The sequence below is a fragment of the Schistocerca americana genome, chromosome 1, assembly GCF_021461395.2.
Source record: "Schistocerca americana isolate TAMUIC-IGC-003095 chromosome 1, iqSchAmer2.1, whole genome shotgun sequence".
Lineage (NCBI taxonomy): Eukaryota > Metazoa > Arthropoda > Insecta > Orthoptera > Acrididae > Schistocerca > Schistocerca americana.
In genome coordinates this window covers 1,183,341,770-1,183,474,595 of record NC_060119.1, presented here as the reverse complement: position 1 = coordinate 1,183,474,595, position 132,826 = coordinate 1,183,341,770, and the positions used below count along the sequence as shown (strand labels likewise).

The following is a 132,826-nucleotide window of genomic DNA, read 5'->3' as shown; positions in this document are numbered from 1 at the left end:
GAACTTTTCACATAAGACTTCTGGGCTGGCCGCTCACCGTCAGTATGTAACACTTTCTGCAACGATTTATCTCTGGCTCCAGGAGACGACCCTGGAGTTGAAGCCATATCACCTCCAAGGATGTCTCCCACAGCTGGAGACAAAACGTAGGGGAGAGCCTTACATACTGATCACAGTCTGTCAGCCTGGAAGTTTCAAGTGAAGTTAATACCAGCCATTGAGAGTCTACATTTTATGATCAACACGAACTTTTTTACCCATTTCATTTATGCATATGTGGACTCGGCTTCTCACATGAAGTCTACAATCGCCTTTCAGCATTGATGTCCGGTGCACTATGATTAGAACTCAGGTTGATCTTGAGCAGTGGTATTCACGCAGAAAGTTTGAACTGTTGCCAGGGGTGGAATTTTTTTGTAATGCAGTTTACAGGCCTAAGAGCAGAAGGAACATGGAAAGCCAGCTGTCTACTTAAGAGCTAGTTTTTTCTGTTCTACATCTACATCTACATGGATACTCTGGAAATCACATTTAAGTGCCTGGCAAAGAGTTCATCGAACCACCTTCACAATTATCTATTATTCCAATGTCGTATAGTGCGTGGAAAAAATGAAAACCTATATATTTCCGTACGAGCTCTGATTTCCCTTATTTTATCGTGGTGATCGTTTCTCCCTATGTAGGTCGGTGTCAACAAAATATTTTCGTATTCGGAGGAGAAAGTTGGAGATGGGAATTTCGTGAGAAGATTCCGTCACAACGGAAAACGCCTTCCAGTTAATGGTGTCCAGCCCAAATTCTGTATCATTTCTGTGACACTCTCCCATATTTTGCGATATTACAAAACGCGCTGCCCTTCTTTGAACTTTTTGGATGTACTCCATCAGTCCTATCTGGTAAGGATCCCACACTGTGCAGCAGTATTCTAAAAGAGGACGGACAAGCGTGGTGTAGGCATTCTCCTTAGTAGGTCTGTTACATTTTCTAAGTGTCCTGCCAATAAAATCGTAGTCTTTGGTTAGCCTTCCCCACAACATTTTCTATGTGTTTCTTCCAATTTAAATCGTGCGTAATTGTAATTCCTACGTATTTAGTTGAATTTACGGCTTTCAGATTGGACTGATTTATCGTGTAACCTCAGCACGTGCTACACAGCTCTACTGTAGACCCTGACGAAAACAAGGGAACTGTGTCTAATAATAGGTAGATATTCAAAAACCTAACTACCGAAGCACTCAGGTGAAACTAAATAATTCGCCCCAGATTAGGAACTTGTAATATGTCACAAAATCGGTTTACCTTGTGATGCAAACGAAAACGCGAGAACTGTGGCTATTAGGTATTAAATTTACATGCAGAAACGCAAGTATTAAAGCACACAGATGATATAATAAAATTCTCTCCTGGTTAGGAACTCGTAAATGTCACAAAAGCGGTTACTTCCCTGTTGCTGCGTCTCTCTCGCTTGTCTACTACTGGTGCTGACTTTTGTTCTGAATATGCAGATGTTAGGATATTGAATCTGACTAAATATGGTAACATAAACGGAATCCATGGCCATAAAATTATTGTGGCCTGAAGGAAAAATGACTACTGCCTGGGACATTATAGGTCACAATTTAAATATGACAGCTGTTAGTGAATGTTACACAGTGACATTTGCAAATGTATAGGATGATTGTAATTAAACTTTCACTTCCTGAGCCAGTGTAGACAGAAAACTATTTACTGTATGAGTACTTAACATTATAGGAATGATGTTTGGACTGTGTGCTGCAGGATTTGCATTGTTAGTATTGTCAGTGCCGTTAGGCGCTAGTTCTGGTACGTTGACATAGGGCTGAAACACAAGCTAAAGGGTTCATTACAATTGTAGACAATCAGTGTAGATCTGGACAAGGTGAGCTGTTACAGCAGTAACAATGCTGCTGCTCTACACGAGTATCAACACAGTAAAATAGTATGGAGAGGTCCTCTTTCTGTACCAGGATTGATGAACATGATTTGGAAGTTCGAATTAACTGGCGATTTGGGAAATGCTCCTGGGACAGTCTAACAGCCAATTGTGCCACAAATAGTTGAAGAAGTCACTGTTGCCATGGCTGAGAATGCTAGATGCAATGTATGATCTCCAAGTAGTGCATGAGCAGTGTCACGACACCCAAACATTGCATGGTCCACCATTAGAAAAGTGCTGCAAACACATGTTCAATTGTATATCTTGTGCGATTCTGGACTGCCATGGCTGAAGATGGTCATTGCACTAAGCAGTTTTTGTAACCTGGAACGTAAATGTGGTATGCAATGAACAATGTTACTTCCACATGTGGAAATTAAAATGTGTTTCTTTCAATTGTGTATTCCCTATTTCTCTTCTGCATGTCGTTACGAATGTTTCCACAAAGTTTCATTGTCCTACAATCATTTTTTTTTCATGGGAGCCCCCCAAAGCAAAGTGATTGGAAGCTGCTGCGAATGGGTGTGCTGGTAGGCCTACTGAGAGTCGTGTCCTCTGGTTTGGATCCCAGTAGAAGGCTTAAACCAGAGGCTCAGACGATTCTGCGGAGATCTGGGGTGCAAATTTCTCGACCAACGCTATTGGGTGGAGAAATGTAGGGTCCCCCTGAATAGGTCAGGCGCGCACTAAACGCCGGAAGCGGCTACAAGGGTAGCGGAGTACGTGTGGAGTGCACATGTGGGTTTTTTAGGTTAGAGAACTCCCTCCCTAGGCCTGACAAGACGCCTCCTGAGACGCGGCAAGGTAGGAGTAAGCAAAATGCAACAGGGAACAACAATATTAATGTGCTAATAGTAAACTGCAGGAGCGTCTATAGAAAGGTCCCAGAACTGCTCTCATTAATAAACTAGGGACAGAAAGTTGGCTGAAACCAGACGTAAACAGTAATGAAATCCTAAAGTCAGATTGGAATTATACCGCAGAGACAGGCTGGAAAGTGAAGGGGGAGGCATGTTTATAGCGATAAGAAGTGTAATAGTATCGAAGGAAATTGACGGAGATCCGAAATGTGAAATAATTTGGGTGAAGGTCACGGTTAAAGCAGGCTCAAACACGGTAATTGGATGTCTCTATAGGCCCCCTGGCTCAGCAGCTGTTGTGGCTGAGCACCTGAAGGATAATTTGGAAAATATTTCGAGTAGATTTTCCCACCATGTTATAGTTCTGGGTGGAGATTTTAATTTGCCGGATATAGACTGGTAGACTCAAACGTTCATAACGGGTGGCAGGAACAAAGAATCCAGTGAAATTTTTTTAAGTGCTTTATCTGAAAACTAGCTTGAGCAGTTAAACGGAGAACTGACTCGTGGCGATAACATATTAGACCTTCTGGTGACAAACAGACCCGAACTATTTGAAACAGTTAACACAGAACAGGGAATTAGCGATCATAAAGCGGTTACTGCATCGATGATTTCAGCCGTAAATAGAAATATTAAAAAAGGTAGGAAGATTTTTCTGTTTAGCAAAAGTGACAAAAAGCAGATTACAGAGTACCTGACGGCTCAACACAAAAGTTTTGTCTCAAGTACAGATAGTGTTGAGGATCAGTGGACAAAGTTCAAAACCATCGTACAGTATGCATTAGATGAGTATGTGCCAAGCAAGATCGTAAGAGATGGAAAAGAGCCACCGTGGTACAACAACCGAGTTAGAAAACTGCTGCGGAAGCAAAGGGAACTTCACAGCAAACATAAACATAGCCAAAACCTTGCAGACAAATAAAAATTACGCGAAGCGAAATGTAGTGTGAGGAGGGCTATGCGAGAGGCGTTCAATGAATTCGAAAGTAAAGTTCTATGTACTGACTTGGCAGAAAATGCTACGAAATTTTGGTCTTATGTCAAAGTGGTAGGTGGATCAAAACAAAATGTCCAGACACTGTGACCAAAATGGTACTGAAACAGAGGATGACAGACTAAAGGCCGAAATACTAGATGTCTTTTTCCAAAGCTGTTTCACAGAGGAAGACTGCACTGTTGTTCCTTCTCTAGATTGTCGCACAGATGACAAAATCGTAGATATCGAAATAGATGACAGAGGGATAGAGAAACAATTAAAATCGCTCAAAAGAGGAAAGGCCGCTGCACCTGATGGAATACCAGTTCGATTTTACACAGAGTACGCGAAGGAACTTGTCCCCCTTCTTGCAGCGGTGTACCATAGGTCTCTAGAAAAGCGTAGCGTTCCAAAGGATTGGAAAAGGGCACAGGTCATCCCCGTTTTCAAGAAGGGACGTTGAACAGATGTGCAGAACTATAGACCTATATCTCTAACGTAGATCAGTTGCAGAATTTTGGAACACGTATTATGTTCGAGTATAACGACTTTTCTGGAGACTAGAAATCTACTCTGTAGGAATCAGCATGGGTTTCGAAAAAGACAGTCGTGTGAAACCCAGCTCGCACTATTCGTCCACGAGACTCAGAGGGCCATAGACACGGGTTCACAGGGAGATGCCGTGTTTCTTGACTTCTGCAAGGCGTTCGATATAGTTCCCCACAGTCGTTTAATGAACAAAGTAAGAGCATATGGACTATCAGACCAACTGTGTGATTGGACTGAAGAGTTCCTAGATAACAGAACGCAGAATGTCATTCTCAATGGAGAGAAGTCTTCGAAGTAAGAGTGATTTCAGGTGTGCCGCAGGGGAGTGTCATAGGACCGTTGGTATTCACAATATACATAAATGACCTTGTGGATGACATCGGAAGTTCACTGAGGCTTTTTGCAGATGATGCAGTGATGTATCGAGAGGTTGTAACAATGAAAATCTGTACTGAAATGCAGGAGGATCTGCAGCGAATTGACGCATGGTGCAGGGAATGGCAATTGAATCTCAATGTAGACAAGTGTAATGTGCTGCAAATACATAGAAAGATAGATCCCTTATCATTTAGCTACAAAATAGCAGGTCAGCAACTGGAAGCAGTTAATTCCATAAATTATCTGGGAGTACGCATTAGGAGTGATTTAAAATGGAATGATCATATTAAGTTGATCGTTGGTAAAGCAGATGCCAGACTGAGATTCATTGGAAGAATCCTAAGGAAATGAAATCCGAAAACAAAGGAAGTAGGTTACAGTACGCATGTTCGCCCACTGCTTGAATACTGCTCATCAGTGTGGGATCCGTACCAGATAGGGTTGATAGAAGAGATAGAGAAGATCCAATGGAGAGCAGCGCGTTTCGTTACAGGATCATTTAGTAATTGCAAAAGCATTACGAAAATGATAGATAAACTGCAGAGGAAGACTCTGCAGGAGAGATGCTCAGTAGCTCGGTATGGGCTTTTGTTAAAGTTTCGAGAACATACCTTCACCGAAGAGTCAAGCAGTATATTGCTCCCTCCTACGTATATCTCATGAAGAGACCATGAGGATAAAATCAGAGAGATTAGAGCCCACACAGAAGCATACCGACAATCCTTCTTTCCACGAACAATACGAGACTGGAATAGAAGGGAGAACCGATAGAGGTACTCAAGGTACCATACGCCACACACCGTCAGGTGGCTTGCGGAGTATGGATATGGATGTAGATGTAGATGTAGATGTACCAGAGATACCATAGGGACCTCAACTAGTATCCTCTCCTGTTAATTCTGTCTTATCTGTGGGAATTATGGGATCCATCATTACTCACTCACTTGACTGTGACTGGCATACCAATTCCTGAACAGGGGAGACAGAGACCAGAAAGAACTCAGGATATTACACCCATCCATCTAACCAACAATTTCAAGCTGCTATCTTCCACTGGAACCACAACAGTTAAAACTCACTTCACCTGTTGGAAAACCTTCTGTGTCCTGTGTCAAGACCAGACAAATGCAAAGGGTAGGGGTCTATTAATCATTGGTAGTTCAAACATATAGTGAATAATGTAATCCCTTACAGACATTGTGGCAATTCATGGGAAGGAACACCAGGTGCATTCATTGTGCATGCCTGGGGCCTCATTCAGCATGTTGTAGAGGCTATTCTGGCAGCCACTGAGGGAACAGGGTGCAACCAGCTGAAGACCATGGCACATGATGGAAGAAACGATGCTGTCGTCTGGGCTGAAAGGCCATCCTTGAATCATTCCAGTGAGTAGGAAAGAAAGTGGATAATACCAGCCTTGCTCACAGAGTTTCAATTTAGCTCACGATCTGCAGCATTGTCGCCAGAACAGATAATGGACCCACGGTTCCAAGTTAAGTAGAGGGCTTGAACCAGAGATTGTGGAAGTTTTGCGACAATCTAAGCTAGGACTTCCCAGACTTGTGTGATAACATTGAAAACTGTAGGGTCCCACTAAATGTGTCAGGTGTGCACTACACATTTGAGGAAGCTACCCAGGCAACTGACTGTGTGGGATGCACACAAAAGGATTAGGTGACACTCCATCCAGTACTGATAATGATAACTGGAAGTGTCAGTGTAGAAACCAAAGAAAAGCACCTCACCCTATAGGTGAGATTATTAAAGTCCTAGTGGTTAACCGTTGAAGTATTCGCAACAAAGTGCCAGTGTTTGCAGCGCTCCTAAAAAGCAACTAAGCTCACATAATACTAGGTACAGAAAGCTGGTTAATACTTGAAGTTAACAGTAGTGAGATTTTTGGGGCAAATTTAAGGATTTACCAAAAGGATAGTCTAATGATAGTGCATTTGTCGCAGTGGACTAGAAACTCGAATCCACCGAGATACAAACTGAGCTGCACATGAGATTGTTTGGGCAAGATCCATTATCAGTGGTAGGCTCACCTCCCAATATAACTGGAAACTTTAGAGAATGTCATACTTCACTTGAACATAAGTTTCTTTATCATACTGTAATCAGCAGAGGATACTTTAATCAGCCAACAGTCAATCCGGATAATTCAGTTTTGTTAGTGGTAGGCCTGAAAAGACATCTAGCAAACCATTATAAATACCTTTTCTGAAATCTGCCTAGATCACACTCATAATGGAAATGTATTGAATCTAATTGTGCAAATAGACCTGAACCCTCTGATGATGTCCACATCAAAACTGGTTTTAGTGACCATGAGCCAATTGTAGCAACAGTGAATACCAAAGTAGAAAGGTCAACTGAACAAGTAGAAAGATTTATAAGGAACCATCATAAAGTTTCTGTTCGAAGGTCTTACTTTCCAGAACAGATATGCAATCAGGCAAAATTGTCATGAGCATTGAGGTAATTATAGCACCGACCAAGTCAGTTGTAGGTAACTGTTTGGTAAAGTAGTCCAGCTGAGTGAAGAAATCTGTACCTGCCTGATGCATATCCTCATCCAACAGGATCGCAGCTTGTGGTCTTTTTATTTCATTATTTATTTATTTCATTCATGTTCTGTAGACCCATTAGCGATAAATCACTTGGGTGTAGAACATGTCATTTACATAGATTTGAGACATTTGTTTATAATCATAGGTTGTACAATGAATAATATATTACATAGAAAAAATGTTTACAAGAATTGTTTTTTGTAAAAAGTTACAAATTACATTGAACAGACTTACAATAGATCAAAATCAATTCACATATTCTCACACATAAATTCGTCCAGTGAGTAAATGGTTTTACTTAGAAGATACTGTTTAAGTTGATCTTTAAAAGTAGGTGGATCAGTAGCTGACATTTTTATTGCCTGAGGGAGAGCATTAAATACTTTTATGCAAGAATAGCGTACTCCTTTTTGCACCAAACTAAGATTCTTTTGCTCATGATGTAGATCATTTTTTACCCTAGTGTCATAGTTATGATACATGCTGTTTATTTCAAAAAGGGAATGGTTTTTACACAAGAAACACATGAGAGAGAAAATGTACTGAGATACTGTTGTGAGTATTCTCAGTTCTTGGAAGAGTTTCCTGCAGGAATGTCTGTAATTGACACCACACAGAATCCTAATGACTCTTTTCTGGGCTATGAGGATTTTGTTTGCCTTTGGCTTGTTTCCCCAGAATATAATTCCATAGGCCATCAGGGCATGAAAATAATCAAAATAGGCAGCTTTCAAAGTATTTAAGTCACTGAAGTAAGCAATTTCACGAATAGCATAAATTGCTGAACTTAGTTTTTTATATAGGTAAGGAATGTGTAAGGACCAGTTTAGATTGCTACTAACAAGTAGACCCAGGAACTTTCTTGACTCCACTCTTGCTAAATTCCCATCACTGTATTTAACATTAATCTCCCCTTCGATATATTGGCTTGTATGGAACTGAATCAATTGAGTTTTTTCAAAATTTAGTGATAATCCATTAGAGGTAGACCAGTTAAAGGTCTCCTGAAAAATTTCATTTACAGTGATTTCAAGATTAGTATTTGTTGAATTGTCTACCAGAATCATCGTGTCATCGGCAAACAAAGTAAATTTTATCTTAGCCCTTGTACACATTGGAAGGTCATTCATGAAAATAAGGAAAAGTAGAGGACCCAGAATAGAGCCCTGTGGGACTCCACAGTTTATTGTGCCCCAAAAAGAGGACACTGGTTCCCCATTAGTGTCGTTTACCATGACTTTCTGTTTCCGGTCCTTTAAACAGGAGGCAAGCCACATCCCCGGTTCTCCAGTTAACCCATAAAATTCTGCCTTCCTCAGAAAAATCTCATGGTTCACACAATTGAACGCCTTAGAAAGGTCACAAAAAATTCCAGTTGGAGACATTTTATTATTGATTGATTCAAGAATTGCATTGGCGAAAGAATATATTGCCTCTTCTGTTGAGACGTTTTTCTGAAAACCGAATTGACTTTTATTTAGAATCTTGTATTTACTAAGATATTCAAGACTCCTTCTGTGTACAAGTTTCTCAAGAATCTTGGAGAAACAAGTTAAGAGTGAAATATAACGATAATTGGTTACTACATTTCTGTAACCCTTCTTGTACAATGGTTTCACCAATGCATATTTAAGTCTATCAGGGACAATTCCTAGTCTCAGTGATTCATTAAAGATGTGGCAAGGACTTCACAAATGAAAATGTGTGTGCGTTTCAACACTTTGATGGAAATACCATCAATACCAGCTGAGTTTTTGTTTTTCATGGTCCTTATTATCTTCTTAATTTCCTAAACAGTGACAGGAGGCATGCTAATCTGGAGTGTTGCACTAAGTCCACTTCTTTGTAAAACATTCAGAACCTCACTTATAGAACCTTTATACCCTATTTTATCCACTGCAGTCAAAAAATGCTTGTTGAAAATTTTTGCAACATTTCCACCTTTATCAATGATATTCCCATTATGTCTAACTTCAATATTTTCTGCATTGTTTCAGTGACTACCAGTTTCTCTTTTAATAATACCCCAGATGGTTTTTATTTTGTTGCCAGAATTATCTATTTCTGATTTGATGAACATACTTTTTGCCTTTACCAGAACTTCATTTAAGATCTTGCAGTACCTTTTATAATGAGCTCTTATTTCAGGATCATTAGTATTTTTGAGAGAAACATAAAGCAGTCTTTTAGTCCTACATGATATTTTTATTCCTTTTGTGAGCCACTGTTTGCTGGTACGGCTCTGGCAGTTCTTAGAGGGAAGACAGCTTCAAAGTGGCACATAAATTCATTTATAAATAGGTTAAATTTGTCATTGACTTTAAGTGCTCTATAAATTGGACTCCAGTCAATGAGTTGAAGATAACTGTTGAAGATCATGAGATTTTCATTATTAATTACCCTAAATGACCTTTTACAGTCTTTGTCCTTCTTGTGTGGGCATATATAATTGATAGTTAGCAATTGGCCATCATGGTCTGAAAGACCATTAAGGACTTGTTTTACTGTTGCATTGGTGTTTCTATTCTCATCATGAAAATATTATCTACAAGACCTGAACAGTAGTTCGTAACCCTTGTGGTGAAGTCTACTATGGGTGTGAGCTTGTATGTGTTCATTATATGTAGCATGTCAGCTCTACTACTATCATAATCTAGAAAGTTAATGTTTGAGTCTCCTAAGACTACAGTATTTTTATTTTTTGAATATATATGGGATGGAAGAGATTCGAGTTGCTTAAAAGAACATACATTGCTTCCCTGATGGGGCCCTATACACTGTTACTACAATGAGTGACAGGGTCTTGGTGCTAATTTCTATACCACAAGCTTCAAAATGCTGATCAAAACAGTATTTTGTGAGCTCTAGAGATCTATACATTATATTCTTTTTTACAAATATAATTACACCACCCTTCTGCACACTGTTTCTACAACAATGAGAGGCAATATTATAGTCATCTAGATTCAGCATATTGATTTCCTCCTATATATGGTGTTTGGTAAAACAAAGGATATCGGCATTATCAATAGTATTACTGTCACTAATATTCACTGTCAACAGTTCTAGTTTACTTTTTAGCCCCCTTATATTTTGATGGAAAATACACAGTTTGTCACATTTAGTATTGACTTTTTGAGGAAGTGAGTTGCTAGGTTTCAAGATGGGTGAGTTTTTGCAAATGCTCGTTAGACTTACCCGAGTCATGGTTTTCCCCTTTTTGTTGCGAAACCATAAAAAAATCTTGATTTAGTAGAGCAGGTTTTCTAGGCCTCAAGCTCCTCTTTTGATTGTAGACTGCTGCAGGCCTTGGTGACACTACAGTAGTTTTGATGGAACACTGATCTAATTGTTGATCCTGCTGCAGTTCATATTTCTGGTGCTGTAGTTGCTGTAGCTGGAGTTAATGACACTTCCACCGATGACGGGACAGGTGATGTAGTAGAAACTGAGCTTGGCAAATCATCTATGTCGATTTCTTCACTTGAATTGTTTCTCAATTTATCCGAAGTCACTGCAGTTGTACCACTCTGTGATCCTAGATTAGGCTCCACCATACTTACTGCTATTGGTGGATACTGTGATTCATTGAGTTGATTTAGGTTTTCCAGTATTCAGTCACACAATCTAGATTTGCCACTGCTGTTCCTGTGCATACCATGCGTTGTGAAGTCTTCTCTTAGATTGGCAGCTTTAAGAAATCTCACGTTGCAGAACAGTTTGCACATTTTCTCAATTTTACAATTTGTAATTTCTATTTCTTTATTTACACAAGATGTTTTCGTTAGGTCATGTCACTCAGGAATACTAACTATAGTTATTTTGAGTGCTGGCACACACTCTAGCATTTTCTTCAGATCTCTTATTGCATGTTTCGCTTCGTTTTTGTAAACATCATTTGCTCCAGCTATTATTATAAATGAGTTATTTGAACCCGAATGTTTGTATTTGTGGATATCTTTCGTAACAACATGCAGAGGCGCACCTGGTTTCACTAGGCCCATAACATTTACCTTTTCCATTTTTTCTTTCAGTGTTTCAGCTAGCCCTCTTCCATGATTGTCTGAGAATAAGTAAATATTTTCTTGATTTACTTTCCGGTTTTCAGCCCTGTCATTTTTCCCCAGCAATAAAGTGTTCACCTTATCATCACATTTGTTTCTAATATATAATCCAGTAGTTATTTTTTTGCTGCCAGAACGAGTTAAATGTTTTTCATTGAGACCTTTTGCCGTAAGGTATTCATGAGAATTCGCAATGACTTTCTCTTTTTGCACTACAGTATTGTCTGATAATACCTGATACCTATTACTTAATTTGATATGAAAATTATCTGTAGAATTTCGCCTGATGAGCCTTTTTAGGTGTGTAGGGCATGTTACAAAGCAGGTCCAAGTGAGTGTCCGCTGCTTTTACATTCGCCGACTTGGTTTCTTCTACTGAGAAAGCATTTTTTAGTTTGTTTACTTCAGCTTTTAGCCAGCACACATCATTCATTAATGTTGTAACAACACATTGTTCAATGCCTGCATCATAAGCCACGAAAAGTTCGTTAAGGCGTTGCACTGATCACTACACAAACACGTTTTATTGATTGCAGTATAATTTAAACTGAGTGCGACAACACAAATTGAATGAACCCACTGTTGAGCTTCTCCACACATATGGAGTCCCTGCGTTACATTTTCTCCACATACATAACACTTAACACCATTATTTTCGTAATTTGAACTGGAGGGATTTACCACTACATCAATACGTGACGCCATCTTGGAACAGGTCTAATTGCTGCCTCTGGATAACAGGGTCCCGGGTGCCGGGTTGGGGATTATCTCTGCCCGGGAACTGGGTGTTTGTGTTTTCCCCATCATTTCATCATCATCATCATCATTTGTGACAATGGCTAGATTGGACTGTGTAAAAATTGGGCTGTGAAAAAAAGGAGACTTTGTGCAAGTGCTGATGATGGTGCAGTTGAGCACCCCAAAAACCAAACATCATCATCCAACAAGAATCGTCAACATTCAAGGTATTTTTTAAGGGACCAAAAGCATGATCAAAGCAAGGAGAGATAGCAGGACTAGAGGTTGGCTGCTCAAGTGGGTACCACTTGAATTGGAATAACTTACATTTGCAATGTGGGGATGTGTGTTATCATGAAACAGTATTTTTCCTGGGCATTTCCACTTAACTGCACGCTGTAATTTCTCCAACATTGCACAGTACTATTCCGTAGAGTTGGAGACAGCAGGGCCCTTGAAATCAATAAGTAATGGGGGCCCCAGAAATCAAACAACAGGGTGATCATCACCTTTCCAGCAGAACGTCTTGGGAAGAGGGGACAATGGATGACACCACTGCATCATTGATACTTTTGACTCCAGTTCTCAGTGATGCCACCGGCTTTCGACACCTAATACACGAATGTTTGTGTGTCAGCCCACCCTAATTGCATCATCAACTGCCTGCTTGTTGTTGCCTGTAATGGATCAGGCTGGCTTCCCATATCAACTTGCATCTTGTGTCAAAGTGCAACCAGTGCGGAACTTGGCGCACGACTCCAACAGTGGTGGTTTTCGATGGACCTGCTGCCCCATTCAAGTTCTTCTTTCTTCCATGGGTATTTACTGGTGTTTGTCCTTCAGCAGGAAAGAAAAGAATAACAGCAGGTTTCTTCTGTTTGGATGCATTTGGTAATAATGTCACCATAGTTCACATTTCTGCATTAACCACACAAATGTCGAAAAGACACGAATGCCATTCTAACCCCTTGCCTGCATTTCGGTCCTTATATACCCACCCAGAAGTCCTACTGTGTTGCATAGGCGTTGCAGCAACACCCTCAAACAGAAAATTTTTGATTGTCCCTTGCATATGTTCAGCAAACTAGGCAAGGAACCTATAGCGTCATACCTGAATGAAGAACCTGAAACTTTTAGTTCAGGACGAAATGTGACTCAAGTTTAGAAAAACAGATGACTATTCACTGGACAGATGTTGTTGTTGTGGTCTTCAGTCCCGAGACTGGTTTGATGCAGTTCTCCATGCTACTCTATCCTGTGCAAGTGTCATCCTCTCCCAGAACCTACTGCAACATACATCCTTCTGAATCTGTATTCCTCTCTTGGTCTCCCTCTACGATTTTTAACCTCCAAGCTGCCCTCCAATACTAAATTGGTGATACCTTGATGCCTCAAAACACGTCTGACCAACCAATCCCTTCTTCTAGTCAAGTTGAGCCACAAATTTCTCTTCTCTCTAGTTCTATTCACTACCTCCTCATTAGTTATGCGATCTACCCATCTAATCTTCAGCATTCTTCTGTAGCACCACATTTCGAAAGCTTCTATTCTCTTCTTGTCCAAACTATTTATTGTCCACATTTCACTTCCATACGTTGCTACACTCCATACAAATACTTTCAGAAATGACTTCCTGACACTTAAATCTATACCTGACGTTAAGAAATTTCTCTTGTTCAGAAACACTTTCCTTGCCATTGCCAGTCTACATTTTACATCCTCTCTACTTCGACCATCATCAGTTATTTTGCTCCCCAAATAGCAAAATTTCTATACTACTTTAAGTGTCTCATTTCCTAATTCCCCCAGCATCACCTGAGTTAATTCGACTACATTCCATTAGCCTCATTTTGCTTTTGTTGATGTTCATCTTTTATCCTCCTTTCAAGACACTGTCCATTCTGTTCCATTGCTCTTCCAGGTCCTTTGCTGTCTCTGACAGCATTACAATGTCATCGGCGAACCTCAAAGTTTTTATTTCTTCTCCATGGATTTTAATTCCTACTCCAAAATTTTCTTTTGTTTCCTTTACCGCTTGCTCAATATACAGATTGAATAACATCAGGGATAGGCTACAACCCTGTCTCCAACCCTTCCCAACTACTGCTTCCCTTTCAGGCCCCTCGACTCTTTAACTGCCATCTGCTTTCTGTACAAATTGTAAATAGCCTTTCGCTCCCTGTATTTTACCCCTGCCACCTTCAGAATTTGAAAGAGAGTATTCTAGTCAACATAGTCAAAAGCTTTCTATAAGTCTACAAATGCTAGAAACGTAGGTTTGCCTTTCCTTAATCTAAGTCATAGGGTCAATATAGCCTCATGTGTTCCAACATTTCTACTGAAACCAAACTGATCTTCCCTGAGGTTGGCTTCTATCAGTTTTTCCAATCTTCTGTAAAGAATTCATGTTAGTATTTTACAGCCGTGACTTATTAAACTGATAGTTCGGTAATTTTCACATCTGTCAACACTTGCTTCCTTTGGGATTGGAATCATATTCTTCTTGAAGTCTGAGGGTATTTCGCCTGTCTCATACATCTTGCTCACCAGATGGTAGAGTTTTGTCACTCCTGGTTCTCCGAAGGCTATCAGTAGTTCTAATGGAATGTTGTCTACTCCCAGGGCCTTGTTTCGACTTACGTCTTTCAGTGCTCTATCAAACTCTTCACGCAGTATCGTATCTCCCATTTCATCTTCATCTACATCCTCTTCCAGTTCAATAATATTGTCCTGAAGTACATCGCCCTTGTATAGCCCCTCTATATACTCATTCCACCTTTCTGCTTTCCCCTCTTTGCTTAGAACTGGGTTTCCATCTGAGCTCTTGATATTCATACAAGTGGTTCTCTTTTCTCCAAAGGTCTCTTTCAATTTTCCTGTAGGCAGTATCTATCTTACCCCTCATGAGATAAGCCTCTACATCCTTACATTTGTCCTCTAGCCATCCCTGCTTAACCATTTTGCACTTCCTGTTGATCTCATTTTTGAGACGTTTGTATTCCTTTTTGCCTGCTTCACTTACTGCATTTTTGTATTTTCTCCTTTCATAAATTAAATTCAGTATCTCTTATGTTACCCAAGGATTTCTACTAGTCCTCATCTTTTTACCTACTTGATCCTCCGCTGCCTTCACCATTTCATCTCTCAAAGCTACCCATTCTTCTTCTACTGTATTTTTCCCTCCATTCCTGTCAATTGTTCCCTAATGCTCTCTCTGAAACTCTCTACAACCTATGGTTCTGTCATTTTACACAGGTCCCATCTCCTTAAATTCCCACCTTTTTGCAGTTTTTTCAGTTTTAATCTGTAGTTCATGACCAATAGATTGTGGCCAGAGTCCACATCTGCCCCTGGAAGTGTCTTACAATTTAAAACCTGGTTCCTAAATCTCTGTCTTACCATTATATAATCTATCTGAAACCTTCCAATATCTCCAGGCCTCGTCAATGTATACAACCTTCTTTCATGATTCTTGAACCAAGTGTTAGCTATGATTAAGCTTTGCTCTGTGCTAAATTCTACCAGGCAGCTTCCTCTTTCATTCCTTACCCCATGTTCATATTCACCTACTACGTTTCCTTCTCTTCCTTTTCCTACTATCGAATTCCAGTCACCCATGACTATTAAATTTTCGTCTCCCTTCACTATCTGAATAATTCCTTTTATCTCATCATACATTTCATCAATCTCTTCGTCATCTGCAGGCTAGTTGGCATATAAACTTGTACTACTGTGGATGGCGTGGGCTTCGTATCTATCTTGGCCACAATAGTGCATTCACTATGCTGTTTGTAATAGCTTGCCCGCATTCCTTTACTAAACCTGCTCCTGCATTACCACAATTTGATTTTGTATTTATAACCCTGTATTCACCTGACCAGAAGTCTTGTTCCTCCTGCCACCGAACTTCACTAATACCCACTATATCTAACTTTAACCTATCCAGTTCCCTTTTTAAATTTTCTAACCTACTTGCCCAATTAAGGGATCTGACATTCCACACTCCAATCCGTAGAATGCCAGGTTTCTTTCTTCTGATAACAATGTCCTCCTGAGTAGTCCCTGCCCGGTGATCCAAATTAGGGACTATTTTACCTCCAGAATATTTTACCCAAGAGGACGCCATCATCATTTAACCATACAGTAAAGCTGCATGCCCTTGGGAAAAATTATGGCTGTAGTTTCTCCTTGCTTTCAGCCATTCGCAGTACCACAACAGCAAGGCTGTTTTGGTTAGTGTTACAGGGCCAGATCAGTTAATCATCCAGACTGTTGCACCTGCAACTACTGCAAAGGCTGCTGCCCATCTTCAGGAACCACACATTTGTCTGACCTGTCAACAGATACCCCTCTGTTGTGGTTTTTGCATAAACAAAGTCGGAAACAGAATTCCTATGAACACAGCAACATAACATTAAAAGAAAATGGTGAAGAAATAAATGACTCAAAAAAAGTGTGTGAGAAATTTATACAATAGTTCAGTACAGTTGGTACAAATGAAGTTCATATCAAGCCCCAATCTAGCCAGTCGTTTTATATCCACGGCATTACTGACCGGGACGTCCTAGCAATCATAGCAGCACTTTGACCAAAAATGTCTTGTGGCTGGGATAATATTTCACCTAAACTGCTAAAGGAATGCAGGGATGAACTAGTGAAACCCCTGACTCACTTGATAAATAACTCCCTCAGGAATGGAGTATTGCCTGGCCTTTTGAAAATTACTGAAATTATACCAGTGCATAAAAAGGGATTAAAAACTGACACTAAAAACTATAGGCCAATATCATTAACCTCAGAACTAGGCAAATTGTTAGAGAGAGTAATACTAAATCAAGCTGAATCATATTTCACCAAACATAATCTGTTAAACAACCTACAACACGGAGATCTACAACAGCAGTAGCATCTTTTATCCATGAAATATTAAATAAGCTGGACAAAAGTGACAAGGTAATAGGCACTTTCCTAGATATGAGTAAAGCCTTTGATACTGTGAATCATACTGTTCTTCTGTGTAAGCTAGAAGAGTACGGGTTGAGAGGACTAGCCTCGAAACTACTTACCTCCTATTTGAAAGACAGGAAACAGTGTGTAAAGCTAACTTATCAAAATAATGAGCAGCTCCTAACAACCAAATCAAACTTCAGGACACTTCAATGTGGCGTGCCTCAAGGAAGCGTACTAGGGCCTTTTCTGTTCCTTGTTTATGTAAATAACTTATTTTAACCCCAAAATTGCACGGTTTTAAGCTATGCCGATGACATATCCTTCATCAGCTGTGGCAGTGATATGCAGTCTGCAGCTAACAGTACCAAGATCAGTTTCAATACTCTGTCCGCATACCTTACAGCAAACAAGCTTCTTGTAAATAAAGACAAAACGGTAATAATTAAGTTCATTCACAGTTATAACGCTGCCATAACTGATACTGTATTTACATCCCCATCGTGTCTTGCATATGCAAATTCCCATAAATTTTTGGGCATCATTGTTGATGAGCACTTATCATGGAAAGAACATGTAGATAATATTTGCAAGAAAATAAGTACAAATGTGTTTCTACTAAAACGGGTCTCAGCCTTCTTGGACCATGATACTTTAAGGCAAATATATTTTGGGTTGACCCATCCGCAACTTCAGTATGGTATTGAGATATGGGGTGGGGCATCAGCAGTTCATATAGATAACTTTTTAGATTACAAAAAAAGGCAGTAAGAATGGTAGCCAAGGTAAAGAAGAGAGAGCCTTGTAGAGACATCTTTAGAAAATGTAAAATTCTTACGGTGTACTCCACGTATATACTGCAGACAGTCATGTTCGTGAAACAAAATCCTGAATTTAATATGAGAAACAGTAATGTACACAACTATGATACACGGGGAAGGGAAAATTTTCATAGAATTGTGACCAATAAAAAGGCAACGGACCACAGCCCACACAGAATGGGAGCAATTTTCTACAATGCACTACCCTGTGAACTCAAGAAAATAAATCTAGACATGCTAAAGAGTAGACTGAACCAATTAGTAACAGAGAAGTGTTGTTATTCTATAGAGGACTTTAAGTTGTAGTGCCACCTTGGAAAACAGTGTATATAGACAATGTCTCCGATCTATCAGTGGTATGAAAGAATGTAATTATACACTGTATTACGTGTACTGTACTATTATAAATATAAGCTCAATTGTGTTACACTATAGAGGAATCTACTTGTAGTACCCTTTTGAAAAATAATGTGTACAGACGTGTCTGATCCATCTGTTGTTATGAAAGAATGTAAATATTTTACTGTATATGTGTAATGTAATCTAAATTTTCCTGGCAATGTCCGAAAACTTATTTTTATATGGATAGAAAATAAATAAATAAACCTATGGTCTAAAACAAGCATCTAAACTATGGAACTGACGATTCACCAGAGTGCTAAACAAATGTAGTCTGATAGCAACAGGCGCAGATCCTTGCGTTTTTGTAAATATCAAGGGCGGGCTCTTTACCATCCTAGCTATTCACAACAATGAGGGTCTGATTGTATCAAAGTCTAAAGAAATCATTAATTTGTTGCTGAATAATTTAGACCAGGAATATGATGTGACTACAAGCAGTGATAGTTGTTAACTAGGTTTGCAAATAGAGCAGTTTCAAGATGCTCTATCTTCATAAGTCAAGAGGCATATGCAAGTGCTTTAATGGAATGGTACAACATGGAGAACTGCAATGCTGTCGCAATACCTGCTGATCGTGGTAAAGTGTAACATGAGTTGGGCCTCAGTTCAGAAATTGTCATGCTCCATACTGTAAAGCTGTTGGAAGCTTGCTCTATCTATTGGTGATCACTAGATCTGACATCACCTTTGCAGAGCACAATGCTAGTTGTTGTTGTTGTGGTCTTCAGTCCTGAGACTGGTTTGATGCAGCTCTCCATGCTACTCTATCCTGTGGAAGCTTCTTCATCTCCCAGTACCTACTGCAGCCTACATCCTTCTGAATCTGTTTAGTGTATTCATCTCTTGGTCTCCCTCTACGATTTTTACCCTCCAGTACTAAATTGGTGATCCCTTGATGCCTCAGAACATGTCCTGCCAACCGATCCCTTCTTCTAGTCAAGTTGTGCCACAAACTCCTCTTCTCCTCAATTCTATTCAATACCTCCTCATTAGTTATGTGATCTACCCATCTAATCTTCAGCATTCTTCTGTAGCACCACATTTCGAAAGCTTCTATTCTCTTCTTGTCCAAACTATTAATCATCCATGTTTCACTTTCATACATGGCTACACTCCATGCAAATACTTTCAGAAATGACTTCCTGACACTTAAATCTATATTCAATGTTAATAAAATTTCTCTTCTTCAGAAACGCTTTCCTCGTCATTGCCAGTCTACATTTTATATCCTCTCTACTTCGACCATCATCAGTTTTTTGCTCCCCAAATAGCTAAATTTCTATACTACTTTAAGTGTCTCATTTCCTAATTCCCCCAGCATCACCTGAGTTAATTCGACTACATTCCATTATCCTCGTTTTGCTTTTGTTGATGTTCATCTTATATGCTCCTTTCAAGACACTGCCCATTCCGTTCAACTGCTCATCCAAGTCCTTTGCTGTCTCTGACAGAATTACAATGTCATCAGCAAATCTCAAAGTTTTTATTTCTTCTCCACAGATTTTAATACCTACTCCGAACTTTTCTTTTGTTTCCTTCGCTGCTTGCTCAATATACAGATTGAATAGCATCGGGGAGAAGCTACAACCCTGTCACACTCCCTTCTCAACTACTGCTTCCCTTTCATGCCCCTCGACTCTTAACTGCCATCTGATTTCTGTACAAATTGTAAATAGACTTTCACTCCCTGTATTTTACCCCTGCCAAACTTCAGAATTTGAAAGAGTATTCCAGTCAGCATTGTCAAAAGCTTTCTCTAAGTCTACAAATGCTAGAAACATAGGTTTGCCTTTCCTTAATCTTTCTTCTAAGATAAGTCGTAGGGTCAGTATTGCCTCACGTGTTACAATATTTCTACAGAATCCAAACTGATCTTCCCCGAGGTTGGCTTCTACTAGTTTTTCCATTCGTCTGTAAAGAATTCGAGTTAGTATTTTGTAGCTGTGACTTATTAAACTGATAGTTCGGTAATTTTCACATCTGTCAACACCTGCTTCCTTTGGGATTGGAATCATATTCTTCTTGAAGTCTGAGGGTATTTCGCCTGTCTCATACATCTTGCTCACCAGATGGTAGAGTTTTGTCACTCCTGGTTCTCCGAAGGCTATCAGTAGTTCTAATGGAATGTTGTCTACTCCCAGGGCCTTGTTTCGACTTACGTCTTTCAGTGCTCTATCAAACTCTTCACGCAGTATCGTATCTCCCATTTCATCTTCATCTACATCCTCTTCCAGTTCAATAATATTGTCCTGAAGTACATCGCCCTTGTATAGCCCCTCTATATACTCATTCCACCTTTCTGCTTTCCCCTCTTTGCTTAGAACTGGGTTTCCATCTGAGCTCTTGATATTCATACAAGTGGTTCTCTTTTCTCCAAAGGTCTCTTTCAATTTTCCTGTAGGCAGTATCTATCTTACCCCTCATGAGATAAGCCTCTACATCCTTACATTTGTCCTCTAGCCATCCCTGCTTAACCATTTTGCACTTCCTGTTGATCTCATTTTTGAGACGTTTGTATTCCTTTTTGCCTGCTTCACTTACTGCATTTTTGTATTTTCTCCTTTCATAAATTAAATTCAGTATCTCTTATGTTACCCAAGGATTTCTACTAGTCCTCATCTTTTTACCTACTTGATCCTCTGCTGCCTTCTCTATTTCATTCCTCAAAGCTACCCATTCTTCTTCTACTGTATTTCTTTCCCCCATTCCTGTTAATTGTTCCCTTATGCTCTCCCTGAAACTCTGTACAACCTCTGGTCCTTTCAGTTTATCCAGGTCCCATCTCCTTAAATTCCCACCTTTTTGCAGTTTCTTCAGTTTTAATCTACAGTTCATAACCAATAGATTGTGTTCAGAGTCCACATCTGCCCCTGGAAATGTCTTACAATTTAAAACCTGGTTCCTAAATCTCTGTCTTACCATTATATAATCTATCTGAAACTTGTCAGTATCTCCAGGCTTCTTCCATGTATACAAACTTCTTTTATGATTCTTGAACCAAGTGTTAGCTATGATTAAGTTATATTCTGTGCAAAATTCTACAAGGCGGCTTCCTCTTTCATTTCTTAGCCCCAGTCCTTATTCACCTACTACGTTTCCTTCTCTTCCTTTTCCTACTGTCGAATTCCAGTCACCCATGACTATTAAATTTTCGTCTCCCTTCACTACCTGAATAATTTCTTTTATCTCATCATACATTTCATCAATTTCTTCATCATCAGCAGAGCTAGTTGGCATATAAACTTGTACTACTGTAGTAGGCGTGGGCTTCGTGTCTCTTGGCCACGATAATGCGTTCACTATGCTGTTTGTAGTAGCTTACCCGCACTACTATTTTTTTATTTATTATTAAACCTATTCCTGCATTACCCCTATTTGATTTTGTGTTTATAACCCTGTATTCACCTGACCAGAAGTCTTGTTCCTCCTGCCACCGAACTTCACTAATTCCCACAATATCTAACTTTAACCTATCAATTTCCCTTTTTAAATTTTCTAACCTACCTGCCCAATTAACGGATCTGACATTCCACGCTCCAACCCGTAGAATGCCAGGTTTGTTTCTTCTGATAACGACATCCTCCTGAGTAGTCCCCGCCCGGAGATCCTAATGGAGGACTATTTTACCTCTGGAATATTTTACCCAAGAGGACGCCATCATCATTTAATCATACAGTAAAGCTGCATGCACACGGGAAAAATTATGGCTGTAGTTTCCCCCTGCTTTCAGCCGTTCGCAGTACCACAACAGCAAGGCCGTTTTGGTTAGTGTTACAGGGCCAGATCAGTCAATCATCCAGACTGTTGCCCCTGCAACTACTGAAAAGGCTGCTTCCCCTCTTCAGGAACCACACATTTGCCTGGCCTCTCAACAGATACCCCTCCGATGTGGTTGCACCTATGTTACGGCTAACTGTGTCGTTGAGGCACGCAAGCTCCCCAACGATGGCGAGGTCCATAGTTCACGGGGGGGGGGGGGGGGGGGGGGGGGGGGGGGGGAGACAATGCTAGTCAGTACATCGAAAAACCAGACAAGACACAGTGGAATGCTGTGAAGAGAATCTTAAAATACCTAAAGGGAACCGTCCTTTATGACTCATACTATCTAAGAAGAGGGGATATTCGTTTGTCTGTTTTTAAGGACTTGAGCTATGCCGGAGATGTCCCTACCTGAAAGTAAACGATAGGTTTTGTCATCAAACTTGGTGAAGCCAACATAGGAAGGCACTCTCAGAGGAAGAAAGTGGTAGCCTTATCAACAACAGAAGCAGAATTTTTATTTTTGTGTCAAACTGTAATGAAAATCATGTGATTCCAGTCAATTTTGAGAAATATTGTGAGGCTAAAAGAAATACCTGCCACCTTGTTTATGGATTGTCAGAGTGCTATACAGTTGACCAAGAACTCTGAGCATCACAAGTGAACAAAAGACATAGATGTGAAGTATCATTTTGTACAAGAAAAATTCAACTTGAGCAATTTCCACCTGGAACTTATAACCTTTGCTGATCAGCAAGCAGTTGTTCTCACCAAGCCACTCACTAGAAGCAACTAAGACAGCTGTTCTCTGTTGTAACCACTGAAGATGTTAGAGATAAAGACAGAGAAAGTATTATTATTAACTGAAGTAGGATAGTTGTAATCAGTTAAAAATGTTCAGTTTTGTTTGTTTCTCCTATATTCATAAACAGTGCTAGACTGTCAGTTTGTATTTGGCACACTGTTCAGGTATGTATACCGTGCTGCCACCTGGAACTTGCACATTGAACTTAATGGTAAAATGACCACCTTTTCTATATACTGTTGTGTGTATCTGACTGTGTGCGCTATGTGAAACGTTTTGTACTCACTTAACAATAAAAATTTGTCATTATCCTGCAGTGAGAATCAAGTGTAATTTTACTGTGACTCCTTCAACATTTAGCATATAATTAATTCAGTTTAAGTTTTAAATTAATCTTGTGTAGCACGTCATTGCAATAATGCAACACTACACTGTTATTTAACTTATTGGTAATGATTGATAGTGAAAAGCCTTATTACAGTGTAGAATGAAAGGCATGACGACATATAAACCATTCATTGGCACTGTGCATAGCACATGTCACAGCACTAATGTGCCACTGCACTACTGTTTAATTACCACATTTGTTGAAAATGATTAACGACAAAAAAATATATTATGTTATAGAAAGAGAGGCTACATGGGATAATACTGAATCATTAACACTGAGTATAAGAAACATCATTGTATTAGATACCACAGGACATGATGCTGCACAAAGCATAAGACCAATAACCATTATGATAAAGATGAATACAACAATTATAACAGTGATACATAATTGTTTAGAAAGGAATGGATCAGTATTAATGGGTTAGCCTTATCTCCTTCTGTACAAGAGTGTAGTTGATACTGAGGTTCATTTTTATCTTTATGTATTTCTTTGTATGTTCTCTACCTGATTTTTTTTATTGTGTTGTTAATCACCTACAAAGAGATATAGATATGTTGTTCTATGTAAGTGCTCTGGTTTACAACAAAAAAAAAAAAAAAAAAAAAAAAAAAAAAAAAAAAAAAAAAAAAAAAAAAAAAAAAGAAGAGATCAGTTTATGTGATTTTCCTACAACAAAATGACGTATGATAGTTTAGGAGAGATTATTACTTGCTACAGTGGAAAAGAAGGCTGACAGATTATGAAGACTTAATGGCTTGGATACCTGACTGAATTATTTCCTTCTCACAGAATTCATGTAATGTTAAAACAGCTAATGTAATATACCTATGTAATTGTATTTTTTTCTTATTTACTGTACTCATTTTTGTTGTCAACTGTTTAATTTGTACTTTTACTAGTTCTTTTGCCTGGAAGAGCCTTTCACGGCCTGCCAATATACAACACTCTTTGGAGAGGGGGGGGGGGGGGGGGGGCTGTTACTGATACGTACATCAGTTTAGGGGGTTTACTGCACAGATTGATACAACAGCTCTCAACTCTTAGTTCATTTAGGCCATGTATTCAACCCAATTCAAATTAACAGTCAAACCTACAGAACCCAGCTGATTGATAGGAAAGTCTGAAATTATAGCATTCTGTTCTAATTATTGAATAGTGAAATGATATACTGCAGTGCTATTTAATTTTCATTTGTTGGTCTAAATACCTGAAATAGCATGTGATTTGTTAATGTACATAATGAATGTATTTAATTATCAATCAAATTAAACTAATGCACTAAATAATGCAATGTAATAATGTCAACAAACTAGCAAACAGGACTTCTGTATAAGAGGACAGAACTACTGCTCATACTTAATAAAAGACCCAGTCATATGTAACTCAAAAAACGTGGCAAGACTTTGAATGTATTTTCACCTTGATGCAATTAAGAAAACTAATAAGTTCACTGTTCGTTCTAGATATTTAATGCAAATTTCTGTAATAACATTGTAATTTGGCAAAAGTGTATGTCTAAAACTAAAGAGAATATCGGAACTATAACGCATGCCAGTCAGCTCAATTGGATGTAGTTATTTTAATATTAAAAACTACATTTACAGTGAAAACATTATTTGGAGTGATATATTAAAGCAAGAAAGCCAGCTTGCTGGAGGTTTTGTGACATGCCATCTGTATCACTGTGTACAATAAATCTGCAATGAGAAGAAAAAAGGAATATCTGTTTCTTATTTCACATTACGTGCTGATTGAATTTCAAATATGAATCCAGTTCTTGGCAAGATTTCCAGGACAATGAGCAGATCTTGAGATGTATACTGAATTACTCCTCCCATTCATACTGCTTATGTTTCATCAAATTTCTAACTGCAATAACTTGACATAAACTCATTTCATTTAAAGATGAACATATTATGTCGCAAAGCAACTGGAATATTTAAGTGTCACCAGATTTAACTGCATCGTAACCAGGGGGACAATAGGAAGAGGGATGGGTATAGGGAGGGATAGAGGGGGGAGGGGGGTGAGGGGGGGAGGGAGGGAGGGGGGGGAGAGAGAGAGAGAGAGAGAGAGAGAGAGAGAGAGAGAGAGAGAGAGAGAGATGGTGGTTACTTAAAAAACAATAGATCCATAGTATCCATCAAAATTTAGAACATTTTGAGGGCAACTCCTCTGAACATCTGTACTGAACTAGACAGTACCTAGTCATTGGTAAATAACATGGAAAACTATCATTTTATATGGCTGTAAAACTTTCAAATAAAATCTGGCTATGGGGCAGGGGGAGGGGCAAGATAACATATAGATCTATAAAATATTAAATCACAAACAGAAAAAAAATGTTTATACTATTAGAGTCCAAAAGATTTGATGAGGACTTGCACAATGACTTGTCACTCTGGTTATTTCCTTTTCAGTTTGCTACAGAGCACAATATGAATGTATTATGTCACTTAATGAAGTAACCATTTGCATCTCAACTTGCAATTAACATTTTCAATCACTAAGTAATGTTCTAACTCACAATATATGAGGATTGCCCAGAAAGTAATACACCGCATTTTTTTTTCTCAACTGAAAACAATTCTACGAATGTGAATTGTTATGTCTGTATTATTTGAAGTCTCCTGAGTGAGCCTGCCATGATTCCATCACTTCCAACAGATAGTGCAGCTGCAGGACAGTTTCAAAATGACTGACTGTAGGTGATGTATGTTACAAGCAATGTGTCATCATTGAATCTCTCACTGCACAGAAAGAAAACATGGGGAATTTTCACAAACGCTTGTGCAAAGGCTATGGAGCATCTGCTGTCGACAGTACAGTTAGTTGCTGGGCACGGAGGGTGGGTCATCAGAAGACGGTTTGGTGGAGCTCCACAGTTTCCAACGGTTGGGGAGATCATCCACGTCTGTCACACATGACATGTTGCAGTGAGCTGATGATGCCATTTGCGAGGACAGAGGCATTCATGAAAAACATTTTGAGGATAGTGAGGAGGTGATTCCCACAGTGAAGCACTGCCACCTGGACAAGGATAGGTACTGACAGGGCATACACGCCTTTGTTTCGTACTGGAGGAAGGCCATAGAACAGGTTGGAGATTAAGTGAAAAAATAGGGTGTGTAGATAAAACACCATTCTTTCGTGCGTGTAATTCTCACTATGTTCAATACAGAACTGTTGAAGAAAAAATGCAGTGTATTACTTTAAGCATAACCCTCATACACTCCTGGAAATGGAAAAAAGAACACATTGACACCGGTGTGTCAGACCCACCATACTTGCTCCGGACACTGCGAGAGGGCTGTACAAGCAATGATCACACGCACGGCACAGCGGACACACCAGGAACCGCGGTGTTGGCCGTCGAATGGCGCTAGCTGCGCAGCATTTGTGCACCGCCGCCGTCAGTGTCAGCCAGTTTGCGGTGGCATACGGAGCTCCATCGCAGTCTTTAACACTGGTAGCATGCCGCGACAGCGTGGACGTGAACCGTATGTGTAGTTGACGAACTTTGAGCGAGGGCGTATAGTGGGCATGCGGGAGGCCGGGTGGACGTACCGCCGAATTGCTCAACACGTGGGGCGTGAGGTCTCCACAGTACATCGATGTTGTCGCCAGTGGTCGGCGGAAGGTGCACGTGCCCGTCGACCTGGGACCGGACCGCAGCGACGCACGGATGCACGCCAAGACCGTAGGATCCTACGCAGTGCCGTAGGGGACCTCACCGCCACTTCCCAGCAAATTAGGGACACTGTTGCTCCTGGGGTATCGGCGAGGACCATTCGCAACCGTCTCCATGAAGCTGGGCTACGGTCCCGCACACCGTTAGGCCGTCTTCCGCTCACGCCCCAACATCGTGCAGCCCGCCTCCAGTGGTGTCGCGACAGGCGTGAATGGAGGGACAAATGGAGACGTGTCGTCTTCAGCGATGAGAGTCGCTTCTGCCTTGGTGTCAATGATGGTCGTATGCGTGTTTGGCGCCGTGCAGGTGAGCGCCACAATCAGGACTGCATACGACCGAGGCACACAGGGCCAACACCCGGCATCATGGTGTGGGGAGCGATCTCCTACACTGGCCGTACACCACTGGTGATCGTCGAGGGGACACTGAATAGTGCACGGTACATCCAAACCGTCATCGAACCCATCGTTCTACCATTCCTAGACCGGCAAGGGAACTTGCTGTTCCAACAGGACAATGCATGTCCGCATGTATCCCGTGCCACCCAACGTGCTCTAGAAGGTGTAAGTCAACTACCCTGGCCAGCAAGATCTCCGGATCTGTCCCCCATTGAGCATGTTTGGGACTGGATGAAGCGTCGTCTCACGCGGTCTGCACGTCCAGCACGAACGCTGGTCCAAATGAGGCGCAAGGTGGAAATGGCATGGCAAGCCGTTCCACAGGACTACATCCAGCATCTCTACGATCGTCTCCATGGGAGAATAGCAGCCTGCATTGCTGCGAAAGGTGGATATACACTGTACTAGTGCCGACATTGTGCATGCTCTGTTGCCTGTGTCTATGTGCCTGTTGTTCTGTCAGTGTGATCATGTGATGTATCTGACCCCAGGAATGTGTCAATAAAGTTTCCCCTTCCTGGGACAATGAATTCACGGTGTTCTTATTTCAATTTCCAGGAGTGTATGTTATTGTGTGAAACATCCAATGTGACAATGGAGATAAGTTATGATCTGGTATATAGGTTACACACATCAATTAGATAATAGGCTCCCATGTGAGGTACTTATGGTAAGCAAACAAGGTATTAAAACTTTAAATTATTTTTTTCTATGATTACACAAAGGACTGAAAACATACATAGTTCATTTCTTACAGAAATTTTCTATTAAGCACCAGAAGATTAAAGGAACGCACAATTCTGAACAAAAACATTCTGATATATGCTTGAAACTTATTAACAGAATATAATCTGTTTCAATAAAATAAAATACTGTCATGTCATTACATCAAAATCTAACAGCTGTGATAAATAAACAGCATATATAAAACAAATTGCATATTTTATGACTTAGTCAAATTTGAGTCTAAAAGGAGCACAGTTCTTAACCACATTCGACAACAACTTCCAATCACATGCCAACTTCGACATACCACAATTCCAAATATACTGCTAAAACCCTAAGTATACAAAAATCATTATATTACGCAGCTTTGCAATGTACGAGATAACTTTTGCAAAACAATACAATCACAGTTAATGGGAAATGACAAGTGCTAGGGTGAAACTGCAGAGTTTCATGTAATATAGTGGTTATCACACTGATGTATCACAATGTCGGCGATACAGGAATCACAACTCTTCTGTAATGACTACAATACCAGTAACAATTATGAATATCTTCTCACAACGAGCACCGCCAAAACCTAAAGAAGAAAATTATGTTTTATTAGTTTCTGCCTTCCTTATCCAAATATATAAATTTGATATTTATAATACACGTGTTAAAAGCTCTTCACTGGTGAAAAATGTTCTTTTAATGTGAAAAATAACAGCTCAAACTATTAATTATTTAAATAATAACTACTTACCAGACAACAGCAAACTGACAGAAAAGTAACACAAAAAAAGAGAGAAAATTTCAAGCTTTTGGAAAATGAGACTTGTTCTTTGACACAAAAAATGAATGAGATGGGAGAAACACAATAAGTGAAAACTGCTTAGATTCCCATGCAAAATGGGACAAAAGTGATGACAGCAACAAAATGTCAGCAATGGCTGAGGTCAGAAAGCATGGGGTTTAAGAGAAGAGAGAAAAGTTAGGGATAAAGGAAGGAGACACAGAAGCCACAGACATAAATTAGATGATGATGATGGAGAGAGACAGATATGGACTTTGTACCGTGGGGTAACTTGGCATTTTTCACACTAACAAATTATTACCAGAAGTGAAAGATGCAATAAGTGACAGAAAAAAAATCTAGGATCAACATTGGATTGAACCCTAGCCCTCTCGATTTGAAGCATGGCACCTAACAGAGCCACTGTGCCAAGCTGCTTGACTGTACCTAAATAGAACATAGTATGTTTTGTGATTACAAATGCAGTAGTACTTTCAGAGAAACTGCTGCTCTGTGTGGCCTGTAAAATGTACCACAGCACATTGCGAAAGTTCACTGTGTCTTCCATTACATGAAAGTGAACATTTTTACTTTTATTTATTGATGCCCATTCAGAGTGCACTACCCAGTAACTCTGCATCTACTGACTGGCTCTGCTCTTGTTAAATAACCACCTGCTCTATTTGCTCCAGACAGGCTCCAATTGTACATCATCTCCTATGGCAGCACCAGAGATGGTGGGCACAACACCACTTCAAAACTCTGACTTACTCATCACTTAATCAGATCCGCTCATCAACTCTACTCATGTCACCAACAGTTGCCTCCAGAGAAATGATATTACTCAAAATCTGAAGTGAAGAATATTTCCATACCAGTTGGCTATAGAAAGGACGAACTGTTGGGTCTCATGGATCAGATTAATATTGTCTCTCTATTTATAAGTGTACCTGGCTAAGAAATACTGGCATGGATCTCTGGAATGCCTAGATTATTATGTTTCTCTCATTAGCATAAATTAAGATTAGAGCTGTGTTGCAAACAATGGGAAAAAAAATGTTCACCAGAAGTACAACACCCTGGGAAAATGAATGAGTACAAAAACCAAACTAACAAACAGTAATTTATTATTTCATTACAGCAGTCTGAAGATGAAGCTGTCTAAAATATATAATAATTCTAATAAATTGCTTTCACAGACAGTTGACTGATTTTTCTAATAAAATATGAGCAAATATTCAAACAGTTTACAGGATGATGACTTCTACATTGAAAACGACAGGGCGCACGCCTGTCAAAAATACTGGCAGTTGTCGAGGACATCTTTCGGATGGATTCCCATAAACTGTTTCACACATTTTATATGCTGGGGGAAACTCAAGCTTCATACTGTATATAAATAGACTCATGTTTTGGTCTTATAAAATGTACTTGCATTAGTTGTATGGAGTTAAGTTGTTAGATTCACAACATCTACTGTGTGTAACCTCTTTTAATTTCCACTAACTTTAAACAAGTAATTACAGTGTCAATATATGCAAGACAATCTCTTCTGTTTTCTACTGCTGCCACCAAAATAACCACCACCTTTACCCTCAGCAAATAATTCGAAATACACATTTTTGTTTCTTTTTGCAATGCCCTTTCAACCAGCAAATACAAAAGTACATGGCCTAATGCCTGCCAACATGCAGTGCATCCCTTCACCACTGTCACCTGTAATTTGAAAGTTATGGCCATGAAATGGTCGAGTGCATGAGTAGACATAGAAAAACTGGCCACCTCATGAACACAAATTATCAATGACGACTAACTGAAACCCTCAGCTGGGCAAATGTCTATAAGGTACATTACATATGTAGAATTGTGGACAGTTGGGAATGTGAGTGTCACGGGAAGCGTGCAAGGGATAAATCCCTGCAGTCGCGCTATTCATCTGTGTCCTCGGCGGCTCAGATGGATAGAGTGTCTGCCATGTAAGCAGGAGATCCCGGGTTCGAGTCCCGGTCAGGGCACATATTTTCAACTGTCCACATCGAGGTATATCAACAACACCTGTCAGCAGCTAAGGGTTTCAGTTAGTCATCATTTATTCCAGGGAAAAGCTGCACGGTCATCAACAGTATTCTGTTCTTTCAAGAACACTTACCGTCTTCACATACTGAGCCCATTCTACAGTGTGACCCAAGGGACATGAATGCCTGCTACTTTACAGGGACCACCCAGTATTAACTTACCTGAACTCCAGTGATGGGAACGTGCTCTCCAAACATATCATCTGCCCCCCCCCCACCCCCCCAAAACCCACCCTTCAATCTCAATCTAGCTTCTATTAATAAATAACACCTCTCCCCCTTTTTTCTCTCCTTTTTGTTTTATTTTCATAGTTTGGATCTTATTATTTCCTTAATTATTTGCTCTATATTTCCTCAATTATTTGCTCTATTACTTTTATCATTTTTTACCATCACCTTCACTCCGCTTCTCCTTTTTGATTTTCCTCACCACCTTTTCTACAGTCCTCCTGGTCTCGATTACACTATTTATTTCTCTTCCATTCATTATACTGCTCACTCAATCCTTCTATCATACCTGGACAAAAGCGAGCACAGTGCTTACCAATATGTGATCTTTGACTCCTATTCTCTCTTACATCTCCCTGTTGATTTTTGTCTCTCCTTGTCCGCATAACAGGTGAGTCCCTCTCAAACTGCAGTCTGAGTGATTTGGCCCAGGCACAGGCCCTCCTTGAAACTTTCCACAACTTATCACACTACAACTTACAAATTCTTAGACTTAGGTATACATTTTTTTATGTGTGTTTGCAGTATTCAGTAATTTTGCTTTGCCTCATGAAAGGGAGCAAAGCATCTTCCAGCCATTCTGTCTCCTTGTAATTTTACAGTTATCTCAAATGAATTTTCCTTTCAATGCAAGCTAATTTAATCAGACAGCAACTGAACTTACACTGACCCACACTGATATTATGCCTCCTTTCTTACAATCTGCACAAGAATTCTTTACAGAAAGAAACAAGGTCAAAAACTAAACATTAATTTGGGAATAATTTTAACATGGATAAAAGAAGTTTGACAATGTTGATTTCATCTCACCTTTCAATGAACAGCAGGATAGTTTCTTTTTTCCCTGTAGTCATTAGGGGTCAGTCCAGAGCACTCACCAGGGAAAAGACAACACGAGCACCGAGTCATTCACTGAGCCCACACACATATTAAAGGGATGCACTCACACTGCTCTGACAGTCTCATGATGGTGCAGTGCCACCTTCACCAGCTGGTCCTGCTGGAGCAGCAGGTGTCTCACCGTAGCAGTGTTTCGCACGTGGATCACGGTAAGAATTCTCGTGCTGCACACTCTGAGAGCTAGTTCGGCATTTCGCTAGACAAAGCTCAAAATGGTCTGTGACAGAGGCGAATAGCACATTGAAAGTTTCTGATGCTTTTCCCAAGACATTCTGCAAAACATTTTTCTGTAATAGAAAGGAAAAAATAAAATGATCATCAATAAAAAGTTTGTCACAGTTTAAAAATAACAAGGGATTATATGGCCTTGGCTTTTGTGCTAGGCTCAATGTGTAAACATCAGTAATTTTACAGAATACAACATAGTGCACAACAAATAAAATCATTTACCATAGCAAATAATGGTGAACTCAAATTATTAAACTGTGCAGTCAGAATGGTGGCCACTGTAGTCTATTCCGAGCATCTCTCGCATCACTGCTTTATTAGGTCACTAAAATCAACAGATCAATAAAAAAGAGATGTAAGACATGCTCAGAGTGCACACAATGGTTGCAGGCCTCCTGTATGACTATGTCACAAATTATGCAACTGTAGTCTAGGAGGTAACATCTTCGATTACGAATCTCAGGATCTTGTATTTCATTTCCACCAATGCCAAAGCTTTAGATAAAAGTCATATGATGGCACCCTCATTTCCACAATGGCCATTAAAAAAATTAATTTAAAAAAAATGAAAGAAGTGATTTAAGATCGGAACACCCTGCTACCTTGGGGTGGTACTCTACACCTGAAGACGGCTATTGGGATGCCGAAGGCTATGTAAACAACTGAATTACAGACATAAGATGTTTGTTCATTGGGTGTAAAGTCTACTGAAATGAAATATAACCCCACTTTTTCATTCCTGAAATAAATTTTTTTCCCTCCTTTTATGACTTTTTTATCACTCTTGTCAAATTTCTTAGGTCCACAATGTTAATTCGCACCCGACTTTGTGTCAACATATTTATAATTTTCCCGCAGTTTATGCTTTATGAAAAAATGTTTGTGGGGAAAAATCTGACGTAAAAGGACACTGGAATGATGTTGGCTGTCAAGTAGTGTTTACAAACATTATGTGGTTAAATTTCTTAACACCAGGGCACCCTACTCAGCAGATTTGAACCAGTAAAAGTGTAAAAGTGGGAGCAATTCGTGTCCTATCTCCTGCCGCCGCTGAGCTCTACTCGGCATGGTGCCTGATGGGAGTAACCATTTTCATTTGAATGAAGATACAATGACCAACCGCAACGACTGTGCGCCTGGTCCCGGCGAGAGGTTTGAGTCCTCCCTCAGGCATGCGTGTGTGTGTGTGTGTGTGTGTGTGTGTGTGTGTGTGTTTGTCCTTAGGATAATTTAGGTTAAGTAGTGCGTAAGCTTAGGGACTGATGACCTAAACAGTTAAGTCCCATAAGATTTCACACACACACACACACACACACACACACACACACACACACACACACACACACACACACACCAACCGCAACCATTTCCAAACTGTGTCTACTGCACATGCTCAGTTTCATCGTTGTTGTGATTGTCTTGACACCTCTGTCGAACCATATTTAGCATGTTTCACCGTTTGGCCACTTGTAGCACTAGTTGACATACACTCCTGGAAATGGAAAAAAGAACACATTGACACCGGTGTGTCAGACCCACCATACTTGCTCCGGACACTGCGAGAGGGCTGTACAAGCAATGATCATACGCACGGCACAGCGGACACACCAGGAACTGCGGTGTTGGCCATCGAATGGCGCTAGCTGCGCAGCATTTGTGCACTGCCGCCGTCAGTGTCAGCCAGTTTGCCGTGGCATACGGAGCTCCATCGCCGTCTTTAACACTGGTAGCATGCCGCGACAGCGTGGACGTGAACCGTATGTGCAGTTGACGGACTTTGAGCGAGGGCGTATAGTGGGCATGCGGGAGGCCGGGTGGACGTACCGCCGAATTGCTCAACACGTGGGGCGTGAGGTCTCCACAGTACATCGATGTTGTCGCCAGTGGTCGGCGGAAGGTGCACGTGCCCGTCGACCTGGGACCGGACCGCAGCGACGCACGGATGCACGCCAAGACCGTAGGATCCTACGCAGTGCCGTAGGGGACCTCACCGCCACTTCCCAGCAAATTAGGGACACTGTTGCTCCTGGGGTATCGGCGAGGACCATTCGCAACCGTCTCCATGAAGCTGGGCTACGGTCCCGCACACCGTTAGGCCGTCTTCCGCTCACGCCCCAACATCGTGCAGCCCGCCTCCAGTGGTGTCGCGACAGGCGTGAATGGAGGGACAAATGGAGACGTGTCGTCTTCAGCGATGAGAGTCGCTTCTGCCTTGGTGCCAATGATGGTCGTATGCGTGTTTGGCGCCGTGCAAGTGAGCACCACAATCAGGACTGCATACGACCGAGGCACACAGGGCCAACACCCGGCATCATGGTGTGGGGAGCGATCTCCTACACTGGCCGTACACCACTGGTGATCGTCGAGGGGACACTGAATAGTGCACGGTACATCCAAACCGTCATCGAACCCATCTTTCTACCATTCCTAGACCGGCAAGGGAACTTGCTGTTCCAACAGGACAATGCACGTCCGCATGTATCCCGTGCCACCCAACGTGCTCTAGAAGGTGTAAGTCAACTACCCTGGCCAGCAAGTTCTCCGGATCTGTCCCCCATTGAGCATGTTTGGGACTGGATGAAGCGTCGTCTCACGCGGTCTGCACGTCCAGCACGAACGCTGGTCCAACTGAGGCGCCAGGTGGAAATGGCATGGCAAGCCGTTCCACAGGACTACATCCAGCATCTCTACGATCGTCTCCATGGGAGAATAGCAGCCTGCATTGCTGCGAAAGGTGGATATACACTGTACTAGTGCCGACATTGTGCATGCTCTGTTGCCTGTGTCTATGTGCCTGTGGATCTGTCAGTGTGATCATGTGATGTATCTGACCCCAGGAATGTGTCAATAAAGTTTCCCCTTCCTGGGACAATGAATTCACGGTGTTCTTATTTCAATTTCCAGGAGTGTATTTACTCACTCTGTGATGCTCAAATGTTTTCGCTTTAAGCAGTGTCAGTTACAATTTTTTGTGATGAGCAAATCATATTTCAAGAATTTAATCTCATTGTCAAGTGCTGTATTTATGTATGTATTTTTTGTGGTGTTACACAAACAAACAATGTGAGTTATAGTTTGCATGTGTGTGGTTTTCTACATAACTGAGGAAGCACAGTACCTTATAAACTCAAAAAGATGACAAAAGTGCAAGAGACGAAGAACACCACATACGCAAACACCAACCCAATTACTCTGTAAATGTTAGAGGAAAAATTCTCGAAGCGTAATGTGCTACACATGAAAAAATTCGTAACTGATACAGTGTTTCACTGTTTAAATGATGAATGACAATTGTACGATTTCCAAAAACGTCGAGCATGATGTATGAAAATGAATCAAACATTTCTACTTCCCAGACTGTTATCAGTTCCAGTTACATCACCGATTTTTATTACATAATAAATAAGCCCCCGACAAGCATTTTGTAGCCTATATGTATATATATCATATATAAAGCAAGGGGATATCCTACACGTAACTTTTACAGCTCATTTTACATTTTCCCATATTTTACACTTTTTTTTAAGTGCCTTGAAAAGTGTAAATGCGGGCTTTCACTGTATAATCTCCCTCTGGCCTGTACCTTTGCCCAAAAAAAGACAACACTAGCTCCCAAGGTCAAATTCCCCATTCTAGTCTTCAGATGGGGGCTGGTGAGGATCAACTGAGCAAACTGGAATACGAAGTATTACAAGTTCCAATATTCTGTGAAAATTAGAAAATTGTAAGATAGAGATTAAAGCCTGAATATACACTATGTTATCAAAAGTATCTGGATACCTGGCTGAAAATGACTTACAAGTTCATGGCGGCCCCCATCGGTAATGTTGAAATGGCCCACCCGTAGCCTTGATGACAGCTTCCACTCTTGCAACCATACATTCAATCAGGTGCTGGAAGGTCTCTTGGGGAATGGCAGCCCATTCTTCACGGAGTGCTGAGGAGAGGTATTGATGTCGGTCGGTGAGGCCTGGCATTAAGTCGGCGTTCCAAAACATCCCAAAGTGTTCTATAGGATTCAGATCAGGACTCTGTCCAGGTCAGTCCATTACAGGGATGTTATTGTTGTGTAACCACTCCACCCCATGCTGTGCATTGTGAACAGGCGCTCGATCGCGTTGAAAGATGCAATTGCCATCCTCGAATTGCTCTTCATCAGTGGGAAGAAAGAAGGTGCTTAAAACACCAATGTAGGCCTGTGTTGTGATAGTGCCACACAAAACAACAAGAGGTGCAAGCCCCCTCCATGAAAAACACAACCACACCATAACACCACCGCCTCCGAATTTTACTCTTGGCACTACACATGCTATAGATGCCTGCCTATTACACATTACGACCCTCTTCAATTGTCGGTGGTCTATTTCAGTCAACAAACAAGGTCGGCCTGTACGCTTTTGTGCTCTACAGGTCCCTTCACGTTTTCACTTCACTATCAGATTGGAAACAGTGGACGTAGGGATGTTTAGGAGTGTGGAAATCTCCCGTACAGACATATGACACAAGTGACACCCAATCACCTGACCACGTTCAAAGTCCGTGAGTTCTGCAGAGTTCCCCCATTCTGCTCTTTCACGATGTCCAACGACTACTGAGGTTGCTAATATGGAGTACCTGGCAGTAGGTGGCAGCACAATGCACCTAATATGAAAAAACATGTTTTTGCAGGTGTCCAGATACTTTTGATCACATAGTGTAGATGCAATTGGTAGATGATCAAGGAAGAGATGGCTGGATCTGGTGAAGGACATTGGAACACAATTGCAGTGTAGATACAGTCCTTAGAGAAGAATGGTGCATGGGCAGACACAGGTGGAGAGCACCCATAAACCCCAACTGGACAGTTGGAGTGGAAAACTGATGATGATGATGATGATGATGATGATGACGAATAACCATATCAGAAAAGTAGCACAAACTGACATCATTACAAACAGCAAGATAAGCTATAAGATAAATTACTATGAGCACTGAAAAAACACAGACACCTTCTAAGGAGTGAAATAAAGCCAAGACATCTACTTTCCATAATGAAATTTTCACTCTGCAGCAGAGTGCGCTGCGATATGAAATTTTCTGGCAGATTGAAACTGTGTGCCAGAACAGTGAAGTTTGAAAGGTAGGAGACAAGGTACCACTGAAAGTAAAACTGTGGAGACGGGTCTTGGGTTATACTCAGTTGGTAAAGCACTTGCCCGCAAAAGGCAAAGATCCCAAGTTCGAGTCTCGGTCTGGCACACAGTTCTAATCTGCCAGGAGGTTTCATCATTCTACTTATTTGCCAGACAATGTTACCAGCAGTAATTTACAAAGAATAAACAACAGCTGGAACTTCTCAGCCACATCAACTATCATCTCTGGACTACTGTCACTGTAATACTTTGCTGCAGTAGCTCACGCTTTTTGAATGTGGGGCATGCAGGTACCAATACGAGGCAACACTCTGGAGAATATGGCTGCTGTTTCTTCTATTCCAACGGTAAAAATGTTCTTCTGGAACCTCTGGACATGTAGGTTAACTGTGACATCCAGCTCAGAAGAACAGTCCGCTGCACTGTCCTGTTGTTGATCGAGGTGTCTTCTGGCTAGGTACCACAGCCAGTACCCACGGCCTTTTGTGCCATCCGACCTTAGATTGTGACATTGTAAACATTCTCTTGCCAGCTGTCAAAAATTCTTGTCTGCTTTCGACCAAGTAAAACACTGAGTAACTGCATTTGCCGACACTTGAATTCCTGGATGTGAGAGGTCGTGAACCATGTGAAATATAGTCTTACAGCATTGTTCAGGAATGCAGGGGCGAATCTGACCATGAACTGTGTCACACTACAATGTTGTTTGTGTGGCCAGTGCACAAATTTCTTTCAATTCATAACTCGAATTTTTGTCTTCTTTTAATCTCCGCATTTCTTTGTCCATTTTTTGTGCCAACACAGTAGCTGACCATGAAATTCCTTGAATTGCTGTACACTCTGTTGATAGACAGTATGTCACAGTGTTATCATAACCACTGATGTGACGTATGTCCATTGTAAATTGTCCTATGAATTCTAAATATCTGATGTGATGTGGGGAACTTTCTTGGTGAATCCTCTCAAAGGCATTGACTAGTGGACGGTGGTCTGTATAAACAGAGAAGGGTCTTGCCTCTAAATCTGCATGGAAATATTTTACTGCTTCACACATTGCCAAAAACTCCCTATTGACAGAGTTTGAGGTAGCATAAGCTTTCTTGAATAGAATGCCAATAGCTGCCATATCCCTGCTGTCCGTTGCTGCACTGCTGCACCAACGGCGGTCTAGCATGTGTCAACCTTAGAACTACTTCTGCAGTATGACTTGGATGGCATAAGCAGCCGACACCAAAGAATCCTTAAGTTTAAAGAAAGCTCCTGTCATCTGCTGTGACCATGGCACTTGACATTTACCACTGGTATGTTTCCCCGATAGCACTGCATTAAGTGGCTCTTCAATCCCTGCAACATGTGATAAGTGAAATCTGTAAAAATTTATCAGTTCCAAGAAACAACATAACTCTTGCTATGTTTCTGATTGGTGCATATTGCATATACAGGGTGATCAAAAAGTCAGTATAAATTTGAAAACTTAATAAACCACGGAATAATGTAGACAGAGAGGTAAATTTGACACACATGCTTGGAATGACATGGGGCTCTATTAGAACCAGAAACAAACAAAGTTCACAAAATGTCCGACAGATGGCGCGTGAAAGATCTCTTGCACGCGTCGTTTGGTGATAATTGTGTACTCAGCCGCCACTTGCCTCCCAGGTCCCCAGACCTCAGTCCGTGCGATTATTGGCTTTGGGGTTACCTGAAGTCGCAAGTGTATCGTGATCAATCGACATCTCTAGGGATGCTGAAAGACAACACCCGACGCTAATGTCTCACCATAACTCCGGACATGCTTTACAATGCTGTTCACAACATTATTCCTCGACTAAGCTATTGTTGAGGAATGATGGTGGACATATTGAGCATTTCCTGTAAAGAACATCATCTTTGCTTTGTCTTACTTTTTTTATGCTAATTATTGCTATTCTGATCAGATGAAGCGCCATCTGTCACACTTTTTTGAACTTTTGCATTTTTTTGGTTCTAATAAAACCCTATGTCATTCCAAGCATGTGTGTCAATTTGTACCTCTCTATCTACATTATTCCGTGATTTATTCAGTTTTCAAATTTATACTGACTTTTTAATCACCCGGTATATGCTCTGGAAGAGGCTTTATACCTTCTACTGTTACCTCGTACCCCAGAAATTTGGTCTTCCTTTTTCCTAATGTACATTTATCAAGGTTTAAAAGCATGCCAAATTTTTGTAAGTGACTCAATAATTGTCATGAGTGTCTCTTGCGTTCTTCCCTGCCTTGGGAAATCACCAGAAATATAATCAATATAGGCTACAAAAAAATTTAATCCATGTAAGACCTCATCTATGAATCACTCCATGTTTGTGCAGCATTCCATAACCCAAACGGCATAAACTGAAACTCAGAGAGCTTGAAAGGTGCTATGTTTTTGGAATATCACGGGGAGCCCTCGGGATCCAAGGGTATGTCTTATCACAACCTGTGACACTGAATACTGTTGATCCATGTAATGTACCCGTAAAGTTTTGAATGTTTGGGTTTGCATTAATGGTCTAGCACTGTCCAACTGTTCAGGTGTTAAATACCCTGAAATCATCACAAGGTCCTAAGGTATCATCATTCTTACTCACCAGATGTAGAGGCAATTCCAAGGAGCTGTCTGAATGACGTACAATCCCTATGTCTAACCATCTATCAAAGTGTTGTTTGGCTGCTGCACACTTCTCTGGTGCTAGACAGCAGGCCCAGGCGTAGATTGGCAGACCAGGTACAGTTCTGATGTACTGCATCATTGCACGCTGCCTCTGCTTCCGTCATGTTTAACTCCGGGTAGTGCATTATCTGTTGAAATGGGTCATCACCCTTAGCTATGCTTGTTGTTGTTTGAAATTCCACCAGTTTAATGGCAGGAATCTTGTGTGAGAAGTTGCTAGTAATTAGTTGTTGATTATTTATATTAATTAGTAACTTGATGTATATCAATTAGTAAGCGGATGTCCTAGGAGGTCTATCCCCATGGGGATGAAATTCCACGTTCCCCGAATCTCTGGACTCAGTGTCACTGACATTCAAGTTGTTCCAGACGTCCATAGCATTGTCTCAATCACTGTTTTCGGCGTAAACATTTGCTTGGGATGCATCATCGCAATGCACTATTGGGGCAGAATGCTAATATCTGATCTGCTGTCGACAAAGTATTCTTTACCATTCAAGGTGTCCTTGACAAAAATATGCATCTTTGATATTGCTGGTTTGTTGACTAGCACTTCACACTACAGTCATGTTGTGTTGCTCCTGTCTCTCACTGGGGTTTGTGGGGTAATAAAATTGTTGCTGGTGATCAATAACGTACCTTCACAGCTGCTCTTGGCATTTGGGTACCCACATGGCTGTCCACACTTCCTAGCCTGTAAACTGAACTTCCTGTGATACCAGCACCCTGCTACCCAATCTTCCCTTCTCGAACATGGCCTGTGGTCATACTGTTGAGGAAACCATGTCTCCCTTGGACGTCAACTAGTGATGAGTTCTATATGGCTTCCACCTTTCTCTCTCCTGTGCTGTTCTCTTGAGATCCATCCTCCAATGCCCTCTTAACTGTGGCACATTTCCTTGATGTTGTAGCCACTGGTGAGAACTGGGAGATTGCGTCCAATTTTTTCCCCCAGTTCTGATAGCGACAAAGTATCGTGGGCCGTCAGTACTAATCCAATATTTGTTGGAAGATGGTTGAGCCAAATCGTATGTAATGTCTGATCTGAAATAGACTATGTCCTGCTGTGTGTGTTGTTCCTAGGGCAATAGTAAGTGCTTCACAACTCTCTCTTTGAAGGCTTGATACGATTGCTCATGAACTAGCTTCATGATGAGATCTTGTGCTACCTTTGCTAGTTCTTGGTCCATATTTACAAAAATATAGCTTAGTTTGTCACTGTTGCTGTTCACATCACATTGCTGGAAAATGTTCTCCACTCTTATAAACCACTCTCTTGGTAATGCAGTCAAAAAATTTCAGCGAACGTAAGTTGTAGTCATACTTATGGTTGCTGTAGTGGAATTGCACATTTGTGCCGAAGATGACTGTATGCTTGTATCCTCTCATTGCACTGCCATCATGCTACACTGCCTTTCATTTGTGATTTGCACTGTACTTTTTTTCGTTCAGGGTCACCAATGCAGGTGCTCACTATTCTCCAAAATAACAGGATTAATAGATTCATGTCAAACCCAAAAACCAAATCTGATAAACACTAAACTATGACAACCAGTAATTTACAAAGAATCAACAATGGTGGTGAACTTCTCAGCCATCTCAACTATCATCTCTGAACTACTGTCACAGTAATATGTCACCACAAGTTCAAGTGTGCCGCACTGAAGTGTGCTAGGGTCCCACACTAGCTGCTCATGTTGTATATTAATGACCTCACAGACAATATCAACAGTAACCTCAACCTTTTTGCAGATGGCAAAGTTATCTATAATGATTGCGTGAAAGAAGCTACACAAATATTCAGTCAGAGCTTGATAAGATTTCAAATACTGTAAAGACTGAGAATTTGCTTTAAATGTTAAGCAAAGTAAAATTGTGCACTTGTCAATAAGAAGAAATATATAACATCAATGAATCACAGGAGGAAAAAGTTTACGAATGTTCAACTGTGAGGTTATCAGTGTAATGGTGTCACAGTTGGATTCAACTCATACAAATACCTCACTGTAAAGCTTTGTGGGTTTCTGAAATGGAACAATCATATAGTCTCAGTCGTAGGTAAAGCTGGTGGCATACTGTGATTCTTAGTAGAATACTAGGAAAATTCAACTAGTCTACAGAGGAGACTGCATACAAAACACTGTTTCGACCCAACCTAGAATATTGCTCACGTGTGTGTAACCCACACCACACAGAACTATCAGGGAATATTGAATGAATACAAAGAAGGGAAGCATGAATGGTCACAGGTCTGTTTGACCCATGAGTGTGTGTCACAAAGATTCTGAAAGAAATGAACCTGCAAGATGCTTGAAGAGAGATGCAAACTATACTGTGAAAATCTACTTGGAAAATTTTTAGAACTAACTTTCAGTGATGAATCTAGGAATATATTACAACACTCTCAGTATTGCTCCCATAGGGATTGCAAAGACAAAATTAGAATAATTACAGCACACACAGAGGCATTTAATCAATCATTATTCTGCTCCATATGTGAACGGAATGGGAAAAAGTGCAATGGGTCGTACCCTCTACGGTGAACTTCTAAGTGGTTTGCATAGTACAGATGCAGTTTTAGATGGAGATGAAGAAGTAAATGCATAACTTAATCCTGAAGCTGCTGTGACAGCTAAATGATGACAACATGATCACAGGATAATACAATATTTTGTGATTGGGATCAGGGGATGGTCACACATGAACCAGTATTTATTTGTAGCATTGTTTGGTCAGATGAAGCACATTTCAAACTTAATTGAATTTTCATTGGCATAAATACATATACTGAGCTGAAAACAATATATTACTGCTGAAAAGATTTTGAATTTTACGGGTGTGAATGTATGGTGCAGTTTGTCTCCCAAGACACTCACTCACTGACCCTTTCCATTTTGAAGCTATGAACACCTCCATATATAACATGCATGCCACTGTACTGTGCATGGCATGGAGTACATCATAACAACATTACCTCCTTTTTTTCTATTCCATTTGTATCACAAGGGAAAACTGAGTCCATGTGCCCTAATCTCTCTTACCTTATTCTCATGATGCTTACATGAGATATAGGAAGGTGGCAGCATAATGGTTGCACCATCTTATTGAAATACAAATTCTCTAGATTTATCCGACAGGATTTGTGAGAACTACACTGTCTTTCATCAATGGATTCCCATTTAAGTTCCCTGTTACATCCATAGGTGCTATACCTATCTTTTACAGTCCTGGCAGTACATTTCTGAATCCATTTGGGGTACGGCGATGACAGATTTTATTCCAATAATATGGCATACCACCATACTACCACAGGGAGTGGGAGTATATCTGGATGAAAATGTACCACACCAGTTAATAGGATGCAGGGGACCAACTGAGTTTCCTACATGCTTCCCAAACTTCAAAGAGCTCAATTTTTTGTTGAGAGACACAGGAAAAGGGAAAGTACACAGTCATACACTACATAATGTGAAGAATTTAGGACACAATTCAAATGGTGTGTGCAGAAGTCCCATTGGACACTGGTGAATTTGTTGTGATGCATACTATGGAATATATTGATACTGAAGGTCAACAATATGAACATTTACTTTAACCTGCAACTGGAATTCTTACTTTAAGTGGAAAGTACATGTCCAAAAACAAAAATAAATTTTACATTTTACTTCAAAGTGTGAACACACTTTTTTATGTATCCTGCTTTTATATGTATAAATACTTGGGCAGTTGTTGTTGTTGTTGTTGTGGTCTTCAGTCCTGAGACTGGTTTGATGCAGCTCTCCATGCTAATCTATCCCGTGCAAGCTCCTTCATCTCCCAGTACCTACTGCAACCTACATCCTTCTGAATCTGCTTAGTGTATTCATCTCTTGGTCTCCCTCTACGATTTTTACCCTCCACGCTGCCCTCCAATGCTAAATTTGTGATCCCTTGATGCCTCAGGACATGTCCTACCAGCCGATCCCTTCTTCTAGTCAAGTTGTGCCACAAACTTCTCTTCTCCCCAATCCTATTCAATACCTCCTCATTAGTTACGTGATCTACCCATCTAATCTTCAACATTCTTCTGTAGCACCACATTTCAAAAGCTTCTATTCTCTTCTTGTCCAAACTATTTATTGTCCATGTTTCACTTCCATACATGGCTACACTCCATACAAATCCTTTCAGAAACGACTTCCTGACACTTAAATCTATACTCAATGTTAACAAATTTCTCTTCTTCAGAAACGCTTTCCTTGCCATTGCCAGTCTACATTTTATATCCTCTCTACTTCGACCATCATCAGTTATTTTGCTCCCCAAATAGCAAAACTCCTTTACTACTGATACTTGGCCAGTATCAGCAGATAAAAATGACATTACAGTGCCTTTTTTGTTAAGAATTACAATGCAATGTTCCTTTGGACACACTTGCATGTCCAAAAGAATATTGCATCATCATTATTTTGTGATAAGTTGTACAAAGGTGGCCAATATGGCATTGTTTTACTTTGTTTTTGAGCACATGGAGATTTTTCAGTTTCCTGGCTGATGCCTACTACCAATCACATAGGCTTTTAAATCAGAACATAGAACTCCATTCTGACACCTAGATGGGGATGCATAGTCTCTGTGGAAAATATTTTTACTTCTGCTACTCTGGTAATAAATTTCACAATTATCCTAAATTCACATTTGTTATTAACTCAAATACCATTAGGGAATAACTGTTTTATTGTATTAGTGTTGGCACCCCTAGGTCTCTGAATAAATGGCTGCATGGTGTTCAGCTATCAAATTTAGATAACATTCTTACTGCAGGATTCTGTAGAATAAATACTTCTTTCGGCTTAGGAACATTGCCCCAGTATACTATGTTGTATGATAGTACTAAGTAGGTATGGAACTTCACATATGGAGTCTCATTTTCATGTGTCTGTAAAATTAATGATAAAGCTGTTGCTGTGAATCTGTTGTAAGCCTGTTCCATTATTGTCCAGGCTGTGTCTAATATGAATGTGTTTGTGTTGTTGATCAGGATACTAGTCTTGTAAGAACACATCACAGTTTTTTGAGAGTCCTCGAAAGCACCTTGTAAATCAGTTATGTAGGACAAAGATAGGAGCAGGACAAGCAGCAGATATTGTAAAATGCCAGATTTAATGTTTGCCAACTCTGAATTTAGTCTTATTCCTGTGATAACTTTTGTTAATGTGACAGTGTTTTCTTTGTTAAGATATGCTTCTATTTCCTTGGCCTTTCAAGACCTAAAATTTTAATTTTTCTATGAAGTTTGTAAGATGCATGACATCTGTTCAAAAAATTCCAGAATATTCGTAATTTCACGCCAATGGTGCATTGGAACAAAATGCAGTTGGCATCCCTACACATGCCTGTGTTTAATGTGTAACTGCCAGATGTTTTATCATTGTATGTCTATTACTTATTGTTCAGCGCTATATTGAGCAGAATGTTATGTCACACAGTTTGTGAATTAAAAAAAAAAAAGTTTAAATGTGTGTGAAATCTTATGGAACTCAACTGCTAAGGTCATCAGTCCCTAAGCTTACACACTACTTAACCTAAATTATCCTAAGGGCAAACACACACACCCATGCCCGAGGGAGGACTCGAACCTCCGCCAGGTAAAGCCGCACACAGTCCATGAGCACGAAACTCAAGAAAACCTTTACACACACATACCAAATGATGCAGGAAGTCTACGGTGATGAATGCTTAAGTCATACTCAGTGTTATGAATAGTACACACACTTTAAAAATGGCTGGATGGAAGTTAAAGCTGACCTTCATTAGGACGCTTCCGATGTCTACCATAGACACTCATTTCAGGAACATCAACAAAATTGTGCATGCCAATTGAAGAATGACTGTCCGGGAGTTTACAGATGAATGTAACATTTCAGTTGATCATGTCATGAAATCCTGACACAGCATCTTGGAATGCATCGTGTTGCTGCCAAGTCCGTCCCATGGGTCATAAATCAAGAACAGAAAGAACTTCGCCTCATAATCTATTGCACAAAAAACAAAATCACTGTGCTGCCTCATCCTCTGTACTCTCCAGATCTGGCCCCTACGAACTTTTTTCATTTTCAAAGTTGAAAACCCTGTTGAAAGGAGGAAGATTTGCAACAATAGATAAGATAAAAGAAAATTCGCAGGTGGCGCTTCGTGCGATCCAGCAACAGATATACCAAGACTGCTTCAGGAAGTGGAAACAGCATTGGGAGCGGTGTATCAATTGTGGAAGAGAGTATTTCAAAGGACACCATGTACACTAAGTTAAAATCAAGTGCTGAAAAATTTTGTGGACAAAGTTCCGGAATTTTAAATGCGAACTTTTTGGTTAGGCTTTACCGTGACCGTTATGGAGATTAAATGAAACAACAAGTTTTCTATTATCAGTCACTGTTTATTTACCTCCATGACACGTTTCAAATGTTTAAACCTCCGTCATCAGGTGGATTTACATTTGTTAATATGACATGTGTCTATGTGTTGTGTTACAATTTTTCGGATGTATTGTGGCACTGTCTAATGGGAAAAACAAACCACTATTTCAGAATATGGTTTTGGGGTTCTTTTGACAAAAAAACTAAACATACATCTAACGGTAAAAATAAAATAAGAAAAACAGAGTACCTCCAGAGGCCACAGGTTTCTTTCACTGCTGTAACATATCACATGTATACTGCCATATTTTGTAAACAAATACAGTGTCAGGAAACTATTTGGTGCAAGGATCATATAGCAGAAGAGAAACATTATCACTAAGTTCACAGAATACACATCATAACAACATTATTACAGAATAAATTTTAAAGGATTTTACAGAATAAATTTTAAAGAATTTTGGAGATCTCTGTTTCAAGGTGTTGAATACATGCATTGTAATAAATATTACAGGTGGTATATAAATCCGATTTTGTCAAGTTTTATTTTCCTGAGAAGTGTTGAATAACTGGTTCAACTCACTGATGTTATCTTTTGTGCCACTGATTAAAATTATGGTATCATCTACATATCTGCAGTAAGAGATGATATTTTTTAGGAGGCAGTGATTGAATTAAAGATTTTGTCATCCAAATTACTTATAAATAATTCAGCTAGCAATCCAGAAAGGCTTTAACACACTATCAGGCCGTATTTGTTTTTAGATTTTATTGTTAAATTTAAAATAGTTGTGTGAAAGTGTGAATTCGAGCAGGTCCATTAGTTCAATAATGTGAGTTGAAGGGATTTTTTTGTGCTTTTGTAGGTTGGCATTAATTATCTATAGTGTCAGAACTATTGGCACACTGGAATAAAGATTTTGTATGACAAATGAGCCAAGTGTGGCTCCATCAGGAACTTCTATGTTTGTGACATGTTGTGTAAATTCTGCTTTGTTTTTGGGGTGAAGTGTTCTCTAATTATTGAATGTGTATGCTTCTTTGAGAATATGAAAAAAAAAATTGCAGTTGAACACCAAGCAGATGACAGTATAAATTTTGTAGACCTTATTAGAATAAAGAATAAGGAATAACAGACATCAGTCTGAAATCTATTGGAAGCCTACCACAAAACATACTACAATCCACAGCTCCTCTTGTCACACTGTTGTTGTGGTCTTCAGTCCAGAGACTGGTTTGATGCAGCTCTCAATGTTACTCTATCCTGTGCAAGATTCTTCATCTCCCAGTATCTACTGCAACCTACATCCTTCTGAATCTGTTTAGTGTATTCATCTCTTAGTCTCCCTCTATCATTTTTACCCTTCATGCTGCCCTCCAAGAATACACTGGTGAGCCCTTCAGAATATGTCCTACCAACTGAACCCTTCTTCTAGTCAAGTTGTGCCACAAATTTCTCTTCTCCCCAATTCTATTCAATACCTCCTCATTAGTTATGTGATCTACCCATCTAATCTTCAGCATTCTTCTGTAGCACCACATTTTGAAAGCTTCTATCCTCTTCTTGGAGGAGGAGGAGACTAGTGTTTAACGTCCCGTCGACAACGAGGTCATTAGAGACGGAGCGCAAGTGCGGGTGAGGGAAGGATGGGGAAGGAAATCGGCCGTGCCCTTTCAAAGGAACCATCCCGGCATTTGCCTGAAGCGATTTAGGGAAATCATGGAAAACCTAAATCAGGATGGCCGGAGACGGGATTGAACCGTCGTCCTCCCGAACGCAGTCCAGTGTGCTAACCACTGTGCCACCTCGCTCGGTCCTCTTCTTGTCTAAACTATTTATCGTCCACGTTTCACTTCCATACATAGCTACACTCCATACAAATACTCTCAGAAACAACTTCCTGACACTTAAATCTATACTCAACGTTAACAAATTTCTCTTCTTCAGAAATGCTTTCCTTGCCATTGCCGGTCTACATTTTATATCCTCTCTACTTCGAACATCATCAGTTATTTCCCTCCCCAAATAGCAAAACTCATTTACTACTTTAAGCGTCTCATTTCCTAATATAATTCCCTCAGTATCACCCGATTTAATTCGACTACATTCCATTATCCTTGTTTTTCTTTTGTTGATGTTCATCTTATATCCTCCTTTCAAGACACTGTCCAATCCGTTCCATTGCTCTTCCAGGTCCTTTGCTGTCTCTGACAGAATTACAATGTCATCGGCAAACTTCAAAGTTTTTATTTCTTCTCCATGGATTTTAATTCCTACTCCGAATTTTTCTTTTGTTTCCTTTACTGCTTGCTCAATATGCAGATTGAATAACGTCAGGGATAGGCTACAACCCTGCCTCACTCCCTTCCCAACCACTGTTTCCCTTTCATGCCCCTCGACTCTTATGGGATACCAGTTTGATTTTACACAGAGTACGCAAAGGAACTTGCCCCCCTTCTTGCAGCGGTGTACAGTAGGTCTCTAGAAGAGCGTGGCATTCCAAAGAATTGGAAAAGGGCACAGGTCATCCCCGTTTTCAAGAAGGGACGTCGAACAGATGTGCAGAACTATAGACCTATATCTCTAACGTCGATCAGATGTAGAATTTTGGAACACGTATTATGTTCGAGTATAATGACTTTTCTGGAGACTAGAAATCTACTCTGTAGGAATCAGCATGGGTTTCGAAAAAGATGGTCGTGTGAAACCCAGCTCGCGCTATTCGTCCACGAGACTCAGAGGCCCATAGACACAGGTTCACAGGTAGATGCCGTGTTCCTTGACTTCCGCAAGGCGTTCGATACAGTTCTCCACAGTCGTTTAATGAACAAAGTAAGAGCATATGGACTATCAGACCAATTGTGTGATTGGATTGAAGAGTTCCTAGATAACAGAACGCAGAATGTCATTCTCAATGGAGAGAAGTCTTCCGAAGTAAGAGTGATTGCAGATGTGCCGCAGGGGAGCGTCATAGGACCATTGCAATTCACAATATACATAAATGACCTTGTGGATGACATCGGAAGTTCACTGAGGCTTTTTGCAGATGATGCAGTGATGTATCGAGAGGTTGTAACAATGAAAAACGGTACTGAAATGCAGGAGGATCTGCAGCGAATTGACGCATGGTGCAGGGAATGGCAATTGAATCTCAATGTAGACAAGTGTAATGTGCTGTGAATACATAGAAAGATAGATCCCTTATCATTTAGCTACAAAATAGCAGGTCAGCAACTGGAAGGAGTTAATTCCATAAATTACCTGGGAGTACGCATTAGGAGTGATTTAAAATGGAATGATCATATAAAGTTGATTGTCGGTAAAGCAGATGCCAGACTGAGATTCATTGGAAGAATCCTAAGAAAATGCAATCCGAAAACAAAGGAAGTAGGTTACAGTACACTTGTTCGCCCATTGCTTGAATACTGCTCATCAGACCTTCACCGAAGAGTCAAGCAGTATATTGCTCCCTCCTACGTATATCTCACGAAGAGACCATGAGGATAAAATCACAGAGATTAGAGCCCACAAAGAAGCATACCGACAATCCTTTCCACGAACAATATGAGACTGGAATAGAAGGGAAAACCGATAGAGGTACTCAAGGTACCCTCCGCCCCACACCGTCAGGTGGCTTGCAGAGTATGGATGTAGTTGTAGATGTAGATGTTATAACTGCCATCTGGTTTCTGTACAAACTGTAAATAGCCTTTCGCTCCGTGTTTTTTACCCCTGCCACCTTCAGAATTTTACAGAGAGTATTCCAGTCAACATTGTCGAAAGCTTTCTCTAAGTCAACAAATGCTAGAAACATTGGTTTGCCTTTCCTTAATCTATTTTCTAAGATACGTCGTAGGGTCAGTATTGCCTCACATGTTTCAACATTCCTACGAAATCCAAACTGATCTTCCCCGAGGTCGGCTTCTACCAGTTTTTCCATTTGCCTGTAAAGAATTTGTGTTAGTATTTTGCTGCCGTGGCTGATTAAACTGATAGTTCGATAATTTTCACATCTGTCAACACCTGCTTTCATTGGGATTGGAATTATTGTATTACTCCAGTTATCACAGACATCTTCAACCTGTCTTGTCAGTAGTACATATCCTACTGAGTGGAAGCAAAGTTTAATTCAACCTATACCCAAGACTGACAACCCTAAGTCGCCAGGTGACTACAGGCCGTTCAGCATACTACCTGCAATATCTAAAGCCCTAGAATACATCGTACATGAACAGCTGACGGATTACCTCAAAACTCATAACATCCACAATAAATATCAGTCAGGCTTTCGAAACCATCATAGTACAGCAACTGCATTAATCAAAGTAACTGATGACATTAAACATGCTATGGACAGACGTGAAGCTACCATCCTAACACTGCTTGACTTTAGCAAGGCTTTTGATACAGTTGACTTTGATATATTACTAATTAAAATGAAACAGCTGAATTTCTCAAACAGCGCAATACACTGGTTCGACAGCTACCTCAAAAACAGAAGTCAACAAGTCATTTGTGGGTCGGAAAAGTCATCATGGAAAAACGTGCGCTCTGGAGTTCCCCAAGGCTCCGTCCTTGGTCCATTACTCTTCTCACTGTACATTAATGATATTTCTTCAGTGATTCACTCCTGCAACTACCATCTATATGCCGACGACATCCAACTGTACATAAGTGCAAGCCCCAAGAACATTGCTGATGCAGTAGCGAGTATGAACGCAGATCTTTGCTCTGTTTCTCGATGGGCACAGAACCTAGGTCTGAAACTAAACCCCAAGAAATCCCAGGTCATACTTATATCTCATCCAAAGTTAATCAGTCGGTACTTTCGCGAAACAGTCCCTCAAATACTCCTCAATGGTACCCAACTACCATATCAAAAAACAGTAAAAGACCTTGGAATAATCTTGGATGAACACCTAAACTGGGAAGAACAAACAGTCACAGCTTGCCGGAAATCGCTGTCCTCCCTACATGCAATTCAAAAATTTAGAAAAATATTTCCAACCCATGTTAAACAAAAATTAGTCCAAACACTAGTCTTGCCTAATCTTTACTACTGTGATGTAGTTCAACACGGCACAAATAGTGAAAATTCGAGATGCCTCGAGCTAGTGATGAATGCTTGCGTTAGATACGTATGCAATATAAGGTTGTATGATCATATCAGTCCTTCATACTCCCAGCTGGGTTGGATACGCCCACATAAGGCACGCGATCTCCACACGATGTGCTTACTTCATCGATTTCTTAGCCACTGGTGCCCCCAATACTTATCTTCTCACATTAAACACCTATCATCATTCCACAACCGCAATACCAGATTGGATACGTCTAGCATATTGGCTGTACCTTTACATAACACAAAATCTTTCTCCTTGTCATTCTCCATCTCAGCCATACGACGATGGAACGCGCTCCCCTGTGATCTGCGTCTTATCCAGAACCACTTAACATTCAAGAGGGAACTCAAGACTTACATATTAGGGACAGTATAGCCACCATTGTCGTGCCCCTCTCATCTTTTTCTTTCTCCTCTTGTAACGTTCCCTGGCAAACTCACACATTAACAAACTAAAATTTATTTGTACCATATACGCCGCTCTGAGCAATCTGTATATAATGTAATTATTTAACGAAAAATATTATTGAATTTTGTGTAAAAGACATTTGTTATTATTGTAATATTTTTTGTAGTAATATTCTCTCTGTATTTAGGATGGTAATATTTCTATATTAATAATGTAATTGTGAAATGTGTCAATATCTGTGATAACAGAGACGTGAAATTCAGCCAGAGGGAAATAATGTCGTGAAATTACAAAGAAATGTTAATAGTCAGCAATACTATAAAAGCACAATGCACTATGCATTCTTTGGTCTTCCTCGTTTAGAGCTGAAAGCGGTAGGAAGCTGTGTCGATGTATTCGGTGAATGGGTAGACGTCATTTGTCTGTATCTAGATTTAGCCGCCATCGAAGGAGAAATTACGAACTAATGTGAGTTGAATATTTGTTGTGGTAAAAATATATTGAAATTTATAAAAAGTGTGTATTATTAATGTAAATTAGCTTGCCCATGTCATCTATAATACTTCTTTAAAGAGTTTTCAGCATTTTTTAGCGGTGTTGCTGGGCTGTGCCGCGACCGATCGATTTGCAGCGGCGGCACATTTAAAAAATTGTTCCGCTAAAGGAAAAATCAAGCAAACCCGTAAATCGGGAACAGATAGATAAAAAATTAACAGTGAATTAAGAGAATGTTCTTCTTTTACAGCGATCCAGAGACTGACTGAGATTTTAAAAAATAGTTACACATTTGTGCATTCTTAGACGGATAGTTAACATTGAAATTTAACAATTTTGGTTCTTTCAAATAACTTTAATGTATAGCAAAGTAGGTTTGATCAGTGATAATTAAATGTCGGCTTGGTAATAATTAACCATTTTCTGCTAATAGTGATAATCTTGTGTTCAAAAGCTAACGCCGGGAAAGAATTCAGTAAAAATATTTAACAAAAAATCCAGTGCATTTAGAAAATGTGTGCCAAGGCCGAATGATGTAAAGAATTTAATTTTCAACCAAATATTCTTAATCAGTTAATATGAGTTCACGTAATTTTTAAATGTACGTAATTCTTTTGAAAGTGAAAATTTTTATTACCACACGTAAATAAGAGAGAGGTTCTACAACAAAGTTCGCACGCAAAGAAAGTAAGGTAAAGAAAATTAACCAAAAAGCAAAAATTTATTATTCTTTAACGAAATAATTTCATAGCGATTTCGTTAAATTGGCGCCTAACGTGGGGCTCGAATATGCAGTGGCCACTAAATACCAATGAGATAACTAGGGAATTATTATAGTCGAACTTTGTTGGAGAACATTTAATAATTTTTCCATGTATTGTATGTATTGCATAACCAATATTGTGTGGTAATACCCGTATATGATGTTTTGCATGAGAACACTATATACCCAGAGGCAAGCTGAAGAAGAGAGCTCATTATTTCGAAAAATTAATTACCTACCACAATACCAGGGGGCAGCTGCACCCAAGATAGATCACCAAAAGGTAAAGCTACAGTGTAGTTGTCCTGTGGGTAGTAAAGTAGCCTCAGTGCAGTGTTCTCGGATCATTAGTGGTGTGCTTGTTGTTAGTGCTCTGTTTTAAAATAACAGGACATTTGAGTAGTTAGTCATTGTAGTATATAATAAGTGTGTTTTAACAAATGACCATTTCTTGTGTGATTATGTCAGTGAAACCTGAGTGTTAGGATATTTAGTTCAGATTTTATTTCTTTTGTTTACTATGGTTAGATTGCGTAGTCAGAAGGATATCAACATGGATAATGAACAACAGTCAGTAAGTAGTGATACGGAGTTAGAAAGTGGGACACAAAGTAATGTTAGTGACGTAGTTCAGGAAGTACAATGTGAGAATCTGGGGGCAGAAGGGCAAGAAATGTTGCCACTGCTACCCAGTGATTCAGTTGATAGCGGAAATACTGTGCCACCCGCAAGCACTGGACACGGACCAGAGAGTGGTGAGGTGTCAGAAGTGCAATCATTAAGAGTTATGTTCGAGCGCATGCTCAATTTCCAGGCTGAATTTGTACGTATGCAAGCAGAGCGTGATAGAGAACGTGATGCTGAACAAGCAGAGCATGATAGAGAACGTGATGCTGAACAAGCAAAGCGTGACCAGAGATTGGTAGCTGAATTTGCCCGTATGCAAGCAGAACGCGAAAGAGAACGTGATGCTAAACAAGCAGAGCGTGACCGACGCCTGCATGAGAGAGACTTGCAGTTAATGCAATCTTTGGAAGCTATGCAAAGTGAGATAGTTAGTTTGAAACAAAACTATGAAACCATACCCAAAACGGTGCAAGAACTAAGCGAAAGAGTAGATAGTATCCAAGTGGCTAACGCCAGTATCGTAGAGGAAATCAGTGTACTGACCAACAGGGTGGAACAATTAGAGATTGACACAAATCAAGTAATTGAGCACAAAGTGTCCGAACAAGTGCACAAAATGGAAAGCGAATTTAAAAAGGAAATAGGCGAGAAACTGCACGCCGCGATTGAAGCCAAAGACGCGGGCTCCAATGCGGAAAAGCAGGACCTTGGAAGGGCGGTGCGCACTGACATTCCGCTATGGCAGCGGAATGTCAACCGTCGTCTTGTCAAGCTAGAAATCAGCTTGCTGCACGGCGACGCGCAGGCGTGTGTCACGCCAGCCAGGTCCAACAATGATAGGCATATAAATACAGCAGTAAAAAATTGCGACTGCGTGACAGAACAGGCAACCAATGTAAGCGAAACAAATAAATGTCATTCCAAAGTAGTGATTGAAGAAAGCCTGATTAGAAACCGACAGTTTCAGACCTTTACAACGGAGAAGAAATCTGTTCACCCTGTAGTGTTTATCAAGGGATTTAGAAACATTTGGCTAGCGTTTGGAGTCATACACAGAAAATACAGTTCGTTATGTCTTACATACAAGGAGATGCTGCATTATGGGCAACTGAAGCAGCTGACAGTTGTGATACATATGAGCAATTTGAAAAGGCATTCTTGGCCAAATATTGGTCAACATGTATTCAGGAGAGATTACGGAAGGAGGTATATAATCCAGAGCCGTATTCTCCACGATTAGGCAATTTGCGAAAATATTTTGAGAAGTACATTAATAAGACCCGTTATTGGGACGAGCAGATTTCATCCCGGGATTTGATCAGACTTTTGAAATCACACTTGCCGATACACGTAAAGGAAAAACTTATACACGTGCCCGAAAACGATATGGAACATTTCTTGTCTGTTCTGGACTCAATTGACCTGATTTAGGAGGATGTTAAGGCAGCCTCTGAACAGGCTAGAAGTAACAGAAACGGTTACAGAAATGGTCAAAATAACACGCCTCCACCAAATAATGGAAACGGCAGAGGTAACAATAGGAGACAAGATTATGTACAAAACGGGAATAGAGGTAGAGACCGGAACAGCAATAGTCCGCCGGTGAATAATGACCGGAAAAGGAGGTATGATGACCGATATGAAACAGGCCCACCAAGCAATAGTAAATGGAAAAATGCCAGGGGGCCGTGGAACACTAATACTTATAATGATGCAAACCGAACTTGGCCACAGAACCAGAGGCCCAGTCCGGACCGGCAAAACAGTGAAAGATATGACAATAACCGACCGACACCACAAAATGCGCCAATTGCGCAACCGTGGCGGCCGACGCAACACAACTTACACATAGTGGAGGTCAGTGACACAGAGCAGCCACGCCCATCCACCAGCAATAATCCAACAAACTAGATTCAGCCGAGATACGCTCTCCATCGTCGGCTGAGGTTTGGAGTGAGAGCAGCCCGACACAGAACAAAACATCGGGAATCTGTATTCTTAGGTATAATGACGGGGTACAGATGGGACATGAATTAATAACTGAACCATCCACGTGCATAAAGGAGCACAAAGACAAAGTACAAGCGATAATAGAGATCAAAATTAACAATATTGATGTGCAAGCAATCGTAGATACAGGTGCTACTGTCAGTGTCATGAGTATGGACTTATTCAAAGTACTGGGGAAAGAAAGGCGTATGCTGACTTTTCCTGTGAATAATTGTAAAGTCACTGGAGCCATAAGTGCACAGCGACAAATAATTAAACTCCAAGTGCGGGTAGATATGTATTTAGGGGATGAAGCCATAGCGTGCTCATTCCTGGTAGTAAAGGGTTTAAAGGTAGCCTGCATTTTGGGGGTAGATTTTTTGAGAGAAAGGGACACAGTAATCGACCTTTCTCGGGGAAAATTAAGTTTGATGAACGCTGGTAGGAGGATAGAATTGTCCATGCTCAGATCTGAAGAGGTACCTGTGCCTAATTGTAATACTATTAACATAAAGTGTAGGAATCAGTGGATACTACATTTAGATAATCATTGTCAAGGACAAAATCTCTATTATCCAGACGTACAAAGTGATCAATTAAAAGCAAATGTGGACGCACTTGTGAACAAAGTATCACAGTCCGAAAATTTGAATTCAATGCAACAGCAGGATTTGGTACAGTTATTATCTAATTATGTAGATGTATTTTCAGAACGAACAGGAATTGTTAAGGGATATCAGCACAATATCGAGGTGAAGCCTCACAAAACCTACTGTCGAGCCTCATACTCCATTCCTTAGTCCAAGAAGGAAATAGTAGCTATCTCTTAGCAGATCCCCACTCAGGGAGAGTACGGGGACTGTATCCGCATAAGGATGTAAAAATATTCATACAGTAAAAGACTAATAGTCCTATGTGGACACCATTCTTTTGTAAATAATGAACATTAATGATGTGTGATCTGTAGAGATAATGTACTAGTGTAGAAGTGTTTAGTTATAAGAATATGATTGACTTTCTCATGTGTTTATAAATATTTGTGTCATGTACTCTTTTAATTTGTGTTATCTAAACATGCTCTAAATGTCTGCACAGATAATCTGATTAGTGCAATTATTTATAGTGTTAAGCTGTGACAGAGTTCAGTCAAGAGAAACATTTTAGTAATGATTAGTTTGTGTACTGCATAATATTTTATATGTGTGTCAAACTTGAAATATTTCTGGCACAATCTTTTCTATTATATGTGTATATATGTGTAGCTGTCAGATTGACAGATTCGAACCCATAATAATATCAATAATATGAGGCCCTGAGAACCTTATTATCTAACCAATGTTATCAAAGAGAATAATGCACCCAGTAGTGACCCGAGGGCACCATGGGAGGCAAACTTATTGCAAATTTAAGTAACGCAAAGTTACGCACAAAGAAGCTTCAATTGAAGCATGTGCAGATTCAATCAGTAAAAAAAAAAAAAAAAAAGGGAACTAGCCAGATACAGTCCAAGTCAATTTTAACCTACAGAGACTACACTGTAGTTACGTAGGACCTTGATAGTAAAGTGTGACATGATTTCAAAGGAGTTATTGAACAATATGCCTGAATCCGGCTGGAATGCACAAATAAAATCTACTCGAACACGAATATAGATGATTTTTGGGCAAACTAATACGAAATTTTAATATTTGTTACCATGTACGCAAATATCACACACCTTGGTAAAGAGTTACGAATGTGCTGTTACAAAAATTGCACAGCTGACATTGTAAATAAAAATAAAGGAACTTAATCAAAAGTGCAGTATTGTGTGGCAGAGACAGACAGTGACTGTTAAACCTGCAGCAATACGTCACGAAGTTGTTGTGTATAAGTAATAAAAAACTGTATCATCGCCGTGTGTGCAAGTGGACAAGGAACTAGCACGACACGAACAGTGAGCCGATAACGGACGGTGGATCAAGTTAGTGTCAAACTTTAATTCTTTGTGTGTCAAGGGACGCCAGAAAAGCGCATTGACTGCTGAGATACATTTTGTCCTAAGGTGAAACTTGCGTGTGACTAATGACAAGTCATGACATGGTGAAAAATATTGTGTGCCCATAAAACGTGTTACTGTGACAACGAAACATTGTGCAAACCAGACTAGTGAAGGCCTACTGAATAATAACTGCCAATAACTGTGTGCATTCTTTCCCACAGCAGGAAAAATGCCCATAAGGATAGTACACTGTTTGTGAACTTGTTGCATGTTTGCTGGAGCACTGCAAGAAGACGTCACACGGGCGAGCTGATATCCAACGCGCATCCGGCTACATCAGCCATGCAGCGGCCGCAGCAGCCCGAAGCAGACCAGACAGCCACGCCCCTCCGCGCCGTAGCTGTCAACACCGGGGGCGGTGACCTACACGGAGCCGACGCGCCGCGCCGAGCGCCGCTCAACAATCAATCCGCACCGCTCACCGACTACAGCATTGTTGTCATTTTCCAAAATATTTACACAAACTGCATAACATGTCAATGACTCCATTTTTGATAAACATTGAACATTTATTATGTATACCTGTGAAATGATAAGAGAAAATGAACACTAACAAGTGTAGGAGATGGATTTGTGACACGTAGGTAGTGGGAACATTATAAAAAGTGATGCTGTGCTAAATGATTTCAAAAAACTAAGTGATATATCCTAGGACAAGTGACCTTGCGGTATATCGTTGAACTGTATGTGACATTGATCTTATGTAACCGTAGATGACAAACTGTTAAATCAATTCAAAAGAATGACTGCTAAAGAGACAAGATTAATCATGAATCAACTGGGATGGCTGGGCTCCGGCACAGTTAGGCCCAGGTTTTCTGTCTGCCTTCGCCCAAATGGGGGAGCCATAAACATATATAACCCTGGGACTAATTAAAAGAGCCATTCCATAAAAAATACAGAATTGTAAAGAACGTTACTGGCACCATTGTGTCAAAGTATAGAAACTCTTTGCCAAATGCTGCCAGGGGGCAATGTAACGTTCCCTGGCAAACTCACACATTAACAAACTAAAATTTATTTGTACCATATACGCCGCTCTGAGCAATCTGTATATAATGTAATTATTTAACGAAATATATTATTGAATTTTGTGTAAAAGACATTTGTTATTATTGTAATATTTTTTGTAGTAATATTCTCTCTGTATTTAGGATGGTAATATTTCTATATTAATAATGTAATTGTGAAATGTGTCAATATCTGTGATAACAGAGACGTGAAATTCAGCCAGAGGGAAATAATGTCGTGAAATTACAAAGAAATGTTAATAGTCAGCAATACTATAAAAGCACAATGCACTATGTATTCTTTGGTCTTCCTCGTTTAGAGCTGAAAGCGGTAGGAAGCTGTGTCGATGTATTCGGTGAATGGGTAGACGTCATTTGTCTGTATCTAGATTTAGCCGCCATCGAAGGAGAAATTACGAACTAATGTGAGTTGAATATTTGTTGTGGTAAAAATATATTGAAATTTATAAAAAGTGTGTATTATTAATGTAAATTAGCTTGCCCATGTCATCTATAATATTTCTTTAAAGAGTTTTCAGCATTTTTTAGTGGTGTTGCTGGGCTGTGCCGCGACCGATCGATTTGCAGCAGCGGCACATTTAAAAAATTGTTCCGCTAAAGGAAAAATCAAGCAAACCCGTAAATCGGGAACAGATAGATAAAAAATTAACAGTGAATTAAGAGAATGTTCTTCTTTTACAGCGATCCAGAGACTGACTGAGATTTTAAAAAATAGTTAAACATTTGTGCATTCTTAGACGGATAGTTAACATTGAAATTTAACAATTTTGGTTCTTTCAAATAACTTTAATGTAGAGCAAAGTAGGTTTGATCAGTGATAATTAAATGTCGGCTTGGTAATAATTAACCATTTTCTGCTAATAGTGATAATCTTGTGTTCAAAAGCTAACGCCGGGAAAGAATTCAGTAAAAATATTTAACAAAAAATCCAGTGCATTTAGAAAATGTGTGCCAAGGCCGAATGATGTAAAGAATTTAATTTTCAACCAAATATTCTTAATCAGGTAATATGAGTTCACGTAATTTTTAAATGTATGTATTTTTTATTACCACACGTAAATAAGAGAGAGGTTCTACAACAAAGTTCGCACGCAAAGAAAGTAAGGTAAAGAAAATTAACCTAAAAGCAAAAATTTATTATTCTTTAACGAAATAATTTCATAGCGATTTCGTTAAACTCTCCATCATAGCTTCGAATTTTACCATTCTATTTCACTTCCTCTAACCTATCTACCTCTTCTATATCTCTTTCACCCCATTCTATCGTCTTATGTCTCTGCTTGATGAGAATAACTCACAAGCTGCAAGAATATAACGAGAAAATTCCCAACTAGCAATAGGACTGACATTCATAAAAGAAAAAAATATGTTTACTTTCCTATACATAGTCATTACTATTATTATTATTATTCTTGATTGTTATAATTATTTTTTGATTGTTATAATTATCATTGTACTACTTCTATAATCTCTAATTTTTTTTCTGTAACATTAATACTGTATAACATGTTATATGTCCTTAATGTTCTGTAGAAACTGAAATTTGTTGAATCTGAGTATGCCTGGTTAGGTGTAAGAGAGGGCCTGAAGGCCCTAATCTTGCCAGGTAAAATAAATGCATAAATAAATAAAATAAATAAATAAATAAATTCTTCTTGAAGTCTGAGGATATTCCACCTGTCTCGTACATCTTGCTCACCAGATGGTAGAGTTTTGTCACAGCTGGCTCTCCCAAGGCTGTTAGTAGTTCTAATGGAATGTTGTCTCCTCCTGGGGCCTTGTTTCAACTTAGGATTTTCAGTGCTCTGTCAAACTCTTCACGCAGTATCATATCTCCCATTTCATCTTTATCTACGTCCTCTTCCATCCCCATAATATTGGCCTCAAGAATACCAGCCTTGTATAGACCCTCTATATACTCCTTCCACCTTTCTGCTTTCCCTGCTTGTCACACTATAGCCCACAAAATGGCAGCATTCCAGCACTAGATCAATACAGGTATCCAACTACCACTCTCTGAAGAAAAATATCAACAAGAAATTGAAATTGCAAATGGTTACAACAGCTCCAAAGTAGATACCCTAAAACACTCTACAGTGGCAAAGCAATCGCATCACAAAAAAACAAAAAGAAAACATTTTCCATACAATTCAATTTCTTAGTAACATTTCATATCAGATTGCCAATGTCTTCATATGAAATGGCATAAACATATACATTACCACAGAAAAAAAGATTGGACAGAAGTTACCCCACAACATCAGCACACGAAACCCACATCATCACACAGGTGTGTACAAAATTGAACGTTTGGACTGTGACTGCTTCTACATAGCCCAGACAGGCACATCATTTGAGATTAGTTTCAAAGAACACATGGCAGCTCAAAAAAACAAAAAATACCACACATCAGCAGTACCCACCCACTGCACGAAACAAAACATCTGTTAACTACAGAAGTATCAGCATCCTACAATCCAACCATCATAATCAGAAGAGATACTGTTTGTCAGTGACCAAATGATTTTTATTATCTTGTCAACAGTTTATCTGGCAACATCAGCGTCCACAAGTGAAGTAAGCAATGCCTGTCAAAGTAAATTTAATGGGTCTGTTTTCAATAGTCCGTTTTTTTGTCCCTGTGTTTTCAGCTACTTTCATGAATAATTCAGTGAATTGAAATTAGCATCACCTGTACCTTTGCTGCTGTCTCCAGGCTGTTTCGCCTTCCTAAATTGATTCATTTTACACACAATAATTTACCATATATGAAGTCTTCACAGGTTGTCAGCCGAGTAGCATCGTCATCTCATAGCAACGTTTCGATGGAATGCGTCTCCATCATCTTCGGGCGAAGATGATGGACACACATTCCATCGAAACGTTGCTACGAGGCGACAACGCTACTCAGCTGACAACCCGTGAAGACTTCACATATGAAATTTGCTGAGAAAGACTGCACTCGCACAATAATTCACCAAATTTCCTTTAGTTCGTACCTTGAATTTTTTGTGCATAGTGGGTGGTTTCTGGAGTTTTTATGGCACAATGAAAAATTATAACAATGGATATGAGAGAGGTGGACCATCCTAGCTTTTCTTATACCACTCCTGACACCAGTATACATATTTGTTTCCTTTATTTTAACTCATTTTGTTAAGAGTACACATGCAGCAATTATACAAATCGCTAGTTTCTTATGCATGCCTTATTATATTAAACTTTCTTATTCACCGTATAGTTTCTCAATTGCCGACAATAATATTAGGTACTTCACCAGGAAATAGTTTTTTTCTAAAGAAATACCCACAATTTAATATTGATAAAAACATACAGAGATGAAATTTTGACTGAGCAAATGGCTGCTTATTTCTAACTTGTCAGAGCTTATTTAAAAGCCCTCGTTCTTTTCGTTTCAGCAAACATTTTAAAACTATTTAAAAAGTTACTCGTTTTCAAAAATTGTGTTCATGAAAGTTCAAATCTTAAATAGTGATTGCAAAATATAGTACCCTAGTTTTGTAGCCCATATTTTTCTGATTCCAAAAATAACTACTTTCACTCTAATAACTTACTAGTTTGTTAATCATTCAATTTGCATAATTCCATTTTAGCAAGTTTCAGCAGGGCTTTGGGAATGACTGCGGAAGTAGCAATCATTTCCATTAAACAATACATAATATTTTGCCTTTGTTATGGTTAAATAGCTCATGGTGAAACAGATTGCTCTTTTGCCTACTGTAATTTTGTGCCCTCTAATTTTGCTATCTTTTGTGTTAACACTTAACATTTAACAACAAAGTTTGATTTCTAATCTTAAGTGTGTATAGATGTAGGCATTTGAGACAATGATTGAGTTGTTGGATGGTTTGTTTTTAATTATCAAAAACTTAACTAATGCACAATTTAGTCACCAAAAACGTAAAATTTGAATCAAAATAATGTGAATAGATGCATTAAGATACCACCAGTAAACAGTGTTACACTGCACCTATGAATGTAACTGCTAACATAGTTTATATGTTGAAACTATTGCGTGTGACAAAGCTCGTCATCAGTGACATTGGTTAAAAATAAACAAGAAGAAATCGAAAATTAAATATTGCACTGCACTGTACACTGTTTGCCACAGGTTTGAAAAATACTTTCACGACAGGAGAATCGTCAACACGTAGTGCCAGAGCAGCTACCAAGTGCAGAATACAATGTTAGCAAACGTAAAAGATGACAGAATAAAAAGTTCTTACATCAGCTTACCTTATCTGGGTGTAAGCAGCATGATATACAATATTCATAAATACTACAGCATCCATTGTCTTTGCAGGTTTCACATGAATATTGCTTTGTAGTATCTATATCTGTGTTGCAACATCCAGTTGATAAAACATCAGTCCGTGAACATATATAGCCTAAAAGGGTGAAATGAAATTTTTAAAAAATATATATTTTTTTTATAATAAAGAGGCAATATGTGACATCATAATCAAGTCACTGTATTTTGTTTCTGGTTTTCCTCCGAGCTTAAAGAAATAAGTAACAATTAACAAAATAAATTTTATCCATTTCACAAGTCACTCCCATTTCAATACCTGCCGCCCAAAAAAATATACCATATCAGAACCCCTTAGCAGTCATCTACATCAGCATATATACTCTGCAAATCACTGAGAAGTGCCTGACAGAAGGAATTTTCCACTGTACCTCGTATTAGAGCTTCTTCCCAAACCATTCACATATGGAGTGTGGGAAGAATGACAGCTTAAACACCTATGTGGACATTTAGCCCTGTATCTCTGCAGTTGTTAAAGCGGTGATAAATAGAGGGATATAATGAACTCGTCAATTCCTCACTTAATACTTGTTTTGAAACATAGTAAGTATATTTTTGAGGAATAATTTTCTGGAAAATTCTGGCAGAATGTAAATACTTCTGGAGTAAAAGAGACCCCCCGCCCCCACACACACACACACGTACATACACAAAGCGGTGCAGCCTATGTCATTACATGGCGCAAACGGGACACACAATGCCAGTGCTGCATTTCAGCAGTTGGGCTAGTTTGCGGGAGGGGGGATTGTGTCCAGTGAGATGGATAGTGGGAGAGAGAGGCAGGAGCCATGGAGAGGGGTTGGGGTGGGATGCTAGCAGCTCAGGAGGAGGTAGGTTTTTAGGAACAGTTGATGTCTACCTTCAAGTATGTGCCAATTCATAAATTGGAAATTGCATGATGGAAATGATAAATTGTTACTTACCACATACAGGAGGCACTGATTGCAGGCAGACACAACAAAAAAGTATACTAGAAATATTTCTGCTTTCAAAAAAAGTCCTTCCCCTTAAATGAACTCTCATACATTTAAGCGTAGTTTACATGATGACACTAGGTTGCAGGCAACTGCGCTACCGTCCACTGCGAATGCGCGCCGTGCATTTGCGCAACTCGTTGGTGAAACTAAACACTTTCGGCGTGTTCCAACTTTGGCAACACTAGTTGCGCGAGTTTTGAGGTTATGTTTGTTTGTAGAGTGTAGACAAACTGAAATATGAAGTGGGGGAATGGAGAATAATGTTCGCTTTTTGGATATGTATGCTGTGCATAGATGTTTGTGGGATTTCAGTGACGCTGATTACAAAAATAAGCAACATATTGCTGCCGCTGAAACCGTCATGTGCGATCATAACATAGATGGTTTGACAATATCTGAGCTGCAGCGCAAGATTTATTGAGTTAGGAGCACATGTATGACTAAATTAAGTTAAAATACAAGTGTAATTCTAGCTGTGGCAATGCTCTCGTCTACAAGACTAAAATCCCATCATTCAAGTTGGCCACCTCTTTGTTAAGGAATATTGTTGACAGGAGGGAAGGCTATACAAATTCAAGAAGCTGCATTCTTTATTCAATATTCATCTATTACTCGTAACCTACCCTTCTATATAAAAGAGACCACCCATTTCCTGCACTGACTTTCCACTGTTCCTGTCCCTCTACCACACAACACCCTGCTTATCACTGCTGGTGCCACGTCCCTTTACACTAACACCCCTAATGCCCATGGCCTTGCTGCTATGGAACACTGCCTTTCCCCGACATCCAATTGATTTGAAACCTACAACCCCCGTCCTGATCACCATGACCTACTGTATTCTCACCCACAACTACTTCTCCTTTGAAGGAAACACCTTCAAACAAATCCATGGTATGGCAATGGGTACCTGCATGGCACCATCCTATGCTAACCTATTCATGGGTCATTTAGGGGAATCCATCCTAACCACTCAGAATCCCACACCCCTCGTCTGGTTCAGATTCAGTGATGACATCTTCGTGATCTGGATCAAGGATGAGTACACCCTATCCACATTCTTCCAAAACCTCAACACCCTCTCCCCCATTTGCTTCACCTGGTCCTACTCAACCCAACAAACCACCTTCCTCAATGCTGAGCTCCACCATAAAGATGGCGACATCAGTACTTCATTCATACCAAACCTACCAACCAGCAGCAATCCCTCCATGTCAACTGACACTCATTCTATACAAGAAGGCCCTTTCATACAGCCTAGCCACATATGGCCATCACATCTGTAGTGATGAGCAGTCCCTCGCCAAATACACCAAGGGTCTCACTGAGACCTAAACATACTAAAATTACTCTCCCAACCTTGTCCAGAAACAGATATCCCATGCTTTATCTATCCAATCACGCACCACCTCATAAAGTCTCATCATCCAGCCAACTGAGCTTAACGCATTATTCTTTTGCGAAGGCACAGTTTTTATATTTCTGAGCATTTTAAATAAATTGCCAATATCTGTACCATTTTGAAGTCGTATCAAGAGCTAACTGAATATTTGTCAGAAACTACTTAATTATAGATAACGGCATCCTCTGCGAGAAGTCTGAACTGACTATCACTATCTTCTGCTAGGCTATTAATGCAACACGAGCAGCAAGGGTCTCAACATATTTCCCTGGGGCATCCCTGACATTAATTCCAATTCTAATTCTGCCATTGAATCTCCATGAAAGATAACACTGTGTCCACCTGATTCCCTAAGATCCATAACTTTCAGGATGTCATATGAGAAAAGCATGAACTGGGTTTCATATGATCTTTATTTATGTAATTCATGCTAGCTGAGATCGAAATGGTAATTGTGTTAAAGGTACTTCATAACACAGAGTTCCAAGTTTGTTCTAAAATTCTAAAACAGATTGATGTCAATGATATTTCGTGGACATTTTCTGGGTCATTTCTTCTGCTCTTCTTTCAGACAGGTGGACTTGTGCTATCTTCAAAAGATAGCTCCAATAGCAAATTTAATGCCTTGTATTAAATAAGAGAGCAGTGTCAGCATAGAGACAGAAGAACTTATTGGTTACAGAATAAACAATGATTTAATGGATGAAAGCTATGTGTGAACAACTTCCTAGTGTATGAGGCAGAAAAAGCAGTGAAATATTATCTATGGTACAATATTTAAATGCATCCATCACCAAATCAGTTATTAATGCATATGTGGAATAAATCATATCACAAATTTTCTTTCTTTTTGTGTGTGCCTGTTGACGATTCAACACTTCTGCTTTTTGGTGAGTGGCCTCCTTTACTTCTACAGTATTTCCAAAATATATTGTTACCATGTGGAGCTTCTCAGCTGTCTTACAAAAATTATACATTTTCTCTAGATACTCTATGGATATCTGCGCTCTCTCTCTCTCTCTTACTCGTACTAATGCACGCATGCATGCAGGCATGCGCGGGCGTACACGCGCGCGCACACACACACACACACACACACACACACACACACACAACACACAACACACAACACACACACACACACACACACACACACACACACCTTTTTTTCTCTGCTTAGTTGGGTTCACGAACAACGGCAATCAAGTTTAGGCTTTTTCTGCGCACCTACGTCATGCATTCACCGACAGCCAATGAGTGTACAGTGGGGTCCTGGGTGCTATGCTGTGGATGTCATAGCCAATGCGAGAATTAAACGTGATCATAGTGAGTTTTTAACTAAAGTTTTACTGCATTCGTTGTCAGCTGTCAAGGGGTGGTGGTGGTGGTGGTGGTGGTGGTGGTGGTGGTGGTAAGCAGCAAATACTACATAAGCAGGTGAGAGGCACAATTTGCCAGATGACTGCCAACAGTCCTCAACAATCAGTCTTTCCTTCTATCCCGTACAGTAAGTCTCCCCTGACCCACGGTTTTGGGTGACTTTCCCCAAATCTACCACTTTTCCTAGACCTCTCCAGTCCTTTTCCTTCACCCCTCTTCCTTCCCCTTCAACCCTTCTGCCTGAAGAAGGAGCTACTAGCTCCTAAAGCTTGCCAATTACAACCATCCTTTACGTGTGTGTTCTGTCGCCACATGGTGAGTAGATTTTTTATCTATCCAATTAAATAATTCAATCCATCTGTATGTTATTAACTGACTCAACATTGCTGCAGTGGATTGTACCTCTGCCACAGATCTGCTCCCGCCAGTTCCATTGATAGCCTAAGCCTTCACAACAACAACTACCCCTTAAACCATATTGCTCACCTCAACCACGTGACCATGTCGACTGCTTTGCCCATGCTGACAACCCTCCAATAGCTCAAAGATTGCTGAAAACTTCTCAACATGCTTCTCCTTTTCTGTCACCTTCACACCTGCTAAATTTACTTTGTTCATAGTTCTTCCCCCCCCCCCCTTCAAAATACTTAAGAGTGTTGCCGTGTCATTAGAGTCTTTTAACATCAGTTTGCCTAAAATTTTCTGCAAACAATTTGTAGTGCTGTAGGTTCCTTGGAGTATTATTTGTCAAACTGCTTCACTGCCTCAAACACTGTTTCCTTATTCACAGTGTATACGTGGACAAGGAAAAAAAATTCCCGGATTTCCTGGTTAAAAATACACTTTCTCCCGGATGAAAACACACTTTTTCCATGTTAAATGACAGGATATGCTCCCTCAGAGCTGTAAAACTTATCAATCCTTTGAAGGGTTAAGGTTTCATACACCGCCCTGAAATTCCCGGCATATTAGCTAACGACCGTGAGTGGGGTAAAAAATAATTATATGCAGCAACATGTACGCTGCTTATTTTCATATTACAAAAGTATAAATTCGAATTTCCACCAAACTCGGCAAGTTAAAATCGAGATTGCGATGCGCTTTTGTAAGTCAATCATAGCTCATGCCACATGATCTCGCCAGCCAATGAAAGCAGGTATTCAGAGCATAGAACATGCGATGTAGTCAATCAACAGCAACATCGCTGTTAAATAGTGCGAACACACAAGAAGAAAAAGTTAATGGTTTAAATTAATATATAAGTGTGGCTGCAAGGGAAGGTATGCTTTCACATATAATACTGGACTCGAAGATCAATTAGCCACCAGAAAAGCTAAGGTTTCAACTGGTCTTTTTTTACGTGTGTTACACTTTAAGATACATCACACAAATCTGCCAGGAAAATTTTAAGTTTTAAACGACAGTCAAACGGTCTATGATTTAAGAAATTCATCGAATATTCTCATACGCAACATAATTCATCTTGCATAAAAGGATATTTACATTGACGCTTTTCAAACCCCCATTCATGATATTTTCCCACGAGCTATTAGAAACATGTTCGTTTCTTCAGCTGCCATTGACTGCCAGAAAACAGTTGTTACTGCTCATGAGCAGCCTGTATGTTCGTGCGTTTAAAGCATTAAGAGAACTTACATAATGTAGTAAAAGAAACAGAACATCACATGATAATCCAAGACCATCGGAATTTCGTAAACCATACTAAAATACCCAATTCCGCTTATAGTGAACATTCGTATGTCCGGATTCACAATGAAATAGGTCCAAACCTTATATTAAGCTTTTCAGTGTGGTTTTCTGGATGTAAATTTTCTTGGAGTACCAATACTGCATTATCCCATGTTTGGTTCTTTATTATCTTGGCGTCGAATGAAATAAAGACTTGCACCTGGAGGCCGAACTTCCCGAAATAGGGGCCTCCCGGCCAACCATGCCATACTCTCATTTCATTATATCGATAATTCCATACGTGCCAGAAGATGAAAACGTACACTTGAAATCCAGCAAACAGTTGAAACTAGCCAAAAGTATGGAACGAAACACTTCGTTTCAAATAAACTGACAGCCTCAGCGGAAAAGATTAAGAACAGACAAATTTCTTTAGCAAACAGACGAAAATAACTTCACCGTTCTGCAAGGTGATTAATGCTTGACTGTTAAAAACCTGGAAATAAAATAAAACCAAAAAACTGAAACGAATAATGTACTTTAGTCTTCCATAATCATGTGAATCTATTTTATCTATGAAATCTATGAATTGATGGCTCCCGGCCATAGAAGTCCGTTTTGTTTTCATGACGTGAGATCTGTAAAAGAAGAGGAAACAGCAAAATAACTAAATGTAAACACTGTGTGCCAGAAAAAATTTTCCGGGCAGCATCTGGCTGCTTGCTACAGCTACACTTCCGAGTAGCCAGAAGTGGGAGAATGTACTGTTCATACGCGACTGGCTTCTTCCCTAATGAAGTTAACGTAAACAATTGTGACGTCACACTCATTGGAAGCTGTTTGCTGTTATGAAGTACTGCATAGTCTTTCATCCTAATGCCTTTAATACGTTTTGTTGTTGGCAAAAGTTTGTGTGTGCAGTTTGGTTTGTTGTACATGGTGCATTTCCTTTGCAACTTAAGTTTTACTTAATTTTTTTTCTCTTTTTTATGTTTTATAGCTGCAATATAATACTGTGGCAGCGAGATAGAGTAATATTCTTAGTTAGACTATCAGTTGTTAGCAATCAAAATTACAAAAAATTAATTGAAAACAAAAACTCCGAAAAATTCCCGGAGTTCTAAAAAATTCCCGTGTTTTTCCCGGTTTTCTCCCAGATGAAAAAATTCCCGGGTCTTTCGCAGATCTCCTGTTATTACTCACAAATCTCAGCTGCTTTTTGGTAATCACTCAACCAATATCTGTAGTTCATTGTGTTCAGAATTTCTTCGTTCCAAGTATCCGCCTTCTCCATGCTCATGTTTGCTCTTGAAGCTACTGTCAGAGATTTATTCATTTTCAGATACACATCCATTTGCTTTTCTCAGTTCCCATGGTCCTCTCCACCAACCAATAGTTATCTTAACATCAGTCATGACCAATTTCACAAATCAATACTTTATCAAATAACAATCTTCTTTTTCGTTAACAACCCCTCAACACTGCCAGGTTCAGATTTTACTACTCTTACAGCAGACACATTGATCTTTACACAGAGAAACTAACATGTCAACTACTCTCCTGTACTCATATATATACTCTATAGACAGCACCACTTACACGAAATTTCTGGAACACACTTCACACTAGAACCTTATCAACATTTGATCAGCCTCAACGGTTGAGGCCAGGGAGTTATGGGAATGAAGGATATGTTACACAGACTGTTCCCACCCACACAGTTCAGTAAAGCTGGTGTTGGTGGGAAGAATTCAGACAACACTGGCTGTGAAACAGTCATTAAAGTGAAGCATCTCGTCAGTAACTGGACGATCCGTCTGTCTCATGGCCAAAATTTGGTGGTGGCCATTCAAGTGGACAGCAGCTGTGCCCGCTAGTAGCCAAGCCCACTTACAATGCGGCACAGTGGTTACAGCTAAGTCTGGAGATCACACGGGTGCTTTCACAGGTGGCCCTGCCTTTGATGGGGTAGGAGTGCCCGTGACAGGACTGGAGTAGGTGGTAGTGGCAGCAGGTATTGGACAGATCTTGCACCTGGATCTATTGCAGGGATATGAGTGGTGAGGCAAGGATGGCAGCAGTGGGGGAGGGGGGAGGAGGGGGGGGGGAGTGGAGGGCAATGATAATGAATAGGTTGGGTGGGTAACAGAATACCACTCCGGGAGGGGTGGTAATGACAGTATGAAGAATATTTCTCATTTCAGGATGAGCTACCATGGCCTTAAACTTCTCACAGCCATGGCAGCTTGCAATGGCACTGCTGCAGTTTGCACATTAGACTGGAGCTTCCTCAGTGGTGGACAAATGGCATGCGCAGCTGTAATGGCATCCATAGCTTTCTCATGTACATCTCGCATAGACCCCATCTCAGCTTCCCAATTGCTAATCACTACAGATGTGATGACCACGGTGGCTAGGCTGTATGGAAGCGCCTTGAAATGAGTGGCAGGTATCGAAGTGGATATATTATTGGTGGTTCCTTGGTTGGTTTGATGTGGACAGAGGTACTGATGTAACCATCCTTAAGATGGAGGTCAAAATAGAGGAAGGTAGATGAGGAAGAACAGGTGAAGCAAATGGAGAGAAATTGTTGTGGCTGTGGAAGAATGTAAATAGGGTATGCCCACCCTTGGTCCAGATCATGAAGGCAACACCAATGAATTTGAAACAGTTGAGGAGTTTGGTATACATGGTGGTTAGTAAGTATTCCTCTAGATGGTCCATGGATATGTTAGCAAAGGATGATGCCATGGGGGAGCCCATTGCTGTACCATTTGGGTTCATTTGTGAGTGTTGCCTTCAAAGGAGAAGTAATTATGGGTGGGGATATACACTCCTGGAAATGGAAAAAAGAACACATTGACACCGGTGTGTCAGACCCACCATACTTGCTCCGGACACTCATTGTGTTCAGAATTTCTTCGTTCCAAGTATCCGCCTTCTCCATGCTCATGTTTGCTCTTGAAGCTACTGTCAGAGATTTATTCATTTTCAGATACACATCCATTTGCTTTTCTCAGTTCCCATGGTCCTCTCCACCAACCAATAGTTATCTTAACATCAGTCATGACCAATTTCACAAATCAATACTTTATCAAATAACAATCTTCTTTTTCGTTAACAACCCCTCAACACTGCCAGGTTCAGATTTTACTACTCTTACAGCAGACACATTGATCTTTACACAGAGAAACTAACATGTCAACTATTCTCCTGTACTCATATATATACTCTATAGACAGCACCACTTACACGAAATTTCTGGAACACACTTCACACTAGAACCTTATCGACATTTGATCAGCCTCAACGGTTGAGGCCAGGGAGTTATGGGAATGAAGGATATGTTACACAGACTGTTCCCACCCACACAGTTCAGTAAAGCTGGTGTTGGTGGGAAGAATTCAGACAACACTGGCTGTGAAACAGTCATTAAAGTGAAGCATCTCGTCAGTAACTGGACGATCCGTCTGTCTCATGGCCAAAATTTGGTGGTGGCCATTCAAGTGGACAGCAGCTGTGCCCGCTAGTAGCCAAGCCCACTTACAATGCGGCACAGTGGTTACAGCTAAGTCTGGAGATCACACGGGTGCTTTCACAGGTGGCCCTGCCTTTGATGGGGTAGGAGTGCCCGTGACAGGACTGGAGTAGGTGGTAGTGGCAGCAGGTATTGGACAGATCTTGCACCTGGATCTATTGCAGGGATATGAGTGGTGAGGCAAGGATGGCAGCAGTGGGGGAGGGGGGAGGAGGGGGGGGGGGGGGGAGTGGAGGGCAATGATAATGAATAGGTTGGGTGGGTAACAGAATACCACTCCGGGAGGGGTGGTAATGACAGTATGAAGAATATTTCTCATTTCAGGATGAGCTACCATGGCCTTAAACTTCTCACAGCCATGGCAGCTTGCAATGGCACTGCTGCAGTTTGCACATTAGACTGGAGCTTCCTCAGTGGTGGACAAATGGCATGCGCAGCTGTAATGGCATCCATAGCTTTCTCATGTACATCTCGCATAGACCCCATCTCAGCTTCCCAATTGCTAATCACTACAGATGTGATGACCACGGTGGCTAGGCTGTATGGAAGCGCCTTGAAATGAGTGGCAGGTATCGAAGTAGATATATTATTGGTGGTTCCTTGGTTGGTTTGATGTGGACAGAGGTACTGATGTAACCATCCTTAAGATGGAGGTCAAAATAGAGGAAGGTAGATGAGGAAGAACAGGTGAAGCAAATGGAGAGAAATTGTTGTGGCTGTGGAAGAATGTAAATAGGGTATGCCCACCCTTGGTCCAGATCATGAAGGCAACACCAATGAATTTGAAACAGTTGAGGAGTTTGGTATACATGGTGGTTAGTAAGTATTCCTCTAGATGGTCCATGGATATGTTAGCAAAGGATGATGCCATGGGGGAGCCCATTGCTGTACCATTTGGGTTCATTTGTGAGTGTTGCCTTCAAAGGAGAAGTAATTATGGGTGGGGATATACACTCCTGGAAATGGAAAAAAGAACACATTGACACCGGTGTGTCAGACCCACCATACTTGCTCCGGACACTGCGAGAGGGCTGTACAAGCAATGATCACACACACGGCACAGCGGACACACCAGGAACTGTGGTGTTGGCCGTCGAATGGCGCTAGCTGCTCAGCATTTGTGCACCGCCGCCGTCAGTGTCAGCCAGTTTGCTGTGGCATACGGAGCTCCATCGCAGTCTTTAACACTGGTAGCTTGCTGCGACAGCGTGGACGTGAACCGTATGTGCAGTTGACGGACTTTGAGTGAGGGCGTATAGTGGGCATACGGGGGGCCGGGTGGACGTACCGCCGAATTGCTCAACACGTGGGGCGTGAGGTCTCCACAGTACATCGATGTTGTCGCCAGTGGTCGGCGGAAGGTGCACGTGCCCGTCGACCTGGGACCGGACCGCAGCGACGCACGGATGCACGCCAAGACCGTAGGATCCTACGCAGTGCCGTAGGGGACCGCACCGCCACTTCCCAGCAAATTAGGGACACTGTTGCTCCTGGGGTATCGGCGAGGACCATTCGCAACCGTCTCCATGAAGCTGGGCTACGGTCCCGCACACCGTTAGGCCGTCTTCTGCTCACGCCCCAACATCGTGCAGCCCGCCTCCAGTGGTGTCACGACAGGCGTGAATGGAGGGACGAATGGAGACGTGTCGTCTTCAGCGATGAGAGTCGCTTCTGCCTTGGTGTCAATGATGGTCGTATGCGTGTTTGGCGCCGTGCAGGTGAGCGCCACAATCAGGACTGCATACGACCGAGGCACACAGGGCCAACACCCGGCATCATGGTGTGGGGAGCGATCTCCTACACTGGCCGTACACCACTGGTGATCGTCGAGGGGACACTGAATAGTGCACGGTACATCCAAACCGTCATCGAACCCATCGTTCTACCATTCCTAGATCGGCAAGGGAACTTGCTGTTCCAACAGGACAATGCACGTCCGCATGTATCCCGTGCCACCCAACGTGCTCTAGAAGGTGTAAGTCAACTACCCTGGCCAGCAAGTTCTCCGGATCTGTCCCCCATTGAGCATGTTTGGGACTGGATGAAGCGTCGTCTCACGCGGTCTGCACGTCCAGCACGAACGCTGGTCCAACTGAGGCGCCAGGTGGAAATGGCATGGCAAGCCGTTCCACAGGACTACATCCAGCATCTCTACGATCGTCTCCATGGGAGAATAGCAGCCTGCATTGCTGCGAAAGGTGGATATACATTGTACTAGTGCCGACAGTGTGCATGCTCTGTTGCCTGTGTCTATGTGCCTGTGGGTCTGTCAGTGTGATCATGTGGTGTATCTGACCCCAGGAATGTGTCAATAAAGTTTCCCCTTCCTGGGACAATGAATTCACGGTGTTCTTATTTCAATTTCCAGGAGTGTAGTTGGACATAGTGACCAGGAAGGGGGCTATAGGTTTTGAGTAAGTCAGGCACTAGGAAAGGTTGTGTAGGCAAGGCCAAGGACATTGGGGATGTGAGTGTAGAGGGAGGTGTCACTGACGGTAACTGGGTGGGTGTTGGGTGATAAAGGAAAAAGAACTGTGATGAGTCAGTGGAGGAAATGTTTGGGTATTTTATACAGGTGTGTAGGTGTGGATAATAGGCCGAAGATGTTACCACAAGAGTAGAGATTCTGTGGGGGCACAGTCATCAGCCACAATTGGGACATCCCAGTGGTTGGGTTTATAAACTTCAAGAACAATTAGAAGATAGGAGTAAGGTGAGTGTTTGGGATGAGGAGAGAGAGAGACTCAAGGGGGAAGTTCTAGGATGGACCCAAGGATCTGAGGAAGGATTGGAGAACCTGTTGGATTTCTGGAATGGGGCCACTGTGGCAGGGCTTGTAAGTGGATGTACATAATATCTGGTGGAGTCCACAAGGTGATTTCTGCAGTTCATAACCACAGTGGCTGAGCCTTTGTTGGCAGGTACGATTACAAAGTTAGAATCCATTTTTAGATTGTTATTCTAACAGTAACAATACATATATTAACTTTTTTCTATATCAAATTATTTTCAGCCTATATTTGATTTGGTATTTTATTGTTACCATGTGTAAAAGACTTAGGCAGGAGCTACACACAACTTTCCTACATCACTACATATAATGATAATAGGCAAACGATAGAAATCAGAAATACATACCTCTGTCATCAACTATAAGCACCTTCCCTTGCACAGAATTCCTGCAAGTTGTAACTTTGACATCTGTCCCATTTGAATCATCTTTTGGAGAATGCCACAGAAATGGTTGCTGAAATCTTCTCACAGGCAAGGATTCAATTTCATTATTCTGGGAGCTATTCTGTAATAATAAAATGATACTGATGGTCATACATAAGAGTTCCCTTAAATTTCCTTTAATAGAAGGGGAGAAAAAGAAAGTGAATCACAAAGGAACACTGAGAATTGCAAACTAACACAAAAAATAATTGTCAGAATATATATATCACACCATTCGCTAAGAAATTCTTCTACAGGGCAAAGAGTGGTCACAGAGTTATAACTGAACATTATTATCTGTTACAACCTGCAGAGCACAAGTAAATTCCATCTAGGATAAAGTAATGGAAAGTTATATTTGCTCCAAATACATTACATCCTTTCAACACTGGAAAATAAACACAATAAAGATGATCTGTGCATCTGAGGTGGACAATGATTATATCCTTCTCAAAATAAGTCAAGAAAGGTCATAAAAAGTTGTGAACTCAAGTCAACCATATGTATAAAGATGAAAAGCTGATTTACTATATGCCTGTTGTCAGTAAGTCCAACTGTGTTTGAACAGCTGCTCTTGCAGCTGCCTGCAGTTGCAATGTAGAACATAACTCACTTGTTGGATAATCTGCTGGCAGACTTACCATTTGGTTTTAGAAATAAATCACAAGCTAATAAAGGAAATGTATTCAAAAGGAAAGTTTTAAATGAATGCTAGCTCTATCTGCCCATAAGGTTTGAATTCACTGCAGTCTCTTCCCTTGACTGAGTCCTTCCTTCTTTATTTATTAAGCATATCTATGGAGCAGGGCCAAGTATTTATTTGCTTTTGTCAGTTTCATGTTAAAAAAACATTAGTTTTACTGATTCAAATTGCAGATTTACTTACGTAACTAATAAATTTTAGCCACAATACTACTTCTGTAAATGTACATAATTTTAGAGAAGTAAGGCTAAAAGATTTTATGAGGCACACATATTTTAAATACATAAATGAAAGAAAATTTAATAACGATCACTCTGTACCAAGGTTAAATCATTTTAGATATAAGGCACAAGACAGTCATAAGGCACACACATTCTAACAAGGAGAGGTCCCCAGTGGTGGGATCAATTTTTTGAAACCATCTACGGTTATGTAGTTTAAGATCCCAGGTATCATACATTGCAGCCATTCAACCTGCTGGGCCCTCACTAGCAAGTAATTGATGAAAAAAAATTTCGGAACTTTGTGTGACGCTCAGTAGCTTTAAAATAGGGTGCATGAAATAGTCTGGTTGCATGCTGTAATGGATAGGACAGAAGCTTCACATGCAGGATGTTGTGGATTTGAGTATCACCAGGTGCAGTAATTTTTTTAAATATTTTTAGATCTTCATTGAAATGACTTTGATCATCATTTTTAATCAATTAACTGATTTAAATATGGCCTTGTAACATCGACCAAAATTGTCTTGCTGTGCTGGTACTGCAAACAGCTGAAAGCAAGGGGAAACTACAAGCATTATTTTTCCTGGAGACATGTAGCTCTACTGCATAGTTAAATGATGATAGCATCCTCTTGGATAAAATATTCCGGTGGGTGGGAAGAATATCAACATCACGAGAAATAAAACTGGTGTTCTATGGATCGCAGTGTGGAATGTTAAGGATCCCCGAATCGTGGAGGTCGGTTAGAAAACTTAAAAAGGGAAATGGATAGGTTAAGGTTAGATATAGTCGGAATTTGTGAAGTTCAGTGGCAGAAGGTACACACTTCTGGCCAGGTGAATACAGCATTATAAATAAAAAAAAAAAACTAGTAGGGGTAATGCAGGAGTAATTTTAGTAATAAATAAGAAAATAGGAATAGGGGTACACTGCTATGAACAGCACAGTGAATGAATTACTGCAGCCAAGGTACAAACAAAGCCCACACCCACCGCACTAGCAAAAGTTTACATGCCAACTAGCTCCACAGATGAACAGATTGAAGAAATGTGTGGTGAAATAAAAGAAATTATTTAGACAGTTAAAGGAGACAAAAATGTAATAAAGATGGGGGACTGGAGTAAGATAGTAGGAAAAGGAAGACAAGGGTACATTGTAGGTGAATATGGACAGAGGGAAAGAAATGGAGGAGGAAATCACCAGGTAGAATTTTGCACAGAGCATAATTTAACCATCGGTAGCATTTGATTTAAGGATCATGAAAGAAGGATGTACAAATGGAAGAGACCTGTAGATCCAGAAGGTTCCAGATTGATTATGTATGATAAGACGTAGATTTTGGAACCAGATTTTAAATTGTAAGACATTTCCAGGGGCAGATGTGGACTCTGACCACAATTTAGTGGTTATGAACTGTAGATTAAAACTAAAGAACTGCAAAAAGGTAGGAAATTAAGATGATGGGACTTTGATATGTTGAAAGATCCAGAGGTTGCCGAGAGTTTCAGTGGGAAAATTAGGCAACAACTGACAAGGACATGGGAAAGAAATACATTAAAGACAAATGGATAGCTTTGAGATATGAAATAGTGAAGGCAGCAGAGGATGAAATAGATAAAAAGACAAAGCCGAGTGGAAATCCGTGAACAACACAGGATATATTTAATTAATGAAAGGAGTAAATATAAAAATGCAGTAAATGAAGCAGGTGAAAAGGAATACACACATCTAACAAATGAGATTGACAGGACTTGCAAAATGGCTAATCAGGAATGGCTAGAGGGCAAATATAAAGAGTTAGAAGCATATATACGAGGGGGAAAAATCAAACAATGGAAAATCCAGGATGGAATGTAACAATATTAGAGAAAGAAAGTTGCTACTCACCATATAGCAGAGATGCTGGATCGCGATAGGCACAACAAGAAGATTCACACAATTATAGCTTTCACCCATTAAGGCCTTTGTCAGCAAAATACACACACACACACACACACACACACACACACCCACACACCCACACACACACACAACCTGTACATATGTCTGCAGTCTCAAACAAGCCAGTGTGGTTTCAGTTGTCTGAAACTGCAGACGTGTGTGTGTGTGTGTGTGTGTGTGTGTGTGTGTGTGTGAATTGCTGACAAAGGCCTTAATGGCCAAAAGTTATAATTGTGTGAATCCTTTTGTTGTGCCTATCATGACTCAGCATCTCCGCTATATGGTGAGTAGCCACTTTTCTTCTCTAATATTGTATACTAGGGGAAAGATATATAACACCTACTAGGGAATTAAAGAGGTCTTTGGCAAAAAGAGAAGCAGCTGCAGGAATATCAAGAGCTCAGATGGCAAATCAATCCTAAGCAAAGAAGGGAAACCTGATAGGTGGTTGGATCTGTACAAGGGAGGGCATTATTACAGAAATGAAAGAGGACATAGAAGAAGACGAGATGGGAGATACGATACTGCAAGAAGATTTTCACAGAGCACTGAAAAATCTAAGCCGAAACAAGGCCCCAGGAGTAGAAGACATTCTGTCAAAAACTACTGATACACTTGGAAGAACCAGCCATAACAAAACTCTTCCATCTGGTGTGCAAAATGTGTAAGGCAGGTGAAATACTCTCAGACTTCAAAAAGAATACTATGATTCCAATTACTAAAAGGCTGTTAACAAGAATTCTTTACTGGAAAATGGAAAAAGTGGTAGAAGCTGACCTTGGCAAAAATCAGTTTGAATTCTGTAGAAATACAGAAACATGCAAGGGCAGTACTGACCCTCCAACTTCTCTTGGAAGATTAGGAAATACAAACCTGCGAATATAGCATTCATGAACTTAGAGAAAGCTTTTGACAGTGTTGACTGGAATACTCTCTTTGAAATTCTGAAGGTAGCAGGGTTAAAATATAGGGAGCAAAAGGCTATTTACAACTTTTACAGAAGCTAGACGGCTGTTATAACATTTGAGGAACATGAAACGTAAGCACTGGTTGAGAAAGCGATGAGACATGGTCATAGCTTATCCCAGACATTATTCAATCTGAACATTTAGCAAGCAGTAAAGAAAAAGCATAGAAGCAATTGGTTTAGGAGTTAAAGTTCAGGGAGAAGAAATAAAAACTTTGAGGTTTGCTGATGGCATTGTAATTCTGCCAGGGACAGCAAAGGACTTGGGAAAGTAATTGAACGGAACAGTCATTATCTTGAAACGAGGATATATGATGAACACCAACAAAAACAAAACGAGGGTAATGGAGTGGTGGTAAATCACATCAGGTGACACTGAGGGAATCAGATGAGGATGTGAGACACTAAGTAGCAAAGAGAGCTGCATCAAATAAATGTCTTCGGGCTGAAGACCACAACAACAACAATATTCAACTAAATGAACAGGCTTATCTGGAACTTTCCAATTTGCGTGAAGAAGTTTCAGCTTTACAGGACTGTAACAATCCCTTTGTTAGCCATGGCAGATTTCCCCCCTTTTTTCTTAGTGGTTTAGTGTTGCATGGCAAACACGCTTCAGTAATTTGTAAATAGACTAGGAGACAGTAAAATTTTTATTAACACTATCAGAGAGGTACAATTCTGAACATGTTTTCATTTTGTAGTTTTATCTGTAGGTCTGTTATGTTAGAACTGCTGATATCTCAGTAACAGATAAAGTTGACAATACCTAATTTCCCTACTTCTTTTATTTTTGCTGTCTGTGATCTGTGAACTGATAAAATTACGTCTTTTACAAGGCATTTATATTTACTAGAAAGAATATTAGTAATGATGTAAGTTACTCAATGGCAGTCCAAGTGTTTATACATATTCTAGTATAATTTTGAACTGTGTTATCCACAAGTTGTAATTAAGTTATCTAGTTCTATTTTGTATTTTGATTAGGCTTCACTCTTCTACTTCAATATTTATATTGTACATTATATTTTTTTTCTTCCTTTAATACCCGAGCTCCCCAAATCTTTTTTCCCACACTTTGCCCCCATTTTTATTTATCTACACTAATATTTTTAGAAAAACTTGAGACTTTATTAAATTTCTTTCTTAGTCCTCAGTGGAAGAAATATAGTATAGTGATTGGTGGTGACATCAATGCCACATTTGATGTAAACAAAGACGAATTTAAAAACCTGTTACGACAATTCAACTTCATTTTTATGAACTGCAAACCCACAAGACAGTCCGCTTGTCTCGGCAACATATTTACAAATGTCAATAGGGAGTTGTTATCTTCAGATGTAGCTGTCTTCGATTTCTCGGACCATGACTCAGTTTGGGTAAAAATAGGTACAGATAGGCCTAATATGGAATATAAGGAGTTTAAAGAGCCTAAAATAGTCATCACAAGACCAATAACGCAAGAAAAATTGTCGAATTTCATGGTCTCACTCAGTAATTATGACTGGTCACCTATGTTTAACAATAATGCCCAGGGCTCTGGTAATACATTGTTCGATAGATTTTTTAATTCTTTCTTAAATATATTCGAGACCAGCTGTCCTCAATACAAATGTAAACTTAATCCTAAAAGTAACAGTAATAGACATAGGGATAAGAATCCATGCTATACCACTCAACTAGCCAATATGAAAAGGAGATTGTTGTTGTATGGAGATTCGTACAGACTTCAGAAAACTGATATGGCTAAACAAAGGTACTCAAGAGCACAAAAGGAATATAAGTATGCTTTAAAACAACATAACCTAGTCAGCATTGAGCCATCAAAAAATAAATGCAAAAAAGAATGGACTATAATAAATTCAGTGGCTGAAAGCAAGTAGAAAGCTGAGGTAGAAATTTCAGCAGATGAATTTAATAACTACTGTATAAAATCTGTTAACCAAATTAGGGAAAGCACTGGGAGGCCGTACGAAACTGTAGCTGATCTCATTAAATATCATAATGTAGACTACACCCTGAAAGACAAATTCCTTTTAACAGAGGTCACACCAGATGTTGTTTTAACTAGTGTAAATAATTTTAGGCCCTCTGACAGTGAAGATATATACGGTATTTCTTGCAATATGTTAAAAAAGATAATTGGGCACATAGTATATCCTCTAACTAAATGTATAAACAGATGTCTAATTGAAAGAGTATTTCCAGATGTATTAAAATTATCCCGAATAGTGCCCATTTACAAGAAAGGAGACAAAAATTGCCCATCTAGCTATCGCCCAATATCTCTGACACCTATTTTATCTAAAGTTTTGGAATCCATCATCAACTCCCAGTTGTGTGATTATCTGACATGTAATAACATTATTACTGCGGTACAGTTTGGCTTTAGGAAGGGCAAATCCACAGTCCATGCCATTGACTCCCTGATTAAAAAAGTGCTTAGTGCTTATGAAGGAAAAAAAAATTGCTCAGGCTACCTTTTGTGATCTTAGCAAAGCCTTCGATTGTGTGGAGCATATTTCACTCATCAACAAACTAGTTTATTATGGAAACACCAACAGTGAAGTTGACAACATTTTCGAATCTTTCCTCAGCAGCCGCAAACAAATTGTTTGTATTGGTAAACAGAGATCACAGCTAGCTGAAGGTAAGTGTGGTGTGCCACAAGGCTCAGTATTAGGACCTCTGCTATTTATCCTAATGACAAACGATCTACCATCTTACATAAATACTCATTCCATTCTCCATGCAGATGATACCACTTTTTTCAATATCAGCCCAGCCTCGGATATGCTGCAAACTGTGGCAAATGACACAATATCACAAGAATCAGTCTGGTTTCAAGCTAATGGGTTCCTGCTTAGTGAGAGTAAAACTCAAAATATTGTATTTAGTTTAAGAGTTCTGCCAGTAGCAGACTTCATGGATAGTGTTAAGTTCTTAGGTATTGTTGTAGATAGTAAATTGACTTGGGAGCCACATACTAAATACATTAGTGCAAGGCTGTCTAGAGTGGTGTATTTGCTAAGGAATTTAAAAAACCATGTTCCTGCGGCCTATGCAAGATCGGCCTACTTTGCTTTTTTTCAAAGCATGATATCTTATGGGCTTTTAATATGGGGCAATAGCTCACACCTTCACGACATTTTTGTACTCCAGAAGAAAGTAATTTGAATTATCACAAACAGTGATAAACTGGCCCTCTGCAAACCACTGTTTATCAACTTAAAAATATTAACTGTTATAAACATGTATATTTACACTGCCCTACTGCATATAAAGAGCAACTTATCAGAATACCAGCGTAGAAGAGATGTACACTCTCATGGAACAAGAAATAGTAACCACCTTAACATACGTTACTACAGATTATCCAAGTCACTGAACAGCTACGAAATGGTGGGTATGAAGATGTTTAACAAACTGCCACTAGAATGGGTAGAAGCTCCATTTGATTTATTTAAAGACAAATTATTCAGTTGGTTAGCTGCAAATCCTTGCTACTCATTCAGGAATTTTATGACTGTAAAATATCTTAGTGGTACTGGTTTGGAGAGTACAGCATAATTTCTTTAACTGAGTAATTTATGATGTAATGTTTTTCATATTATTTGATTTTAAATATTGTATTATATGGAAAACCAAGAGTGACATATTGATCTTCAACCCATGTACGTATGCTGTATAACATGTATATATGTAACTTGACTTTGTCAATTTCTGTAATAGCTAACCGACAATAAAATTTCATTCAATTCAATTATGATTACTCTGCAATTCACAGAACAGTGTTCATCGAATGAACAGATCTTTCATTTACATTTACTCTTTATTATATCTTTTACAGTATGGCTCTCCTTACTGGTCATTTGGTAAGCAACTGCTCATTACAAAAAACAAATTAGAATTTGAATCTTTGGTTCTAGTCCATCGTTACCGACTAATTATTTCTTGTTGCTCTTCTTGTATATCGTTACAAACTAATTTGCTTCCTTGCTTATACACTTTAACTTTTTTGTCTGTTCATTGTATTTTCTTTGGGGAATGAATATTGGCCGCAAATCATAATCTAAGTCAAAAAGAAATAATACAATGATCAAATTAGTAGGAATTAGTCACTGTGCCTAAGATTCATAGATTGTAAGAATGTTTTTGGCATGTTTTCATCTAAATCTGAGAGGACAAATCTTAAAATCAATAAGCTTTCAGAGCCTTGAACTGGGAAAAATGAAGAAGGAAACACATTAACATTATAGTTCTTAGTGTTTACCTGGTTCTGATATTATTTCAATAATGGACAGAAGACTTTAACGGAGCTAACTGACAGAAAGGTAACACATAACAAACACAATGAATATAAAACAAAACAAACAAACAATGAACAAAGCGGACAGGCTTTTGTATTCAGGGCAGTTGAAGACAATGGCTTGATGGACAGAAAAGGAAATGAACAGAAGAATAAAAATGGCTGGGTGAATTAATTAGATTTCCTTAAATTAAACTTCCAGTGTTCTGAAAGGGAAAGTTAGTAACAAGTGAGTATAATCAGTTTTAAATTACTGTCAGCAGGTAATGGACTTCACATATGAAAACCATTCAAAAGCAGAAGTTTGCTCCACAGGTAGGGGGGAGATGTATGTTGGAAATCACTAGGAAAGTGGGAAAACAAACATAGGGACCAGGAAACAGAATGGCATGGAAGGAGTAATCAAAACTGTAATGATAATCAAACAGAAGTGGCAGGACACATAGGCAGACAAATGGACAGTGGCTAGATGATGGAAATTCTTTGCTAAATTCCACAAAATAAGTCAGAAAAAGACGATGACCTAATGGAAGATGGGTAGATAATTTCAGAAAACACACAGGACCAACATGAACATATACAGTTGAATTCTGCAGTTCTTGGAAATGTGATGGAGGTTGCCTGCATCTGACAGTTGGTGTCAAATATCTTATAATGATGTTTAAGTAACCCACTAAACATACGCTACACTATAAATTGTAACCAATAAACTGACATCTAATACTGATAAAAATTCTTTCTAGCTTTCAAAGAAAAACCAAAAGGATGTTCTTGCCAAAGCAGAATCTCTAATGCGATACAGTGTAATAATCTGGTGAAACTCAAGTGGCAGCGAACAAAAGTTGTTTCACAATATGGGCCATAGAAGGTGCAGCTTCCAGAAACTCTTTCAAGTGCTCTCTCTCTCTCTCTCTCTCTCCTTTTTATTAATGACTTACAAGTCTTTCCATTACCTTGTTAATATATTTTTTCAAGTATTTTCATTAGGAAAATCTTAGATGATGATAAACGGTTTGTAGTTAAAAACCAAGATATTCACTTACGTAACACAAGAAGAAACCAAGATATACATGTCGAATATTTAGATACAAAACTAAGACAAAGTGGACCATTCCAAGCAAGAAACAAGCTGTACAACTAATTACTTTGTGACATCAAAAATTATCAAGGCATTTCAGCATTTAAAACAGATGTTCAGGGCTAACTACTCCAAACGTATTAGTATTATGTACCTGACAAAAGGTTAAAACCTAAATGTGTAAATTATTATCGGATTAATATAATTATGGCGTAAGATTTGTATAGCTTCTGTGAAATGGTTGCATGAATTCCATCCTATTGCATAAGGCTAATTCAACAGCTTTATTCCTATGTCATAAAAAATGACCAGCTCAATATCATACTGTAGTCTACTTGCCGTACACAAATGATACAAAGTGGTAATAAAGACTACAAAACCACATACTTTTCTGCCAGAGTAGTTACGTTTATTTTGTTTACAAGAGACAAGGCAACGGAGCTTTGCAAATGAACTGTAAAAAACTCTTCTCTTTATTAATGCAATAATCGTCACAAAGTTCCAAAGACGTATTCGGCATGTGTTGGCACCCGTCACAATGGTTCGTAGTTCTCCTGATTTCTGAGAGGCGTCATTACCACAACTGAAAACAGCGATTTCTCCCTGATCATACGGCCTCCATCTGCTCTCACAAATAGATTAAACACTAAACAAGAAACAAACATACATTTCCGCTGTAGGAAATGAATTGGATCAAGAATAAGATGTCCTAACCTTTAACAACGTACCTCTTTCACGAAGCTTACCACGCAGTAAGTAAAAGAGACGGCGAAAATCAATCCTAGCACAATTCTTTTTCTTATTATACGCATTAAAAATGCTGTCCACATGTTCGATCATATATTCCTCACCTCTAAAAGCAAGATAAACTTAATAGCGCCTACATTATGAAATGTTTTTGTTATTGCATTCCGCGCATCGCTTTGCGTCTTCGCTTTGCGCTTTCGATCTTGTACTTGTACGGCGCCTTTTTCAAATGGCAACGCACGACTTCTGCTTTTCCAGTCGTGTACGATATTGGCCACAACAGCATATAAACAATGTACAAAAACGTAAATAATCCATGGGCGTGGTCACTGCGGATTTTTTTCTCTCTTCCTATTTGTTCCGGATAAAAATACCATAATCAGTGGTTGTGAAAATATGATTAAAAATGTCACTGACGATCTACGGCAATTGCAGCTTGAATAAAAAGGTGATGTACATTTTTTTATCGTCCTAATTAGTTTTCAGTGACTAAAAGCTTCTTTATTCTACGGTAATAACGCGTAAAATGGTATACAGATACTAATATTTCTATTTTTAAAACACAACGAAACTGTCTACTTTTCTTACACAAAGTTGAAGGCATCTTGTTCTTCGGAGTAAGTCTGAACGAATTAGTAAATTTTATGGCTATTATTAATCACTACAAACTGGAATTTGCTAAATCACTAATAAATTGTTAATGCGTTACTGTCTGAAATGAAAGATTATTTCCCGTTGAGTTTTAGTACGAGCACATTATTAACAACATTTTAATATACACGCGAGAACGAATAATCGGAACACCTCGAGTTAACAGCAGAAAATACGAAGTCAACGAATAAAAATGAAATCGAAGAATAAACAATACGTTATTGTTCTAGGATAGCTCATAATGACGTAGACTGTGGTAGTACCAAGCAGGTTCTAACCTCCTTGCATAGTACATCGCCTAGAGACGTTTAGGTGGTGCTGCATAATGTCCTTACCTCTCTTCATCACAGCCGACACTCTTTATGGTGATTTCCAAGAATGTTTGCCCATCGAAGCCGCGGGCTTCAAACGATAGATATCGAATGTGCAATGGTGGCACGCGTTATGATAAATTATTTGTGAGAGGCTAGAAAAACCCAAACGATTTATGACGGTAGTGAGTGGGATATCTGGTATTGTAGACGCTTCTTCGGCCGATTCCCTTACGTGGGAGAATCTAATTTCATGCTTATGCAATGTAGAAAATTGTTTGAATTTTTGTAGGAAATGTGACACTCTACCCGGATTTCTGCGTGACACTTGCAGAGTCTACCCAGGTTACGGCAAAAAGGGAATTCTTCCCGTAGCATACACATCAAATGGACTTCATGACCACAACGTCGACGTCGAGTGTGGTAAGTCGTTTCCTTTGTAGTTACAACTATTTTAGTAACGCTCTTCTTTTGCCGTTGCTGCAGTGACCACTATAAACATGCTCATACTGCGCGCCACCATAGCTGCGTGATCGATTTAGAAACGTCACATTCGATATGTATCGTGTGGAGCCCGCGGCTTCGATAGGCAAACATTCTTGGAAATTAACCCCTTTATTTCCAACTTCTTTTGCCGTTGCTGCAGTGGCCCTACAAACATGCTCATAATGCGCGCCACCATAGCTGCGTGATCGATTTAGAATCGCACGTTCGATATCTATCGTGTGGAGCGCGCGGCTTCGATAGGCAAACAATCTTGGAAATTAACCCCTTTATTTCCAACTGTTCTTTCTACAGAAACGGAAGTGGCCTCCAGGTAGCGTGATGATCTACAGAATGGTAGGTGACTCTGCCAATCTTGTTGTAGATTCATCAGGCATTTTGTCCGACATCCGCTGTGACGTGTCTATTTAGGAGGTGCAAAAAACAGATTTTACTCGAGCAATGGAAGTCATAGTTGAGGTAGCATTACCAAATAAGTCATAGTGTACCACAGGGTAGCATAACAGGACCTCTGCTGTTCCTTACTCTTACTTACTTACTCACTCTCCTGGTCCCACAAACCACTGTCGGCTTTTGGCCTCATCGAAGTACTGAAAAATGGTTGAAACCTGAAACTGGTAGCAGTGACATTTTCGGGGAAAGTTACATTGTGTATCAAAAGGATAGGAAAATGGGAAATGGATGTAGTGTATTTGTGGCAATAGACAGGATACTCAAATTACTTGCACGTAAGTTCCCCAGTCATTCTGTAATCATTCGTGGAGACTTAAATCATCCAACAATCAAGTGAGAAAATTATTGTTTTGTCAGTGGTGGATGTGATAAGACATCCTGTGAAACTATAAATGCCTCCTCTGAAAACTGCTTAGAACAAACAGTTAGGAACACCACTCATGATGAAAATGTATTGGATCTAATGGCATCAAATAGACCTGACTTCTACTAAAACGTCCACATTGATACTGTTATTAGTGACCATGAGTATTTGTGGCAACAATCATTATCGAAGTACAAATGACGACTGAAACAAGCAGACAGATATGTATGTTCAGTGAACTGGATAAAAAATCAGCAGTGTCATATCTCAGTGAGAAACTTGAAACTTTCAGCAGAGGGCAGGAGCATGTAGAGGAACTGTGACTCAAGTTTAAAAGAATAGTTGACCATTCACTGGATAGGTACGTACCCAGTAGAAGGCTTCACAGTGGGTGGAAACTCCCATGGTATACAGTCACTGCAAAGAAATTTCTAAAGAAACAGGCATTACTACATAACAAGCGTAAAACAAATCATAGGACTATAAATATACAGATGCTGAATTAAATGTGTGAGCAATGCATGATGTCTTCAATCACCAACATAGCAGAATATTGTCAAATCATATTTCACAAATACAAAGAAATACTGGTCATATATAAAAGCTGTTAATGACACGAAAGTTAGTGTCTAGTCCCTAGCGATTGAGACAGGAAATGAAATTAAGAGTAGCAGAGAAAAACCGTAAATGCTAAATTCTGTTGAGGGTAGCAAAGCAAAAACTGAAATGCTTAACTCCATTTTCAAATCTTCCTTCACAAAGGAAAACCCAAGAGAATTGTCCCAATTTTATCCCTGTACCACTAAAAAGATTAATGAAACGAGTATTAGTGTTGAGAAACGGCTAAAATCGTTAAAACTGAACAAAGCTCCAGGGCCTGTTGGAATCCCCATAAGACTCTATACTGAATTTGTGCCTGACTTAGCCCCTCCTCTAACTATAATCTATTATAGATCTCTTGAACAAAAACCGTGCCCAGTTCTTGGGAAGAGGCACAGGTCATACCCATCTACAAGAAGGGTAGTAGAAGTGATCCACAAAACTACCGTTCAATATCCTTGACATTGGTTTTTTTAGAATCTTATAACATATTTTGACCTCAAGCATAATGAGATATTTTGAACAAAAATGACCTCCTCAACACCAGCTAGCATGGATTTCAAAAACATCAATCATGTGAAACCCAACTCACACTTTTCTCACATGATATATTGAAAGCTTTAGATCAAGGTAGTCAGATGCAGTATTTCTTGATTTGTATAAAGCATTTGACTCAATACCACACCTGCACTTATTGTCAAACATATGATCATATGGGGAATCAAGTGAAATTTGTGATTGGATTGGGGACTTTTTGGGATGGAGGAGGCAGCATGTTATCTTGGATGGAGAGTCATCGTCAGATGTAGAAGTAATTCCAGGTGTGCCCCAGGGAAGTGTGTTGGGGGCCCTTCTATTTATGTGGTGCATTAATGACCTTGCAGACAAAGTTGACAGTAACCTCAGATTTTCTGTAGATGATACATTTATCCATGATGAAGTATTGTCTGAAAGAAGCTGCACAAATACTCAGTCAGCTGTCAATAAGATTTAAAAGTGGTGCAGAGACTGGCAACTTGCTCTAAATATTCAAAAATGTGAAATTTTGCACTTCACAAAATGAAAAAATGTAATATCCTATGACTATAATATCAGTTGGTCACTGTTAGAATCAGACAACTTGGTGTAACATTATGTGGGGATATGAAATGGAATGATCACATTGGCTCAGCCATGGGTAAAGCAGGTGGTAGACTTCAGTTTATTGGTAGAATATTGAGCAAGTGGAATCAGTCTACAAAGGAGATTGCTCAGAAATCACCCAAGTAACAGGTTCTAGAACATTGCTCACGTGTGTGGGACCTGTATCAAATAAGACCAACAGCGAATGTTGAACATACACAGATAAGGGCAGCACAAATGGTAACAGGTTTGTCTGATCCAAGGGAGAGTGTCACAGAGATGCTGAAGAAACTGAACTAGAGGAGTCTTGAGGATAGATGCAAACAAATTGAAATGGAAGACCGTTGAAGGTAGAAGAACACTATTCCAAGAAAGTCTACAAACAAATTTCAAGAAACAGTTTTAAATGATGAGTGTTGGAATATAATACAACCCTCTATGTGTCACTCATTTAGGGATCAAGACGACAAGATTAGAATAATTACACCATGTACAGAGGCAACAGTCATTCTTCTTGTGATCCATATGTGAATTGAGTGGGAAGAAACCCTAATAATTGGTAACATGAGATGTACCCTCTGCCTTGCACTCCACAGTGGTTTGCAGAGCATCAATGTAGATGTAAATGCAGTGCAGAAATCCACACACACATAAACCTGATATGGTGTCACACAATTGATTGTGCATCCAGCCACCACCACGTACAGATGTGTGTGTGTGTGTGTGTGTGTGTGTGTGTGTGTGTGTGTGTGTGTGTGTGTGTGAGTTAGATAAACCTATAGTGCTATAGTGGGAATTAGTGAAGTGCGGTAGCTGAAAGAACAGGACTTCTAGCCAGGTCAGTACAGAGTTATAAATAAAAAGCCAGAGAGAGGTAGTGCACCATTAAGTCTAATAATGAATAAGAAAACAGAAATGCAGGGGAATTATTATGAGCAGCATAGTGAATGCTGGTAGCCAGCAGTTAAGACCATGGAGCTGAAAAAAGTGGCTTCCTCAAACTTTGCCCAATTTTCCTGTACTTACAGTCCTATCCCACTCTGTTCCAACATGCTTCATTGAAGTTTGTGCATTTAACACCAACCAAAAGCCTCCAGCAAGCTCTTCCATCACTAAAAAAGGCAATGTGTACACTCAATCTGGGCTCAATAATACCATCATTGATCATCTTTTGTATGTCTTCTTCGAACACCACAGCTCTTGGGTATTGGATATGGTTTGCAGAAGAAAGGCTTCTTATCCTTTATCTCAGATCTACAAACATATTCATCAATAATAACCGGTTTATCAGAAAACACTTATTTCTACTTCCCACTTCTGTTATAGGGTCAATATATTGGATCTGTGTTAGCAGTAGCTGCCAGATGGACTTGTTCCACCTTTTTTAATTCCTGTTTAAAAGTGATTAAATTACTCTTAAAACGTACTTAATATATTGTATTCCCATTTTTCCGCCATACTCTTATTTGTGTCAAAACTGAGGGACACTTTACTTCCCAATATTTATTCTAGACCTAGAAGTGCGGCCGGCCGAAGTGGCCGTGCGGTTAAAGGCGCTGCAGTCTGGAACCGCAAGACCGCTACGGTCGCAGGTTCGAATCCTGCCTCGGGCATGGATGTTTGTGATGTCCTTAGGTTAGTTAGGTTTAACTAGTTCTAAGTTCTAGGGGACTAATGACCTCAGCAGTTGAGTCCCATAGTGCTCAGAGCCATTTGAACCATTTTTTTTTTTTTTAACCTAGAAGTGCAGTAGCCACCAGAAAGATCGCGGGAGGCGCACATCGGTATGGCGCGTCACGGACAGTAGTTGCCGCAAGTAAAATCCCGCCCACCAGAGCGCATGCAATAATTCGGCCGCGCCCTCTGCCGGCGGAACAACAACAACTCAGGCAGCACGGGCCGTCCCCAGCCAGTTCACATCGGGCATGCCTAGCAGACGGTTCCTGGACTACTCTAGGTGAAGTGCGACGGAAACGTGAATCGTGTTACTACACAATTGGCGACGAGTAGGGTCGTTCTTTCGCGTGTTGCGTCGTTGTTCCGGTTTCGCAGCTTATCCACGACATAGAGGATTTAGTGAGGGTTTTGGTTGAGCAGCAGACGGAGCTCATGGCAACCATGAAACAAGTGCTTCCGGCGTTGCTCTCCACGCAGTCTGCTCCAGCGCCGTTCCCTCCTCCCTTTCCCCCGTATTACGAGACTGCGGAGGATTGGGACGCATATGAACATCGTCTTCGGCAGCATTCCCAGGCGTTTCATGTTGCCGATGCGGAGGTATGTCGTGCTCTTTTCTTGTCTCGGATATCTCCCTCGCTGTATCAAGTTTTGCGGTAGCTAGCGCCGTTTCAGGAACCCTCGTCCTTGTCTTTTGACGCATTGTGTTCGTTGCTGTCTTCATATTATCGCCTCCGCACTCATGTTGTGGTGGCTAGGGTCGAGTTCTATCAATGCAAGAAACAGCCCCATCAGTCTTACCGGGCGTGGGCCGCTACGCTGCACGGTCTTAGTCGCAAGTGTCATTTTGTCACGGAGCAGTCGCGAGAGTCGTATGCCCACGTTATGGTGCGCGTCGTTCGGCCCCTGATAGGGAGGTTCGGCAACGGGCCATGCAGTTGGAAGACCCTTCCTTTGAGGAAGTCCTGTCCATTGCTCAATCGTATGAAGTCTCTCACGCCGCAGGTCAACAGTTGGAATCGTGGTGCGACGTCGCGGCGGTTCAGGGCGGCGCGGCCGCGTCCACTGCGTCCGGGCAACACCGACGCAAAGGCCTCGGCGCTTGTTCGTGACGTCACGTCAGCTAGGCACGGCGAACGCCAAGTCTGTTGCAGGCATACTCATAATGGTGGGGTCTCCCTCTCTGACACAGGAAAATATGAAACTATTGGCTGTAGTTTACCAACACACATTGTTCTGAAAGATTTCTGCAATCAATTAATTGTGCAGTTCATTACACTTCTTAACAAATAGTGTACTCCTGAACTTAAAGTTGCACCTGTTTTAAGGATTGACATACAAAAACAACTTCATGGTCCAGCAGCAAGAGAATTCGTGCTTCTTTACCTTATTTGTAAATCTGAGGAAGTTAAGTTTGTACTGGGTTGCTTTTACAAGAAACTGTGAACATATTGGTGCTCTTCTTTAGGTATCTTGGTTGACTGTGGGGTGAGGAGCACTGAATGTTAATGAAATATCTTGCGATTGTACACGCTGGCGGAGGGGTTGGGGGACAGAAGAGGAGGCAAAAGAGAGATACTTGTTTTATCAAATAAAATTATTTTGTCTTATCAAGTTTCTTCTTTGTTCCAAGAGGGCAATATTTATCTTTTCTAATGTGCATGTTTAGAAAAGTTTAAGCTCAGCAGTATATTTGATGTATGAAGCTATTTTGTTTTCTGTTTAGAATTCCTTTCGTTGAAAACGACTGTAATCTAATGACTGGCAACAGTTGGACATTTACACATGTAAATTAGTTCACATTTCCAGTGACGATGTCAAACGAAAATAAATAAATAAAAGAAACGAGTTAATTATAAGGGGGTTGGGTAAGTTTAGATAACAAAATGGATCAAGTAAATATAGTTACTTAAATGTAAAATTTCCGAAGCTTGCAATGGGGCAAAGCATCTTCTCATATTGATCTACGTCTGTTTCGACAGGATTCAGTAATACAGAACTATGATCTTCATTTGTAGCTTTACGATAGTAAGAAAATCTTTCACCGGAAATACGGAAGCGTCCGATCCCACCCGTCTGCTTTGACCCATGACGTCACAAATATGGCGGAAACAAAAACAAACACACACACACACACACACACACACACACACACACACACACACACACACACACACACACACACACACACACACACACACACACTTTCCACAAGAAGCCTAATGACACTAACGGGACAAGCGCGGGAAATGAGGTGTTTTGGGTGGGGGGCAAACTAAATATAAACAAATTTAGACGCCTTGCGTAGCTACAACGTGTAAGTGAAGACTGCCATGCATGAATACCCACCCTCCTCCCCAGGGGTCGTAACCCCTGCAACCCATAGAAGATAAAGATACTTCAGTAGCTGATTAGTGTTTTTTGTCTTTTTAAAAAAAAAATCTCACGGGATAGAACGAACAGATCAGAAAGATAAATATAATAAACTAAAACAGAAATTCGAGGAAACAGATAATTAAAATAAGTGTTTTTAAATTTTAAAAAAAAATCTCACGAGATAGAACGAACAGATCAGAAAAGTAAATAAAGTAAGATAAAACAGAACTGGAGACAGCCACACTCAAACCAAACTCCGCGCCGTCATGACGTCACACACAACACCCTTACGTCACGGGTCAAAGCCGACGCGTGGGATCGGACGCTTCTGTCGACCCCTTTCACCTAAATAAAACTGCAGAATCCAAAACAATACCAAACATTTTGTCCAAAAATAAGAGATAAGCACGCCCAGGCGTTTCTGCCTGCAACAGACCTGGCGTTCGCCGTGCCTAGCTGACGTGACGTCACCAACAAGCGCCGAGGCCTTCCCTTTGAGTCAGTGTTGGTCCGGGGTGGACGACGTGCGAGCGGTACAATCCGGCCGTTACGGCCGCTCCCGCACGGCGCGTAAACAGAGTTCCGGCCGCCGGCCCCTGTTACCGTCCTGTGCGTCGTGCTATATACATCATGATCGATCAGTGCCCCCAGCGTTGGGCCGTTTGTCGCAAATATAATAAAAAAAGACACATTGCTAAAGTTTGCCGCTCAGCCTCAAAAGAATCGAAGGAAGCAGATACAGAGGACATGGACATTGACATTCAGGAAGTTTCATCAGGCCAGGCTCCCGACGCATCGGCACACAAACTCTCTATCGAGGTGTAGGTTCGGTCGCGCCGATTACAACTGCAAGTAGATACGGGCGCGGCAGTCTCCTTGTTGAATGCACAAACTTACTCCGTCCTTGGGTCGCCCCCGTTGGCACCAGTTACCGGCGCCTACGCGGTTATGATAAACAGCTCATTCCCCTACCGGGTCAATTCACTACCGATGTTACTTACAAATCAGTCACTCGGCCTCTTACTTTTATTGTCAGTGGTGCGAGCTCCTCTAACCTATTTGGATTCGATGCTTTTCAAGCTTTCGATTTTTCTATCACACACCATACAGTTGGTCTCCAAAGACCGATCGAGGTGGCGCAGTGGCTAGCACACTTGACTCGCATTCGGGAGGACGACGGTTCAATCCCGCGTCCGGCCATCCTGATTTAGGTTTTCCGTGATTTCTCTAAATCGCTCCAGGCAAATGCTGGGATGGTTCCTTTGAAAGGGCACGGCAGATTTCCTTCCCTGTCCTTCCCTAATCCATGAGACCGATGACCTTGCTGTTTGGTCTCTTCCCCCAAACAATCCAATCCAAAGACGTTCCCTATCAATGATTGGAATCTTTGGTCTCTGACTTTCAGGATATCTTTGAGGAGGGCCTGGTGCGTGTTTCGGACTTTGCAGCTCACTTAACGTTGAAGGCATCGGCTCGCCCGCATTTTCTACGCGCGAAGTAGACCACCTGGCTCTCTGCCCTCAGGTAAAAGCAGAGCTAGACCGGCTGACAGCCCTCGGGGTCATTCTTCCCATTTCTTCTAGTGAGTGGACTTTGCCCCTCGTTATCAGGAAACCCTCGGGAAAATGACGTCTTTGTGGCGATTTCAAGGCCACCATTAATTCCCAATTGGTGGTGGACACCTATCCCTTGCCTCGTTCTGATGAATTGTTCTCTGCCGTGGCAGGAGGCCAATATTTTTCGAAAATCGATCTTTCGGAGGCGTATCATCAGATACCACTTGATGAGGACTCCAAATGGCTGGCGTTCAACACCCCATTTGGCCTTTACCAATACCAGGGGTTGGCCTTTCGGAATATCCAGTGCCCTGGCGATATTTCAGCATTATCTTGAGCACGTCACATCGACAATCCCTCATTGTATTAATTACCTGGACGACAGAATTGTCACGGGCCACAGCATGAAGGAACACTTGCATAACCTTTGAACCCTCTTTCTCAAATTGAGGTCAGTGGGCCTGCGTTGCAACCTGCGCAAGTCAAACTTCTTCCAACCGTCCATTGAGTATGTGGGCTACACCATCTCTCAGCACCGCATCCAGCCTCTAGGAAGTTTGGTCCAAGGTATCGTCGACCTTCTGCAGCCCACTTCACTGAAGGAGTTACACGCTTTTTAGGCAAGATTGCCTATTACCACCGGTTCATTCCCAGGGCTTCCACCATAGCCCGCCCCACTGTACTGCCTTCTGCGCAAGGGTGTTCCTTTTGATTGGTCACCTGCATGCGAGCGAGCATTCACCTTGTTGGAGGACCTCCTCAGTCAGTGCCTTGTTTGGCTACTTTTGACCCCAATAAGCCATTGGTCCTGGCTACAGATGCTTTGCAGTATGGGGTGGGGGCGGTCCTGGCCCATCGGAATGCGGATGGCTCTGAGCAGCCACTGGCGTTTGCGTCTAAAACTCTTAGTCCCACGCAGGCCCATTAGTCCCAGGTGGAAAAAGAGGCTTTGGCCACTGTCTACGCTGTTACCAAGTTTCACCCTTTCTTGTATGGCACAAAGTTTCAGTTAATCACTGACTACAAACCATTAATATCGTTATTTGGCACCGCCTCTCAGATTCCAGATAGGGCGGCCCACAGACTGCAGCACTTGGCCTTGTTCCTCTCTAAGTACCATTATGACATTCATTTTCGCCTACCAGACAACATGCCAACGCTGACGCTCTTTCCCGGCTTCCGGTGGGCCCGGATCCTAATTTCGATCAGGAGGAGATTGTGTTTTCATTTGGATGTGGCGTCCCTCCAAGCAGTTGATGGCTTCCTGATCACTAGTTCGAGTCGCCGGGAAACGGCAGCTGACCCAGTTCTTCGGCAAGTAGTTCACCGCGTTCAGCAGGGGTGGTCTTCCCGACCTCCAGGTCAAGCCTCAGACCCTCTTCATATTATTTTGTTCTACAAGACCGCCTCTGTCTTGGAAAGAGTTCTCCTTCTGGCTACCGATGATACAGCTCCTGCAAGTTTGCGAAGGGAGGTCCTCACGTTATTACATGAGGGGCACTGGGGTATTTCCCGTACTAAAACCTTGCCTCACAGACATGTGTACTGGCCCAGTATTGACAGAGAAATTGAGCACTTGGTGGCCGCCTGTTCCCAGTGTGTGAGCCAACAGGCGTCTCCCAGGTCAGCGTTCTCTTCATGGCCGCCTGCAACCCAGGCATGGGAACGTGTTCACATTTTGTGGGCCCGTTTATCAATGGCTTTTGGCTCGTTGTCATTGATGCTTATTCCCAATTCCCATATGTGGTTCGCTGCTCCTCAACTACTTCAGAAGTTGCAATCCAGGCATCAGCAAAAATCTTTTCTGTGGAAGGTCTGCCAGTCAACCTGGTATCGGACAATGGACCTCAGTTTTTCGCAGACCTTCCAGGATTTTTGTAGGCGCTTCTGTATTCGGCACAACTTTGCTCTCCCCCCTTTCATCCACAATCAAATGGGGAACCCAAGCGCATGGTGTGCACATTTAAGACGCAGATGAAAAAGTATGTGCACTAATTTCCTGCAGAGGAGGCATTGACGTTTTTCTTGACAGCATACCGGACCACACCAATAGGAGAACGCAGCCCTGCAGAGCTCCTCCATGGGCGCCAACTTAGGACTCTGCTGCACCTCCTCCAGCCTGGTCCTCGCCAGTCTTCGAAAAATGGGGTACCCGGCTTTCCACCGGGTATGTCGGTCTGGGCACGTGGGTTTGGTCGCAATCCACGTTGGATACCGGCGTTGGTCCTGTGCCGCAATGGCCACCAGCTCTATACCTTGCAGATGGGGGACTGGGAGGTACGACGTCACCAAAATCAGCTACGTCCATGTTTGGGCACCCACCCTCCGACCCCTCGGGCACCGGCTTCCCCATTGCCAGCACCCGTGTTGTTTTCTCAGGGGACGTCACCACCCCTCCCACCTGTGACTCCGCCACACTGCGAGGGTTCTCAGCCTTGGCAGCCTCCAGTAGCTCCAGCACTGGCATTGCCATCGTTAGAGATGCCCCGGCGAGAGCCAACCCCCTCGCAGGCCCAGTTTCTCAGGCGGCTGGACCACCTGTGGTCATCCCTTCCCCATCGTCCTCGCCACTGGGTCTTGCCCCTCCCAAGGTGGACTGGGATCCGGAGTTCAACAGCTTCTCGCCTGTTCTGTCCCGCGCTCCGGTGGTGGGATGACGGGGGGCCTCTTCGTGTGGGGTCAGTTCCAGCTGTATTCGAAGGTTCCGGCTCGAGGGTGGCAGATCCCCCCTGACTCCAGCCTTCCAATTGACGTGGAGGTCATCGCTACTGCACGACACTCCACCTTCCGATGCAGTGGATCACAGTGGCTTCACCCCCTGAAGGAGGACGAGTGCAGTAGCCACCAGAAAGATCACGGGAGGCACACATCGGCACAGCGCGTCACGGACACTAGTTGCCGCAAGTAAAGTCCTGCCCACGAAAATTCGGCCGCGCCCTCTGCCGGCGGAACAACGACAACTCGGGCAGCACGGGCTGTGCCCAGCCAGTTCACATCGGGCAAGCCTAGCAGACAGTTTCCGGTCTACACTAGGTTAAGTGCGACGGAAACGTGAATCGTGTTACTACAAGAAGCGTATCTAAGTTTTGGTTTGGCACAATTAATAATTTTTGATAGAAAGCAGTCTCATTTCTTCCTTTATCAGCTTTCCTTTATTTCCAGTTATGCCTACAACATAAATTCCAGTTACTGAGACTGTTAAGTACACATACTTATTTTGTATAGTTAATGTTAGTTCATGCAGTATTAGATATACCTTGCTCCCTGAATCTAAATGAATACCCACATCCTTGCTGAAATCTTTCCCTGAAATTCTTGGTTTTATTTGAGCTTCCTTATTATTGTTCTCTTCTTCAAGCAACTACTTACACTTGGCCTCTTAGTGGGCAAGGAACAGTAGCTCGTTTAGTAACAGTGAGGAAGAAATTGTGAATGAAACACAGAATCTGATTAGATTGGCGAAAACTGTATACCCAACATCCAGGCTGGTAATTAGTGGAATTATTCACCGAAGATTGGTAAGTGATAATTACACCAACAGGATAAATACCAGCATTAGGGAACGGTGCAACAGACTCATAAATACTCATAAATACTCAAAAATCGATGAACTAAAAATTCTGCTTTCAGAATCTGTAAATATTAAAATAATCTGCCTAAACGAACACTGGTTAACAGAAGATAGTATAAAAGTATTAAATATGGTTAGTAATTTTAAGGTAGCTGCTAGCTTTTGTAGAATAAGCAAATCTCGTGGAGGCTCTTGCATTCTTGTCAGTTCTTCTGTAAGTTATACAGTAAGAGAGAGTTTTAATTATCTAACTGAAGAGAGTGCGTTTGAAAGTTGCTCTGTAGAACTAAGTGATCTGAACACACTGGTTATAGCAATCTACAGAATTCCTGGATGTGCGGTAACAAGTGTTTTTAGCCAAATTTGAATGCCTCCTAGGAAAACTCCAGAAAGAAAGAAAGAAAGAAAGTAAGATAAAAGTTGTTATAGCAGCAGACTTCAACTTAAATGTCATAGTTGAAGGCAATGATTCAACAAAATTTCATGACTTAATTCAGAAATCTGGTTTCAAGCTAAATTTTTCTGAAGGCACTAGGGAAAACAGCAGATCAGTGACCTGCATTGATAGTATTTGACAGTGGAAATAAGCACAAATACTGCTTAGACTTGGGTATTTCAGATCACTCAACTCTTTTTATTGAGCTCCCAAAAGAAAATAACCTAAAGCCTGCAGAAGTGTATATAAAAAGGGATCTCAGTAAAAGTAAAATGGATTTATTCTGCAGTAAATTAAGTATAATAAGTTGGCCTGTAGACCACAATAGTTCAAGCTTGATAAACTATGACAAATTCTTAAAATGTTTCTTAGAGGTATTTAATGGATCATTTCCTCGTAGATATAAGCAAAAGAAAGTAAATGGTGAACTCAAATGGATTACAACAGGAATAAAAATTTCTAGTGCCAGAAAGAGAGCTCCACAATGAGTTAAAACCAAACAGAAATCCGGATTATGTTACTTATGTCAAACAGTATAAAGCTGTATTTAGGAAAGTTGTAGTGGCAGCTAAAAATATGGCAAATAATAAATTCTATGAGAACACAGAAATAAGACAAAAGCAGTGTGGTCAGTTGTTCAGTCTGAATTAGGAGCCAAAGTAAAAATTCATGAGATTTTGAAAATTAGACATGAAAATGAAATATAGTAAACCCTGTTCAGATGTCAAGTTGTTTCAATGAATTCTTCCTAAATGTAGTAATATTGGATGTGGATATGACATTCTATGAGGGCATCACAAATTTGGAAAACAGCCAGAACACATCTTTCAAACAATGTGAAAAAATCACCCAAAGGGATGTGGAAAAGGAAATATTCCCACTAAAAAAACAAAACTTCACATGGGTGGGATGAAATAACATCATCTGTAATCAAGTATGTGTACAATATTATTTCTCAACCACTGTCAAATATTATAAGTCAATCTTTTGAACAGGGATGCTTTCCAAATGTATTGAAATATGCTGATATCAAACCTCTATTCAAGAAAGGATCAACAAGATAGGGGGAATTACTGCCCTATCTCTCTTGCTGGTCTTCTCTAAAGTGTTTGAAAAGATTGCAGCAAAACAAATTAATAAATTTCTTACTGTAAATGATATAATTTCTAAAAACCAGTTTGGATTTCAACAGGGTAAAAGCACTGTGAATGCCATAAATGAGTTTATCCAAAAAATATGCTCCAGATTAGATAAAGGTACAAAGGCCACAGGAATATTCTGTGATCTAACTAAAGCTTTAGATTCAGTGAACCATGCATTACTCCTCCACAAATTACAGGTGTATGGAATGAGGGAGACTGCTTTAAAATGGTTTAGCTCTTGCCTGTCAGGTAGGAAACTAATTTTAACTTCAAATGGAATCGATTATTCCTCAGACTGGAAAACAGTTCACCAAGGAGTCCCACAAGGTTCGAAATTGGGCCCCTATCTGTTTCTTTTTTGCGTAAATGACCTACCACTTGCTATTGATGTTCATTCAGTCTTTTTTGCTGATGATACAGCAGTTCTAATTGAAAATGGAGTATCTGAAAATACTCCAGAAAAAGCCAAAAATACTTTAGCAAAACTTGAATCTTGTTTCTATCAAAATGGACTAAAACTAAATGTAACTAAAACCAAAATGATGCAATTTGAAGCTAAATCAGTAGAAAGGACTGAAATAAAGATAACTTGCAATGTTCAGGATAACACAGAAGCAAACCACATGAAGTTCTTAGCCCTAAAAATTTAAATTGGAAGGTACATATAGATTACTTAGCAAATAAACTGAACAACTTAGCATTTGCAATGTGTATTTTGTCAGGTGCCACAAACATGGATACCAGATATAGTTTATCACTGCTACTTTGAGTCAGTAATTCATTATGGCATAATCTTCTGGGGAAATTCAGCAAATGTCACTAGGCTCCTAGTATTAAAAAAGAAAGTAATTAGAAACAAGTGTGTTGCAAAAAAAGTGAATCCTGTTGACCACAGTTAAAAAAAATTATAAATACTATCTATCCCCTCACTTTACATATGAGATGGTGGTGTTCCTAGATAAAAATCAACATACACTAGACACTTTCCGTTTTGACCACAACTGCAGCACTCGCCACAGAGATAACTTCAAACTTCCAACACATCATTTAAAACTTTATGCCCAAATGCCAGAGTATATGGGGTTAAAAATTTTCAATAAAATAAAAGGCAGTAATATATTTATAATGGAGCTTGGTTCACTAAAAATTGCTCTTTACTCTTCTGGTGGAAAAGTGTTATTATTCTGTTGATGAATTCATTGAGGACAGCTTCACAGTCTGAACACGGGGATTGTATTACATGTATTATTTTATGTACGTGTGTAACAGTAACTAAGAAATGTAAAATATAATGTAAACTTTTGTATTTCACTTTAAAAAAGTGAAAAAGTTTCTTTTGTAAACCTTGATATGTGTCCTGTACGTCAAATCAATAGATTTGAAAATTGTACGTAATGAGATGAATAAATCACATATCACATCACATATGTGGACTTAATGTTCCATTGTTACATTCTGGAGCCCAGCCCCTGCCCCAGAACATTTGTTTCCCAATGCCTCATGTGACAATGATGGGCAGTGGGCCTGTAAGTCTCTGTAGTATTAGAAGCAAATGTCTGTATTTGTATACGCTATTGGTTACTTCTCCCGTTATTTTGTTTTCTTACTCAACATTATATACTATCATTTTTCCTTTGGGAACAGGATGGGTAATGGTTACCTTCATTATTGCCATGGTGTGATGATTTCCTCCTTGTGTATAGTCCCCACAGTCTTTGTTTAAGGTACAGAGGCCTTCAATAAACATCAATAGATTGTTTACTGTTGGCCATCCCCAGTACCATTTTTCTTTTCTTACATGGTAAAATGCCTCCACACTAACACTTTAATCAGGTGACTGTCCTCTATAGGCTCATCCAAGTATTTTAACCTTGTTGGGTGCCACTAAGTATAGAGGGTTAGTCAAAATTATGATGTTAACTTTATGTACATCTACAAACTAAATAATCTACAATGAAATAAATCAAATGTGTTGAAAGATATGATGCAAGTGTTAAATACCTGCAAACTGAACCTGTTTTTCATAAAATTCAACACGTAAAAACCAATGATTAACAAGAGCATTTAAGGACTGTACACTCATTTCCCTGGGAAAGGATGATACCACATCCCCTTTACAGGTCCTTAAGTCACTGATGTAGCAAAAATAGCTACTTTAAACTAGTCCTTTAACATGCCTCATAACCAGAAATACACTGAAGAGCCAAAAAAACTTTGTACAGCTGCCTAATACCGTGTAGGGCCTCCACGAGCATGCAGAAGTGCCATAACACGTGTCGTGGACCCAACTAATGTCTGAAGTAGGGCTATAGGGAATTGACACCATGAATCCTGCAGGGCTGTCCATAAACCCATAAGAGTAAATGGGGGTGGAGATCTCTTCTGAACAACACATTGCAAGGCATTCCAGATATGTTCATTAATGTTCATGTGTGGGGAGTTTGGTCACCAGCAGAAGTGTTTAAACTCAGAAGAGTGTTCCTGGAGCCACTGTGTAGCAATTCTGGACATTTGTGGTGTTAAATTATCCTGCTGGAATTTTCCAATCCATCAGAATGCACAATGGTCATGAATGGATGCAGGTAATCGGACAGGGTGCTTACATACATGTCACCTGTCAGTCATATCTAGGTGTATCAGGGATCTCATACCACTCCAACAACACACACCGCACACCATTGAGATAGTCTATAACAGTACAGACCCATTGCAGTAGTGCGCCATCTTGTTGGAAATACCCTGTACTGCAGGTGTCTAGTGGTAGTTCATCAGTGGTATGTTGCTGCGACATCTGTAAGTAGACGTCAGAAGTTACTGTTCGTTTGTCAAAAAAGTAGAGTCCAATTCTCCAGTGGTGGTCACAGTGCACTGAATATTCATTTTTGGGAGTCTTGTGCATGCTACTGAAAGACTCGTGGGTTTTTGGTGGCCCAGGAAACTGTGTTATGAAACTTCCTGGCACATTAAAACTGGAAGGTAGAAGATGAGGCACTGTCAGAAGTAAAGCTGTGAGAACGGGGCATGAGTCGTGCTTGGGTAGCTCAGTTGGTAAAGCACTTGCCCGCGAAAGGCAAAGGTCCTGAGTTCGAGTCTCGGTCCGGCACACAGTTTTAATCTGCCAGGAAGTTTCATATCAGCGCACACACCGCTGCTGAGTGAAAATCTCATTCTGGAAACTGTGTTATGTTTGTTCACAAATCCTCTTGTGTAAAAGTGGCGTCATCACTGAATGCCATTATATTCAGAATATCTTACCAGGTATTCATCATTTCAGCTGGAATCTGACAGTATTCCACCCGCTTAAATTTCCACGCCAATGTTAAAGCTTGGGCAACTTGGATGTGGTATGGTCTCATCCCAAGGTTGTGTTTCAAGATGTGCCACACTCCTTTTTGAGAAATTCCTGTTGGCAAACTGCATTGTATGATTGATTTTGACAGCCTCTGCAACACAGCTTCCTGTATAGCAACAATATTTTTTTCACATCTTCCTGAACTTGGATGTCCCGCATTGCTTTGCTAGTTATTAGCTACCAATTCAGTATACACAAACTTCTTGTAGAGGTGTTACACTGTTAAATGGCTTGCTGGCTTACGTGCAAATCACTGTCCAAACTTTTCACTGACAAGTCAGTGAACCATACATTTCCATCAGGCTTTCTGCAAATGTTCTTTACTCCAGTGTCAGTCATTCAGCCATTTGTCAACTAAAACCACACGAGATTGAAGATGTTACAATGATCAGCTGTGCAACAACTAAAAACACAATATAATACATGTTGGAATACATTTCAATAAATTATTTCTGCTGTCTACGTGTTATCTCCATTTCAGTGTTAACCTAGTTCTGACTAACCCTGTACTTCTTACAACCACCCCAGCTACTGTTATTGCATCTTGGGTTGAGTAATTCAGTTGTTAATTTTTCTTAGGTACTGAACAACCAGTACTTCTCCTTAACTTTTTCCTAAAAGTTGTTCCAACAAGAGAGTTCTTTTGAATATGCAGTCTCCCTTTAAGGAGAACCTCCTTCCAAGTAAGTTAGAGCAAAACCAATTTCTCTTTGAGTCCTCCCAACACTTGGGCAAGCTTTAGAAAATTCTCTTAAAAAGTACATAGAATGAACATCTTCTGGCCTAAATTTAGAAAACTGCTATTTTATTTTTATTTTGAGTCTGTAGATCCATATGAGAATGTCTCTGGATATAGAATGAGTCAAATTTTTACAAATTACTGTTTAGTGCACAAGTACATTGTTCTTATCATATAATTGACAGGAACAGATAAGCTGACTTATAACCTTATGAATGAGTTATCATACTAGACTTCTGAATGAGTATACAGCTTTACACACAGATACATGCACATTTCAGTTTTAAATTACGCTGTAGATAGACAAAGAATGATGATTAGGCCATAAAGGCAACAAAAATAGATTTAAGAATACTCAGGATGCATTATGCACTGAGGCTTAGAAATTTGTCTGTACTATAATAAGATCCATCTAAAAGGACTGTCTCAGCTTTTCTTTAAACTTGGGTATGTTTGCAACCAGTTCTTTAATTGTTGGTGGCAGGGCATTAAAAATCTAGATGCCACTGTATAAAACCTTTTAGCACCATGCTCTTTGTTTTTAGATCATGATGAATATCAAGTTTTCTTCTGGTGTTATAATTATGGTTCAGACTATTGATTTTAAATAAGTTGCTATGTTTTGAAACAAAGCACCCCAGAGAAAAAATATGCTGAGCAGTTGTAAAGATTTGAAGATCTCTAGATAGATTCTTGCAAGAATTCCAAGACTGTACTCCACACACAATTCTTATGATTCACTTCTTTGCATGGAACACTCTTCTTGCTGTCAGTTGACTTCCCCAGAATATTACACTGCAGGCCACAAGTTGATGGAAATAGCCAAAGTATGCTGTTTTTATTGTGGTCACTTCCCTGCTGTCTGATATGATTCTCATGGCAAATGTTGCTGAGCTTAACCTTTTGCACAAATCTTGAATATTGTAGTGCCACTTAAGTTTGCTGTCTATATGCAGACCCAAGAATTTTGAGGACTCAATCTTTAGAATCTCATTTTTAGATTCATTTCATTAGTAACATTTGTATTAGAAGAAAAAAGAACATAATTTGTCTTTTTTACAGTGATGGACAGACCATTAGCTTCGAACCATTTTGTCATATCTGCAAAAGCCTTATTTACTATCTCATTTGACACTGCTATTGTAGTGTCATCAATGAACATGGTAATTTTCCCATGTTCTATGCACAGTGGCAGATCATTTATAAATATTAGAAAAGGAAGTGGCCCAATATTGAGCCTTGAGCTGCTTCAATGGCATCTACATCTACATCTACTTCTATATTTCTTCAAACCACCATGAGGTGCATGGTAGAGGATACGCCCCATTGTACCAGTTATTAGGGTTTCTTCCTGTTCCATTCATATATGGACCACACAAAGAATGATTGTTTGAATGCCTCTGTGCATGAAGTAATTATTCTAAGCTTATCCTGATGATCCCTGTGTGGACGATGCGTAGGGTGTTCCAGTATATTCCTAGAGTAACCAGTTAAATCCATTTATTGAAACTTTGTTAATAGACTGCCTTGGGACAAATTACATCTATCTTCAAGATGACTCTAGTTCAGTTTCTTCAGCATCTCTGTGACATTCTCTCATGGATCATGCAAACCTGTGACCATTTGTGTTGCCCTTATCTGTATATGTTCAACGTTCTCTGTTAGTCTTATTTGGTACAGATCCCGCACACTTGAATAATGTTCTATAATCAGTCGCAAGAGTGATTTGTGAGCAATCTCCTTTGTAGGTTAATTCCACTTCCCCAATATTCTACCAACAAACTGAAGTCTACCACCTGCTTTACCCATGACTGAGCCAATGTGATCATTTCATTTTATATCCCTACATAATGTTACACCTGTGACGATGTTCCCTGCTTTATTTCTTCGTTGATCATCCTCAGTGTTGACAGACTGGTTGAAAAAATAGGAATGGAAGTGCAGTACTGTCTTCTGTTAATGATGTAGCCCACAGGTGCACATTTGCGTTTCTCAGTTGTTTACTTTCACTTTTCACAACCCCCCCCCCCCCCCCCACCCCGGATATACACACTTTATATGGCCAGTGCACTATTGTTTAACTGTCAATAAGCCTCATTAATAGATTGCAGCCAATAATCCACATACTGCTACCATAGTTTACTGTTGTACACCTATGAGCAGTGAAAACTTAACCACACAGTTCACAAGTCTTGCAGAATATTGCAGTACTTATTGAACAGAGACTGTCATTGTTTTAACACATGGCCTAATTGTGTTACACTTATTTCACAGTTGATTTGATCCATTTTTGTTGTTCTAACCAACACAGGTTTCTTGTCTGAAACTCGGCCTTGGGCTGACTGTCTCGGGACCAAAAACTGGGCCCTTATATATCCTCACAAGAATAAATACTGAAACTACACACTGTTCAAAGTTAAATTTACAGAAATTACAATTAAAACTTAACTCATTAAACAAACTGAATACATTGAAAAATTTCTTCCTTTAAACAGTTTCTTCTACGCAAGGGTTAGGGCAAATTATTTGTTTAAATGTGAAATTAACAAATATAAGTATGCAAACAATAACTTTGACAAACTTATTAATTACTTTGGAATTAATTAAAGGATGGCTGTGCTAACATGTTTTAAAATAGTCAAATAGATCCTTTGAGAATACTATTAGTTGTTCCACCAAATGTTTATAATGAGTACAGAATTTATATTTGTTTATCCATCAACAACAGAATTTAAGTTATGAAACTCTCACTGATTTCACACTAACACAAAAGATACTACCTAGGAATAGTCAAAATAAATTTGAAAATCAATCGCATACATAAAACTAAGCACAAAATTAGGTCTGGTGTTGTTGTTGTTGTCGTCGTCTTCAGTTCAGAGACTAGTGTGATGCAGCTCTCCATGCTACTCTATCCTGTGCAAGCTTCTTCATCTTCCAGTACCTACTGCAACCTACATCCTTCTGAATCTGCTTAGTGTATTCATCTCTTGGTCCCCCTCTATGATTTTTACCCTTCATGCTGCCCTCCAATACTAAATTGGTGATCCCTTGATGCCTCAGAACATGTCCTACCAACCCATCCCTTCTTCTAGTCAAGTTGTGCCACAAACTCCTCTTCTCCCCAATTCTATTCAATACCTCCTCATTAGTTATGTGATCTACCCATCTAATCTTCAGCATTCTTCTGTAGCACCACATTTCGAAAGCTTCTATTCTCTTCTTGTCTAAACTATTTATCGTCCATGTTTCACTTCCATTCATGGCTAAACTCCATGCAAATACTTTCAGAAATGACTTCCTGACACTTAAATCTATATTCATTGTTAACAAATTTTTCTTCTTCAGAAACGCTTTCCTTGCCATTGCCAGTCTACATTTTATATCCTCTCTACTTTGACCATCATAAGTTATTTTGCTCCCCAAATAGTAAAACTCCTTTACTACTTCAAGTGTCTCACTTCCTAATCTAATTCCCTCAGCATCACCCGACTTAATTTGACTACATGCCATTATCCTCATTTTGCTTTTATTGATGTTCATCTTATATCCTACTTTCAAGACACTGTCCATTCTGTTCAACTGCTCTCCCAAGTCCTTTGCCGTCTCTGACAGAATTACAATGTCATCGGCAAACTTCAAAGTTTTTATTTCTTCTCCATGGATTTTAATTCCTACTTCGAATTTTTCTTTTGTTTCCTTTACTGCTTGTTCAATATACAGATTGAATAACATCGGGGATAGGCTACAACCCTGTTTCACTCCCTTCCCAACCACTGCGTCCCTTTCATGCCCCTTGACTCTTATAACTGCCATCTGATTTCTGCACAAATTGTAAATAGCCTTTCACTCCCTGTATTTTACACCTGCCACCTTCAGAATTTGAAAGAGAGTATTCCAGTCAACATTGTCAAAAGCTTTCTCTAAGTCTACAAATGCTAGAAATGTAGGTTTGCCTTTCCTTAATCTATTTTCTAAGATAAGTCGTAGGGTCAGTATTGCCTCACGTGGTCCAATATTCTACAGAATCCAAACTCATCTTCCCCGAGGTCAGCTTCTATTAGTTTTTCCATTTGTCTGTAAAGAATTCGCGATACTATTTTGCAGCCATAACTTATTAAACTGATAGTTCAGTAAATTTCACATCTGTCAACACCTGCTTTCTTTGGGATTGGAATCATTATATTCTTCTTGAAGTCTGAGGGTATTTCGCCTGTCTCATACATCTTGCTCACGAGATCGTAGTTTTGTCAGGACTGGCTCTCCCAAGGCTGTCAGTAGTTCTAATGGAATGTTGTCTACTCCAGGGTCCTTGTTTCGACTTAGGTCTTTCAGTGCTCTGTCAAACTCTCCACGCAGTATCATATCTCCCATTTCATCTTCATCTACCTCCTCTTCCATTTCCATTATATTGTCCTCAATAACATCGCCCTTGTATAGACCCTCTATATACTCCTTCCACCTTTCTGCTTTCCCTTCGTTGCTTAGAACTGGGTTTCCATCTGAGCCCTTGATATTCACACAAGGTCTCTTTAATTTTCCTGTAGGCAGTATCTATCTTACCTCTAGTGAAATAAGCCTCTACATCCTTACGTTTGTCCTCTAGCCATCCCTGCTTAGCCATTTTGCACTTCCTGTCGATCTCATTTTTGAGACTTTTGTATTCCTTTTTGCCTGCTTCATTTACTGCATTTTTATATTTTCTCCTTCCATCAGTTAAATTCAATATTGCTTCTGTTACCCAAGGATTTCTACTGGCCCTCATCTTTTTACCTACTTGATCCTCTCCTGCCTTCACTACTACATCCCTCAAAGCTACCCATTCTTCTTCTACTGTATTTCTTTCCCCCATTCCTGTCCATTGTTCCCTTATGCTCTCACTGAAACTCTGTACAACCTCTGGTTTAGTCAGTTTATCCAGGTCCCATCTCCTTAAATTCCCACCTTTTAGCAGTTCCTTCAGTTTTAATCTACAGTTCAGAACCAATACATTGTGGTCAGAGTCCACACCTGCCCCTGTAAATGTCTTACAATTTAAAACCTGGTTGCTAAATCTCTGTCTTACCATTATATAATCTATCTGATACCTTCTAGTATCTCCAGGCATCTTCCGTGTATACAACCTTCTTCCATGATTCTTGACCCAAGTGTTAGCTATGATTAAGTTATGCTCTGTGCAAGCGGCTTCCTCTTTCATTTCTTAACCCCAATCGATATTCACCTACTACGTTTCCTTCTCTTCCTTTTCCTGCTATCAAATTCCAGTCACCCGTGACTATTAAATTTTCATCTCCCTTCACTATCTGAATAATTTGTTTTATCTCATCATACATTTCATCAGTTTCTTCAACACCTGCAGAGCTAGTTGGCATATAAACTTGTGCTACTGTAGTAGGCGTGGGATTTGTGTCTATCTTGGACATAATAATGCGTTCACTATGCTGTTTGTAGTAGCTTACCTGCATTCCTATTTTTTTATTCATTATTAAAGCTACTCCTGCATTACCCCTATTTGATTTTGTATTTATAAACCCGTATTCACCTGACCAAAATTCTTGTTCCTCCTGCCACTGAACTTCACTAATTCCCACTATATCTAACTTTAATCTATCCATTTCCCTTTTTAAATTTTCTAACCTACCTGCCCAGTTAGGGATCTGACATTTCACTCTGCGATCTGTAGAACGCCAGTTTTCTTTCTCTTGATAACGATGTCCTCTTCAGTAGTTCCCACCTGGAGATCCGAATAGGGGACTATTTTACCTCCAGAATATTTTACCCATGAGGATGCCATCATCATTTAACCATACAGTAAAGCTGCATGCCCTCGGGAAAAAATTACAGCTATAGTTTCCCCTTGCTTTCAGCCGTTTGCTGTACCAGCACAGCAAGGCCGTTTTGGTTAGTTTTACAAGGCCAGATCAGTCAATCGTCCAGACTGTTGCCCCTACAACTACTGAAAAGGCTGCTGCCTCTCTTCAGGAACCACACATTTGTCTGGCCTCTCAACAGATACCCCTCCATTGCGGTTGCACCTACAGTATGGCTATCTGTATCGTTGAGGCGCGCAAGCCTCCCCACCAACGGCAAGGTCCATGGTTCGTGGGGGGAGGGGTTATACTCTTAAAAACTGAGGGCCGACTTTCTCTTTTATGAAAATGCAGATTATACTCAAGTATGTTAATGGTAATTAGTTAAGAACAAAACGAATTTTTAGGAGGCAGACGGCTAAACAAGAGGGGAAGTAATATTATCCCAGCTTGCTTTGTCACATGCCCAGGTATTCATATGTGTTGTCAGATTCCAACAGTAACTCACTTATATTATAGTTAACAGATATTGCATTTTTGCATTTTGTGAAGTGCAAAATTTTACATTTTTGAACATTTAGAGCAGGTTGCCAAACTCTGAACCACTTTGAAATCTTATCAACGTCTGAGTGAATAGTTATGCACCTTTTTTCAGCTAGAACTTCATTATAGATAACTGCATCATCTGCTAAAAGCTTGATTTTATTTTTAATAAAATACATCATGAACAGCAAGGATCCCAACACACTTTCCTGGGGAACACCCAAAGTTATTCTACATCTGATGATGACACTCTATCAAAAATAAAATCCAAAAAGGCCTCAGCCCAGTCTAAAATTTCATAGCTTTTCAGAAATCAAGAAATACAGCATCTACCTGGTTGCCTTGGTATAAAGCTTTCTGTATGTCATGTGAGAAAAGTGTGAGTTGGATTTCACACAGTTGATGTTCTCAAAATCCAAGCTGGATGATGTCAAGGAGGTCATTCTGTTCAAGATACCTCAGCATATGGTCTTACATTCTACAAAAAATCAGTGTCAAGGATATTGGATGGTAGTTTTGTGGATCAGTCTACTGCCATTCTTATAGAAGTGTGTGACCTGTGTCTTTTTCCAAGAACTGGGCATGATTTTTTGTTTGAGGGACCTACAATAGATTAGTGTTAGAAGATGGGCTAAGTGTGGCACACATTCAGTATTAATCTGACAGGGATTCCATTGAGCCAGGGAGCTTTGTTCAGTTTTAATGATTTCAGCTGTTTATCAACACCACTGACGCTGATATTTATTTCATTCATATTTTAGTGGTACTAGGATTAAATTGGAGCAATTCTTGTGGGTTTCCTGGGTTTTATTTGTAAGGGAAAATTTCAAAATGGAGTTACACCTGTGACGGAGCAAGCTGGGATATTTTTACTTCCCCTTTTGTTTTGCCATCTGCCTCCTTAGAATTCATTTTTTTACTTTTAACTAATTACCATTAACATACCGTATGTGAGCATAATCTGCTTTTTCATGAAAGAGAAAGGTTGGCCCTCAGTTTTAAAGTATATAACACCAGATCTAATTTTGTGCTTAGTTTTACGTATGTAATTGATTTTCTAATTTATTTTGACTATTACTAATTAGTGTCTTTCATTATAGGGCAAAATCAGTAATTGTTTTGTAACTTAAATTCTATTGATTAACTTCTCATGGTTGGGATTCACAGTCATATAATATTTCATAAAAGACATCATAGTCGCTGTTGACTGTATAAAATATTTATTGTTACTATTGCAATTTTGGCCTTATGGCCATTTTCAAGTAACACTGCAAAGTTACATTCTGTCAGAATATAAAACTATCTGCATGAGTACATGTCGTCGTGACTTAGCTCCACATGTTGTCAGTGCACCTGAACTTGTATGTGCGATAGATTATTAGAACGATGATAACATCGACTGTTCAGGGTATATTTAACAACATATTATGATGTAATAAGTGTTGTACTCATCAGATATTGTGGGACTCTCACAGTCAAAAGGCTGCATTTTGACGACGACAGTACTCTGCTTGGTCTCCGCATGTCCAGACTTTGCCCCACACCCTTTGAGGCTGTTGCCCTTTCTGTACTTTCCCGAGGCCATCTAACCTAAAAAACCACCCAGTCCATGCCATACAACCCCTGCTACCTGTGTAGCCAGCTGTTGTGTGTAGTGGACTCCTTACCTATCCAGCGGTACCCGAAACCCCACCACCCTATGGCGCAAGTCAAGGAACCATCTCGGCCTCTGATTCAGACCCTCCACTCAGCTCTGTACCAAAGGTTCGCTGTCAGGCCTGTCAATGATGCTGCAGATGGTGAGCTATGCTTTCATCCCACTAGCGAGATTGGGCACCGGAAGCCAGACATGGGCGACCGCCTGCAGATGGGTGCACTCTGTACCCTTCATGGCATCCGGAAGGACCCTTTCCACATCTGGAATGACTCCTCCCAGTATGCACACGGAGTGCACATTGGTTTTCTTCCCCTCTCTTGCAGCCATATCCCTAAGGGGCCCCATTACGCGCCTGACGTTGGAGCTCCCAACTACCACTAAGCCCACCCTCTGCGACCGCCCGGATCTTGCAGACTGAGTGGCAACATCTGGAACAGGACAAGCAGCCATGTCCAGCTGAAGATCGGTATCAGCCAGAGATAGAGCCTGAAACCGATTCGTCAGACAAACTGGAGAGGATTTCCGTTCAGCCCTCCAGAATGTCTTTCACCCCCTACCACACCTCGAGACGACCTCCCACTCTACCACGGGTGAGGAGTCAGCCTCAATGTGGGCAGTATTCTGGGCAGCCACAGCCATAGTCCGATCGGGGGGGTACGTGGGATGAGCTGGCCATCCCCGACAAACCCCCGTCTGGACCCCCACAGTGATGCCCATTGGCAACAGCCTCAAGCTGTGTGACCGAAGCCAACACTGCCTAAAGCTGAGAGCGAAGGGATGCCAACTCAGCCCGCATCCGAATACGGCAGTCGCAGTCCCTGTTCATGCTAAATACTGTTGTGCAAAAAACGTCTGAACAAATCTACAGAGAGCACAAACAATTTGACACAAAATTTAAATGGTTATTAAAATACAAGACTGCCTAGTAAATGCAGTAATGCTGCTACTTGCACACTGCTGACACACTGCTGACACACTGCTGACACACTGCTGACACACTGCTGACACACTGCTGACACACTGCTGACACACTGCTGACACACTGCTGACACACTGCTGACACACTGCTGACACACTGCTGACACACTGCTGACACACTGCTGACACACTGCTGACACACTGCTGACACACTGCTGACACACTGCTGACACACTGCTGACACACTGCTGACACACTGCTGACACACTGCTGACACACTGCTGACACACTGCTGACACACTGCTGACACACTGCTGACACACTGCTTAGTGGCAAAAGGCTAACTGTACTGTCAGTAACATACAAAGACTATTTGAAAGAAATAAACAAATGACAGACGACTTCGCAACTTTACACGTCACAGATATTAAAATGCAAATCTGTCCCTGCTAATTATGAAACTACACAATAATTTGATGGCTTTAACTAAACAAGTGCGCTAAGAACAATCAAACAAATTTTCAACTTGACTACAACACTTGTATGAACACTAAATAAGCCACTTGCTATTTGCGCACTGCTGACACATTGCTCGGCGGCAGAAGGCTAACTGTCTTTGGGTGCTGTGGAAGCTAACTTGACACTATTCTGCTGTGGTAACTACTCAAGGCACCACACATTGCTCTCCTGACAGCCAAATGCGTTTCATTCAGCATCTCTGTATCTATAGCCCTACATGATTAATGGAAAATCTCATATAAAGATGTGAAACAAATACTAACAGAGAGATAGAGGGGCTGGCCAGTACTTACCTCAGCTCAGTACAGCCGATAGATACACATAAAACAGAACTGAAAATTTACGTTCCTAGCTTTTGGAACAAATGTTCCTTCATTGGGGAGGAGAGAGGGAAAAGAAAGGGAAGAAGGGAAAGGAGATTCAGTTACTCACAACCCAGGTTATGAAGCAACAGGGAAAGGAAAATAGGGAGGGTAGCAAGGATGGAGGCATGGTTGTCAGAGGGAAGCCAAAGATATTCTACTGTAAGTACTGTGCCAGCTTCGAACCAAAGAGGATGCATACAGAAGTAAAGAGGTGTATAGTATAAAGATAAACACAACTATGTAGGATGAAAAGATGCGTGAATGGCTAAAGAGGAAAGGGAAAGAGGAGAAGACTGAAGAGTGAATGGGAGTGAGGTTTAGTTTTACATCTATTATGCAGTAATCTCCTTTTTATTTTTTTTTTTTTTTTTATTTTATTTTTTTTTTTTTTTATTTTTTTTTTAAGAAGTTTCTTTACAGTGACTGTATACGATGGAGGTTCCCCCCCCCCCCTCCCCCCTTCCCCCATTATGAACTGTTCTACCAGGCAAATACCTATCCTGTGCATGGTCAACTATTGTTTTAAACTTGAGCCATAGTTCCCCTACAGGCTCCTGCCCTATGCTGAAAGTTCCAAGTTTATCATTGAGATATGTCACTAATGCCTTTTATAATCTAGTTTCCTTAACGTACATATCTTTATGCTTATTTTAGTTATCATTTTTGCCACAACCACGTCATTGCCACTGATACCAGTTTCAATGTGGTCATCCTCAGAGAAGTCACATCTATTTGTTGCTTTGTTGCCATTACATGCAATATATTTGCATCATGAGTGGGTTCCTAACAATCTGTTCTATATAGTGTTCAGAGAAGACATTTAATAAGGTTTCACAGTGCGTCTTATGACACACACCACTAACAAAAATGTCATTTTCCCAATTGATTGTTGGATGATTAAAGTCTCCACCAATGGTTACAATATGATTGGGTAACTTGTGTACAAGTAACTGAAGTTTTCTCTAAAGTTATCAGTTACATCAGTTGGGTGAGATAAGGATCCAATTATCATTTTATGCCCACTCCTGATTCTTGCCCAAACAATCTCACATGCAGCTTCAGTTTCTCTCTCTGTGTGAGTTTCTTGTCTACTGCAACAAATACACCACCTCCATTCCCAACTTGCCTATCCTTGCAATATACACTTACATTTTATCCAAAAATCTCATTGCTATCAATTCCAGATTTCAACCAGCTGTGCAAATTGAAGCAAGATTTGAATCATTTCACTAACTTGATTCATATCTTTACTGGACACAAAAATGTTTGAAAAGTGCAGAAAAAATTTTCCTACATCTGCATCTGAAAACTGAAACAAACTCATAAGGAGCTGTTTGAGATTTCTTTCAACTTAACAATGAATATCCATGTTGTATGCCTATAAAGACTTTATTAGCGAACACTCGTATAAACTTGTGAGTTGACTGAAGAGCAGACAACTAGATACAGCTCTGCCTGTAGTATATAAGCTCGATTTACTCATTGTTGCTGTCCCAAGCACAACTGCATCAGTAGAAGGGTCTTTCTCTGCACTAAGAAGAATTAAATTGTACCAAAGATGTAAATAGTTAATGGCATCTTTTGGGTTTGCCCTTCTGTCCATAGAAGTACATGTTTTTCATAATCTAAGAAGTAGCCATAGTTTCCATAATGCAGTCATTGAGTTCACCAGGCAAGATAGAAGAATGGAGTTAACATACAAATAATGATTAATATTAACTTAGTTACAAGCATTGTTTTTAAAATCTAGCACATTACTTCAACAAGTATATGTTTCAAAAAAATCTGTTATCCATGACAGTAGATCTTTATTGTCATCCCTTCAGTACATTGTCACAAACCTAAAAACATATTTCTCAGCATGCCCAGCATTATATATCAACACATGTCCCTGTTCATCCCACAAATTATGCAATTCCCCTTCAGTCATCTCTATCTTAGCTGTAGAATGAGATGTAATGATGGATGACTCAGTCTTTTCCTGTACCTCCTGCTCAGTTAAATCACAAACATTCCTCCAAAGTTGCAAGGCTAGAACATGATATTGCTGTGCGACATTCATTCACTCTCTTCTGCATCATTTGCACTGACCCACACAATGACTCTATCTCACATGCCTTAAGACAATTGATCAGTCATTGATGCCTAGGGTGCTGCAGCAAGAGATTGATCCAGCTGCCACGAGTTTGATTATTCCGTTTTATGGCAAGGCATCTGAGGATGTGTTTGTTTGTGGAGGACTTGGAAATTTGTGTGATGAATGGTTGGTCTGATGAACAGTTGTTACATGTAGCCAAGATCAGATTAACGGGTGAAGTGAAGACATATGTAAGGTGTTCTCAGGCCTTAAGGAAGGCAGGACAGTTTAAGCAGGTGAAGGAGGGGCTTTTACAGAGGTACAAAAAACAGAATAGCACGCGGTACTTTAGGGAGAGGTTAAGTACAATGACGAAGAAATAGGGGGAGACGGTAGAGAAATTTGCAGGCAGAATAAGAGAAATTAATGAGTATACTTACAAGCTGGGTCAGAGCGATGAAACGAATGGTGTTCTGTTGCAGGAGGCCGAGCAAAGGGCACTTGATGTATTTTTGAGGGGGTTACCAGTGCACATGTCGCAGAAAGTGCGTGAAGGGACTCCGAAAGATTTGTATTCGGCCATTCAGCTGGCAATCCAATATGAGTAAATAGACATGGCAAAAGGGGTACATGATAGACAAGCAGTGTTTACAGTGGGTATAAAATGTTATGAGTGTGGTCGTATGGGACATGTGCAGAAGCAATGTACCCAGTCACCGAGGAATAGAGAAAGGAGTGGAAATCAGCAGCGTGGAGGATTGAGAAGTGGAGTTAGTAGAGGTGAACAGACGGTAAACGGCAGAGGGGACCCAAGACCCACCTAGGGGAGCTCCTGTTTAATTTCAATGCTACAAATACGTATGTAGAGGTGGAATGTTCAGTGGTAGGGTCCATAGGAACTAAAAAGTTTAAGATTTTGTTGGATACAGGGGCGCAAGTGTTAGTGGCTACTAAGAGTTTCATGGGACAAAGGAAGTTAGACCCACCACATTATAGATTGTGTGGAGTGGGGATAAGGAGGTCACACTTCTGGTGACAGTTGACTTTCACATAGGGAAAGTCTGATTTGATGCATGCATGGAGGTAGTACCATGGGTAAGCGAGGGCTGACATGATCCTAGGAGTAGATTTCTTGCATCAACATCAAGCCAAAATTGACCTTGGACAATGAACTGTGGAACTTTCATCAAGCCAAAATTGACCTTGGACAATGAACTGTGGAACTTGGTGGAATGTTATTTCAGCTACGCGAAACTGTTGTCAATGCTGAGCTGTCATGAGGGGTGTTCAATGTAATGAACAAACCAATTGAGCTGTGTACACTAGCATTAAGGCTTAATTTGCATGAGTGTGTGTCTAGTGGCACTGGGAAGTCGGTTTGGTTAAGTGTGGAGTCAAATCTACCTGTGGGTACAGTATGTGTTATTGAACCATTGGAGGATAGTGAAGTTTTGGATCCATTAGGTTGTTTTGTGAAATGTAGAGTTGCACACAGGAGGGGATTGATGGGCCAATAGTTCCCATGAACATAGACAATTTTAGCGTTGTAGATGCAAATTTGAGGAAAGGAGTTTTAGTTGCAAATTTGGATGTGCCAGGTGACGAAGACTGGTGTTCGAGAGGTAGGTGAAGCAATCAACCACTAACTGCCGATAGAACTGCATTGCATGACAAAATTAAGCATTTGAAAGGAGGAGAAAAAGAGCATATGGAAGAATTGTTGTGGGGAATTTAAGGATTTGTTTTTTCCACAAAGGCCATTACCAGCAACTCCATTAGTTCAACATAGGATACCAACAGGGAATGAAGCACCTGTTTACCATAAACCATACAGAATACCAAGGTATTTGCAGCCGATTGTGAACGATTTCATGATTAGCAGCTTGGGGATGGTATTATAGAGCATAGTAATAGTTGCTGGGGATCGGGCATTGTCATTGTGCCTAAAAAATCTATGAGTGGAACTAAGAAATACAGGTTCTGTTGTGACTACTGATACCTCAATAATAAGACACGGAGATCTTGGATCGCTTAGGTCAGTGCCAATACTTTTCTACGACGGATTTGACAAGTGGTTATCATCAGTTAGAGGTGGCTCCAGAGGATCCTCCAAAAACTGATTTCTCTACACCTGGAGACCATTACCAGTGCATCAGAATGCCATTCAGTTTGAAAAATGCTCCGGCAACGTTTCAGAGGTTGCTAGACAGTGCCTTGAGGGGTTTGAAACCACGGCAGTGTCTGGTCTATTTGGATGACATTATAGTGTTTTCAAGTAGTATGAGCAGCACAGACAGCAGTTAAGGGAAGTCTTTATGAGGTTAAGAGCAGCTTGTTTGACGTCAAGCCTGGAGAAGTATCATTTTTCATTGGAAGAAGTGAAATATTTAGGTCATATCATCTGTAACGACGGAGTGTGTCAGATCTGAGGGTTGTACGGCTGTAAGGGATTTTGGGAGCGGAAAACAGTTAAGGATGTGCAATCATTCATTGGAATTTGCAATTTCTATCAAAAGTTCATGAAGGGTTTTGCAGATTTAGCACAGCCATTGACATGATTGTTACGAAAGGGTGTCAGAAAGTGTTTCACAGACTGAAAAAAGTGTTAGCATCAAGTCCAGTTCTTGTCTTTCCAGATTCTGAAAAGGAATTTATTCTAGCTTGCAATGCACTGAGTCAAGCATTAGGGTGTGTTCATAGTCAGGAAATTGATGGGAAAGAACATCCTGTAGCCTATGCGCCTAGGAAGTTGAATGCAGCAGAGAGGAATTACTCGATAACAGAGAGGGAGATGCTTACAAGGGAACCTCCCCATCACACCCCCCTCAGATTTAGTTATATGTTGGCACAGTGGATAGGCCTTGAAAAACTGAACCCAGATCAATCGAGAAAACAGGAAGAAGTTGTGTGAAACTACGAAAAAATAAGCAAAATATACAAACTGAGTAGTGCATGTGCAAGATGGGCAACATCAAGGAGAGTGTGAACTCAGCAGTGCCGTGGTCCCGTGGTTAGCGTGAGCAGCTGTGGAATGAGCGATACTTGGTTCAAGTCTTCCCTCGAGTGAAAAGTTTAATTTTTTATTTTCAGTTTATGTGACAAACTCTTATGTTTTCATAACTTTTTTGGGAGTATTTATGACATCCACAAGAAAACCTAAATCGGGCAAGGTAGAAGAATCTCTTTACCCATTCGCCAAGTGTGCAAGTTAGGTGGGTCGACAACATATTCCTGTCATGTGACACACATGCCGTGACCAGTGTCGTATAGAATATATCAGACGTGTTTTTCTGTGGAGAAATAGGTTGACCTATGACCTTGCAATCAAATGTTTTCGGTTCCCATTGGAGAGGCACGTCCTTTCGTCTACTAATCGCGCGGTTTTGCGGTGTGGTCGCAAAATACAAACACTAAACGTATTACAGTGAACAGAGACGTCAATGAACGAACGGACAGATCATAACTTTGCTAAAATAAAGAAAGTAAAATTTTCAGTTGAGGGAAGACTTGAACGAAGGATCTCCCGTACCGCAGCTGCTCACGCTAACCACGGGACCATGGCACTCCTGACCGCACACTGTCCTTGATGTTGCCTATCTTGCGCATGGACTACTCAGTATATATTTTGCTTATTTTTTCATAGTTCCACACAACTTCTTCTTGTTTTCTCGATTGATCTGTGTTCAGTTTTTCAAGGCCTATCCACTGTGCCAACTTATAACTAAATCTGAGGGGGATGCGATGAGGAGGTTCCCTTGTTAGTGTAATCTATGGAATCATATATTTTTAATGTTATTTATATGGGAGAAGATTTCGGGTAGTGACAGATCATGCTGCATTGAAGTGGTTGTTGGGGGTTGGAGGACCCGTCCACTAGACTTGCTAGGTGGGTTGTGAGGCTCAGTGAATTCGACTAAGAGGTGGTGCACAAGCCTGGGAAGAAGCACGGTAATGCAGATGCACTGAGTAGAAAGGTGACAGAAGTAGAAGTCACAGGTTATGACCTAGCAGTGTGGCAAGAACTACAGGATGCTGACAATGATTGTAAATTGCATCAGACACAGCCACAATTTAATATGCACGGCGGTCTTCCGTGCAGAGAAACAAAGTTAGGGCCAATGGTAGTAGTGCCAGCGAAGCTGAGGGATGAGATTTTAAAAGAAGCACATGATCACGTGTTATCTGGTCATGGTGGGGGTAGAGCGATGAATAGGAGAGTGGCAGAGAGGTATTGGTGGAGAGGTAGGAAAGTAGATGTGGACCATTATGTCAAGAATTGTATAACATGTGCACAGAGAGCAGATTTGAGTCAGAAATGGGTACAGCTACAACGATTGCCGGAAGTGACATATCCATTTTCTATGTTGGGAATTGATGTCTTAGGACCTTTGGGCAAACACCATCAGGGAACAGATTTGTTCTGAAAATAATAGACAATTTTTTGAGGTATGTGGAGATGGTGGCTATGCCAAATCAACAGGCAGCAATGGTCATGCAAGTGTTAATAAACAACTGGACTTTGAAGTTTGATGTACCAGAGATTACTGATCAAGGGACCAACTTCATATCGGATTTAATGAAGGAACTGTGTAAATTGTAGAACGTAAAGAAGTTGAGGACAAGCATGCTGCATTCACAGGTGAACAGAAGGACAGAATGGGTACACAGAACAATCAGGAAGGTGCTGAGTTTTTATGTGGATTCTCATCACCGTCAGTGGGATGAGTATTTGAAGCATATTGTATGTGCATACAATGAAAAAAATCCGTACTAATACCAATTTGTCTCCATTTGAGGTAGTGTATGTGTGAAAAATGCCGTCACCATTTGACGTAGTGAGGCTACAGAAAGGAAGGACTGGTGAATCTATACGTCAATTCACGAGGACAATTCGGGATGTTTGGAAACGGATACAAAAGGCGAATATGAAGGCTTTGGAAAGGCAGGAAGATGCAGTGAAGCAGAAAGGAAGTTTACCACAGTATAGAGTAGGGCAGTGGGTAATGTTATGCAGCCCCTATACACCAAAAGAGAAAATGAAGAGGTTCATCAGAAGGTATCAAGGGCCATACCAAGTAGTTGAAACCACATCCCTCATTAATGTTAAACTTCAGCTGCCAACTAGAACAACAATAGTAAACATTGGGTGGTTGCGACCATTTAAGGGTTGTCTGGATGTGATTTCAGGCACCTCACAGGAAGGGAAGAGGAAGAAAGAGAGAGTGGAGACAGGTGTTAAGTGCAGGGAAAACCAGGAAGATAGAATAGAGCATGATGTACCATATGCCTTGCGATCCAGGAAGTAGTAGAGTATTTGTAGTTTTAGTTTTCTTGCTATGTATCATTGGGTTTGCGTAGATTAATTAGGCATTGTATCTTCATATGTTGTATGCGTTTTCGAGTATTGTGAGCCTGCTGGGGACAGCAGTCTTTTTGAAGAGGGAGGAAGGGTGATGGTGATCCCTGTCCTCAGGTCACTGAAAAGGGGAGTGTTGGCATTAATTCAGCTCTTCATCATCGGGGTGGACACCTTGCGGATGCAGCATCTGGATGGAGGTGTGCTGTACTCGACGCAGGAAGATGTAGTGTCAGGTCACCAGTGGGCATTAAGGTTGGTATGGAACCTATGGGAAATGCGGAATGAAGTAAGGAGGCTTGAGGAAATGTTTGAAGAGCTTAGGCAATGTGCAGAGGGAAAGGGAAGCTGAAGGAAGTAGCCAGGGAGTAAAAGAAATTGCATGAGGCTTGTGAGATTCTACGGAAGTAGGTAGGATGGATGAACAAAGCAGTGCCATAGGTAAAATGGAAACAAGGGTGGCTAAACACAGGGGGGGGGGGATTTAGAAAACAGTCTTTGGAACTGCAGACGAAAGTGATATAAAGGAGCTGAACAAGTGGCGAGGCAACTTGCACAGGAGAGTAGAGCAGCGGAAACTTGGCACGCAACCCAGATAGGGACATTGGAAGGGGAACTCCTGAATAAAACATGTTTACTCCGCTCATTAGCAGGGCAGGTAGTGGAATATGCTAAAGCATCAGAAGACGTAATAAATCATAACCTGGGAACCTTACAGGGGTGTCTGGAAGTCCTAGATAGCCGGGTGGTGTTAACTAGACTTCTGCAGGTGGTAGCTGACAGTGTGTGGGATGTACAGGGAGTGATAACGAATCTGCGAGAACCACTGCATCACGCATTGCGAGGCAAGATAAGTACTGATCTGTTACCACCAGACCAATATTTACGTGGGTTATGCAAGGCACAGAAGGAACTACCGTCAGGGTTATATTTAATAATGGAGCCCAGCGAGCAAAATTTGCCATTAACAGTAAGTTACGCTTACCAGCGGTTGCGAAGTAGAATGGAGGCCACAGGGCCATAGAACTGCTGAAAAGAGTAAATGCAGCGTTTTGTATGGCGCAAGTTACAGGCAGAAGGGTCCCACTGGCCCAAACTAGATGTTATGAATACATGACTCAGAGAGGCGCGTTAGCAAAATAGAGGCATACAGCCGCTTATAAATAGGTGCCGGTTTTCTAATGAGGGAGATTCAAGTGTGGCAGCTCTCCTGGACAGCATGTCACACCACCGGCTACACGCAGCTGCAGATGGGACGCCAGCATTCCAGTCCATGGCGGGTCGCTGGTTTGACCCTCTGAGGTCAACGCAGGGTCCATAGCCAGCCAGCGGTGGGTCACTCGATGCCTTGCTACCAGGGCAGTCTTGTTGGTTCCCAACACACACCAGGGGCATCCCGAGGTGATGGCTGCAGATTTGGCTGTTGGATTGCAGGCACTTGTTGTCGCTACGATCTTAACCACAATGGTAAAGAAGGACGCAGCAGGCAGCCCTGCGGACCCCAGTAAGCAGCACTGAGGCAACAGGGATGAAGGCCACTGAGTTGGCTGCCAGCACATCCTAATGCTGTCAAAACACCACCGCTGTACATGGCCAGCATGCCACAGTACATTGCACGGGATGCTGAGGAAGCCCTTCCACACCAAGCTGTTTTGCATACAGCAAAGTGACGTCCTCAGCATTGTGGGATCCTGTGACACAGACAGAGAGGAACTTGGCACTGTAGCTGGGAATAATAAAACACTAGAAGATCACGGCTGAGTTTTATTACGGCACATCCTGACAGTTTCCATCCATGTCCAACATTCTTCCACCGCATGCCAACATCTACATTTGCCCGTGACAGCTACACTTTACTGGACCCAAAAACGTTTGAAGAGTGCAGAAAAAATTTTCCTACATCTTCATCTGAAAACTGAAACAAACCCATAAGGATCTGTTTGATTTCATTAAACTTAACAATGAATATCCATGTTGTATGCCTATGAAGACTTTATTAGCGAACACTCGTATAAACTTGTGAGTTCACTGAAGAGCAGACAACTGGATACAGCTCTGCCTGAAGTATATAAGCTCGATTTACTTATTGTTGCTGTCCCAAGCACAACTACATCAGTAGAAGGCTCTTTCTCTGCACTAAGAAGAATTAAATTGCACCAAAGATGTAAATAGTTAACGGCATCTTTTGGGTTTGCCCTTCTGTCCATAGAAGCACATGTTCTTCATAACCTAAGAAGTAGCCATACTTTCCACAATGCAATCATTGATTTCAACAGGCAAGAAAGAAGAATGGGGTTAACACACAAATAATGACTAATATTAGCTTAGTTACAAGTATTGTTTTTAAAATCAAGCACATTACTTCAAGTTCACCAAGTATACGTTTCAAAACATCTGTTATCTATGACTAATAGAATCTTTAATGTTATCCCTTCAGTACATTGTCACAAACCTCAAAATATATTACCCAGCATTATATATCAACACATGCCTCTATTCATTCCACAAATTATGCAATTCCCCTTCAGTCTTCTCTATCTTGGCTGTAGAATGAGATGTAATGATGGATGACTCAGTCTTTTCCTGTATCTCCTGCTCAGTTAAATCACAAACATTCCTCCAAAGTTGCAAGGCTAGAACCTGATATTGCTGCGCGACATTCATTCACTCTCTTCTGCATCATTTGCACTGACCCCCACAATGACTCTATCTCACCTGGCATAAGACAACGGAGAAAGTTAAGGTGCTGTACATAGGATTAAATCAGAAGTAAGATTACAGAAGACCTAAAAGAAAGGCACAGGGAAATGTGACTGCCTGACCACTTACAAAGAACATGGGTAAGCCAGTCACCCTGTTTATACATTAAGATCATCTTCCTAAAATTTAGGAAACAAGTTGGACGAAACAACGAATCTTAAAACTCTCACCATGTTTGTTTGAATGTTACATAAAATGCACAGTGATCTGTACACCACAAGCACCACAAATTGGAGGCTCTTCTCACAGGAGCAAAAAGCCATGTGTCATAGGGCTGTGGCCTATGTGCAGATGAGTAAGAAAAGTCTTGTCCTATCTACAAGGCTGAAAGGAGGTACTCCATGGCTGCATTGTGGGCTTTATTAGATGGAGCATTTGCAATCAGAGTAGGGAATCTTGCATATCCTGGACTACTTCATAAGATGGATACAAGCATTGCAGAGACTGAATTCACTCACGGAGTTGGAACAGAGGAGAAATTTAGCAGGCATGTCACATTGCATCTCCTTCAGTGCCCTTAAGAATGTAATAGTTCTAAGTTGAATACAGTGAACTCCAGAGGCAACTGAACCTTCAGGATACGATCTGGGTTAAACAACAGAGCAACCTTTGGAGTCCCTCTGTTTAGAACCATCAGTGAACAGCACTACATAGTTATGGTTATGGTGCTCATTTAAAATGTTAGGAAACAGTATTAAAAACAGAAGCAGGAGTGTAATCTCCCCTGCACTGCACTAAATCTAAAATTATTCTGGGACTCTGCAGTAATCAGGGTGGCAGTTGATTAAAACCACAGGTTTGAGTGTGTACATCATCCACATCAAGGGACTCCAGTACAACTGTGCACTGATCCTAAATGGCCTTATTGCTCATGGACAATTGGTAAACGGGCACTCCGTAACTGTGTGAGCAGTGGTATAGTATGCTGGGAAGTGGGATTAGTAAGGAGTTGACATGCCTGAAGCGCCATGAGAATATGCTGCCAGATAGTAAGTGGTGGTTCACCAACCTCCGCAGAAACATTGGGTACGGGGCTGGTCCTGTAAGCATCCTTGGCCAGCCTGATCCTCTCATGGTTATTTTTTATTTATTTACAAGTCAAGTTCCGTAGGACCAAAGTGAGGACCAAATCTCCAAGGTCTTGGAACGTGTCAGTACATGAAATCACAACATAAAAGTAATAACAGATAAAAATAGAATGCTTATGAACCTGAAAAAAGTTGATCCATAAGTTTAAGTAAACACAATCAACAATACAACAAGAAACAGCTTAATTTTTCAAGGAACTCCTCAAGAGAATAGAAAGAGTGAGGCATGAGGAAACTCTTCAGTTTCATTTTGAAAGTGCATGGATTACTGCTAAGATTTTTGAATTCGAGTGGTAGCTTACTGAAAATGGATGCAGCAGTATACTGCACACCTTTCTGCACAAGAGTTAAGGGAGTCCGATCCAAGTGCAGGTTCAATTTCTGCCAAGTATTAACTGATTGAAAGCTGCTTATTATTGGGAATAAGCTAATATTGTTAACAAGAAATGAAGAGGGAAACATTCCACGTAGGAAAAATATATTTAAAAACAAAGATGATGTGACTTACCAAATGAAAGTGCTGGCAGGTCGACAGACACACAAACATACACACAAAATTCAAGCTTTCGCAACAAACTGTTGCCTCATCAGGAAAGAGGGAAGGAGAGGGAAAGACGAAAGGATGTGGGTTTTAAGGGAGAGGGTAAGGAGTCATTCCAATCCCGGGAGTGGAAAGACTTACCTTATGGGGAAAAAAGGACGGGCGCACACACACACACACACACACACACACACACACACACACACACACACACACACACACACACACACATACATATATATATATATATATATATATATATATATATATATATATATAAACAAAGATGAGGTGACTTACCGAACAAAAACGCTGGCAGGTCGATAGACACACAAACAAACACAAACATACACACAAAATTCAAGCTTTCGCAACAAATTGTTGCCTCATCAGGAAAGAGGGAAGGAGAGGGGAAGACGAAAGGAAGTGGGTTTTAAAGGAGAGGGTAAGGAGTCATTCCAATCCCGGGAGCGGAAAGACTTACCTTAGGGGGAAAAAAGGACAGGTATACACTCGCACACACGCACATATCCATCCACACATACAGACACAAGCAGACATATTTAAAGTTGGTCTTTAAATATGTCTGCTTGTGTCTGTATGTGTGGATGGATATGTGCGTGTGTGCGAGTGTATACCTGTCCTTTTTTCCCCCTAAGGTAAGTCTTTCCGCTCCCGGGATTGGAATGACTCCTTACCCTCTCCTTTAAAACCCACTTCCTTTCGTCTTCCCCTCTCCTTCCCTCTTTCCTGATGAGGCAACAATTTGTTGCGAAAGCTTGAATTTTGTGTGTATGTTTGTGTTTGTTTGTGTGTCTATCGACCTGCCAGCGTTTTTGTTCGGTAAGTCACCTCATCTTTGTTTTTATATATAATTTTTCCCACGTGGAATGTTTCCTTCCATTATATATATATATATATCTCCATCCAGAGAGAGAGAGAGAGAGAGAGAGAGAGAGAGAGAGAGAGAGAGAGAGAGAGAGAGAGAGAGCGCCTTAAGTCTTTGAACAAGATCCTGAATGTGGGCTTTCCATGACAGTTTACTGTCTATCTGAACACCTAGAAATACGAGTTGTTCAGTTTCACTAATCATATGCCCATTCTGTGAAATTAAAATGTCAGGTTTTCTTGAATTGTGTGTTAGAAAGTGTACAAACTGAGGCTTACTGTGATTTAACAATAGTTTATTTTCTACAAGCCATGAACTATTTCAAACCAAACCAACGTTGCACACATCATTTACTACCAAGCTAGTGTCATCAGCAAACAGAAATATTTTAGATTTACCTGTAATACTAGAGGGCATATCATTTATATAAATAAGGAACAGGAGTGGCCCCAACACTGATTCCTGGGGCACCCCCCCCCCCCCCCCCCCCTGACCATACCCCACTCAGACCCTCTATTACAGCTGTTGTCAACACTGTGAATAATGTCCTTTTGCTTTATGTTGCTAAATTAAGAGGTGAACCAATTGTAAGTTACTCCCTGTATTCCGTAATGGTCCAACTTCTGGAGCAATATTTTGTGATCAACACAATCAAATGTCTTTGTTAAATCAAAAAATATGCCTAGCATTTGAAACCATTTGTTTAACCCATCCAGTACCTCACAGAGAAAAGAGAATGTAGACTTCTAAAGCTGAACTGTATATTTGATAGCAAATCGTGTGATATGAAATGTTCACTTATCCTTACATACACAGCCTTTTCAATAGCTTTAGCAAACACTGATGGCATAGAAATCGGTCTAAAATCATCTACATTATCTATTTCTCCCTTTTTATAAAGCGGCTTTACTACTGAGAACTTTAATCCTTCAGGAAACTGATCATTCCTAAAGGACAAATTACAAATATGGCTAAATACACGGCTAACATGTGCAGCACAGCTCTTTAATATTCTGCTAGGCACTCCATCATATCCATGAGAGTCTTTAGTCTTCAGTGATTTAATTATTGACTCAATCTTCCACTTGTCTGTATCACAGAGAAGTATTTCAGACATCAGTTTCGGAACGGCATTTGTCAAGAAAGTTATGATTCCCTGCAGAAACTAAATTTTTATTTAATTCACCAGCAATGCTCAAAAAATGATTGTTAAATACTGTATGTGTATATATATATATATATCTGATTTATCAGTGACAGAAATACTTTTACTATGAACTGACTTTATATCGTCGACCTTGCACTACTGACCACACACTTCCTTCACAACTGACCATATGGTTTTAACTTTATCCTGTGAATTAGCTATTCTATTTGCATAACACATACTCTTTGCCTTCCTAATAACATTTTTAAGCACACTACAATACTGTTTGTAATGGGATACTGTAGTTTGATTGTAACTATTTCTAACATTTTGATATAATTCCCGCTTTATTCTATATAATATCCTTATCGACTAGTCAGCCACCTGGGCTGCCTATTACTCCTAGTAACCCATTTAGAAAGTTCTAATGGAAAGCAACTCTCAAAGAGCATCAGAAATGTGTTAAAGAAAACACTATATTTATCATCTACGTTATTGGTACTATAAACATCCTGCCACTCTTGTTCATTGACAAGTTTTAAAAAACTCTCTATTGATATTGGATTAACTTTCCTACATAATTTGTAATTACATGTGACATTTGTTTGAGTACAAAAGCCTTTTAGTGTTAAAATTTGTGCATCATGGTCTGAAAGGCCATTCACCCTTTTGCTAACAGAATGCCGATCTAGAGATGAAGAATGAATAAAAATATTGCCTATGGCTGTGCTACTGTTCCCCTGCACCCTAGTTGGAAAAAAACAGTCTGCAACAGATCATATGTATTTAGGAGATCTATCAACATCCTTTTTCTTGCACCATCATATACAAAATTTATATTGAAGTCCTCACATGTAACTAATTTCTGGTACTTCCTACAAAGTGAATCAAGAAGCCTGCCTAGCTTGAGCAGAAATGCTCTGAAGTCAGAGTTAGGGGATCTATAAACAACAACAATTAGAGGTTTAGTTTCACTAAATTCAACTGCCCCTGCACAACATTCAACTATTTGTTCAGGGCAGTGCCGTGATATGTCTATGGACTCAAATGGAATACTGTTATTTACATACATAGCCACTCCCCCACCCCGCAAAGAACTCCTTGAAAAACAGCCAGCTAATCTGTATCCTGGTAAAGGAAGCCTCTGAATTGTCCAATTATTTAAGTGGTGCTCTGGTATACCGATAATTTCAGAGTCAACATCTATAAGCAGTTCACTAACTTTATCTCTAATACCTCATATTTTGATGAAATATGCTAATTCTTTCTCTACTTGGAAACATGACATCCTCTGAAGATGAGCCCTTAGTTAGAGGGACTTCCTTTAAGGAGGCATACCTATCAGCTGACTTCAATTTAAAAAAAGGTGTAGCTCTAACACCAACTACTACAGGAATTTTTGCATGTGTGATCCCATCACCACCCACTTCCTATAAGCTTTGCCAGCCTCCCCTTCCCATACCTATTGAGGTGCAGGCCATGCCATGCCTAGTGAAACCCGATCTACTGATAGACCCAGCTGGCACCACTGAAAAGTGACCCATGCCCTCTGTCATCAGTGCCCTCCCCAGCCCCATGTTAACGCACCTAACAGCCTCGTTAAAATGAGGCCGATCATGACGCTGAAACAGTTGCACGAAATGCACATTAGTGCAACCAGTTTGAGTAACTATCTTTACCAGGTCACCATCTACATCATATTCCCCGTCCATATCAAGACTGTTCCTTGCCCCACCCACTATCTCTACCTGATCCTCTTACATAAAATTCCTAAATAACTCCTCTATGCTGTCAGTCACCTCAGCCAACCTTGAACTAAGCTTCACAGTGCTGGTGACCTGGTACTCACTCCCTAACACTTCCTGCAACTGCTGGCCCACACCTCTACCGTGCAAACTACCTAGCAGCAGAACCTTCCTCTTTCTGTTAGCCTTTCCAACTGACCTAGGCCTACTGAGGACTGCTGCAGTTTTCTACATCTACATCTACAGCTACGGGAGGCTCCTCTCCACTCAACTCTGACAGTTGGTCAAATCTATTGGATATACGCAAAGTATAACTGTCTGAACACCACCTCCTCTTAGCTGCCTTCTTGCCAACAGTCAGTTCCCATTCGCCACCACCCTTCACTCACTGGCTTCCCCACTGCATTCCCCCCAATGAAAATACTTTGTACAAATCCCACACCATAACCCACTAGTCACAAACCTATGACAGAGCTCACACTTCTCACCCATGGTAAAACTTTACAGTTACTGAAAGAAACTATATGTCTATGTTACCTAAGTTCAATTACAACAGTAGATTGATTTAAAGAACTAACAATAGTGGTCTCGAAATTCTCTATCTACTAAGAATGCAACTACTTGTGTTAATACTACTACACCACAGCTAATACAAATACCAACAAAACGTCACAAAATTATTAGCTAAAACCAAACATTCAAGCAACCACTAGTACATTCGATGAAGTTAAAACACTGAATGAGAATTTTACTGAAATATTTCACTAGAAACAATAAGAAATGTCAGCCGAAAACTAAAGCACAAAATTTAGTAAATAACTTCAGTGCACAGGAAACTCTGAAAAACACAGCGAGCAAAGGTTTCCAAAAGTTTATTAAATTGTTATTTTGCCAAAAACAGCATGAAACACCAGTGAAAACTATTAAATTTAGTAACTGTATAACAGTGCACAAATAACTTTGTCAGTGCTTAGCTTTATAACTGCTACAGCTGCAACTGCATGCCGCAAAATGTAAACACACTACTGAGGCAAGATGCTTGGATGAATGACGTAAGCACACTTATGAATAACACACCACTTGAGTCAGTAACACACAAAGAAAGACTGGGATCAATGAAAATCCACTAATAAGTTACTTTTACAGCAAATATCAACACAAATAAACTTTAAAATAAGTAACTGAAGATTAAAACTTTATAAAATATTGAAGGGCAATTTCAACAGCAGTCCAGCCCACGTGACGTCAATGATCTTCAAGTACAAAGGCCTAGCTGACCTGTACACTGTGTACATGTAGTCCAGCCATGATTGAACAAAGAACTAGAGAAATGCGCCCTGCCCATTCCCAAAGACCTGTGGCTACGACACTTCAAGGTGTTCAATGTCTCCAGGGCCCTTGTCTTCAGGTGTGGACTCAAAAATGAGGCCCAAAAATTTCACAGAGCTTTTAAAAGGAAGAATAGTGTTCCATCTATGCAATTCAGGTAAATTAAACATATGATGAGAATTATTTAAATGAACACACTCACATTTCTCTGCAGAAAACAAAACCAGTCATTGTAGCCCACTGCTCCAGTCTCTCCACTGTAAGTTGAAACTGATGAGCAGCTGTATCAGTACTGGAGGAGGAAAAGGAAATGGCAAAATTGTCCACAAATAAGGAGCATTATATAGGATTATTTACCACAGACGTAATACTGTTTATGGCTATGGCACAGAGGGTAGCACTTGAAACGCTGACCTGAAGAACACCATTCTCCTGCTAAAAACTATTAAACAACAAGTCATCAATTTGGCACCAAAAAATGTGCTTTGATAAGGATTGAATGAAAACGGCAAGAAGACTACGGAAGCCCTATTGGTGGAGCTGCACAAGAATACTGTATCACCAGGTACTGTCATACAACTTACTGATATCAAAGAATATATCTGTACAATGATGTTTACATAGGAAAGCCTGCTGCATATCAGGGTCAGGTTGTCGACAATAGGTTGAGAGAGTGACTTAGGAGCTGTCTGATCCCTGACATCCACACCGATTGACATTTAACTGTTCACTCCAAAGTATTTCCTACACAGCTCATTAAGGTGACACTATGGTACTTACTGGTAAATGTTTGGTCCTTCCCTGGTTTGAGGAGAGGTATCAAAATGGCTTCCCTCCATGAGCTAGAAAAGTGGCCTGTCTGCCACATCAAATTAAAACAGTGTTTGGTGCTGGTTTCAAGTTCTTGCAGTATGCTGTATTGGTTTTGGTCACGAGCAGGCACAGAATCATGAGCATGAGACAGTGCCAAATCCAGCTCCCACATGGCGAATGGGCAGTTGTATGTCTACAAAGTAGTAGACCTGAAGTTCAAGCCACATCTTTCAATTGTGGCAAATGAAATCTCTTGGAGCCTGTGTTAGTTGTCTCTTGCAGAGGTAAATATAGCAACCAAACAGTGATCCTCTGACACACATGAATTTCAGCTGCAACCACTTGCAGGTCAGCTGGCCGGTGTGGCCGTGCGGTTCTAGGCGCTTCAGTCTGGAACCGCGTGACCGCTACGGTCGCAGGTTCGAATCCTGCCTCGGGCATGGATGTGTGTGATGTCCTTAGGTTAGTTAGGTTTAAGTAGTTCTAAGTTCTAGGGGACTGATGACCACAGATGTTAAGTTCCATAGTGCTCAGAGCCATTTGAACCATTTGAACCATTTGAACTTGCAGGTCAGTAGCTAGGGGGAGAGCAGAGAAGTGGTGCACATTATTGACAAACACAGAAAATCCTCCCTTGGCCCTTTTCACGGTCAGGTCATCCCTGCAATAGAGCATACAGCCCATAGTACAGGGGCATCAGACTCTTTTTAAATGCATTTTCTGCAAACACAAGCACAGTGGGCATTCCTGTACTAGGAGTTTCAGTTCCTCCACATGTCCTGACACATTAAATTTCCTCTGTGGAATGGGAGCCATCTACCATGAGGGTAGCACTTTCATCCTGACTTTCTGCTGGGGAGGGGAGCGTGCAATGGGTGGAGGCTCAGGCTTGGGGAGAGATGGCTGCCCCAGTCCAACATCAAAGTCCATTCCCTCAAAACGACATTACAGACGAAGGAAAGTTAGAAACCA

General features: G+C 40.5%; 1 protein-coding gene across 2 annotated transcripts; it reads right to left on the bottom strand.

Annotated features, from left to right (window-relative positions):
• Nucleotides 1-27,998: 27,998 nt before the first annotated feature.
• On the bottom strand, nt 27,999-85,645 carry LOC124552021 (SREBP regulating gene protein). 2 transcript variants are annotated; one of them, XR_006967909.1, is made up of 5 exons: nt 85,428-85,644; nt 75,400-75,559; nt 63,203-63,354; nt 31,927-32,303; nt 27,999-28,618 (listed from the first exon to the last, which is right to left on the bottom strand). XR_006967909.1 is itself a non-coding variant. In XM_047126485.1 (5 exons), the coding sequence occupies exons 1-4, from the start codon at nt 85,527-85,529 to the stop codon at nt 32,079-32,081; spliced, it is 639 nt and encodes a 212-aa protein (XP_046982441.1). In that variant the 5' UTR covers nt 85,530-85,645; the 3' UTR covers nt 27,999-28,618; nt 32,064-32,078. The 2 variants fall into 2 exon arrangements, 1 of the variants encoding a protein (XP_046982441.1); XM_047126485.1 differs by having other exon boundaries at nt 32,064-32,303; nt 85,428-85,645.
• Nucleotides 85,646-132,826: the final 47,181 nt, after the last annotated feature.

What these genes read in the sequence shown, in the direction of transcription:
- LOC124552021 (XM_047126485.1), bottom strand. Translation starts at nt 85,529, where the DNA reads ATGTGGACAGCATTTTTAATGCGTATAATAAGAAAAAGAATTGTGCTA. An exon ending in TGGTAAGCTTCGTGAAAGAG is followed by an intron (nt 75,560 to 85,427) that starts GTACGTTGTTAA and finishes TTATTATTACAG; the next exon opens with AATAGCTCCCAGAATAATGA. An exon ending in GCTTATAGTTGATGACAGAG is followed by an intron (nt 63,355 to 75,399) that starts GTATGTATTTCT and finishes TCACCCTTTTAG; the next exon opens with GCTATATATGTTCACGGACT.